General features: G+C 38.3%; 4 protein-coding genes across 9 annotated transcripts; 1 reads left to right on the top strand and 3 right to left on the bottom strand.

The window, feature by feature from the left end:
- Nucleotides 1–19,910: 19,910 nt before the first annotated feature.
- LOC113098253 (growth hormone secretagogue receptor type 1-like) lies at nt 19,911–22,407 on the bottom strand. The gene is made up of 2 exons (XM_026263268.1): nt 21,243–22,407; nt 19,911–20,551 (listed from the first exon to the last, which is right to left on the bottom strand). Exons 1-2 carry the CDS (start codon nt 21,958–21,960, stop codon nt 20,214–20,216), a joined length of 1,056 nt encoding a protein of 351 aa, XP_026119053.1. The 5' UTR covers nt 21,961–22,407; the 3' UTR covers nt 19,911–20,213.
- A 2,747-nt stretch (nt 22,408–25,154) lies between these two features.
- On the bottom strand, nt 25,155–103,532 carry fndc3a (fibronectin type III domain containing 3A). Of its 6 annotated transcripts, none has more exons than XM_026263262.1 (27): nt 103,165–103,532; nt 95,861–95,935; nt 87,553–87,706; nt 68,982–69,057; nt 50,669–50,745; nt 50,071–50,323; nt 48,795–49,106; nt 47,562–47,620; nt 43,633–43,802; nt 43,304–43,363; nt 42,362–42,500; nt 42,201–42,254; nt 41,622–41,746; nt 40,624–40,798; nt 38,175–38,261; nt 36,746–36,884; nt 36,127–36,195; nt 35,901–36,031; nt 34,738–34,843; nt 33,952–34,124; nt 33,719–33,832; nt 33,432–33,581; nt 32,449–32,789; nt 32,037–32,249; nt 31,107–31,273; nt 30,437–30,558; nt 25,155–27,186 (listed from the first exon to the last, which is right to left on the bottom strand). In XM_026263262.1, the coding sequence occupies exons 3-27, from the start codon at nt 87,664–87,666 to the stop codon at nt 26,872–26,874; spliced, it is 3,741 nt and encodes a 1,246-aa protein (XP_026119047.1). In that variant the 5' UTR covers nt 87,667–87,706; nt 95,861–95,935; nt 103,165–103,532; the 3' UTR covers nt 25,155–26,871. The 6 variants fall into 6 exon arrangements, with proteins under 6 accessions (XP_026119047.1, XP_026119046.1, XP_026119045.1 ...); XM_026263261.1 differs by having other exon boundaries at nt 95,886–95,935; XM_026263260.1 differs by lacking the exon at nt 95,861–95,935.
- Nucleotides 103,533–106,662: 3,130 nt separating this feature from the next.
- On the bottom strand, nt 106,663–110,469 carry LOC113098258 (cysteinyl leukotriene receptor 2-like). Its single transcript, XM_026263272.1, is given in 3 exon segments — nt 106,663–107,400; nt 107,402–108,294; nt 110,306–110,469. Coding segments are annotated over 2 exon segments (963 nt in total). The 5' UTR covers nt 108,278–108,294; nt 110,306–110,469; the 3' UTR covers nt 106,663–107,313.
- Nucleotides 110,470–116,393: 5,924 nt separating this feature from the next.
- On the top strand, nt 116,394–135,388 carry LOC113098251 (RCC1 and BTB domain-containing protein 2-like). The gene is made up of 12 exons (XM_026263265.1): nt 116,394–116,548; nt 117,071–117,202; nt 121,337–121,487; nt 124,540–124,706; nt 126,450–126,608; nt 126,879–126,986; nt 128,442–128,584; nt 130,588–130,778; nt 131,721–131,847; nt 132,677–132,816; nt 133,030–133,160; nt 134,589–135,388. Exons 2-12 carry the CDS (start codon nt 117,077–117,079, stop codon nt 134,727–134,729), a joined length of 1,584 nt encoding a protein of 527 aa, XP_026119050.1. The 5' UTR covers nt 116,394–116,548; nt 117,071–117,076; the 3' UTR covers nt 134,730–135,388.
- The last annotated feature ends 4,819 nt before the right edge of the window (nt 135,389–140,207 follow it).

Here is a 140,207-nt window from a genome sequence, read left to right as displayed (position 1 = left end):
CCCCAAAACTGAAACACATCTGATTATTATGTTACATAATGAAAGTGACATAACGTGTAGCCAAGTATGGTGTCCCATATTCAGAATTTGTGCTCTGCATTTAACCCATCTGTGCACACAGAGTGAGTAGTCAACATACACACCTTGAACACACACCAGGAACAGTGGGCAGCCATCTCATGTGCTGTGGTGCCTGGGGAGCGGCTGGGGGTTCGAAGCACTGATCAGACAACTGGATTGCTCATGACATCACGAAAGTGAAGCTGCTGCGTCACCATAATGGCAATCTCTAGACTTCCCATACATTCCATTGAATTAATATGAAATTGCACAAACTTAATGAGAAAACATCACCTAACAAGTAAGCATTTTTTAATCTGAAGTATATACAGTATGTACATTCTCAGAACGCAAACATCCTAGGAATGTTATTTTTGTAATGTTGTGAATTTCCCCTACTTATTAAACAGCAACATTCATTACAGTAGCGAACATCATGAACATGATAACCATCCGATGGACATGACCTCAACATATATAACAAATGACAAAATGCTCATTCTGAAATCTGAAGAAAGATTTATGCTTTGTATATACTGTATACCTTTATTCGCCTTATTCATTGTAAATATAATTTTTGTTAAAGTGTTTTTATTTGTACAGTATAGTGCCTATAGGCACTAACTGCAAATGTTTCAACAATGATTTCGTTAACAAAATTAATTTTGAAGCAGGTAATGATTTAAATGGTGGTTAAATTATTATTAATTTAAAATACAACATTTTATATGGAAACAATAAACATATTTGCGCAATCTTAGAGACTGAAATAGATGTTGCTCAATCAGGATATAAAAAATATACATATAATTTATTCAGAGAAATAACTGATGACATACAGTACAGAAATGAAGCTTTATATCAAGATGGTAAGTTAAGCTTTTCATTCCAGTATAGAGCAATATAGTAACATAGGCTGTATTATTCATTGTATATTCAAATCAATTTCTGATATAAATAGGTTCATGTTGAATAATTTCTGAATAATTACGCACATAAAGAAATTGGCTATATTTTATGTTGGATAAGTTACCTGTGTCGGCAGTGCGCAGCAGACACACCCACCTAAACATCCACCTATATCACTTATCCTGCCAAAAAAGACCATAAACTTTGCAGAAAACATCTGAAGTAAAAATTAATTTAAATACACATAACATAAAAATGAATCCCGTTTGACTGATTTGCTTCTAATCAAGTGATTTTAGGTCATGTGACTCAATGGTGCTCTCTGACGGTAGAAATTAGTAAGATGACGGATCGAACACTTCCGGTGGCTTCATTGTCTGTTGGCAGTTTAGAATGTAATGAGAGATCCAGTCATATATAAATCAGTGGTTCGGTGCCTTGTTCAGGGGTCTCAACTCAGTTGTGGTGAGGGTGTATTAGAGCGCTGGATTCACTCTCCCTACCCTACCTACAATCCCTGTTGGACCTGAGACTCGAACCCACATCCTCTGGGTTCAGACTTGCCAACTATTAGGCAACGACTGCTATTTTACAGTCTAGTTGTGTAAGCTAGCTGGACAGAAAAATGAATATTGTTGCCTTGTGCATAGCAAGCAACATCAGACACAAAAAAAACTAGACGCCTCATTGGCCGAATACGCAAAATACACAAGCTGCGTATGCCCCCGAAACACCAGGGCCCCCCTTGCTCTAAAAGATGATTTAATTTTAGCTATTTTTTAATTTGACCACTGCCAGTGGTTATGATAACATGTATATCATTTATTTTAATATGGTTCGATGTCGCCCTTTCTATGTAAAAATCTGTTAAACATGTAATGTGAATATCCTACAGACTTGCTTGAGGCTAAAAAAAAACTATTTATAAGCAAAAAGAGCTGTGGAAGAAACACTTTTTCTCAAGCGCTTTCCGCAAGCGTGATTCTGGACTGTCTGTAATACAGACAAATACGTTTCATTCATACACTCATACCCCACTTCACTGCTACTGGCACTTCAGTGTAACTGAAAAATCCTTCATGGATCCAGTAAAACCTACAGTGGTAAAACATTATAAACTGATACAGTGTACAGTAAAAATCTGTGACCATGGACCCATGCATTTCTGGTCTTAGGTCACTGGGGTATATTTGTAACAATAGCCAAAAATACATTGTATGGGTCAAAATTATAGATTTTTCCTTTATACCAAAAATCGTTAGGAAATTAAGATCATGTACCATAAAGATATTTTGTTAATTTCTTATTGTAAATATATCAAAACTTATTTTTTGATTAGTAATATGCATTGCTAAGAACTTCATTTGGACAACTTTAAAGGTGATCTTCTCGGTGAATATACATATATTAAAAGTGATATGTAATATTAAAAAGTTGTAACGGTAAGGAGGATGAGGTAGCAATTGCAAGTAAAAAATAGTGTATTTTAATGAGAGGCACACAAGTGAACAGTGGTGAACAGCAGAACAAACGGGATGAAGATAGATGATGTCACAGGTGTCCAGGAGGTGGTGATGAGGTGAGGCAGCAGGAGAGTGTGACGCAGGAACTGAGATGAGCGATCCAATGTTGAGTGGAGTGGATGGGTTTCCAGAGGGGTGAGGATCCAATGAGGATAAGAGACAGGAAAAAATGGGAACGAGAAACCAGGCAGATAACCTGGAGCTTCAAATAACGATCTGACAAACACAAGACGAAAGACAGGGCAATAAATAGGGAGCAGGTTCATCAGCTGTGGCTGATGAACAATTAATGGAGATGCCCACATGAAAATGATCAGTGTTGACGAGAGACACACAAAACTCCACCCACATAATGATTAACAGAGACGACGGTTTAACCAACTGTGACAGTACCCTCCCCTCTAGGAAAGCCTCCTGGCGCTCCCTGACGATCTTACCTGTCGATTGTAATCATCCTCTCCTCAGGACCGTAACCTTCCCAGTCCACCAGAATGCGATTTACCGAATAGGTAGGTTCCCCATCTACGAGTCGCGGCGGAGGAGGAACCGGGGTAGGCAGATTAATATGGGAGTAAAACACGGGTTTAATTTTGGAAACATGGATGGTGGGATGATTCCTCCTGTAAGCCAGAGGAAGTTTGAGGCAGACCGTCACCATATTAATTAGGGGTGTGCACGGATAGTCGAACATTTGAATATTCGGTCGGCTTTAATTATTCGATAAGTAAAAATGATATTCAAATTTCGCAAAAAAAAAGTTCACAATAAAACCTCATTTGGTCACTTTTCAAAAAATAATTATTGAATGATTAAGGGGCCGTTCACATATCACACCTAAAACGCGTGGAAAGCGCTAGGCGCGCTACTTTCTCCTTCTCCAAAGCGCTCGGGCAGAAGTGCTCCTGATGCGTCTGCCGTTGCTAATCAACAATGACGCGCTCTCTCCATGAAGACGTGGAAATTTCAGCAAAGGGTACATGGATTTGCAGCACAAAAAAAATCGCTTTCAGTAGCTCTGCTACTAAATTTATTTTAAAATGGCAATCCATATACGGCTATGATCAGCTTTTCCTTCATCTTGGATGAGCTTTCAACATTGTTATAGGAAAGGATGAAGCTGAATGTTTAGTTCTTGTCACATGACCTGTGGTGCACTTGCGGCATTCTGAAAAGTTGAGTTGTTTTTAACTCAATGCGGTGCAGACACGCCTGGAAAAATCGCTTCCATTATGAGCATTACTACATTGGAAATAACAAACTTGAGCGCACAAAAGACACGATATGTGAACGGCCCCTAAGAACTGCGGTCTTCTACAGTACTTCAGATATGCCGTGGAGAATCACAGAAAGTGACCGAATTCAAGAACATTGTTGCGGCATCTCTCAAGCAACGAATAAACAGCTAACTTGGAGAATGCAGTGAAAACTACTCTTCTCGCATCTGTCCTAGACCCTCGACACAAACATCTCAGATTTCTCAATGAATACATGAGAGAAGTAATAAAAAAAGAACTTTTTTGAACATTATCAGAAAATTTTCCTTGATGCGAGTGGTGCGGATGCAACGATAAAGAGGATGCAATGCCCACTCGTCTTCAGCGATGATTACAGAGAGTCCAGCCGAGACGAGTGGGAACAGTTCTTGCTGGAGCCATGTATTCCACCAGATGAAGATCCCATTCAGTGGTGAAACGAAAACACGAAGCGCTTCACAAAACTTATTCTCTTAGCACACTGTTATTTGTGAGTCCCGCCAACGTCTGTGCCATCAGAGCGTGTTTTCTCAGTGGCCGGCCTTATTGTTAACAGACTAAGGAGCTGACTTCCCCCGATCATGTTTACATGCCCGTATTTCTTAACAAGAACACGTAAAACAATATAAAAAAAAAACAAAAAAGTTTCAAAGTTAAGTGTAGGCTAGGTTCTACAATAGCCTAATTGCTGCAGGCTGCTTTACGTTTTTTCTTTGTTCACTTTTTTTTTTTTTTTTTTTATCTGTACTTTTGTTTTGTTTTTTGCACGCATTGTTAAAGGTTTTCAGATACAAAACACGATGTGCAATGTTCAAGCTTGTGTTAGCTTGTTCAAAATGACGGAAACAATAAATGTTGCTGAAAAATAACATCTGTCTCATTAAACTTAATTTAAATAAAAAACGCCCATCCCTAGTATTTATAATTTTGGTGACAGGGAACAGGCCAATAAATTTAGGAGCTAACCTGTTAGAAACCAAGTGAAGCAGAATGTTGTTGCTAGAAAGCCACACTTTTTGACCCATGATGGATATGGGAGGCTTTGACCGGTGGCGATCGACCTTAGCATTAATGCATGCCCTCACCTGGAGCAGAGTCTAACGGGCGGTGTCACCTCTGGACAAAAGCATGAGCAAATGGGACCGCGACTTCAGATTCCAGACTAGGAAAAACTGGTGGCTGGTAATCTATACTGCACTCAAACGGAGACAGGCCCATGGATGATACTCACTGGTAATGAGTTGTGTGCATACCAGTGTTAATTTTGTCAGCAAATTCGGATTTAGTCTTAGTCTTAGTCTTTTGAATAACACACCATTTAGTTTTAGTCACATTTTAGTCATCTGAAATGTTTTAGTCTTAGTCTAGTTTTAGTCGACTAAATATCATAAGAGTTTTAGTCTTAAGTCTTTTAGTCTTAGTCTAGTTTTTTTTAGTAGAACAAAGTCAACTTAGTTGACTTGACTAAATGTTTCCATCAGTCCGTTATGGAATGGTATTTATAAAATAAACATAAGGCCTGCTCTCAATGAAAAATATACATGCTCTCTGAAAAAGATATGCATTCGTCCTGAATGATATGCAATGCATATGACATTCTTTCAAGATGAAGTACAGTATTATTGAAATAGACAACCACCTATATTATATTTGTATTGTATGTTCATTATATTTCTTTATTTGTGCTATTTACACAAAGTTTAAATTTTTTTTAAGTTTGTTTTTGTTCATTTAAAATAGCACTGCATAGTCTTTACTGTAAAATAAAATACACAATCAAACCAAAATGTATGCAGACACCTTCAACGTTTCTTACAATATCACAGTTTATTTGCTGTAGTTTGGAAATTGGTAATAAAATATGACAATAACTCAGGGTTAAACTGTGTCAGAACAACAAGTTCATCTTGATAATGTCTGATGCAATGCTTAATTTGGTTCAGTCTGTGGTGTGAAAAGGTTGCATTAGCAATTAAAGAAAGAAACAGTTGCTCAGGTCCCTAATGATTTTTTTTTTTTTTTTTTAGTCACTAGTAAAACAATATAATCTATTCTGTCTGATTTTTGGATTGACTTTGGATAAATTCTTGTTAAAACTACAAAGTAATTCAATCAAGAGCAGTGAGTGATTTACTTTCATTTTCATACATTAAAGACACTGACAGCAGAGCTAGTAAATTAGGCGCGGTCACTTTAAGAGACAAATGCATCCATTATAAAGATACGCATCCGATTTCTTTCCAACTCTTTACTTTCACTGAAGACATAACTACAGACTTTTTCGAACACACTTTCCAAGACGGGTATTTCGACATATTTAGTATGTATTTGTTGTCGGTACAAAAGCAAGAAGACACCGCGCTGCTGAATTGAGCTCTTTCACTTTTCGCTCTTTTTCTTATGTTTATTTAAAATGCGATTTGTATTCGTTCGTTCAGGTGCAGGAGGACGCAAACGTCCTGAAGGAGAGCTCGGCTGCTCGGCTGCTTCTGCATAGATCAACCTACCCTCAAAGATTCGCTCTGATTGGATCTCTTCTCCATTCGTCCCTCCCATATATTTTCGTCTCATTTTTATTCGTTGACTAAAGTGTCAGTTACATTTCGTCACGTTTTTCGTCATCATATCTGACTTTTTATTTAGTTTTTATTTAGTTTTCGTCCGTGAAAAAGGTTAGTTGACGAATATTTTTCGTAATAGTCTTCGTCAACGAAATTAACACTGGTGCATACTCAACCATAGAGAGTCATTGGCTCCAGGATGAAGGATTCTTGGAGACCAAACATTGCAACATTCTCTCCAAATTTTGGTTGGCACGCTCGGACTGACTTGCTCTGGGGATGATAACCCGAAGATAGGCTAACTGTAGCTCCCAATAATTTACTAAATTCTTGCCAAAATTTAGACACAAACTGGGAACTCCTGTCAGAGACCACATCCATCGGGAGGCCATGTAACCAAAAGACGTGATCAATTACAGTAACCGCTGTCTCCTTGGCTGAAGGTAATTTGGGCAAGGGAATGAAATGTGTTGCCTTCGAGAAAAGGTCCACTATGGTCAAAAAAATCATCATGCCTTTAGAGGGCGGGAGGGCAGTAACAAAATCGAGTGCAATGTGGGACCAGTGTCTCGAAGGGATAGACAGCGGTTGGAGCAACCCATATGGAGGTCAGTTAGACTTCTTACCACTGGCACAAACCGAGCAGGCAAAAACAAAACCGTGAATGTCGCAAGCAATAATTGGCCACCAAAATCGTTGCTTTACTAAGCATCTAGTACGGCTTACTCCTGGATGACAAGCGACATTGGAGCAATGAACCCTAACTTGATGGCCAACAACTCCCTGTTATCAATGTTATAGTTACGTTAGGCGGCAGATAAATGATGAAATAAAAATGAGCAAGGGTGCATCTTGTCATCTGAGAAAGCGCATTGGGAAAGCACTGCACCTACTCCCACCTCTGACACATTGACCTCCACCATGAACTGATGTGTGGGATCAGGGGTGACTAAAATGGGAGCAGAAATGAAGTGACTTTTGAGGTTGGTAAATACAGCTTCGAACCCCAGAAACCGCTTTAGGTCCTTACGGGAATCTGGACTTTGCCAATATATCTCAGCCTTAACTTTGTCAGGATCCAAACGTATTCCCACAGACGAAATGATGTAACCTAGGAAAGAGACAGACAGTGCATGAAACATGCATTTCTCCGCCTTGACAAAAAGCCCATTCTCCAGCAACCTCTGGAGTACTCACCTGACATGTTGCACGTGTTCCTGGAGAGACGAAGGGAAAAAAATCAATATGTCATCTAGGTAAACATGTATGAACTGATCTACCATGTCTCTCAACACGTCATTAATGAGGGCTTGGAAAACTGCTGGAGAGTTGGAAAGCCTTAATGGCATAACCAAATATTCAAAGTGTCCTCTAGGGGTGTTAAAAGCGGTTTTCCATTTATCCCCCTTCCTGATGCGGACCAAATGATAAGCATTACATAAATCCAGTTTTGTGAAGATGGATGCTCCCTGTAACACTGTGATGTTGTTCAGCTCTCGTTAATCATAACAAGGTCACAGAGAACCATCCTTCTTACCAACAAAAAAGAATCCCGCCCCCGCTGGAGAAGAGGAAGGGCAGATGAACCCCATTGCTAAAGAATCAGAAATATATTTCTCCATGGCCTGTCTCTTAGGAATAGAAAGAGAGTAAAGTTTGCCTCTGTGGCACAGTCATAGGGACGATGCAGAGGAAGAGAATCAGCGTGGGACTTACTGAACACCTCCTTCAGGTCCAGATACTCCGCGGCCACATTTGACCAAACTGCTGCCACCTCCTGAAAAACAGAACCAGACACAGAAGAACAAGCAGACACCAGACAGGACTCGTGACAACGTTCGCGCCACATGGTGATGGAGTTGGAACCCCACTCCACTTGTGTATTGTGCTTTACAAGCCAGGAGTGAACTAGGACAATGGTGCTACGGGGGAGTCCAGGAGGAGGAAGGGAATAGTTTCAACATGATTTCATTGATCAGAGTTATGGTTCCAGTAGTGAGGGTTATGTTGAGGAGTTCTTGGCTGTTGAGTGCCCTGACGGAGATCTGGTGTTAGAGGGAAGTGACTGGGAGTTTCAACAGTCGTGCGAGATGTGTGTCAATGAAATTACTCTCAGCACCGGAATCCAGGAGAGCTTGACAGTAGTGAGTGTTGTTGTTGTTGGCCCATCTCAGTTTCACTGGAAGGAGAGTGGATGATGAGGACTTCCCGGCGTACGTCTGCTCTTTTACCGGGCAGGAGAGTAGAAAATATCCAGAGTCCTTGGTGTTCAGTAAGTCCCACGCTGATTCTCTTCCTCTGCATCGTCCCTATGACTGTGCCACAGAGGCAAACTTTACTCTCTTTCTATTCCTAAGAGACAGGCCATGGAGAAATATATTTCTGATTCTTTAGCAATGGGGTTCATCTGCCCTTCCTCTTCTCCAGCGGGGGCGGGATTCTTTTTTGTTGGTAAGAAGGATGGTTCTCTGTGACCTTGTTATGATTAACGAGAGCTGAACAACATCACAGTGTTACAGGGAGCATCCAAAAGACAGGGCAATAAATATGGAGCAGGTAATGTGGAGTGGCAGCTGTGGCTGATGAACAATTAACTGAGGCGCCCACATGAAACAATCAGTGCTGATGAGAGACACATAAAACTCCACCCACATAGTGATTAACAGAAATAACGGTCATTCAGAATATGTGTGCTACCCAAATAAAATAATGACTAAAAGTAAGTCTTCGAGGACGGGTTTCTCAAGCCAGGTGGTGCATTAGACCAGGGGCTCATCTCCTGTTTTCAAAATGCATCACAAACTTCTTGAGAAAGCTGTAAACGAATTCCACGTTGCACAAGGTGCAAACAACCTTACGCCTGTTTCACACATAATCTGTCTGCAGTCCGTATGCATTTCGTATTTTTTACATACCCACGTTACCGGATTCCAGCATTCATGCGGTTGCGACCCGTCAATGCATTTCAGGAGCGTTGCGTCTGTGTTAAAGCATAATGAGTATGAGTCCGTGCTGCTTCTGCACCACATATGTAATGCACAAGGACTGCATACGCAGTGCAGACGGATTATGTGTGAAACAGGCGTCTTGTCGAGGTTTCCATTGGGAAGCTTCTTTAAAAAATAATAATAATTCCCTGAAGCAAACCCGGCTGCATCTTAGCTGCATCCATGATCCACATTTGATGTGCTAATTTCACAGTAGACATACATACAGGTTTAAAGATTCGTTCTCGCCCCTACAGATTTGGATAGGTATACATCCACGCTAAAATAGCAAAATGAAAGTCATCATAGCTCACGTAGTATAGAGCCAGCTCCCAACCCAATTTTGGGAATAGATTAACGGCATTATTTTTTTTTTTTATCGGCCGATAAGAGTCTCACGTTAATGCAGCACGTTAACGCGAATAACGGCCCACCACTAATATATATAAATATTCTGAATCAATCTACAGCTCAATGACATTTTATTTCAGTTTTTAGTTCTAACTTTCCCTGGGAATAGAGTGGTTTAGTTGTGATGTCAAAATCGGACTAATAAAGACTAATTCTCCACTGCGTCCCTCAAGCTTTACCTATATTTTATATTGGGGTTTTCAAATTAATGAGTAAAATACAGTCTGTTGTAAACAACTTGACAAATCTTGAAATTTAGCTATAAAAGGCAAATTACACATACCAATGCAGAAAGCACACATTTTGAAAAGGTTGTTTATTTTTCAATACATGTTACTACATAGGAGTGTTTGGGGTGTGAGTGTGTGCAGTTTACTTTTTACAATAAAATGTCAAAGTATATTTATGTTTAACACAGACCAAAATTATCATGCAGAAATATTGCCCCACAATAGAAAAAATAATTTCTGACCCTGGCAGAGACTGAGAGACAGAGGGAGTGAGAAAACGGACATGGTTTGAATATTTGAGTGTGATCGAGGTCATTATTGCCATTCATTCCAGGATGTCCTGAGCTTTAATTAGTACAAATATATATATATATATATATATATATATATATATATATATATATATATATATATATATATATATATATATATATATATAGTTTTATGATAAACTATCAAATCCATATAATCTTACTCTTACTCTACAAAATAAACTTACTCTTTGTAAATGAGTAGTGAAAATAAAGAGAGATGCTTTAGCTCCATCCCTAATCCTGACAGTCTGACATTGTCTTGTCAAACTGATCACTACAAATTTACTTAATATAATAATTAATATAAACTACAATATAAGTTAAAACTTAATAAGAATTCATTTAAACTTTCATTTCTTATAAAGTCTCAGCTTTCACAGCTAACTAGCGATATCACTAGCTATACGTGACCCGTGTCTGAAGCATATATTGAAAAAACACCAACAAGTTGGCCGGCGACAGCCTCTGATGTCACTGCCAGCGTGACTATAAACCTGGCACCGGGAGAACACATCATTCACTTAGTCGTTTGAAGCTTGTGTCCAAAGTATGGCAGGGAGTTAGAGGACGCAGTGTCTCGTTCCCTACTCAGTAGAGCTGAAGGCTTGGAATCAGGAAAGATTCCTTTAAAGGGATACGGTCTAAGATGCACACTTACACCATAGCATAGCTTTTCAAATATTTTCTAAGGAGGGGCTCTAATAAAGTCCCTCTATAAACCATTCAGACAGATCCACCTGAAATTCTCACGAGCTCAATGCCTCCATGCCTGAGTCCTGAACCGCGGGAAGCAGATGGCTCCCTTTTTTCCTTTTTTTCCCCTGAAAGAGAGACGAATGAGTACAGAGCTTTTCTTTTTCATTGAAAAGAACGCTCACAATGCATGCAAATTTTCTCCTCAAAGACATTGCGTGTGTGCTCTTCACCCAAACAAATGACAGAAAGATCGTGTGTGACATCGGGTGTAAAATAATGCTGTCATGGATGCACACATTGTCTAAATGCTTGCTAGTAGTCACCATGATAGACAGAGAAAGATCGCTCTTTCCAGTTCTTTCAGATGCACGCTTTAAACAGAACAGTCAGTGAAGACGAAGAAGAGAATGCGTGTTTTTATGGTGCCTGTTTATAGTCGCGCCGTTAGTGACGTCAGAGACTGTCGTCGGCCAGCTCATTGGTGTTTTTTCAATGTATGCTTCAGATACGAGTCATGACGAGGTGTTCCCCATAGCGACCCCTAGAGGACGCCGTTAGAAGTTCCCTTGAAAGGGAACCTTAGGATAAACCAGGCTCAGTCCGGGGGCCAGTTGTCTTTTGGCCAGATGAAACCAGCAGTTAAATTCCAGGCTGCAGCAAAGTCATATTGTACAGAGGACTCATCTGGTTCCTGTGGTCTTGTCTTGATGGCCATCTAGGAGACAAGGTCTTTAGAGTATACAGAGAAACTAGAAACAACTGTTCATTCATACCTGTGAAAGATAATACCCCGAGATCAGGTTTTATTACTGTGGGACGGTCTGTATAGATCCCCAAGCTGCCAACGAGGCAGGTATGTTTCACCGCGCCACTCGCGTCCTGTGTACTATAGACACGGTGTTAGGCCCACCCCAAATGCTCCCATTGGTTGAGATGCATGTTGATGCCCATCCCAAACCAGCACTGATCAACATCCCACCCCTCCTTTGACCCATGGTTTGTCTGTATGTATATACAGAGCCAGTATGCAACGACTTAGATATTTCTTAGATAGACTTAGATAGAGAGAGATATTTCAAATACCAAATATGTAATTATTTGCATGCATTCTGTTCTGTTCAGTATGTAAGGGTGAATGTTGGTTTTGAATATTGAATTCAATTTTTCCAAACACACTTTTTAAGGTGTGTTCACATGTTGTACTAAAGTTGTATATCTGCAACATACAGTAGATGTTTATTTTATTTTATTTATTCAACCCAGGCTCAAGATTTAGCTTTTTTCGAAATGCCATAGCTTAACTATCTTCAATTGTGACACCATCAACACTATAACCTGCACACTTTAAAATGTGGTATATAACTGTAAATATACCCATGGAAAAGGGAAGTTGGCATTTAAGATGATAACTTGTATCATGTTTATTTTCTGCACTTCGTCATCTGAGTGAGGAAGCAGTGAGGGCAGTTCATATGTCAAGCGTGACAGAAATATGAAGAGGCTCTCTGTACAAGAGAGAAACCAACAAAGCAAAGCATGAAAAAGAAAATTGCAGATTAATAATCAACTTGACTTGTAATGACAGTGGTGCTGCCCCAATAAGCTAACCATTTTATAAATTAAACAAAATAAATAAATAAATGTATTGTTTTCAATTGATTTCATTCAACTTTGTTTCATTTACCTTGTTAACATCTTCCATATAAGCCTGGTTTTATTTGTCTTGATTGCTGGTGATCATTTTCTGTTATGTGTTTTCTGATGCTCTGTTTTGGATTATTCTTTGTTGTTTTTTGTGTTTTTACAATAAATGCTGCACTTTGATCTGTTTGTTTTGGAGCATTCCATTACAGAATCAACCAGCCATTTACAGATCCAGCAGCTAGTCTGAGATACTGACTTGTGGACGATGTGCATTCGAATTCTTCCTCCTGTTTCGAAGAAGGAGCGGAAAGCTTGGCTTAGGATGTTGGCGGATCTTCACCAACAGGGGATGCAAGTGGTTGGACTGGCACAGACTTTTTGGACATTGGCAGTAGGATTGGAACTTTGTGATTCTGAGCTGAGTCTGTTTTTTTTATGATAGCTTAGACAATCCCTCGCATCCTCGGGAGATGGAGGGGCTTAAGACTCTCGACTTTTGGGGCTTCATTGATTATCTCTGTTACCGCAATTTAGTAATGTCATGTCGATCTGAACCAATTGCAATGTCCCCAGAGATACCCAAGTCTGCTCCGCGTCGCAAGTGAAAGTCAAGGAAGAGGAGGGCAGCAAAGACTACCCAGGTGATCTCATGTCCAGTGGTACTGGAAGACCCTACCCTGGTGGCCTCAAGTCCGGTAGTCCTGGAAGACCCGACTCCGGTGGACTCAAATCCAGTGGTCCTGGAGGACCCGACTTTGTTAGTCTCAAGTCCGGTGGTCCTGGAGGCCCCGACTCTGGTGGCCTCAAGTCTGGAGGTCTTGGAGGACCTCACAGTGGTCTCAGATGTCACCACAGAGCCGCCTGATTTCACTACTGCTGCCATAATCAAGGTCATCTTTGTCTTTCACCTCAGGGCTGTTTTGCATGCATGGGCCCACTGCAGTCTGGGAGTCTTAAGAGTCCACTCAAGTAGTATTTTTAGCAGTACTAGCTGAGCTGCTAGGAGGTTCATCTGCCCCGTCAGTTCCATTGAGGTGGTCATCAGCTCCGGGTATTCTGTGTCACAGGGGCCTGACCAATAGTGGCGAGTAGGTGGAGAAGAAGCGCGAGGCAGAGACGGAGAGCAAATGAGCCAGGGCAATGGGGAGGATCCGGAGGGCCAAGGTGGACCAGATGGTTCAGGCGACCAATGCAGAGGTGGGGATCCAGAAGGTTATGTGGAAACAGAGTTACAGAGGGCCAAGGTGGAACCAAAGTGAAGGAGGAGTCTGAAGGAGCCAGAGGAATAAAAGGACGAGGTGCAGTGGAGTCCCGAGGAGACGGATGGTTGATGACAGGCCAAGGTGGAGCTGCTGGGTCAATGGGTAGAGGGGGAGTCTGGGACTCAGAGGCTGGAGAGGGAGGCAAGGGATTCTCCAGTCACACCAAGGATGGAGAATGGCAGACCCATGGTGCTCACACCGAACAGGTTGTGGGCTGAGTGTGAGCAGAGGCGCTGCCAGATGACAGCAGTGGAGAAGGCAGGAGTGGGAGCGGGAGGGTGGTTGGGCATTTTTGAGCCTGCAGGCTCTCATGGCTGGTGTGTGCTGCACACACACCAAATTGCAACTCCCAGCACTGGCAGTGTGTCAGAAGGGAACTACTGGGCTGGTAGACAGGGCTGGCAGACTGGTAAATCCAAGGAAGGTTGGAGGAAAATTGACATGTCCACATATGTATCTGCCTCTCAGTCTATTATGTCCCCTTCAAAGTCCAGCAGTCCCAGATGCGCAATAAGCTCACCCTCAGACATGGTGCAGTGGGTAGAGCTTCTCTTCACACTCTCGCTGTCCAAGGCTTTTTCCTCCCATGGTGGGCACTGTAACCAGCTCCCACACCTGGTCTGATGTCACTTGCAGTTCCGGCTCCGCAAGGATCCTCAGCTATGTCGCTCCGTGTGGAGATGGCAATGGGAACGTCCTTATGGGCTGGGGCGATGAAAAAAAATGGAGGGGAACACACAATTAAACATTTTGTCAGTCCGGTATTCTGTCACAATACTACTGTAATACAGCAAGGAGAACGAAGTCAAATAGCTTTTCGATGAACACACTTTAATATTCCAGATTGTTTTTAACACAGAAAGGCTGGAGTCACACCGAGTACCTTACAAAGAGACATTTAGACATACAATACCAGACAGGACAGACTACACTATAAGTACTAATGCAAATGAGGGTAATTAACAAGACACACCTGAACCAAATAACAAAATCAAACATGAGGGAAACTAGGTCATGGAGAGCACTTGAGGAGAAAAACAAAAACAACAAACAGTCCAGGTGTCACGGTTTATGCTGCCGGAAGGAACACGGAGCTGAGGATAAACAAAATAAGGTTTTTAATATATCCAACAAATGAAGCACAGAGGTAGACACACGTAAGTAGTAAGTGAGTGAGTTAGTAGACCCGACAAAACAGAACTGAAAGGACAGGGCTTATGTACAAAGGATAATGGGGAAACAAAGGTGGATGGAATCACTAAATTAACAGGGACATGGAACACATGAGGAATAGAATAGACACACCTGGGAACTAATCAAACCAAACACGGAAGACAGAAACTGGGTCACAGGGGCAAAAACACACTAAATGAGTCCAGGTATGTGACAGTACTCCCCCCTCCCGGTAGGTGCGTCCTCGCACCGTAGAAACAACCGAGGGAGGCGTGTGTGGGAACTTGGGAGGGGGCCGACAGGCGGAGACTGCACCGGTGGGTGAGGAGCCCAAGATGGAGCAGCACAGCCGCAGAGCCAGGGTGACGTCGAGGATCCGGAGGGCCTAGGTGGAGCAGAAGGCTCAGGTGACCAAAGCGGAGGTGGGGTCCTGGCAGACCGCTGTGGAGCCGGAGTGACCGAGGAAGGAGGTGGAACCGGAGGGAAGGAGGAGCCTGACAGAGCCAGAGGGATGGAGTGACGAGGTGGAACCAGAGGAGTGGAGTCCCGAGGCGGCGAATGGTCGACGACTGACCAAGGTGGAGCCGGAGGGACGAGGGAGCCCGGTGGAGCAGGTGGGATGACAGGCCACGGTGGAGACGAGGGAGCTAAGAGCCAAGGCGGAGCCGCTGGGTCGAAGGGCCGAGGAGAAGTCCAGGGCTCGGAGGCTGGAGGCGGAGACAGGGCCTTAACGCGCCAAGGCGGAGCTGGAGACTGGCAGTCCAGCGGCGAACCATCGCGCCCCGATGGCGCGGACTGAGGGTGAGCTGCGGGACTGACTGGCACCAGCAGGGATGACGAGGAACTGGCTGGTCTAGGAGGAGGAGAGAGGAGAAGGATGGGAAGGACAGGAGGATCAGGGCTGGACGGAACCAGCGAAAGTGGAGCAGAGGGACCAGCAGGTCCTGGAGGAGGTGGGAGAGGGAGGCCGGGAGGGAACACAGGAGATACAGAAGATTCAGAGCTGGGCGGAACCAGCGGAGAGACAGAAGATTCAGGGCTGGGCGGAACCAGCGGAGACACAGAAGATTCAGGGCTGGGCGGAACCAGCGGAGACACAGAAGATTCAGGGCTGGGCGGAGCCAGTGGAGACACAGAAGATTCAGAGCTGGGCGGAACCAGCGGAGACGCAGAAAACTCAGAGCTGGGCGGAACCAGCAGAGAAACAGAAAACTCAGGGCTGGGCGGAACCAGCAGAGAAACAGAAAACTCAGGGCTTGGCAGAACCAGCGGAGAAACAGAAAATTCATGGCTGGATGGAACCAGCGGAAATGGAGCAGAGGAAATGACTGGAGGAGGTAGGAGTGGGAGACTGAGAGGGTATACAGGGGAGTCAGGGCTGGACGGAACCAGCGGAGAAACAGGAATATTAGGGATTACCTCCATAGACCAGTCCATCAGATCCAGAACTTGCTCCATATGACCTTCAGAGACTGCATACAGCTCACCCTCAGTCGCAGGAGTTTGGGCAGGGCTTTCCTCCACGCCCTCGATCTCCACGAGGACTCCCACGATGCACGGTGTTGCCGGCTCACACACCTGGTTAGTCGCGCTCTCGAGATCTGGCTCCCTGTCGGTGAATGGCTCGGGCTCTGCGGCTGCGGTGGGCTCTGGCTCCGTGTGGCGGGATGGTGGCTGGCTGGTCTCTGGGTCGGGATTGGGACTGGTGAGATCCTCTATCGGGCAGACGGTGAAAGGTGAGCCATTTCTCGCCAGAGTCCACTCCACGAATGCGGCGAAATCCTCCCGAGGACCATCTTCGGGCGACAACGCTCTGCACTTGGAGTTCAGGCTGGTGTTGTAGAAGGTGCAGAGCGCGTCGTCCGGGTAGCTGGTGGCATTAGCTAATAGAAGAAACCGTCTGGTATGGTCCTCGAGAGAATGTCCTTCCTGCTTCAGCAGGAGGATGAGGAATTCGGGACGATAGAGGGGATCCATAGAAACTAAGAAAAGAAAAGACTGTGAAAAAATGAAAGCAAAACGGAGGGGAAAACACGCAGTTTTATACTTTCATTTTTTAGGTCGGGTCTTCTGTCACGGTTTACGCTGCCGGAAGGAACACGGAGCTGAGGATAAACAAAATAAGGTTTTTAATATATCCAACAAATGAAGCACAGAGGTAGACACACGTAAGTAGTAAGTGAGTGAGTTAGTAGACCCGACAAAACAGAACTGAAAGGACAGGGCTTATGTACAAAGGATAATGGGGAAACACAGGTGGATGGAATCACTAAATTAACAGGGACATGGAACACATGAGGAATAGAATAGACACACCTGGGAACTAATCAAACCAAACACGGAAGACAGAAACTGGGTCACAGGGGCAAAAACACACTAAATGAGTCCAAGTATGTGACACCAGGGGCATGACCGTTATATGCTCCCGTGTTTTTTTGTTTTATTTTGCTGGTTTGTTCTCACTGTTCTTGTATTCTGTTGTCCTCTGTTTAGATCCTGTTTCCTTGCTAGTTTTCATTAATTTAATTTACCGAAATTAATTTACCTGTCCCTTTTCAAGACCCTGTTAATTCATTTATACTGTATTGCTTCTATTGCACTGCATCTGAAATTGGATACTTCCTACTAAATAGTATGCAAAAAAGAGGTACATGTTCAATTCATTGTATTCAAAAAACAGAAGACGAAAAGTACCTGGATGACCTACTATTATTCTACTGATACTGTACTATCCAATGAGGCCAAGGGAGAAAATGTATGAATGGCAGTGAAACAATCCAACTGCTGGCAAATCACATGATAAAAACGACATGGTGGGTGTAGTACTTCTGAATTTCCTTCATACTCATACTCCCTGTGTGAGATTTCAGAAGGAATATATGGTCTCTGTCTGATATTGTCCTTAATCCTCTTAGCCCTCTTTATATCATGTTTGGAATCTCTTTTTTGTTACGGGGATTTACTGTAGTTTTTTGTTTTTATTTTAATAAACAAATGGCTGCATTCGGATTGCTGTAACATTTAGGGTTAACACAAACATATCTTACAAAATCTGAAATTGGACTGGATGAAAATTGGCCTTATGTGTAGGCTGTAAGATTCTAAAAAAACTAAAACAATAAGCCCCAACACGCCGTGGTTTACAGTGAATTTAGAACAGCTAAGTGGTGTTAGGCACGACAAGGAGTGGAGATTATTGCTTTTATAAAATGGTTAGCATGCCATTAGTCCACACAATAAGTCAAAATTCACCACAAAAATCTGATATTTTTTAAACAGTTTTTTTTGGTCCAGTAATACAGATAGTAGAATGGTTGCCAACATACAGTTGCTGTGGCAGAATAATACTGATATACTTAGGTCACAGGTGTAAGTTTCTAGAATAATATACAACAGCTTCAGATGCAGCTCAATCAATCATAACCAAAGACCAGAATTATCCTTTTTTATAATGAACAAAAATGTACTTTCTTGAATCTGTTTGTCAAGAATACGATTGAGTGGCCAGTTCATTTACAAGGAGACCGAAATCCAGAGTTACTTTTCTTTCGAGGCTATGTTGTGATAAAGACCCCTTCCTCTTTTTTATACCTATATTTATAAACAGGGCCACAGCTGAGGGAGCTCATGTCCTGTGGAGTGTGAGATTAGTTTAGAACAAACAAGCGCTCTGTCAAGAGGCTGGTCAAAAGGGAACACAACAAGGTCCTGATAATAGTGCATGGTTGTCTGACAGAGGAAATAATGTCTCAATGCTTTCTGTAACCCTTCTTTCCTGAGATTTAACCAGATACTTCAGTCATGTGGGACCAAACATGTATTAATGATATCACACCAGTTTACACAGTATTGTTTCATTTAAACACATGCAGGCAGTAAAACAGCTGGACTATTGAAAATCCGGTTCTCACAGATGGATAGATATATACTTACAGCATGCATGTTAAAATACTGAATTCTATAAATACAAATTTAAATAAAACTAGAAGACCTAAACTACAAATAAGGTTTCATAGTTACTGGGATTTAAATGTGTATGTAAACGCTAAAAATCATTATAAACCAAATACTGTAAACTAATTTTATGCAAATCTTGTCTGGAAGCGTTCATATATTATTTATTTATTTATTTGAATCCATAAACTGTTGATATAAAATGAAATATGAATTAAATGATTTTTATTATTTGATTAAATATTGCATTTAATTTGATTTATTCAATTAAATATGTTATTTTATGAATACAAATATTGCTCTCAACTCCCAAAAGGTAAGCAATAGTTAAGCATGTGAGATAGTGGTTCCCCCCACTGGAAATGCACTGCTATTGTTCATCTGATTTCTTGAAAAGAGTGGCTGTTAAATCAAGATTACTAATGCAATTCATGCAAAGAATGATGTCAATATTGTTATAATTAAATAATTAAAATAAAATGTCATCTTTTGTGGGGGTTGAAATAAAGGATGTAACTTCGAGCTACAGTACATTTAAGGTAAAATATTGTAAAATAAAAAAAAAAATAAAAAAACCTTAAGACATTGAGACAAACAAGTAAACACTATATTATAATGATTACACAATACTTTTATACTAATACTATATAGTTTTATTTTCATTATTACAGTACAATACACATACCGTATTAATACTATACTTGATACGAGTATGTGCAAAGCAAATGACATCCAACAGAGCAAAACAGATTCATGACACAAGTACATTTAAATAAATAATAATAATAAAAAAATAGTAATAATAATATAAACAAATAACAAATAATATTATGAAAATGTCCAAATCTAATTCTGGTAAACTACCTTGCATCTATAAAATAAGACAATTATATTATTTAATTATTAAAATACACTATAATGATTACATGATAATATAATTCATAATACACTATATTATAATGATTACACAGTACTATTGTGCTAAAATTACATTTTATTACACAAAAAACAATATTATGAAAATGACAAAATCTAATCATTCTATAGACATGATTATCACTACAGTGATAACCGTGATATTACACAGTCACTGTCACATGCTGTTTCCTCATAATGTGTGACAGTTCCAATCTAATTTTTCATTTCCGTCGCACCAATTATCCAGTTCTTATCCAATAAGCCCACAACTTCTTCACTTCTCCCAGGTTCCAGAGCTCCTCTTCAGCAAGGATGATGTTACCGTAAGCCCTCCTCTGTCATCGTGGTCTCTTTCACCCCATTGAACATTTCTGAGCACATGGTGATGTCATCACAGGTTGAGATATGTCTCTGATTGGGTCTATGTTGGCTCCTGTGAGGCAACAGAAAGAGGCGTTTGACGGCAGAGCGGTACTTGTTGGACATGAGGTTGTAAAGGACGGGGTTAATTGAGGCACTCAGGTAGAAGAGCACCATGGAGGCCACGTTGAAGTTCTGACTTAGGCGGGCAGAGTGATAGTCATCCACATGTGTGAAGAGAAACCGACCAATGTGGTAAGGCAGCCAGCAGATGGCAAAAACCAACACAACAACAGCTAGGAAAATAAAGGGTGACAGGACATGGGGTTAATAGAAGAATGAGATTTGTCTGACTGATTTATGAAGGCATCTAATAAACAAAAATCCACATTTGCTAATCAAATATAAATGAGCATGACTGATGAAGACAAGATGTTATGTTTGCAAGATCTGTCAACTGCTTGTCTCACAATTTGACACCTGTCAATTACATTGCAAGTACGTTTCTACTGGAAACAATTTAGATAAAGCAATGTCACTTTAAATGCGGAAAAAATGACAAACAAACTGATCTGATCTTTTGAGCCGATATAAGAACATGTTGTTTATGCGTTTAGAGCGGCTTGAAAGTCTTTTGTGTGATTCTCATTCGTTTAGCGCAGGGGTGTCCAAACTCGGTCCTGGAGGGCCACTGTCTTCCAGTCTTTACCTCAACACACCTGCCTGAAAGTTTTTATCGTGCCTAGAAAGACCTTGATTAGCTTGTTCAGGTTTGTTTATTCGGGGTTGGAGCTAAACTTTGCAGGACAGTGGCCCTGAATAGGACTGGACAACCCTGATTTAGTGTATGATGCCCATTTTTTCTTTGTAACCATATTCAAGTCTGCAAATGTATGCTGCCTATTGTGCCTAGTGCTTCAAAATCAGTTCTGATGTTAAATGACACGTAGTGTATTCTAGCCTTAACACTTCCCAAGATCCACTCACCTAGAATCTTGACGGTTTGCCTGTTGACCTTCTGTCTGGCTGCTGCATTGGGCCCATGAAGCTCATGACGACTCTTCCACAACTTTCGACCGATGGATCCATACAGAAAGAGCAGGCAGAACATGGGGCAGAAGAAGTAGGCGGTCGACACCCAGATAGTGGTGTGCAGCAGCCCTGATTCAATGGCATAGCGCGTGTGCTTGCACTGCCGAGTGCCTGGGTCAGGAATTGTCTCGTTCTCATACTCCACGCCCATCAGGAAGAACACTGGTGCAGCAGACAATAGGGCGAAGCCCCAGAGAGCTAGGATGACATACTTGACCCTTCTCTTGGTGATGGCAGCCTTGGCTTTGAAAGGGAAGCAGATGGCCAGGTAACGCTCCATGCTGAGCACTGTGATGTGAAGGATGGTTGCGTTGGTGCATCCTTCATTGGTGTAGTGTGATAGACGGCACACCAGCTCCCCAAAGACCCAGGGTACATACTTCCAGAGGCGGTAAAGGTCGAATGGGAGGCTGAGGAAGATCACCAGGTCTGAGATGGCCATACTGGAGAGATACAGGTTGGTGGTGGTCTTCATGTCCTTGAAGCGGTTTATAATGAGGATGGTCATGGTGTTGCCAGTTATACCAACGATGAAAAGTAGGATGCAAATGGTGGTGACAGGAATGAGGGTGGAGGTTGGGAAGAGAGAGTCTCCGCAATGTTGGTCCTCCATATTGATGCAAGTCTGCAGGATTGTGGTAAGTGTACAAAAGACTTTTAAAAGAGATTGAGAAAGAAGAACTCTAATGTGACTCCTTCGCTGAAAGTCCGTTTCAGCACCAGGGAAGGTGGAACCAAAGAGGTGGTGCGTTTGAACAGGAGATGAAAAAGACGAGACCTGTGGACGTTGTTTCTGCCTGTACCCGACTGTGTGCGTGCAGAATATCACTTAGTCCAGTTCTTAATTAAATAGTGAGATCACAAGAGGAGGAGACAGTAGACAGATATGGAAAGAGGTGAGAGGTGGGGCTTTGGCTTTCAATGTGTGCATGTAAATGAACAGCTCTTGATCCTTTACGGTCTACTAATATTAATTAATTTTTTTTGCATATCAGTATCTAATACATTTTATCCAATGAAATAACTTGGATAAAATATTGCACTCGTAATCTTTAAATAAAAAAATCATATTAAGAATTCTCTCAGAATTATAATTAAAGCATAAAACAGGGCTACTATAATTAACTAAAACATAGGAAACTTACTTGAAATAAAATTTTATATATATATATATATATATATATATATATATATATATATATATATATATATATATATATATAAATATATATATATATATATAAACGTAAACCTTGATATAGATGTCTAAACACAAACATAATTACTAAAGCTAATATATAAGCTATATAATAGTATCTAAATAATCCTGGAATAAAGGTGTTTTTTTTTCTTCACTAATTTGGTTAAGATGATGTCATTTTGTCAAATCGACATCTAAAATGAAAACCTGTCAAATTAACGTAAAAAACATGCGAGCTGTGACCCAAGCATATCTCAAAAGTCTAATGTACCCTTTTATAGAAACATTCGCTTAAATTTCAAGAAGCATGAGTTTGTTTTTTGTTTTCAGTTCAAAAGATAAACTGAATTATTGTGCATTTTTTCTTACGAACAGTTAATACAAACATTGGCAATGTTTAACACAATCTCAATTCATACACTTTGTTGATGCAGAAAGAAGCTCCTGATGTGCCAGGTGCACTGTGTTCGCTTCAAATCTGTTTTGACACATTACTGAGAAATACATTTAGATCATCTTAATGTCTTTGTAACACTTGATTCAGGTGCTGAAGAATAATCTAATTTAATAGACAATTTGTCTGGAGTCACCACTCCAACCCAGTGACCCTGGTACCTCGCTCTTTGTGGGTGAAATTTAAATCTACATACAGTATTGTTCAAAATAATAGCAGTACAATGTGACTAACCATAATAATCAAGGTTTTTCGTATATTTTTTTATTGCTACGTGGCAAACAAGTTACCAGTAGGTTCAGTAGATTCTCAGAAAACAAATGAGACCCAGCATTCATGATATGCACGCTCTTAAGGCTGTGCAATTGGGCAATTAGTTGAATTAGTTGAAAGGGGTGTGTTCAAAAAAATAGCAGTGTGGCATTCAATCACTGAGGTCATCAATTTTGTGAAGAAACAGGTGTGAATCAGGTGGCCCCTATTTAAGGATGAAGCCAACACTTGTTGAACATGCATTTGAAAGCTGAGGAAAATGGGTCGTTCAAGACATTGTTCAGAAGAACAGCGTACTTTGATTAAAAAGTTGATTAGAGAGGGGAAAACCTATAAAGAGGTGCAAAAAATGATAGGCTGTTCAGCTAAAATGATCTCCAATGCCTTAAAATGGAGAGCAAAACCAGAGAGACGTGGAAGAAAACGGAAGACAACCATCAAAATGGATAGAAGAATAACCAGAATGGCAAAGGCTCAGCCAGTGATCACCTCCAGGATGATCAAAGACAGTCTGGAGTTACCTGGAAGTACTGTGACAGTTAGAAGACGTCTGTGTGAAGCTAATCTATTTTCAAGAATCCCCCGCAAAGTCCCTCTGTTAAAAAAAAGGCATGTGCAGAAGAGGTTACAATTTGCCAAAGAACACATCAACTGGCCTAAAGAGAAATGGAGGAACATTTTTGTGGACTGATGAGAGTAAAATTGTTCTTTTTGGGTCTAAGGGCCACAGGCAGTTTGTGAGACGACCCCCAAACTCTGACTTCAAGCCACAGTACACAGTGAAGACAGTGAAGCATGGAGGTGCAAGCATCATGATATGGGCATGTTTCTCCTACTATGGTGTTGGGCCTATTTATCGCATACCAGGGATCATGGATCAGTTTGCATATGTTAAAATACTTGAAGAGGTCATGTTGCCCTATGCTGAAGAGGACATGCCCTTGAAATGGTTGTTTCAACAAGACAATGACCCAAAACACACTAGTAAACGGGCAAAGTCTTGGTTCCAAACCAACAAAATTAATGTTATGGAGTGGCCAGCCCAATCTCCAGACCTTAATCCAATTGAGAACTTGTGGGGTGATATCAAAAATGCTGTTTCTGAAGCAAAACCAAGAAATGTGAATGAATTGTGGAATGTTGTTAAAGAATCATGGAGTGGAATAACAGCTGAGAGGTGCCACAAGTTGGTTGACTCCATGCCACACAGATGTCAAGCAGTTTTAAAAAACTGTGGTCATACAACTAAATATTAGTTTAGTGATTCACAGGATTGCTAAATCCCAGAAAAAAAAAATGTTTGTACAAAATAGTTTTGAGTTTGTACAGTCAAAGGTAGACACTGCTATTTTTTTGAACACACCCCTTTCAACTAATTGCCCAATTGCACAGCCTTAAGAGCGTGCATATCATGAATGCTGGGTCTTGTTTGTTTTCTGACAATCTACTGAACCTACTGGTAACTTGTTTGCCACGTAGCAATAAAAAATATACTAAAAACCTTGATTATTCCGGTTAGTCACATTGTACTGCTATTATTTTGAACAATACTGTATATGGCAAGATGCAGTAAAAGACGACAATTAAGAATTATAAATCTTTTATTGTGCATGGATCCGTCTGTAGATATCATGACTATACAGACACACTTATATATATATATATATATATATATATATATATATATATATATATATATATATATATATATATATATATATATATATATATATAAATGATTATACATTTCCTATCTGATTAACGAACATTTTAAAGTGATATGTCTGATAGTATGTAATACTATACTATAACAAATTTTTATTTTGGAATGTACGGTGTATGAGGTAACTGCAAACATTAAAATTACATAAAAATGGTCTCATTTTTTGTGCATATTTTATTGATTTTTTATAGTTTTTCTTTCTCCCAAGAACCAAACGCCTACCATGCTGCGGAGATGGCACACTTTGCAAATTACATTTTATCACTATCAAAAATAGGAATTTGAGATTTTTTTTTTCCTTTCAATGACAAACAGTAGACATCTGCAGTATATATATTAGACCAAATCATGTAATTCATTTTCATTCAAGACTTCTAGCAAGGTACCTGTAGTTGTTAACAGTTGTTTACAGCACTCATATTCCCATAACCAAAGCACGACACAAAACCCTACGACCAGACCATCATGCTGCTGTCACAGCGCTGACAGTCACAAGACTTTAACACACAGAGAAAAAGGCAAAAATTTTGTTTCACAGAATGTACATGTTGGATTAACACAATTCATTACTGCTGTTTGCATTTCATTTCTTGCACTTTTCTTAATTTCTCTGCTGGACAGAATTAACTTAAAGGTTTTATTTCCATATAAAAATAAAGTTTAAATGTGTGATTTAAACAAGAAAAAAAAAGGATATCTGAAAAGTTTATATTTAGTCCTATATTCAGTACGCTCATGATTACATCAAAAAGTAATATTGCTAAAAATAAAGTTTAACACAATGTGATGTTTTTAAAACTAAAAACAAACAAACAAACAAACAAAAAACAACAACTGAGATTTAAGAAAATAATTTGACTTTTGGAAATCATGATTATTGGCTGAATAAACCATTTCATGAACAAATTTTGTGGTACTACATTTAAAAACAGCCAAAACACATTGAGGGCTTGCACAACTGGAGAACATGTTCCATTAAACGCATCACAAGATCAAGACGCATTTCTCTTCTCACTAAGGTGCAAAGGTAACTAAAGGAAAGGTTTCCGAGAAGCATACATTGTTTGTGCTGAACGACGACATTTTGGAGCAAAGCAGCTGCTTGATTGTAAAAAACAAGCTACAGTTTACGTACGTGATAGTAAAAATAACTATTAAGCTGAGTTAGTTTGGTATTCATAGTCTTACTCCCCCGTACTAAGCCAGAATTTCAGGTCCTCGTATCATACTGTACAAAAATATACTATCATATCTCTAGTTATTTTTGCATCCTTTACACATTCTGAACATCAAAAGTTCTGAGGAAAGTGCTAAATCAACTTTCGTTAATTTCAGCGTTATCGGTCTCGTCTCCCCTTTTATAAGTTGTGGACTCATAGATTTCGCTCAGAACCCCCGGCAGGTCTTCTGTTCGCTCGTACCCCATTGTCGACAGGGTAGTCACTGGCCCTCAAGTCTCAGGCCCAAGATATTAAACCGGTGAGTGACGCAACAACCGAGCTAGCCTTGATCGAAACTTACACTCAACATTTTACAACTGAAATTATACATATAAATAATAAGGACTACAGCTACACAAATAAATGAAGTGGTACGATGAGTATGCGATGAGCGGTAAGCTTCATTGCTGATCCTTCAATAAATCGCCCTCCGAATCTGACGGAGTGAACGCCGTTCCTTCAACAGCATGCGTGGAAGGGACAGCGGTGAGCGGAAAGATAGAACAATAGATTGGGTGAAGTGATTCTATAACTCCCTTTTCTCAATCCTTCACGCGGCTCCCCAACGCTAATGCCGGAATGAAAAATAAAGAAAGAAAAACAAACATCAACAAACAAAAACTTGTTTTGACGATGTAATGCAGGGCCGAGGCTCATTCGATCACGAAGTACTGAATGGCGACTGCGATGAGGATGGAGGTCACGGCCAAAAGGGCGATGATGAGAAAAGAAAACTGTTCATCTGTCAGGCTGCGTTTTTGCTTCTGGGCCTCGGCTGCTTTGGACCCTGTGGTGCCAGAGACCCCAGAGGTGTCGACACGAGGTGGGAGCAAGATGACAGTGGAGCTGTAGGGCCCAATGATTTCGGGGGCATCCTGGCACTGCCGGATGGCACAGACGCGAAATCGGTACTCTGTGGATGAGCTCAGGTTAGGGAGCTGATGGGAAGTGGCTGAGCCCTTGTAGATCTGAAAAGATTAGAAATGACAATTCAATATTTAATTCAAAACTAAACACAAATATACTGCAGCATTATATAAATATGCACTATTGTCTCGTGTTCACCAAGGCTGCATTTATTCGATCATAAATACAGAAAAAAGAAAAAAAGGTAATATGAAATTTTATTCTATTTTTTAAATGTTTTTTATTTTTATATATTTCAAAATGCAATTTATTTCTGTAATCCAAAACTGAGATTTCAGGAGCCATTACTTCAGTGTCACAAGATCATTCAGAAATCATTCTAATATGCTGATTTCGTGCTCAAGAAACATTTCTTATCAATGTTGAATATAGTTGTGCTACGTAATATTTTTTGTGTAAATCATGAAACTTTTCGAAAATTGTCTAATGCACTATAATCCTCCATGTCCGCTCCATTCTCAAAACTCAATTTGATAATACCTAGAATATCAAAATCAACTGCGGGCGGCAGATCCTTTTCCTATTTAGCGACCAAACTTTGGAATAACCTACCTAACATTGTTCGGGAGGCAGACACACTCTGTCAATTTAAATCTAGATTAAAGACCCATCTCCTTAACCTGGCTTACACATAACATACTAACACATTTCTAAAATTCAAATCCGTAATTTTTAGACTACATTAATTAGGAAAACTCAAACTGGGAACGCTTCCCATAACACACAATGTACTTGCTATATCGTTAGAAGAATGGCATCTACGCTAATATTAGTCTGTTTCTCTCTTATTCAGAGGTCACCGTAGCCACCAGATCCAATCTGTATCCAGATCAGAGGGTCACTGCAGTCACCCGGATCTACTATGTGTCTAGCCCATATAGTGGATCAGCACCTAGAAAGGACCTCTACAGCCCTGAATGTCAGCGGAGACTAGGACAACTAGAGCCCCAGATACAGATCCCCTGTAAAGACCTTGTCTCCTCGATGGCCACCAGGACAAGACCACAGGAAACAGACGATTTTTCTGCACAATCTGATTTTGCTGCAGCCTTGATTTGAACTTTTGGTTTTGCCTGGCCACAGGAGAACTGACCCCGAACTGAGCCTGGCTTCTCCCAAGGATTTTTTCTCAATTCTGTCACAGATGGAGTTTTGGTTCATTGCCGCTGTCGCCTCTGCTTGCTTAGTTGGGGTTACTTAATTTCCAGGAATACTGTCGACTTGATTGCACTGATACTATTTAAACATAACTGAGCTTGATGATGACATCACTGAATTCAATGATGAACTGCCTTTTTGCATCATTGACATACTATATTCCTATTTAATGCTGTTTTGTTGCTTGGTCACAATCTGTAGTGTTAAAAGTGCTATATAACTAGATTAATTTAATAGCGCAGCTAACAGAAATATTGTTCTGCACATTTTGGGCCCAATTTAAATGAAAACCAATCATAATTTGCTTAGATCTAAAATTAGCTAATTTTCGAATAGATCAGTAAACATTATAATTTATATAGAACAGTATTCAGCACTGCATTAATTTTATAGCGATACTATACTAAAAAGAAAGGAGCTGAGGAATTATATTTTAAGGAAGCAAATGTTTAAGCAGAGAAATAATGTCAGAAGAACATGAGAATATGAATACGAAGTCCCGCATGTGTGTGTGGGCTGCATCAACACAAACACACAAGCCTTCAATCACGCCTGCAGTCTCCTACAGTGTCTCTCAGCAGGGGGTGATGAGTCCGAGCCAGTGAGACTGCTTTACCCTTCCATTACCCTCTTATCTACAGTCACTCAGAGGTGCTCATGGTAGAGTGGTTTTAAGTTAAATCAAACAGTTCTGCCGGGCCCCGTCTGACACATAGTGCAGTGATAATATATTTAGTGACAATCACTATTAGGAATTCAACACTGCAGCTACAGACAGCTGGGGGATGTTTTTACCTGGCTCTCCAGTGGGCCCCTTAGGACCCACGTTTAGAATTTAATTTCTGTCATAGTCACTGTTAATTCCTCATGTCTTTCCGAATCCATTTAGTGAGTTTTTTTATTTTTTTGTGATGAGAACAGGAGATGTTTTGCAGATTGTTCAAGTAGATTTTTTTTTATAAAATGTAACATAAAAGTAGCATTTGAAGTCTTTAGTAGCAATATATTTTGTTAGACCCAATAAATAAATAAATAAATAAAAAGAAGTAATCATCTATTTTTGTATATTATGTATTTAAATATGGTGCCACAAGTTTGGGTTACACATTAATAATCCTGATACAGTATGGTTTTTCAATTTAGTATAGAGTTATATATTAACTACATATATATATACACTTGCTACAGGGTTAGGATTAGGGTTTGGTTTTGGGTTAGTTGCACATAATTATGCATTATTTACTGCATATTTAGTCTTGTAACCAGGCACAGCGAAGGGTCACATGACTGAAATGTTTACTGCTTTTTCATTATAGTAGTGGTTTTCATCTTACATTGAATGTTTCTAAATCTTTATTTGAGCGTGCAGGTGTCTTTTTGAATGTTTATCTGTATGGATTAGTCCTCATTTTTGACTTTTTTTCAAGGTGCAATGAGTTTCTGGCTATTTAACAAGGACAGTAACAGCAAAATACAGTGTTACCTAATTTTGTGACAAGTTTGACCTAAACGTTCTCAATAAAAATGGTCCCAATGCACTTCACAATCAATTATAACACGTTTAAATGTTTTAAATTCAGCACAACTGAGATTTGTATTTACAGTCTGTTTCTCAAAGAAAGCTATCATATGACCTCAACAAGGGTATGAAAATATAATGAGTGTACTTTCATTTCAAGCACCAACCCTAGTTATTTTATTTTGTACTTTGGTGCTTCTTAACATTTATGGAGGTCTTGATAAACAAAGGTTATGAAGGCCATAGTCACAAAATGTTGTCAGAATAAAGAGCATACACAATCACAGCACAAATGTGAGAGGACAGATTTGATTTGGCTTTAACATTAAGTGTAATAACTGTCACTAAGCCGTTCAAGTAATGACCACTGGATCGCCATTATGCTATAATTATATTCATCCAAACTGCTGAACCCAACACCTGCTGTCTGCTGAGCGCACCTGCTGAGAGCAGTGACCTCTGTGTAATGAGCTTACAAGCGCGAACCTACATTTGAGACACATTTGCCTCACTGTGAATGGAAATATTTCAATTGAGATGCCTCACTGAGGTTAAAATTGATGTTTTTTTTACTGAAACTCGTATATGCAGATTATATAGTGTGGTGTAGGTACCTGTTTGAACTCAGAATTTCCCTGCATGCTTTGCAGACAGTAGATGACTGGATCTCCCTTCATAGGTGGCAGTGTCTCCCAGCTCACCTCACACGACTCGTCCACACGCTCCACACGAGGAGCTGAAGACAGACACAGACAGATGAAGAGATGATGAGGACAAACTGAACTAAAATTGCATGCACAAATACTTACGGTCAAATCGCAGAACATTAAATGTGTGTTTTAGGATGTTGTTGTCAAAATGCATACATTTTAAATGATTTATTGATGACTATTATAAACAGAGCTGCACAATTATTGTTATTTATGCACATAAATTAGCTCCCTTATAACATTTACATTTATGCATTTAGCAGACGCTTTTATCCAAAGCAACTTACAGTGCATTCAATAGGGATAAGTAGGCTTTTTTATTATTATTTTTTTTATAATGTGCTGTGTTTTGAACTTTCTATCAAAGTATCCTGAGAAAAAACATATACCATGGTTTCCACAAAAATATTAAGCTGTTTTCATCACTGATAAAATTGGAAACAAATCAACATAACAGACTGATTTCTGAAGGATATCGTGACATAGAAAGCCTGAAAATTCAACAAATTAAATTCAGTGTATCAATGGAAGTTTATGGGGCAAGTGAATGGCTGCTTCAGGTGGGATGTTGTACCTTTTAGGGGTGCAGGTGGGGAGCGGGGGGTAGTGAAGGTGTAAACAGTGGAGAAGGGCCCCTCGCCCGCCTCGTTAAAGGCCTGGATGCGGAACGTGTATGAGGTAGACTCATTTAGCCTCTGCACTTTGTGAGTGTGACAGGGTCCTTTATACAAGGAAATAAACCTTTAAGAAGAGACAACAAAGAGAGACAGAGATAGTGTTATAGAGTGGACCTCTATAAAGCCACAAAATCCACAATATCAAAATTTTATAAGAGTTGAAGGCAGACCCATACAAAATCTGAGTGAGTTTTGATTGAATGGATAATAAATACACATGTAAAAAATAATTCTAATTTGAATCATTTATGAAGTTGAACACATCCCTTGCAAACTGCATTTTTGTACTATACCACCTTTCAAAAGTTTGGGGTTGGTATGATTTATTTTTATGTTTTTTTTTTTTTTTTTTGTTTTTTTTTTTGAGTAGTATCTTGTGCTTACCAAGGCTGAATTTATATGATCAAAAAACAATTTACAATTTAAATAAACTGATTTCTATTTTTAGTATATTTAAAATGTAATTTATTCCAGTGATTGTAAAGCTGAATTATCAGAAGCAAGACCCCAGACTTTAGTGTCACATGATTGTTCAGAAATAAAATTCTAATAGGCTGATTAGACAAAAATATAAATCTAATGTAAAATTAAAAGTGTTTGCTTAAAAGTCACTTCTGACCAGTTTAATGCATCTCTGCCTAACAAAAGTATAAACTCCATAATAAAAAAAAAAATAATAATAAATAAACTTTTGAACACTATATATTTGTGTATCTGGCTAATTTAGCATTTCACTTACAGATAAAAAATATTTGAATCTTCTGTCATGCCCGGATAGGACACAGTGTTAAAATATACTGCAAAGCACAAACAATGCATCTACAAACCTCCCATTTTTATCCTCCATCTGGAGATGGTACTGTAGGGAATCGGTGGGTTGGGCCTTGGCCGGGCCATCACCCCACTTGAGCCTGAGGGTCTGGTGACTGGAGGCGGTGCACTCCAGACGTGGAGGGAGGGGTGGCAGTGGCTTGGTCTTCAGTTTAAAGGTGTGACTAAAGGGTCCTACTCCCAGACTATTCAGAGCCTGGATCCTTATCCTTCAAACACACAAGCACAAGATTCAGCTTCCGTTCATACACATTCATTCATTCCAGCACCATGCTCATTTTTGGATTGGTTTGGAATTGTAAGAGTCAGTTCATAAGGTTCATAAGAGCCATACGTGCATGAAATGGCCTACACGTCACGCTGTGTTTTTACTTTTGCTGTTGTTCTATAACAGAGATGTCACTGTACCTGTAGGTGGTGTCGGGCTGCAGGTTCTGGATGATGTATTTGGTTACGGGCCCAGTAAGAATGGGTTGTCTTTCTCCCAGATCGATCAGGTATGACGTGATCTCTGATCCGTGATCACACGGCGCCTCCCAGTGCAGCCCCAGGCAGGTGGATGGAGAGTAAAGGAGAGGTCTGGCCTCTTCCTCCTCCTCATCCTCACCCCTCTCTATGGTCCTGCTGCCCTCCACTATCATCTCTGATTCACGGAGAGTGTGGACGCTGCTGACTGGTGCTGGCACAGAGCAGGGTGTCTGGCAGAGCACAGCCTCGCTAAAGGGTCCCACACCAGCCACATTCACTGCCTGAGGCACAAAACACACACAGTGAGTGAGTGACTAAAATTTAAAACAGGCCAATTTAGGAAATTACCCTTTTATATATCAAAACTCTTAATTTACTACACAAATAACTATTGCATTTTCCTTTTATCCTTCCTGGGCCTGGAATGAATTGCAAAATGTACTCAATTTAGACGCACTTCCAACCCTAAGCACCTTTAATCATCTTTTGTGAAATGTTTTATAGTTTAAATTTGGTTCCTAAGAAAAGTGAATTTGAATTGTTTTGTTTTTGTATATCTTCTAATTTTATTATAATTACAAATGGTATCAAAATAATTTTTTTGAATAAAATGTCAGCCAACAATTAGTGCATAACAGCCCTCAATAAAGTAAACAGCTATTATAAAAAAAATTAAATTAAAAACTAAAAAAAAAACAATGCATTTGTCTCTCTCATCCACTGGGTGGCACTGACAATATAAAAGTTGGCGCTCGTCCCAATATCTCATTTGTATGAATCAAGCCGATATATTTGTGTGCACAGGAAGTAAAAGCATAATCAGTCAGCAGACAGATATTTCCTGGTTAGTTTCACATGGCAGAACGAGTCAGTCAACAGCTCAAACATTCAGATGAATAAGTGTGTATGATAGTGTTTCTCACCTGTACTCTGCAGAAGTAGTTGGTGGCTGGCAGCAGACCCCTCATCTCATGGGACAGTGCAGCACCGGTGTAACACATCTGCATACTGCCCTCTGCCGCCCCCCACTCCAGACGATACTCTGAAACTGCTGCTCCGTTACAGGGAGGGACCTTCATGGATGCAAAACATAAGTTTAGGTTTTAGGTTTTTTTAATGTCTTTAGTTGAGTTAAATGATAATCCTAATTCACTCACGATAAAGTAATTCACTAATTTTCAGAAAACTTTGCATCATGGGATATTCTCACCTCCCAGCTGATCACAGCACATGTCGGTGATTTACAGTTGATATGAGGGGGGCGACATGCCTCAGGGGCCCCTGGACCAGTTGTGACCTCAGTCCGCTCCGAAAAAGGGCCGTACTGTTGAACACCAATAAAATATAAAACAATTTGCTAGTCAACTATATGTGGCACATTCAAGATTATTAGCAACTATAAAAACAAATAATATCAGTGACATCTGTAAAGCTTACACTCACCCCAGCTTTATTGGCAGCTCTGAGCCGGAAGCCGTAAGTCCTGCCGGGCAGTAAACTTCCCACTGTGCAGTCCAGTTCAGAGCCCTGGTACACTTCCCAGCCCTCGTCCACCTGAGCGAACATTTCTACGCTGTACAAAGACACTGCACTACCTCCATCCACCAGAGGGGGCGCTAACACATGCAATGAGATAAAAACTACAAATTAACAAAAATTAACACTTTTAAAATGCTTAAAAGTAAAAGTAAAGACTTAAATTTTTACCAAAAAATAAATAATAATATTAAACAGCCTGAAAAAAATGTATCACAGTTTCTACAAAAATATTAAGCAGCACAACCATGTTCAACATTTATAATAATAAGAAATGTTTCTTGAGCAGCAAAGGAGCATATGACAATGATTTCTGAAGGATCATCTGTTGATAATTCAGCTTTGCCATAACAGGATTAAATTGCATTTTAAAATATATTCAAAGAGACAACAGTTATAATTGTAATAATAGTAATACATTTTTTTACTATATTATTGATCAAATTAAAGTAGCCTCTTTCAAAATGAAACGCACGCACACACACACACACACACACACACACACACACACACACACAAACACAAAATCTGAATGAATGACCCCAAACTTTTATACGATTGTGTATATATACCCTTCAAACCACAGTTAAGCCTAAATACATTCTAAAAATAACATGATTTTAAGAAATACTTAATTTGTTATACACAATAAGCACACACACACACAGACACACACACACAGGCAACGCTTACCCCAGCGTAGCTGCACCTCTCTCGCTTTGGGTTTGCCTATGACCCTGGGCGGCTGACATGGACCAGGAGGAACAGGTGGTGTTTGGACCTGCAAGGGCTCCGTCAACTAAAAACAAATAGAATGAGAAATTAGAAAAACTACAAAGTTTTGATATAAGTTAATAGTGCACACAATGTTCCAATGAGAATAGTGTGTAGGCACCAGCTGAAACAGTGACAGTAGACCAAAGCCATGTGAGCATTCTCTCACATTCACGGCTGTGAAAATCAGTGCCAACATGAGTCATTATCTGTGTGCTGGCAAGTCCCGCGTGCAGATATGCATCTGCGAAGTCCCAACAATGCCATTACAGCTGGGATCAGAAGACGGAAGACAAATTATTATCAACCGCTTTTCAAAAGCGCTCCATTGATAAAAGCGTGTTGTGATTTTGAAGGCGTGGAGATGATGAAAGAGGGGAAGCAAGTAAGCAATTTGTGTGGAAACAAACCGATAAAATGAAATTGGATTAAAGTAACAATAAAGTTGTGGAGCTAAGGAAAAAAAGGTGACAAATGTTTACACCAAAGATGCAAAATAAGCAAACAGGTTAATTGCATTTAGAGTGCTTAAAATGTTGGCTATACAATTAGCCTTGGCAAGTCTGACATTTTTTGTTTGGAAAAAGCTTAAAATGTAATTTCCACCAAAGAGAGAACAGTAAGGATCGTTAGTAGTTGGACAATGTTAGTTTAAGTACCCATTTAAAAAAAAAAAAACTCCCATTTATGATCCAGAAACCTTTTCTAACATGAATTCTTGGGGATGCATTGTGAAAGTATATTATTTTAAATTAAACGTTTTTTTTTTTTAAGTGTACAAAAGGGAGTCAATAACAAACTCAATTTTATTTCCTTAACTGACAAATGTAATTTTGAAAAAAGATTTTACATTTAGCTTACGCCACACTAATGAACCATGATATTCGCATTATTACTAGTCACTTGCAGTGTACTATACAGCTCAGTGATGCAGGTGACATTAAGGCATGAGTCATTCTCATTGTAGAGGGCATTTGATTTGGAAATATTTTTTTTTTACAGCAAAATGAGGATAAATATTTAAAAGTAAGATTTAACTTGGCCCTAAAGAAATAAGCATTGCATGTTTTTGTGAGACATACCTGACTCTCGCCTCCTGCACTGATGCAGTGGACTCTAGCCTGGTATGAACATCCTGGGCTCAAATCATCACAAACACACTCCATAGCTGAACCGCAGTACACCTGATTCCAAGAAGGACTTGAAATACACACTAATAACACACACAAGCAATTAATGAATGATCATCATACTGGCAGGATCAAATTGAGCATGTGTAGACACACCAGACAACCTAACAGAACGTACCACTTATCCCTTCAGAAAGCTCCACCACATACTTCGTCACATCTGAACCACCATTGTCTTTGGGAGGATCTGAGGCAACACAAAAAAAAACACAAACACAGACACACACACACACACACACACATGGTTTTAGCAGCTAGTTTAAGTGTTATTTTAGTGCCGAGATACTATTATAATATTTTCATTTAGAGGTTTATATATTTTTGTTTACATTTTTACTTACAGATTAAGTTATTTTAGTACCTCAACTTTACCTCAAGAAAGCAGAAATGTGAAACCCAATGCAAATAGGTAAAATTAAATAAGCTTACATTTTTTTTTGTATTTTTAAGACTAAATGTTTATATATCATCTAAATAATAATAACCACCTGGTTATTCAGTACATTCTGTTTTTCTATTGTAACACTTTAATATAATTAACCCAAATTTCACTTCATCTTGGATGGAAATTCTTGTATACACAAAAAATACATTTCTAAAACATTGCTTAGAAAGGAAACTCACCAAGTTTCATGACTGCGCCATAAAAACAGTAAAAGTATATGAAGGTGATTTCTAGATAAGCTTTGGTTTGGCTAAGACAAAGATCGATTTTTGTGCGTTTATGCTGAACTGACCCCAGGTTAGACGGAAACTGGTTGGGTGAGGTTTTCCCTTGACTGAGAGTCTGCAGGGGCAGGACGGTCTGTCAGGGGCCGTGGTAAACTCGGACACACTGCTCGGGTTGCTTTTACCTTCTGCATTATAGGCGATAACCTGCAATGATTATAAAATAAAATTAAAAAAAGAGAGAGAATGCAATCCATTATAGTAATGAGAGTGTGCGAGTGTGTGTGTGTATAGTGGTGCGGAGGGGGTGTGGGGTTTTTGGATTTATTAATGATACAAAATGTCACAATGCGAAAACTCTGAATGGTCCTAAAAATAGGCTTCATTATGACTCACCCAAACACTGGGTGCACAGGGAATGCAAATCTCTAGAGCCTTTCAAAACCATTTATATTCACCCCCAAATTGATCTCACTCTGAAACAGTTTCCCCCCGATAAAAGCACAGGATGAGGAAGCGTTTCACGGTTCAGAAATAAACCGTGCTGTTGTGATGTCATCTGTCACAGTAATTGGCAGTAATTGGGGATGTGAGCTCTCGGCAGGTAATCAGCTCCTCTCATCAGGATACATGCAGCCATTCTGATCGTATTAATACACTTTTGTTTTTGGAAACATGATTATGATCAACCCACCCATAAAAGTCACATCACTACACCACCTGCTTCATCTCATAGCCGCTGGCAACAGGTGAGTCTCAATCATGAACGGGATGGGGTGAGGAGAATCAAGAGATGAGGAGAGGAAAACAACAACAAAAAAAAAAAACGGAGCAAAAAAGAATGGACTAACAACAACAAAAAACAACAACAAAAAAAGGAATAACAAATGAACAAATGAAAGACAACAAAAACAATACACAAACAAACTGACAAAATAAATAAACAAATGGAATGGAAAAGAAAAAACAAACAAACAAACAAAAGAAACTGATAAATGGAAGAAAGAGAACAAAAAATTAGAATAAGAGAATATAGACAAAAAAAAAGAATAACAGAATGAACAAACGGAAAAGCAAAAACTAAGACTAAAATTATAGAAAAAGAAGTAAAGATAAATGAGAAAAAAATAAAGAAAGAACTAACAAATAAAAAAAGTAAAAAAAAAAGAAAGACAAAACAAACAAGAGCAAATGAAAGAAGAGAAAAAAGGATAAACAAAACAAACTGATAAAGGAAGAAAAAGAAAGAAACAGAAAAAACAAAAGAAACTGATAAAGAGAAAAAAACATTAGACAGCAATAATAAATTGACAGAATAAAAAAAATGGAAGAGCAAAAAAAAATGTGATTGAAAAAAAAAGAATGCAAAAAGAAAATGAAAGAAAGAAAAAATGAAAAAGAACGTTCAAACAAAAAAGAAACTGAATAAATAAAAGAACTAGCAAGCTAAAGAAACATACAACATAAGGACAAAAGGCAATCACAATGTGTTCTTACCCTGAACCTGTATGTGGTGCTCCTGTGGAGGTTTCTGACAGTGTGTGACAGTTCATCACCATCATAACTGGCTTGGAACCCATAACCCTGTGGAACACATGACATATTCATGTAAAAATGCATTAAAACCTACACTGAAAAAAATTATTCGTTGTCTGAACAACCATTACTTATAAAAGTAAATATATTAAACACAAAAAAACTAAGTATTTATAACTTTTCAATGTCTACTTAACATATATAGTTCATGTAACACAAAAATATAAGTTACAAAGTGAACTTAAGTGTATGCATAAATACAATGAAAGAAAATAAGTCGTGACAACTACTAGTACAATTATGTTAAAATTAAGTAAATATAGCATAACATTTTAAGTATTTGACTGTGAGCCATGTGATATGCTGTTTCCTGCCAAGGAGCCATTTTGTGAAGCACATGTGAAGACGGTGAGAAGAGGTAAGCTAACTTTTTTTGAAAACTAAGTATAATATTAGATTTATCTCGTTTATTGCATTTGTGATCTAAAAAGGAACAGTTAAACTGAATTTCTGAATCGCTTAGAATAATTAAATTAGAAACGTGTTATAAATACTTATGAAAACAGAGTCTGTTCGTGTTAACCCATTCCAGAATAATAATAATAATAATAATAATTGTTCTCATATTCTCTATGAGTGGCAGTGTGGGCCTGGGCACAGGTTAATTTTGAGGTTTGGTTTATATTACATTGTAAAATATATGCTACATGTCAATATGTATGCGTGATAATTAAATAATGGTGATCTCGATTCAGACACATGCAAACTTATTTCTAAATGACAACAATTCTGTCTAGTAAACCTTTTGAATTATGATCGCAACTGTAAATTGAAACCTTTGTTTCCTCTGCCGCTGATCCAAAGAGAGTGCCATTAATGGATAAGGTAGATACAAATTGTGCAAAGCGATGGCTCTTCAGGATCAGGATTGAAAATCTATTTCTGTTTATCTGTTTATCTAAAGAAAGTCATTAATCAGGAACAGTGTGAGGATGAGAAAATAATGAAAACATTTTGTGTGAATCAACTGACTGACTTGGCCATTCTCCAATTAGCTTAAAAAAATTAGAAATGTAGAAATTTCAGATCATTGTTGTGGTGTATAGATTTTTATTTTCTCTTTCAAAATTAATTTTCCTTTAAACTTTTGCAATGAGAAACAATCAGAAAAAATATCAAGTGGTGTTGTAAGTAAATACACATTTGCTTTGTTTTGTTTTTTTTATAGATACTCATGGGAATAAGAAGAAACTGGAACTGCTCACACTTAAAATCATCATGAAAGGTGGCTCAACAGATGATCCATTACAGACTTGGATAGTGCTGGAAGGCATAGAGGTGATGATGGGATTGGAAGGTGTTGCAAAGGCTTGTGTTTTTCTGCTTTGCCTAATTTATGCAATTAATCTGAGTTACCTGCAACTGTTCGATTCAATTCTTGATTTATTCTTAGGATGTTTGTTGCTTGTTCCAAAAGTAAATGTTAGAAAATTGGTTGCAAAGGGTGAAAAAAGTGATCTATTGTGAAGTCTGCAATCTCGGTGTTACAAACAAAACATAAAATAAATATTTTTTTTCTAGTTTTATTAGGAATTTTGTACATAAGTAAATGTTTGAAAAATGTAAACCCTTTAAGAAGTGTTGCAAAGGGTGAAAAATCAAGAAAATAAGATGTTGAAAATTAAGCTACATTTGTATATTTGTCACATTTTGTGGTATATTCATGATGTGTGGTTTTAGGCTTCACCTTCATGAAGCCTGTCAAAAAATACACTGAAATGCTTTATTTTGTGTAATTTGCTTGTTTAATTTATTTAAGATGCGATGACTAAGCAGACCAATAGCTGCACATCTAAAATGAGCTTAAATGTCAAGTTAACACAACTTGAAATTACTTGGTAGATTATATAATGTTGAATATTTTAAGTAAAGAACGTTGAGTCAACTCAAATAATTAAGTTCATATAACAAAGATTATCTTGTTTATTTTAAGTAAAATTGTTCCAAGCTAGGTTTACTTAAAAAGTGTGTTGCAAAAATGGTGCATATATATTTTAAGTAAATCCAACACATCATTTTTACCAGTGTAGCCCATTAATGGAAAACAAACTTTTTGCCCTTTTTTATACCACAATTTAACAATTACCTTCAAATATATGAGACAGATCACGGTTTACTAAACACCCAATATAATATTTTTTACATTACATCTAGCATTCTCAACCTCAGTCAAGGATGCATCAGGGTAAATTAATGTTTGATGTGGCTAACATGTATTTATGACTACCTCTAAAACCAGAGATAGATGTTAATTCCAGGTTTAAGCAGGGCTTTTATTTGTCAGTTTTTCTGCTGCTGATTGGAGTGCGTGTTGCATTTCTGCAAAAGTGTGTGTGCATCTCTCACTCACTGAGCCCTCCTCTTCCATCTCCAGCACGTAGCTGATTTCGTCCTCTTTGGGCGAGCCGGCCGGCCTGTGCCATCGCACACAGAGCCATGTGACCCCGGACTGAATCAGCTCAGGGCTCAAGGGAGGAGCAGGCACACTGCATGATGTCATGATGTGGACCACTTCACTGAACTCACTATGGAAAAACCAACACAAGCAAATGATCATAAAGACAAAATATATACTGTATGTATGCTGTGTTTTATGGAACATAAGTCACTTTATCATCTGAAACATGCTGTAAATTATATTCCAGGTACATAATGTAAGCTTGACATTAACATGAAGCTTGTAAAACATGGGCAAAATGCACATAAATATGCACACACACATGAGGTCAGTTCTAGTATTGCTTTCTTGATTAACCACTGTAGTGTTATTTTAAATTTAGTGTTCCTGTAGCTCAATTGGTAGAGTAGTTTGGATAAAAGCGTCTGCAAAATGTATACATTTAATTTAATTTAAATAAAATTTTAAACATGCGCCTGTGAAGAATACTGTTTTACGTGGATATTGGGACACAAGTGAAGTAAAAGACTCGGTTACATATGATATTACATAATAGTTTAGCAACCAAACATTAGGCTACATCGGGAATATGAAAACATCATGCCAAATCAGAGAGACACGTGAGCCCAGAGCCAGTTTGCAGTTTTACGTTTGTTTATAGATTTGGCCTAAATGTTATTTATAATGAATACCACTATAATGTTTATATTATCTGTAAGCATTTTAGCTTACACAGATGCAACTTGTCAACTTGCAAAAGTCAAGTGTTTTTATTTCTCTCTAGAATGCAATTTTTGCCCGGTATGATGGTACAGAATTTTTTTTTTCTATTCATGGTCAGGATTGCCATTAGCTGGAATTGTAAAAAAAAAAAAAAAGTGAATTATGAACAATTTTACAGTCTTTTTCTTTAGGAGCTGGATTTTGGAACATGATCCACTGATACATACCTCACTCCCATGTCATTTTTGGCTGCCAGCCGAAAAGAATATCTGGAAGCTGTGGAGAGTTTGGTGAGTCTGTACGTCTTCAGAGGGCCATAGTAGCACTGTTCAAACACAGTCGTCCCCTTCCCCTGTTCACAGATCACAGCCAGGATTAGCACATTATACTACACAAATGCGTGAACCTCACCCCAGATCAGCCGATGAACTGTTTTATGCATAAAGAAATTAATCATATTTTTTAAACCACTATGATTTTTTGCACATTTATGATTTTTTTTTATGATAGCACATTTCCCTCCAGTCCTCATTATAGCAATGTGTCTTGATGATTTACTTTCATTTGTTTTTAACTAACAATATTCCCATCACTGTAATACAGTAATAAAAAATTATCCTGTCTGTGCACAATGTTTTGCTTTTATCAAAATAAGCATTTAGATTTAGTAATAAGGTGCAGATTTTATAATGCATATTTTCGCACATTACAGTAATGAGAATGTACTTAATTGTCATAATGCAATTGTTTCTAAAAATAGGCTTAAGAAATATGAAGGCAGATAAAAATAACGGAAAATAATGCACCTCATCCCACTGAAGAATATAGTTTTGGATTTTGGAACCGTTGTCACATGGAGCCTAGAAAAAAAAATTTTTGTTATGCACTTAATATGTCAAGTTAAATTATGTTATATAACATTTATGTGGGATTGTTGATGTGCCAGCATGTTATTGTGTACACACACCTTCCATTGCAGGACAAGGCTGCTCTTGGTGACGCCGGTTTTGCGTGGCGGGACGGGCCTGTCCGGCTCACAGCTCAGAGTGGTGAAGCTCACAGGCTCTGAAGGGATGCCTTGTAAACAGTTACACATGGCCTGGACCCTAAATACACACAGCACATACACTCATATTAGCATAAACAAACAATACAATTACCAACAGCAAATGGGGGAATAGTTCTAGACCTTAAATTTTTTTTATTTGTAAAAACTGACTATTCTTATAATTAATATAACCACATTTATTATTTTTTTAAAGCAGCTGCAACCAGCCAATGTTACAGTAACGTATTAATATTACTACATATTTATGAAGAATTGTATCATTTAAAAAATATATATATATTCCCGTGATACAATTAATAAACTATATTATTGTTATTACTAATAATATATAGGGAGGCAGCAGTGAGGACATTTTCCCACCGATTAATAAACTTGGGAAAACTTATATATATATGTGATATAACAGCAATATAACCAAGCGATATAACTAATTACAATACACATTTTACAAGATATTTGTCATTAATGCTCAGGATCTGTAGCACTCATGATCTTTACCTCCTTCTCTCTCTTTGAACAAAATAAATGGTTGAAAATTAAGGAATCGTTATTCTTCTTATTGAAAAACTTTTATTAACAAAATTAAGATGGGAGATGTATGGAGCCATGTACATGAGATGTGGACAAAAATATATTAATTGTGGTCACAAATTATTAATTTGTATTAATTTTCCCACTATGTATTAAACAGAAATATTGCTAACAATGATTACTGTACCAAGCCTATCGAAATTACTAAATGATTACAAGAAATGATATTCTTGACTGAGCTATGCTGTAAAACTAGAATGTGTAAAACAAATGTCTTGTGCATTTTAAAAAATCAAAACTGACACAAACCTGACATGGTAGTCTGTTGCTGGTCTTAAGTCTTGTAAGGTTGCACTTAGTTCCACACCACTGACACAAACAAAAGAAAAAGACAGAAAATACTAGTAAGATTTTTGAAGAATGTAAACAAAATAAAACGACTCTTCAAGATTCATCTATCGTTGTGATCTTGAAAGAGCTGCATATTGTCAGGTGAACTGCAGTTGACCTTCAGCTAACACTTATTTCAGAAAACCCACAGAAAACCACAAAAAACAACAGCGAGTTCCTCTACTGCACCCACACCTTCTCCACATCCTGCCCAGAACTCCACCGCAGAATGACACGGAGCATCTCACCTGTAGGCGCTCTTGTACTTCCCATCCTTGCCACTGTAAGAGACAGAGACCTCGTACGTGAAGCTGGGCTCCACAGGGCCTTCTACTCCCTCGTCGGCCTCATCATCACCTTCGGTCTGTGATGGGACCACCCAACTCAAACTGGCCCCTCTGGCCTGGATGTCTGTCACCTGAAGACGTAAGATGAAAGATTTTACACGCCGCAAAATACATCTAATATATTAATCAGCAGATTAGCACATTTGTAAACCTTTCAATTAGGGGGAAAATATGAAACTTAAATGTTTTCAAATGAAACTTCTGAATTGGGAGTTGTGGCATAGTTCCTATATTATCAGTTGACTAGAAAAAAACTAATGAGTCCAACTATATTCAAATCTGAAAAAAAAGAAAAAAAAAAAGAAAAGAAAACGTTTAATATAATTTAGCAATTAACAGCAACGATTATATTTATTGTTATCTTCACAAATGTTTGTATTGGTGCACCCCTAAACATGTGTAAATTATATTAAACATTTTCTTTTTCGTTTGTTGTTGAAAGACAACAGTTAGTAATTACAACAGTTACTGTTGTCTTCTAACACGCATTAAAACACTAGAAATCTCAATTTCAGACAGTAAATCTAAATGTAAAAACAATTTAATGTCAAATAACAGCTGATTTAAGGCCAATACTGACCCATGAGATACATATTGGCAAAATAAAGGAAATATCAAGCACTCTCTGTGTTTATGCGCAAATAAAACTGATTTTGTTTCTTGTCTCGTTAAGTAAATTTAGTAATAAGGAAAAGCAAAACTACAATTAAGAAAAAAATATTTTCATAACTGACGACAGAGGATTGTCTGTGCAACTAGTCTGTCTCAAAGAAGCCTTTTTAATTGTAGGTCCCCTAAATAGACTGATGTGCAAACTGAGTGATTGTGACAAGCAAGGGCAGAAAAAGGACTATATATACACAGATAAAAAGTAAAAGTTTTAAATGAGAGAAACCAAGATACATGATTGATTTAAACTCAATTTGTCTGATTTAGTGAAAACCATTGTGTTGTGCTCAACTACTTTCAGAGGTTAATTGTTCCCTGGGGCTAATCGGCTATATATTTAACTACACACATGTTTATGTGGGAAATAAAAACGTCTGCTTGTTTCGCCTGGAAAGAGTCACTTTAGTTCATTTTAATGACATGCGTCACTTCCCCTCCGGAACAAAAGAGAACTCCTGTTATGCAAGAAGGAATATTTTTTTGTTTTATTCCAGTTGAGAAACAAGCATCTCCTTTAGTTATGGATGCATGACTATGTACCTTTAGAGTTTTCAGACAAGAATAGCTCAAGTTAACTAAGCCTTGCGGGGCATGATTCTCTCCTCTACAGTTTTTGCTACAACTTTTCTCACTGCTTTATTTGTGGAAATAACTTTTCAGTTAGTAATGCAACTGATCTATATAAATCTGACATATGTTTGACATATCCTTCTGAGAAGGCAAATTTGACAATAAATATAGTAGGTAATGTTTTACAAGCAGGCAAGGTCAGCATACTTAGTGAAAATGAACATGAACTGCATTTGCTTAATACTTTTACCAAAAATTCAGGAAAAATGGGTCATTATGCAAAAGTAACTCTTGTAGACATTTTAAATTGATTTGTAGTGGCCTTAATTTATTCATTCTTCATAGTGTTAAAAAAGAACGATACTCATATAATTTTGTGCTCAGCCAAAATGATGACCAGGAACAAATAATAAGATTCATGAGACCACGAATGTTAAGTATAGCCAACCCGAAACAAATTGAGCTCATGTTTAATCACTAGAGAAACATCAGAGCCAGCAGCAAATGTCCGAGCTAAGGCTGCAAGAAAAGACAAGAATACATATTGAGAAACGGATATTGTCCGTGTGAAATTATAAAATGGTAAAAGGCATTTTTTATGTGTTTACGCACTGATGTAAACAAGTCCAACACTCACAGCAGAGCAGAATGAGTGAAGGAAAAGCTTTTTCCCCATATCACGCAAAAGTGATGATTCTAGCCAATCAATGTTCTGCGGTGAGTTTAGCTCCATATTTTGGTTACCATTTGCTGTGCTAGGTATCCCAACGGAAGGGTACCCAAAAAGTGGTATGGTACGGTTCGCTATTTTGGTACCAATCACAACTTCTGACAGTGGAAACGGAAATAATTGCGTACCGTACTGAACTGTACAGAACCGTACCGCTCAGTGGAAATGAGCCATAAGTGGTTCATAAGGAGTCCAAATTTATGTCAGCAAAATTGTTTTTCTATTTTTTTTTACCCTTTTAAATTATAATTAATTCCCAATTCATTAATATATCAGATGTTTCATAATTTTCCTCTTCAATATATTTATTTTATTTCCTTCTTTTTTTATTCCAATTAGAAAATTGAGAAATGTTTGGGACATGACAAGAAAACAATGAAATAAAATGAATCTCTTTTCTATATATCACTTGCATGCAAATGGTGGTAAAGAGCTTTTGTACTATATTTTATGAATACTTTAAAAGCCATGCTTAATTTTAACTGTAGTGCCATTATTCATTTATTTATATCTCATGGCCTACTAAGATAATTTTTTTTTACAAATTTCAGGACATCATTTTCAAAATTGGTGTAAATGTCTAATGGAAAAAGGATCGGTAATCACTATTATAGTGAAATGGACAGGGCTGTTTCGCCTAAGTTAAACTGAATGTTTCTTGAAAACAATAAACCAGATCCCACGACACCAGAAAAGACAGCCATTTAGCTTCTTCCATGCATCAAATCAAATACAGCATTAATGACCCTTTAGGGAGAGCCAAAACTGTCTTCTTGGTGGGACTATAATCATGGATGAGACCGTGGAAATTACTGTGATTAAGAAAACCATACAGTTTTTCAGAAGGTGGTTTCTCAGTAAGAGGACTGTCAAATGTAGCATAAAGGCCTTTCATATAGCTTACGAAGGACAATATGCTATTTCAGTATGATTATACCAGCGATAGTCTAATGCATTGACCAAGCAGGCTGATTATCAGACTGATATTTTGCCAGCGTGAGATTGTCCACCCTTTTAAAATGTCAAGCCACATCAATGGATCCTTTTTCAAACATTTTGGTGAGGGGAATTTGAATACATATTTAGTAAAATAGTGAACAGAGTGTGCCCAATCGTTTTATCTTGCTTTCCCAACAGAGACTTTTCAAGCCAAGCAACTAGCCATTATCTATTTGACTAGATTCTAAGCAAGCAGAAAATATATATTTTAACTTCATCATGCTTGAAAGGTAACATCTGGTCTACTCCATCTTTGGATAAATCTGCCAATCTTCTGTGGTTCGCCAGCTTATCAATGTTTTTTTCTGAACATAAAATTGTATTAAAATATGTTTATTTAAAATTAAGCTATCCTGTATTAATATTTAGTTGTAGAATAAACTGTAGAGTAAATAATACATTGCTAATCATAATTTATTCTTGTGATGCAAAACTGAATTTTCAGCAGTCTTTAATGTCACACGGTTCTTCAGAGAATATTCTATTATGGTGATTTGCTGCTCAAGAAACAATTAATGGTCTTTTTTTTACGATCCTTTAATGAATAGAACATAAAACAAAGCATTAGTGTGAAACAAATATTGAGAGTATTAATGTCTTTACTGTAACTATTAATAAATTACTGTTAATTTAAATCAATTTCTAACCTTTATATAAGGTTTTTTTTATATATAATTTGTTATATATTTTTTTTATATTCTGTCTCTATCTGTTAAAATAAACCTACCATTCAAATTACAGACCCTTCATTTCTTTGTAAGTGGGCAAACTTAGAAAATCAGCAGGGGATCAAATAAATATTTTCCCCACTGTATACACATAAATATTAACAAATGAACATTAAAATAATTCATCCCCTTACCACTGGCTTGCAGATGGAGTTTAATCGTTCCTGGAGAGCCTTTGCATCTTCATCCAGTTCTACATAAAAAATAAAAGAATACACACAACAACAAATAAAAAACAACATCTAGATAAGACTACTCCCTTATAAATTGTTTCAAAAAGAGGACAAGGCTTCATGCTCAGTCTCGCCTATTTAATCACACAAAAGGCATTTATTTTCAATCAATGGATTAATAGATAGCCCAAGTTTAGCTGACATACAGTAACTGCAGCTGAGTTCCTCCAGGCTGGAGTTAGTTAGCACTGATAAATGACTGAGTCAGTGCAGGGGTAATTACAGCTAATGTTATCTACAGCAGCCTAAAGCTGAAGGAGCTAATGAGACCAGAGCCGAGCTGCTTGGGCCTGTTTACAAGGGGGCCGGAGAGAGGGCCCATCCCTGGAGCCCCGCTTCTGGACCCTAAGATATAATCATCCTAGGAAAAATAAGACTTAATGGCACATTGATGCCTGTTAATGCTAAAAGCTATTACCTAATAATATCCCAATCAGTGATCACATGCATGGGTAACTCTGGTGGGTTATTAATTAAAGGAGAGATAAATAGTAAATATTTAATTCCCTGGTCGGTTTTAAGCAAGTTTATCTTTTAATTAGATGTTGTAGGAGATTATCATTAAAGTCTAATTTGTAAAACTATTCTCATGCTAAAATGTTATTGGATGAGTCAAAGTTGATACCAAATAGCTGTTTAACACAACCCTATTAATGCAACAAAACTATATATCTATACATAATACCTCACGATCAGTTTAATAACTGCAGTGGGGTTTCAAGAACAATACTGAAAAATTATGATTTTCTTCATGTAAACCTTCAAATACATGAAGCTTTGGATTTAAACAAGCAGGAAGTAAAAGAAAGCAGTAATATTTGATTATTGATATGTGAACAAAAAGGTAAAATAAAACAAGTAAAAAATTTAAGTAAAAAACACAATACAAAGCAAAACTTTTATTAGATCACCATATATAAACCATTTCTTTATCACTGGTGTCTCATATCGCTGATTCTACTATTCTATGAAAGCAGTAAAACACAAGAAGCAGCGTGTCCCATGTTCACATGGGCTTAAGGCACTCTGCTTCATATTGAGCCTCACACCTCCTAACTGTGGTAAAAACACTGTAACACACAGCATCCTGTGGCTTCACTCTAATGGATCTAGGAACTCTAAAGTATATCCTACCTCCAGATTCTGTCTCCTTCCCTCTCCCTGGACTTTTACCCAGAGCGGTGAATGTAGTGCTGGGGTGTGCTTGCTCCTCTGTGGCCTTACCCCCCAGCCCGTTCTGGAGATCTCCTCCTGACGGCGGTGTCCCACGGCTCTTCTGTGGGGATGGAGGGGGACTGTCTTTGGAGAGGGCCAGGCCTCCACCTCCCCCTCCCCCCACCCCCACCCCCTGCCTCTCCTTCAGTTTCTTCTGCAGCCGCTCATAGGTTTTGCTAGCCCTTTCATCTCTGTGAGCAAATGCCGCACGTCCATGTGGTGGGTGAGTATCTGAGGAAATCGGAAAACAGAAACATGTTACTATTTTATTTCAGTAGTTTTCGTTTCAATAAACAATAACACTGATTATGCTTAATATTAATAAAAAGGCAATGATATCAAGAAAAAACATCACTGCCCTTATTATTGATTTATTTTCTCTTTATTACTGATTGTTTACTTTATAAACTTAATACTCCAATACTTAACTCAAAAACTCAATATTTAATTCAAAATGACTACATTCAATTGATTTAATCTATTTTTATTACGTAATAATATTAAAATTACCATTTTTAATATTCATACAGGATACATGACCGATATTAACTTCTAATATTAACAAAAATTCCTGCTAATAATTAAACTTAATTATATTCTATCTATTAAATCTATTTAATTAAAAACAAAACAACAAAATAATAACACTATGTGCATTTATAAAATACTGCATAATACCGAAATTTTTGTAAAGTGTCCCTAGTCTATGGTAAAGTTAAGTCTTCCCTACAGGATTTAGTTTTTGTTGTGTTGACTATTTACTGGCAACATATTTCATAGCTTTCCCTCTCTGAGAGTCCATAACTCAACTAAAATATAGGCCTACAATTTTTCCTTTAAGAGTCAGTAGAGGCACAGCATTCTCCCCTTACACATGGTAAAGCAAAATGTGTGTGTGGTCTTGTTTTTGTGAAATATCAGGACAGAACTCTGTATAATGACATGGGTATGACACCGGTATTACAAGGAGAGGGTGACTTATGAGGACCTAACCCATGTCCCCATTTTTCAAAACGCTTATAAATCATACAGAATGAGTTTTTTTGAGAAAGTAAAAATGCACAAAGTTTCCTGTGAGGGTTAGGGTTAGGTGCAGGGCCATAGAATATACAGTTTGTACAGTATGAAAACCAGTACGACTATGGGATGTCCCCACTTTTCACAAATACAAACGTGTTTGTGTGTGGAAACTGACCCTGCTCCGTGTAGATGGCCGTGTGTGCTGGATGGTACTGAGAGATGTACTGAGGGTTCATATCTCCGGTTCCTCCAGCCATGCCTGAGTACAGGTGAGGGTGAGGGTGCATGATGTGCGGGTGGGGGATGAAGGCCTGCAGGTGGGCGTGGGGCGGTGGAGGGGGCGGGTGGTGAAGCGGGGAATGGCCTCCCGGATGAAACTCCGTCTGAGGTAAAACTAACACCCGCCTCACTCCGTTCTCCTCAATGATCTATATGGAAAGATGAAGAGAAAATTAAACCGGGCATACTGCACATGCCATACTTGTGGTCTGATTTGAGGTAAAGATTTTGATATCTTGTTGAAATGTACAGCATTATAGAATTGTTTATTTTATTTTTTATCTATTCCAGTGCGCTCCATCTAGCTCTTTTATAGGCAGGGAAGAATGTGTCCTAAGGCAGCAGTCTTCACTTTGAAAGTGCATATTATGCCAGAAAATTCTGTTAGGTTGGGCGCTCAACATGTTTGGGTTAGAGAAATACAGATGTAAATGAGAAAGAAAAATAACAACACCTATAAAAAATAATCTGAAATTAGTTCCATTATGACTTACCTGTTGAACATATCCAGGAGGCACATAGATTTGAGGCACTGAACCATTTGGGGACATCATGGGAACCTGAGCAGGACCTGCAGAGTAAAAATTATGAACAATAAATATAAAATTGTCTAGCACACACCATGTCAAGTCAAGTCTCCTTTGTTTCTATAGCTCATTACAATACAGATCGGTTCAATGCAGCTTCAAATTGCTACATGTGATCCAAGTACAGTACAGCTCTTCAAATCATGTAATCCATTTTACTTCTGTAATATGCCACAACTTTGAGTGAAACAGGACTTATTTTTTATATACAAAGATTTTAATGGATCATAAATTTGTGACCGAGTAATTCAGACAGGCTTATTGAAATGGACCAACCACTAAATCGATAAGATCCAACTCAAAATAACTATTTTTTTTTCCCCCACAAAGATCTTTAAAAAAAGATTCTCGAAGAGTAAAATTTATAAAAAAATTATTTGGCATAATATATTTTATTATTATTGTGACAATTCTTATTGTTATTATAAGCAAAGCAGAATAAAAAAAAAATCATGTGGTGCAACCATAAATGAAAAATGAAAAATAATTTTCACTTAAAAATATTTTCAAAAGTTTTAAAATTATAAAGATTTGTACACATTTTTTAAAGGAAAATTTCATTGGTTTTTACTTGGAAAAAAAATTAATGTGGTGTAACATTCATGTGATCACTTAAAATGTGATTTTTCAAAAAAACATTGAGCCAACATTTATACAAGGGGTGTATTTCTAAGAAACCTAAACTTTTTCATTTTCTTTATTTTAGACACTCATTGACCAGTGTGAGTGAGAACAATGACGGGCTCAAATGTCTGACTGTACTTTAAATGTAAAGCAGCTCAGAAAATCTGCTATAATGGGTAATATCAAGTGCAGTGTGCAGTTCACTTTCACATGAAAAGAGTTTTTTTTGCCCCAACACTGATAAGCATATTTAGTACATCAGTGCAAACAATTTCTGACATATCCTTAGCTGGGTAAGGAAGCACACTAAGCTGAATGTGTCTGCATAGCAGTTGATAAAAAGCTAGAGTTTAGTTTTAGGGTTTATGCAGGAAAAACTTTGACTCAGCAAAGCCTGTAACAGATCAGTTCTTTCATGCATTCCTTTGCATTCTGACACTTTCACTTTCAGAAAAGAATTGCAGAACTTGTTAGAGCTGGATGATGCAAAGGACTGCAAACACACACAAGAACGCAAAAGGACACAAGTAAACACAGACCTCCATCCTGCTGTGCAGGTGTAGTTCATGGTTAAAGGGCAAAGCAGAAGAGAAAATAACAGCCCTCCATAAAGAATAGGAATGTGCATGTGGGCTTGGATTTGTTTTTCATCCTCTTCCCTCTCTTTAGTGCAAAGGTTTCTAACTTCACCTTTCCAGACTCGATCTGTCAGTCACAGGTAAAAGGTAAAAGTCCTCTGCACTACAACTACAAACTGTGGATCAAGATCTGGCTGACATGGTCAAGTTAATTACTGTTAGTATATACACCGTAATTATGTTGCTCTTTGGGCAAAAATTTATAAAAATAAAATACAAGATTTATATGATAGATAGATAGATAGATAGATAGATAGATAGATAGATAGATAGATAGATAGATAGATAGATAGATAGATAGATAGATAGATCACTTTACAAAATATCACTTTATAACTTATAAATCTATAATATAATATGTTTTCTTGAGTTTTTTGATAGTTGGACAGCAGCAGAATTATTATGACCATTCAGTCCAAACATCTAGATCACTATTCAAGTCACATTTTCCACAAATTTCTCTGACGTTGACTTTCGTGGAAACAGCAGCACTAATATTTGTACAAGCTATCTGAGAGAATGAAAACACAATGAAAAGATAAAATTGGGCCTAAGCACCTGTATATAGCATAATGGAGGAACACCCTGACCTGCTTTGCTCAACCTGACCATAAACAAACCTTATTAATCTAGCCAGAGCCTGGAGAGTCCTGTCCTAGCATTTCCATTAGCTGAGGACCCTCACGTTCCACCTGAGCATCAGGAAGCTGATCTACACAGCATTCGTTTAGTCAGATTGTTGTAAACATCATATCTCCGACATACAGCAAGGATGTCAGATGAACACACAAACATGAGGCTGTTTAGTGCTTCTTGATTCTACATCATGTGTCACTCTTGTATTAGCTCTCAGTTCACATCCTTTTCGCCCAGATCGTGGCTGTTTTCATTCCATGAACAGACTAACTCACATAATCAGAAAGTGCTTGCTGGAAGTAATTATGGCACACACAAGCCGTCACTGCTCTATAATCATCATAAAAGTGGGTTGCTGTGTATAAATGAGTGTGTATGTGGTTTCTGTTTCAAAACAGAAATGTCAGATTTTTTCGATCGGAGTAACCCTTGAATATTATAGTTGACATTTAGTGCATTCTGAGGTTTATGCAAATCAGCCCCATATATGATTTTCTTTCGGGGGGTTTGGGAAATAAGAGTTTAATGCTATGTAGAAATTAGTTGACTTTAAGATAATGACAACACAACAACATTCACAAAAAACAGGGACAGGAATAGACAGGTGCCGGTATTCGGTAATGTGATACATCATGGTAATGAACATGCACAATAATGTTATCGTGGGCACTTCCAAATACAGTGAATAATTATATATTACAAATTTTTCAGAATTTGAAATGCATATTAAAAATAATTTTCACATCAATTGGTAAAAATGCACAACACAGCTCTATGGTTTTTGGAAGACACATGTGCCGCTCTGATGTAAACAAGCATGCATGAGAAACACATGGGGGAACACGTGAGAGACGCGCTGAATATAAGCACATTCACTCTCTGATACCAGATGGAGCTAAACTGCAGCAAATGCAGCCCTTACCCTGGAAACCCCATAAATAAAGCAGCTGCACTACTTTTAAAACATATTTAAATAATTTTAAATAGCCATTCAGATTTTTTGGATTCCCTATGGTGTTCATGGCTGTGACAAATACTTAAATATTTAGACTAAATAGGCTATTTATTTATTTATTGCGCAAGATTATCCTTGAACAGTTCATTTCATTAAAATAACCCAACGCAGTGTTAATGAAATGAACTGTTCAAGGATAATCATTCCACAGTTCAGAACGATTCCCCATCGAACCATTAGTGCGACACAAAACACAGTCATGGAGCCAAGATGGCTAAAGGAGATGTCACCCCCCTTTTCCTTCGCGTGTCTAATCTCATACCAGCGACGACAGGACAGCAGGAAAAGATTTCTCTTTGTTCCCCAAACTTAAGACCAAATGGCCAGGAACCCTGTGGTGACCCCAATGCATAAATCCCCAGCCTTATTATGAGGGGAAGGATGCTAAGGCATTCCTTTGGCCCAGGATCACCAACACCCTTAAACCATAGACTTTGTCTCCCAAAACCAACAGACTGAAATTTAACCAATTTATGTAACTTATAATTCTTTTGTTATATCAGAGTAAATCCTAGTAAATTTAATAGGGATGCACGATATTGGATTTTGGCCGATATTCGATATGCCGATATTTTCAAAATAATTTTGGCTGATGCCGATACCGATATCGATATATATACAAATATATACTGATATATTTAAACTTTAATTTTACTGAAGAGAAATCCATGTATCTCTTCTGTACTGATTCTACCATAAATTTATTATTTTACAAATGTAGACAGACATTCACATCTGAAAAACAGGTCAATTATTTCACTTGGAGAACATCGGTTTGGCTCATCGGCAGAAATATTCATATCGGCCGATACCGATAATGGTCATTTTAAGCTTTTATCGGCCGATACCGATGTTGTGCCGATATTATCGTGTATCCCTAAAATTTAAGTTGTATGCATTTACATGGTTTGAGTTGTATTTGTTTTTTTTTTACTGAAAAAAAAAAAAAAAAAAAAAAAAAACCTGATCAAATGACCGGGATAAGACGAGCTGTACAATTTTGACTCAAAAATCTACTTAAGAATCAATTCTTCATCACATTATTATGTTTTCTCAGACGTTACTGTGAGCCACCGTAATGTTTATACTTGATTATATTTACTTAAGTAACATTTTCAATGCAGGACTGTTACTTGAACTGAATAAGAACGCAGATTTCGGGTGCCTCATTTCGGTGCCTCTTACATGCCTGAGTGATCGATTGAAATATTTGTCCTGGTTCTCTGAAATGTACACAAGAAGCAGGGGGCGTCGCTAGGCTTTTTTAGCAGGGCTATAGCATTAAGTTCCATAAGCTGTACACAAAGTCGTGATTGCCTCAGAGTCAGTCCGCTTAAATTTCATATGAAACCGGCGTTAGACCGGTCTTCTCCTCGTCTTTCAGCACGCTCTTCAATCTGCATACCGCGGCGGACCAGCACAAAAGACTTAAACAGAAAGAGCTGACACGAGGTGTGTGTTTATCGATTGATCGTTAGACTAGTTGTATCTGTGCAGTTCTTTGTTAAAAATACAGTTTACAAAAGGTAACAAGGAAGAAATCAGTTTCCCATCTAATGTAAAGTTTTCGCTCCATTCATCGCTCATAATACTGCAGCTGTTTCCTCCAGCGACAATCTAGCTCTAACACATATGAACGCATACTTTAATTACACTTATTTAAATATACTTAATTTAATTATAAGTACTTTATACCTTATACATTAAACTACTGTGCAAAAGTCTGTTGTCAGACTGCTTGTGCATTCAACAATCTCACTATATTATTACTAAAATTAATGGCAAAATGAATGTTTGGAAATGTAAACTGATATTTTCTACTGACATACTAAAGCAAAAGATATAAATAACTGGCTTAAAACCCTATTTTTGTGGGGTGAAAATACTAATGTGCCTAAGACTGTACTTTACAAACGACACTGTTGCAACTTTATAACGAATGACCATACAGTCATTCATATAACTGATTAAAGAGTAAACCCTAAACCAACTTTTTTTAGTTAATGATCTATAAGAATGGGGCTTTATTAGTGCTGTTTATTGTTTCGAGTAACTTTTTTGACATTTGAGAATAAAGTGTTTTAATTCTACAATATATGGTGTAAAAACGTCTGAGTGCTGCCCTCTTCAGGTTGAACGGTGGCTACTGCAGTTAATTTTTCCTATTGGATGTATCGGTGGCAAGTGACGCAAGCGGTGGCAGGTGACATAAGCAGTTTCCAGCTCACCACGCCCCTTGGTAAGAGCTACCACGCCCCTGGCAGTATAAAACCATCTTGTTCCGTCAAAATCACTGTAGTGAGTCAGGAGTTGGAATTGCGAGTATTGAAAATGATCAGGAAAGACTATTATAGCATCTATTTAGCATATCATTTATATAGATATTTAGATATTCAAGTTAGCGTAGATTTATCTGTATTTAGTACAGTGGTCAGGATGGTACGGAGGTGTGTTGCTAGTTGTGACAGCAATGCTGGACTGCATAGTTTTCAAGCAGACATTAAAATTAGGCGCCAGTGATTGCATGCACTTGGCCTGGAAGACCGTGAGTTCCCGCCTAGAGCTGGAGTGTGCAAACTGCATTTTACACAGGATTGCTTCTCCAACGCAATGGACATGGAGATGGCCACAGCTCGCGCTGAAAAGCGGCACGATGCGGGAGATAAGACCGCAGTTTGAGCCAGTTGATCAAATTGATATGAACAAACACCTCGACATCCACTTCAGGTGAAGGTAGATGAGAAAAGTCCTCTACTTCAAATGATCGCTCTATTTCAAAGCTACTTGCGTCATTACAGTCACTCTCCGTTTTAGTGATTCTAACAGCAGCTGTCAATCAATCCGTCACTGCGGGTCTCAGGTTCACGCCGCTCTCGCTCAGCCCCGCCCTAGGTTCATCACCTCTATCTCCGCTGTGATCTGCCCACTTTTCAGCATTTTTCAAATATTGTCAGTGGGTGGAGTCAGGCTCTGACCAGGGGTTTAGTTACACTTTAAAGACTGTGACAGACAGCACTCATTTGAACTAAATATCAGAGTGCTTGACAGAGATACAGTAGAAACATTATGTGTGGTTTTGTATTAAATAATGACCCAGATCATGAAATACATTTATTAGCCTTAGAGTAAGGGAAGCTTGGGATCCAAGAAGCGTGTGAAAGCTATGGATTTATTTTAAATATTTTTAATGTTCTTTAATGTTATCCTTTTTAGTCTTTATTTATTTTTTATTTTTTTTTATAGAAGTAAGTATCGGTTCAGGCATCGGTACTGTTTTAAAAGTATCGAAATGGAACCGGTATCGTATAAAACCCAATCGATGCCCAACCCTACTTTATACATTATACATAAGCATTAAATCTACGTCAGAGCGCTCACAAATCTTTCTGCAGAATTGTCAGCAGGGCGGCCAGAGCGATTTTTGAAAGCTCACGACGACGACGGTGTGAACGCGCAGTAAGAAAGAATCTGCAGAAACAAAATACATGTAGTTTTTTATTTTTTTTCAGCACCACTAGTGGCCAAAGGTTAAATTGCACAAAATGATGAATGGTTTCAGACAGCCTTCCTGAACACACTCCCTGTTTCCCATAATCCAGTCAAACAAATGGCACCAAGAGCGTCACTGTTTGAGCTCAAAAACACCCTGCTCTTTAGATACCCGCATCAGATTTTAAAGCACCATTTCAGTCAACCACTAATGCTAATATAAAAAATAAAAAAAATACAACAGCACTACTCATAAACAACATTACTCAATAATGCATCCTAATAAAATTATTAGCCTGTCTTATAATAAGCCTTGTAGTACAAAGAGCATAGAGGACTATTAGCTCTTCACTTTGATGTGGAGTGCTACGCTGGCTTTGAAGCCCGTTTTAGGAGAGACTCAAGCGGACTAATTGATGACTAATGACTCAGACTAACGGCCCTGAGTCAGGTCACCTCAGAGCCATAATACCCTGAGAGTGGGAGGAATCTGATCCGATTCTGCATCAGAGACCCTCCTAAGTAAGACGATCGATTTCTGATTTACGATATGGTTCGGAGGGGGGCATGGAAAGATGCTAATGTCACATCCTTCTGCAGCTAAATTTTTTTCCAAGGGTCATAGAGATTGTCTGCTGATTCCAGTTTTGTGCATGACAGGCTTTCCCAGTACACACACACTTTTGGTGTAATCCACCCAAACTATCTCAAACACATTATAGATATGAACAAAAACAAACAAATGAATGAAGGAATAAATCAATGAATGAACCAATGAATGAAATGCAAAAAAAAGATGGATGGCTAGGAACGTAAAAGATGTAATGGCTACGAAGAAAAAAGAAGGATGGGCTAGGTGTGGGTGAAAAAGGGGGATAGGCTAGAGAAAAAAAAAAAGAGACACCCACACTTCTGCATCAGACTTACGCACAAGCGCAGACAGAGATCAGACACATAAGGCCACATCCCTCTCCCTCTTTCTTTCTCATTTCAGACCCCCCACCCCCACTCTAAAGAGCATGAACGGTCTGCTGTTCTGCTGACGTGGACCCCCAGTGCCAGCCTTCCAGAGGAAACATCAACAAACACGTAGAGGAAAACACACACATACTGAGCCAAAAATAACTCCAAACAGGCAGTTCTGTTCTGAGAATAAACAGCCGTTAAAGGGGTCATAGTATGCCCATTTTCCACAAGTTGATATAATTCTTCAGGGTCTTAATGAAAAGTCTGTAACAGTTTGGTTAAAATTTCTCAACGGTAGTGTAAAAAACACCTTTTTTTTACTCTGTCAAAAACAGCTCTTTTCAGAGAACACAGTTTTATAGCACTTTCCTTTAAATGTCAATGAGCTCTGCTGACCCCGCCCCTCTCTTTTGAGCTGCTCTCTGAGGGACTGTTTACTTTAGCTGCATTCATCGTGAATCTAGCTAATTAGCACATTATTAGGAAAGGTGTTTTGCAAAGATTCATTAAAAATAAACCTTACACTCACTTCTTCTGTAGGTGAAGCTTGATCACGAATTATTTGCGCAAACAGACACATTTCAATCGCTTAAGAGTCATTCTTGTCTACATCTGCTCCAGCGGTGAAACAATGGCGGACTGATGACCGCTCACTCAGGGCACGTCTAAGGTAAGACACCAATCCAGTCTGTGCTGAAACACTGTGGGTGGATTTTTATCATTTTAGGGTGGTTGTGTACTCACACTGCCAACACACATTTCAGTTCAAACAACATGTAAGTGCATTTAGCATAATATGGCCCCTTTAAATAATCTCTCTCAGACACAAACACAACCGAGAACTGACAAGTTTAAATATACTGTAAACTATCACTCAGCAACTCTGAAACAGTTTGTGGACTAGCTAATACGAAAGCCAACATAGAGATCTGCTCACTAGAGCTGACAGCAAACACAAACCAATGAACCTTTGCGGGTCCAAACACTCTAGTGAAATCCAACAGATGAACAGGAAAACTAGGCTACAACCTGACAGACATGTCACTTGAGGTGTTCAAGTTGTAAACAATCTCATCCTCAGCTGATATCCAGACACACAGTCCCAATGCAACTCTCCGTTTCTTAGTTCTAGAATCGAATCTTGAAAGAATGTACAAAGTAAACAATGTAGTGGTCTTCCTTAAATAATCAGTAGGGCATGTCCAACTGGGAAGAGACCAAAGTGGAGAACCAGGACATGGGGAAGGTATTATATCTCTTCTGGCCAGGGAATGCCTTGATATTGCCTAGGAAGAGCTGGAGGAATTGGCTAGGGAAAATGACATATTGGTGCCCTTACTCAGTCTGCTGCCACCACAACACACAGTTAAACCTACATAAAGGATTAGGGTTAGGGTGAGCTATAAGCTTGAGGAACTGATAAAACCTGTTCTGGTGGTCACCCAGTTGCGGTTTTGTTTGTTGAGAGTAGGTGTTCCTTCTTGAACTTAATCATATCAAGCAGCAGATCACCTTTCTAACCTGAAAATGAATTATTTCTAATTCTGCGTTAATACAACATTCAAATGGCAACCAATATATACATGGCACCATTGGTGCAACCCAGTGAAATCACAAAGGGAAAAATAAAAATAGAACAAACTTGCCCAAGCTTGTCATTGTTTGGATACACAGGTAGCCCTGACCCAAACTTATGCCACTGGTGATTTAACAGCTGGACGCTCAAGCAAACTTTGCAGACTGCAGTTCTAGTTGTTGCCACTTGTGTTGCAGAAATTACACTGCCAGAGAATGCTTGTAATTAATAGATGCCAATCTGGGACGTTCTTCTTAGAGCGGTTCATGTCTTTAGACCGGAATTGTGAATTTCTATGGCAACACTATTAACAACAAAATTAATCTGTGTAATTTAAGTAATCAACAGACAAACCACAATACAACAAGTAATGTTTATTATGGAAATGCTTTATTAATAAACAGTTTATTTAGCAGGACAAAAAAATTTTCAACTATTTGTTAGCTGAATTAAACTGCATTGTATTATTTTCACAATATTATTGCATTATTACGGCATTAACAATAGCCATTTATTAAAATTAAATGTAAAATGTTAAATATTTCCACATGAAGTCGCAGTGGTCAAGTGGTACAAGTTGTAATACGTTTTAAAAAAAAATCCTAAAACACTTGGAATGTGTCCATATTGTCTGGGTCTAATTACAATGGACCCGGAAATAATCAAATCAAACACAGATCCATCAACCCCTTGTCTGGGCTAATTGCCAATACAAAACGTTAACCCAGGTCTAAAATGGCATTACTGATTATCTGTAGCCTAATTAATCGTAAGTAATTTTCTTTAGGAGTAATGAAGGCTCTATTCTCTTAACACTTTGTCACTGGTTGAGAGGGTCCTACAATTCGTAGACTAGAGAGTTGCTAGTGCTGTCTGATATCATTTAAAGTAGATGATATACAGTTTGGGCAAATAGATAGAAGCAGGACTCGAACTGATTGGGGGGATCCGAAAAAAAAAAAAAAGGCAAAAAGTATCCCGTTGGTAAAACCACTCATTACCAATTACCATCATCTTTAGATTAATAATTTGTGTTATGCAAAATTTATCGTGAGAATGAAAAGTTTAAATTCTCTATGATAATATAAATAGCGGCAACTGTCCAATCAGAACTTGGTACTGTAACAAGCTACTCACAAACGGAAGCAAATTTTTGTAATTTTTCGCAAAACTGTTCAAGTGCAACTTTTGAAGTGCTTTAAAAAGAAAATAACAGAAGTTATGATTTTCCCTGGTTTATAATTTAAAGACATTACCCGACATTATGTTATTGTGCTGTATGTGTTACTGTGAGGGATTGAGAGACTAATATTATCGAGTCACAGACTTTGCATTGTTGACTCCAAAAGCATTCACTGTTTAATGATGCCTGTTAGAATACCTTTAAAATTCAAGCAATGAAAGGAAAAAAAATACCTATGTATGAGCTTTTACGTTTTTATATTTATTGCACAAGCAATGTACTTTTCTAAATATCAGCATGTGTGCGAGCACAAAAGCTTAAAAATAATAGTTCATTTAATGAGGCTAATTTTTCATTAAAACCTTTTTAAAAATTACATAAATGTTGTAATCATTATGTAAAATTAGCTACAGGAACACCCCGCCTCACCCTGCCAAAAAAGAAAATGACCACACCACCCCCTTGTATTTTTTTACAATTCAATGACTGGATACAAGGATTACCAAAAAAATACTATTTATGCTTACACAATACTAATTTAATGACCAAAACCCTACTCTGAAGTACGCAGCAATTTAACAAGGAGTCTATTCTTGTTTTTGAAAGCTAAATATTTTATTTGCATCCTGTACAGTGGCATAACAAGCACCCCGTCACGCCCCGACAGACTGAGTGACGTCCGTCTACATGCACGGAGGGAGGAAAAGACCACAGCGATGTTTATGGAACACGCAAGAAACTCGATTTGGCTAACCTCCCTCTGTCTCCACTTGTGATGCTTCAAAGAATAACGCGATGGAGAAAGAGAGGATGGGGGAAGTCAAGCTCACTGGGATAATATGCTTTCTTCCTCATTCCTAGGACTGTATTCAATGGGGTATGATAATTCCCTTGTCTAATTTCTAAAGCCCACACAGATTTATCAGTACACAGAGTTTGTGTTTACTGCCCCAGTTAAACAAAGACAACATGGCATGCAGAGGTGTACATGCATGTAAGATATAAAATAAGCATACTGAATAAGCTTGTTGAACCCTGCACCCATATAATTGTTGAGGGATTATCAACACATAAACCAAAAAGCTTTTGGATCTTTCTCCAAATCTCTCATCCTATCTCTCTCTCCCTCCTTCCCTAAAGGCTGTGGCAAGTGGGATGAGTCATCGACTCATTCATTCCAAAAACTATGGGCTGCAGTTTCAGTGAATGAAGCATGTGCAGGAGAAACCGAGAGTGAATTCATAAATATATATTACAATATTTCTGCAAAGACCCCACATACACAGATGCATCAGGTTCATTCATGAATCAGTAGAACCCCTCATAAATCCAACGTTACATAAATTATACATGTTAATATTGGCCAAAACCAGTTTAAAGTTACAATGAAACAGGAGTGGCAGCAGACCATGAAATGAAAATTCACATTTGTCTACAAAATGTTATTGATCTTATTGTGAACAACATAATATTTTTTTTTTTTTTTTGGACCACATTATTATTTTTTTATTATTATTATTTAAATCTTCAAGTGAAACAGTTCTCAATGGTGCGTATGCCAGACTTCATTTAATCTGCATAAACCCAATGATTTATTTTACAGAAACCCCACCCCTTTCTTACAAATGACTGAAACCTTGCATTCAGATCTACCTCCATCCAATCTTCAACCGATGTTTAGAACCAAGTTCCTGGCCAAGGTTTTATTTTTTTTATTATTTTTCTCAATAATCCACTTCACTCAGATGAACATTACAATATGGTTTGTAGCTGCTTATGTTTCAACTTTAATAATTTGAATTAGTAAGTTGTATCAGCCTGAGCATCATACATAAATCTTTTGCTGTCTGATTTACACCTGACACATGTAGTCCATCACACTACAGGTCTCAACCACATGAAACACAATATCGCTGTGATTCATTGTGAACAAATATAGTGTTTGTCTTGTTTTCTGAAAAAAAAAAAAAGTTTTATTACACAGCTCTCTGAGGTACTTGATTCTGACTGGTCATTTGCAGCATTCTCTGTGGTCATATATTTGTATATTATGGCCATATATATAATTAGCTGCTGTTCCAGGCTACTCATTTTCCGATGTGATACATTTAGGTGTTGTATCACTCCAGGGTGCTTTTAATTGCATAGAATAATTTAAACACAAATGAATTCAAATTCAATCAATTTATACATGGGTGCATCCCTAGTGCATCAATCTGTGCGTAAAACAGTTCTTTAGTGCCAACCTAAAGGTAAACAATCATTTTGTTTAGTCTCAAAAGAGCCTGAAATGAAGACTAACATGTTATTTGATGTTAACCTATAGGCAAACAATGGTACAGTTTAGCCTCAAATGAGATATTTTGCTTTTTTATGTTTTGTGGTAGAGAAGAGCTCTACACACAATTAAATACTTATGGAATAAAGCCACACAGTGTATCCACACATGGTGACATTAGTAAGGGCTGAATAGAATGGGTCACAGTACTGAGAGCTCACCACTGGCTTCAGTCGCAATCCGGGCTGCTCCGGTGAGTGAGTTACTCCTTATAAATACACCCACACAAATGTCCACTCACAGGGAATGTTCCTAACCACACACACATAAATGCAGTATAATGCCTTCCAAAACACATAACACAGAGGACGTCTGTGCCAACGCACACATCAGACAGCAGACACAACCATAAACAGCTCTACCACATAGTCTGTTCGAATTATTTCATTTTTAGATGTTAAAATATAGTCTTAGTGGCTACACAACCCAGCTGTACACAATGGAAGCCAATTTACGCTACATCATGCTTTGGTAAATCATTCTTAATTCTGATAAAGAATTAATTGATTAATCATTACTTCTGAAGTTAATCATGAGATACCAAGTCATAAATATGACAAAGTCAAAAATATTATAATAATGAATGTCACCATTTACTATGTACCTTACATGTGCAATGACAATTAAGTTGAATCTAATCTATTACAAAATTATAATTATATACATAATTACAATTACACAAAAAGCCACCAATTATGTCAATTGAAATTATGAGTCACTAATCATAATAATGAAATGAAAGTCAATATTATGACATAATCACAATTAAGAAATATGCCGCTATAATGAAAAATCTAAATCGACATAAGTTGAAGTTGACAAAAAGTCAGTTATGATAACTGATAATTAAGACAAAACATCACACTTTTTAACTATGGCTTTTATCATCTCATAATTTGGAATTTTGTCCATTTCATCTTTTTATCTCATAATTATTAGTATGCCAACATTTAAACTTATGATTTACGAAAGCAAGACTGGACTGATGATATCTGATTGTAATATCAAAAAAGGTTCTAAAGGTAAAGGTTTTTAGTACGATGGTAGGTTTATGATGACGCACAAGCATACGGTGAGTCAACAGTAAAGTGTGTGATGTCACCTGGAGTACGTGATCAGCACTTTGTCGTCTGAATGTCGGAATGGAAAACACACCAAGTGCCAGATGTGGATCATTGCAAACAGCATCACAGGTAAAGTAAGCACTCATGATGATAGATGAAGAGGATAACGAAACATTAAAGAAGTGGAGGAAACAATGCTACAGTGCTGTGTGGGGATTTTTCTAACACCTACAATGCTACAGTGCTGTGTGAGGATTTTTCTCTGCGGTTAATAAAGTGTTCCAGGTGGCTGTTAAACAACTGCTTACTGGCACAAACCAAAAGAGTCTCCATTAGATTCTGCTGCCAGTCATGCTAAACCCCTCTGAATTTAGAAAACCCTTTATTTGTCTTAAGCTGCCTTTCCACTGTCTCTTACAAATGACCATCGACCAGTGACAGTCAATCTTTTCCAATGGAGAGTAGCGCGGGAGCTGCGTGGAGTTCCGGTCATACATGTACTGTATGCGTATGCAGAAAATTCAGATCCGATTTGCTGTGGATGCATTGAAATATTTGAACTTCTGCGGCTAGACAATATGCGACTTCCCGACTGAATTTGATGTATTCTATCAAAAACTATGAGTGTATCGTTAGAACTGCCAATATTTTGTTCACTTTACTATTATTCTTTAAATACTTTTTCTGTAAAATGGTGCTTTAAAATAATTATGTCAAAAAAAAATATTTTATAATTATTAAATCATTATTTGCAATGATTAGACCCATAAAACCTACTGTTTTTCATTTTGGGGGTCATTTGCTTTTTGACGATACATTCATACTTCAATTATATGCAGTAAAATAATTCATTTTACCATGGTGAATATGCCGAGGTAACCATTGCTTCACGCCCAGTTTGAAAGTTCAGTGTGACTGCCACTAGGGGTAGAAATCCGACAATCGTGTCCGAATGTCGTGTGCAGTGGAAATGCAGCTTAAGTGCCAAATAAACACCCCTGGATGAGTCCTCTGCACAAACTGAATTTTGTAGTAACCTGGAACTAACCACAGAGGAGAACTAGCCCACCGACTAAGCCTTGTTTCTACCAAGGTTTTATTTATTTTTATCCATTTCTGTCACCTGTGGAGTTTTGGTTCCTTATCACTGTCACCTTTGGCTTGCCTAGCTGGGGACACAATTGTCACAATTGATTTCCAATGCACGATACAGTATACCAGTAAGAAAGCCACACTCAGAAACACTTCCCGAGTAAATTCTGAATATATAACAAATCATAGCCAACATTCTTTTAAAGTACACAGAGAGTCCTAAAAGTGTGAGAACATGTCAATTGAATACTGAAATGCACTCTTGGTGTAAGAGTGAGCTTACTGAACATTTGAACAAACAGCCAAACAAATGCATGTTTGTTCTTTGAAATACAATCAAACGTTACTTCAGCAAGTAAACCGTTTAAGAAGTGCTGCATGTTGCCCAAATTTCATGCTTGGAAACATTAATGAAAGAAGATAGGTGGTGAAGAAAACTATTGTTACAACACTGTTGTCCGTAAGTTCAGATGTAAGTAGCTAGTAACTGGAAACTCCTGGCCAACATCCTACATGAGTAATCAAGAGACAAATCAACAAAATGGCATTTACAGACTGAAACACCAATATCCACATCTGGGGTGGCAAACATTCAAATAAACTTTAGGGCAGTGATGTTAATGGGCTGTGTTAACAAGTTTCACCCCTCTGATGTCATTCTCTACCACAGCCCACACCCAGCAGTCTGAGATATCTTAAATAACATTCACTCTTCCCATCTTAAGGCTGCTGCTTCGTATTAAACAGTCCGTTATGAAGCTCCATAGTGCGTGTGTGGCATAAACGTACTTCCAGCTACTGAAAACGCATGCATGAATTCAGAAATAGAACAAACGACCATCTGGGCCAACAAAGATATCAGGAAGAGAGGGACAAACCAGTTCCCTCTGGTTTATCCTGTGGATTTTAGCATTACCTCTAACTCACTCTAAGGTTATGGGTTAAACACACACACACACACACAAACACACACACACTTCCCTCGGCTTTCACAAAGGTGAGTCATCACTCCATTCACGTCACTGACAGACAACGGCTTCCAGTGACAGACCAGCACACAGCAGCCCCACTCGCCCTAACGCTACTCTTCCTCATCAACTCAACTTGAATTAAGATGTATATATTTTAGAAGAGGTCAAAGTTATAGCGTTTCTTTTAACAGCACAAACCAGCACAAATCGAGCACAAACGAACGATACCAGTTTGGAGAGATTTGGATAGCATTTGGTGGAGACTGAGTGACGTCACTGCCCGGAATTGTTTTTCTTATTTCTAAGAAGGGGAAATATATTTGACGTTCATTTCAACAGCACAAACCAGCACAAATCAAGCACAAATGAATGACACCAGTTTTGTGTGCAAACTAGGATGGAGAGTGACGTCCATCGCTATACTTCCACTGACTTACCTTTTCACAACTATCTTAACTTTGGGTATGTAAAATCATTCAGCTGAATCCCATGAGCGCAAAATCATGACTAATGTTGATCTAGATTGATGTGAAAGTTGCATGAATTCCAATATAACATGGTTCAGACTGCGTTCACATTGCAAACATCTGTATAGGATTAAGTACCCCATATTGAAGTGGCACAAACTGGAACGGAAAAGATCAGATTTCATGTGCTTTGTACTGTTCACACTGTCATGAGGAATACAGATCTGAGTCACATGTTAGAAAAAAATAAATAAATAAAACAAGGGGGCCAAGGTCCAAACTCCATAATTTCGCCAAATCATGTGGGAAAACGCTGAGTAGTGTGGCATTTCTGCAGTAATATTCATTTGGATTGGATGATGTGTCACTCCTTGATAGGTGACAAGCTAACAAAGTGCTAGTAGAAGAGGCATCCACAGGTCCACTTGGATCCAAAAACCCGAGGTCCGACCTGAGACCTGACTGACAAGTAGCTCGGGCACGGGTCGGATTAGGTAGTAGTGTAGGCTAATTTCACTTTCATATTAAGTGAGGAACGCAAATAGAAAAGGAACATACGTTTGTAACCTTGCAAACAGAAATAATCTTATAGATATGAGAGATCCATCAGGAAAATCCACTTGCTTAATTATGCTGCCTGTTCATATAGGGCTTTTTGTGTGTGTGTGTGTGCAGAAGCCTTTTGCCAGAGATCAGGTTGAAGACAACACTAGTGAATTCATGAATTATTAGCTATCGATTTTTTTTTTTTTTTTTTTTTTTTTTATCAAAATATCACGTTTATTTTTCAAATCCACTGGTCAAATTTGAAAACCAAGCTCAGAAATAACTTGTTTCCATCAGACAGGTAGCCTAATAATAAACTGAACAAATGTAAAATAAATCAATGCAATGGAGAAGTGACCAAATCAGTCAGCGGGACACTGGGATTTTTCATGACTGACTGTGAGGCTGCAGCCTGTACACAAGTCAATGCCATTTACGTTCAGGTCCAGTTCGAAATGAAATGCCATCGGGTCGGGTCAGACTCGGGTTGGGTTTTTCTTTTTAAAAATTTATTTATTTATGCACATCAGGTTTGGGTAATAAGTGATTTGGGTCAGGAAAATATTTTATGACCTGAGAAGACCTCTAGGAATGATGCCCTTAGGTTTTCAGAAAAATTGGCTACCATTTCCAATTGGGTTTTCAGTTAAATGCTAAAGCTGGATGATAACATCAATCTCATTTTAACGCAGCCAACTGCTTACTTTAACAAGTTCATATCCTTGCCAAGCTAATCAGGCTTTACCGCATACAATGAGCTGGATGCTATTGTTTTTATAATCAATAGCTTCCCAAGGCACAGTAATCTTTCAATTACAGTCACGCTCCACTTCTTCCTATTGCAGAAACTGCCAATCAGGGAGGTTGGCAGTTCGTAGTGTGTTTGCACCATCCCACACAATGGCTGCAGACAAAAAACGTTCTCTGTAAGCTAAGGGGGTGTAAGCATCTCATTGCAACCCTGCCGAGACCCACCAAACACTAGCTGACTGTTGTGACTGAGCTTCCAACACATACGGCAATTAGACCCAACACTGAATGGCTCTCTTAGTGAATGAGGATGTGTTGATTCAGACTAAGATCTGCTAGGAGTCATGAAGTCGTCATGTGGAAAGTGAGTTCAGTGGATGGATTCTACAGTAGTTCAGTAAAATATTTATTTTACATTCAGGACATTGACCCAACCAGGAATGCTGCGACAAGTTTCCTGAATCAAGTACTTTTGGTTTTGTACTCAACGAAAATAGAAAATTCAAGTTGTATTACAAATGTATATAAACTCTAGATTAAAAAGGAAAATCACACCATAGTTCACAGTTTAGAAGGGCATTTAAGGAAACTGGGTGTTACTTACGACCGTTTAAAAAGAAAAAATGGTACCCTCGAGTATCTGGGAACAAGGAGACTCAAATATCTCCAATCAAATAAAATAATTTACAGGTGTTAATCAGCACTTTAACAGCAGACAATTACAGGGTAAGTCTCAGAGTGGTAATTACAATCATCTGAGCTCATGATTTGGCAAAAATTAACTGCCACTTGCTCATAGACTAATGCAATAACTGTTTAATTAAACAGTAATTCTTCTTAATACAAGAGAAACTTAAAAACTTACCTGTGATACACTGAATCTGACCATCATCTCGTTGGATCGTGAAGGCCTCTCCTGGGTTTACCTGCACCAAGATTACCTGAAGAAAGCAAGAAAGATGCTGTTAGAAGAAACCAGTCTATTCAGACCACCTCAACTCCAAAACTTAGCTCAACACATCCCCTTATTTATTTATTCATTTATTTATAAAAATGAACTGCTTGGATGAAAGACAACACTGCACTGAATAAAGATAAAATATAGTGACTTGAATGGCTCAAGCTGTGAGGGCTCTGTGAATAAAATTAAAGACTAAACTTCCTTCTGCCCTTATCTTAACCTAACGTCAGCACTGTGCTCCACGTGGCTCAGTTTTATTCCAGGCTAATGTGTCTAACGTAAAATTGGCCATCATTCAGCCAGGCATAAACATGCTTCTATTACCCTCATTTTCTCATGGCTATACATAACTGACACACAAACAGATTTAAACATACTGTACACATCCACTTCTGAGGGCAGCAGAACATGGAAACATTATTTACTGCAATGACAAAAATGCTCCGATTCCAAGAAAAAAGAAAGGGAAATAACAGGAAAAAACATTGCAGGTGGCAATGTGCTGCAAACTAAAGGTTTTACTTTTTTGTTGGTGGTGCTGTTGTTTTTTAAACAATACCAAATATGAAAGTTTCTGTTTCCTACGAGATCTGAGAATCGATAGAAATGTCATCAAAATGGATTTGTCATTGTCTTTGAGGCACTCTAAACTCAGTTTTCTGATCAATGACTGTGGCTCAGGGGAATCATGTGTGAATCTGACACAGCTGAATCAGAAACAGCACAACCATTTTAATTCATAGTTTAAGCAATATTATCCACTCATGAACAGCACAAATATATTCCAAAAGGAAAGTGAAGATTTAAATAATGAACAAAAACAAATTCACAATCTTTGGAACTCTTTCATAACATTCAAGAATATTGATGACAATAAAACGATAAAAACAGAAATAACAAAACCTGGGGCTGGGCTCTTTGGACTTAAGCAACTACATTGTAACTTCTATAAATATCCTAACAACATGAAATCCACACACCAGCAACACCTTAAAGGTACAATTTGTAAGGTAATTTGCAGTAAAATATCCAAAAACCACTCTACTAGTGTTATATATTTTGTCCAGCTGATTACTAACAGTATCTCCAATGTTTTCAACTACTTGTAAATCATGAGAAAATTCCCATTTTAAACAGTGACACAGGGCAGTGCAGTCGTCTGTCAATGATGTTAGTTACCCTTTGTTAGTTAGATGTTATTACCGCCTTTACCGACGTAGAAACCACATGACAACCATGTCGTGGACAAATGCGGAAGTAGTGTCTAGCGTCAAGCAAACCACTAGCTTGCTTCAAGCAGTTCCTTATTTACTTCTTGCACGTTTTATGGTGGATTGTGTTACTTATTTATATACATAATTACTGTTTACCGCTGGTTCTGTCGACAAAGACAGCTCCCGTTAACGTAAGTGTACGGGCCAACCAAACGACCCAAGAAGAGTTTGGGACAAGAGGAGAGAGAGAGCGATGATCAATATCGGTGTTGCATTTTTAGATGGAGAGAGCTTCGCGACAAACTTCAACTGGAAAGAGATGCCGATCTCGCTTGTGTTTTACTCGACAGCTGAGTTGTTTTGATTCGTATCTTTACAGAAAATGTATCCTATTATAACGATCAACAAGATTAGTGTTATGGGGCATACACTCCAAACGCGGGGCAGCGTTTTTATTGCTTGTTGCCACTAGTCTGTACTGTAAGCACAACTTGTTGCTGCTCGGTAACTTTAATGTTATTGGTAGACAGCATGTTTGGATATATCTTTAAATAATGAGATCACAGATGATACAAATTGTGAGTAAAAAAAAAATATTGACCTAATTTGACTAGTATTTAGTTTTATTTTTGCAAAAAAAAAAAAAAAAAAGGAACATTCTGCAGTTGGAGAATGTTGTCGCTACAACTCAGTTCAATAATTAATCACATGAACACACTGACAATCTACAAATTAAATTCACACACAGGGCTGGACGATAAAGTCTAAATTTATATCACGATATACTTCTTCATTTAGGTCGATACGATATAATTCCGATAACACATATATGAACACTATTTTTAAAAAGCCAAATAGTAATATTGCTGAAAATTTTGCTTTGATCACAGCAATAAATTACATAGATTTATTCATATTGAAAAGTTATTTTAAATAAAATTCTTAGAGAATTCTTTAAAAAAATACATAAGAATAAAAATCTTACTGTTCAAAAACATTTGACTGGTAGTAGGTATGCTGATTATTCTTATAGATTGAATAAATATATTTATTTTTGTTCAAAAATGAATAGCTCAATCGTTGTGCTATATTTTTGAGTCTTGAACTTCTCTTTTCAAATGACAGGCCTCTACAATACCACAAAAAAAGTAAGGGCAAAGCAGGACTCCACCGCTCAATAGACAGGATGCAAGTCTCAGACATTAGATTACAAGCATGAATGATGAAGAAGCGGAAAGGACAACATCACTGGATGTGACGTCCAAACCCACGTCACTCGCATGGGTCTGAAATGAGATGGAGAGGCAGGTTCAGTGCTCATCAGAGTACCACTTGTTCCATGAAATCGCTCTGAGTCAGTCTTCCACTGAGCTTTTGTTAAAGCACTATTGATGACACATCTGTCTCAGAGATCTGTCTTTGGTTAAAGGTCTCAATGTTCGTGCCTTCCTCATGAAAGGATATGGAATGGGGTGAGTCACTTCAAAGGTGTGGATAAACCATAATAAATGTCATACCAAGACTTACAAATGCACTCTGATATTAGTCAACAGGTAGAATAAACACAAGGAAAATGCAGAGTCCTAAAACTGTCATAGTGACATTCAAAAACAGTGAAAACAACATTGTTGAAAGCAAAAAGAGAAAATCATTTTTCAGGAATTCTGGCATACAGATCATTAAAGAGTTAGAGCATTTTGTTTCATCGGCATCAGTTTTAAGTTGTTATAAATGTCTTCTCAAAAGAGTTGAACTCTTGGAGAGAGAGAAAAAAAGAAGAAAAAAAAAAAAAACGGCACAAAACCATTGTAAATAGCATGTCATGCCAAGACCAACAGGAACATGTGGCTCTCGCCTCAGCCGAGGGTTAAGAACTGACAGTCCTTCCGGAGGTAAAAACATAACTGAACTGAACGAAAGGACCTCAACCCCAGCCTCAAATCAACAGTGCCCAGCTTTTGTGCACCTCATTCTTATCTAAAAGCCAACAACAGCAGTCTTTAAAACAATGAGGAAAAAAAAGTCTAACCAGAAGAGAATATTTATCTACTCAATAGAGACAAACACAACACAGATTAATTTCAGCCTCTCAGCCTAACCTAAAAAAAAAGTGTACAGCTCAAAGAAAATAAATTTGGCAGAAAGTGCTATTTATTTACCTCAGACTTGTGGTGGAAGTCACAGTTATAGTGCCTGAACTCCCACGGCTTGGGGCTCCAACTGCGGGTCTCCCCTAATACAGCCATCCTCTGTACTTCCGTCTCACTCTCTGTTCCCATTCATGAGTGCCACTGAGACACACCAGCTATTCCTTGACTGCTGCACACACACACACACGAGTGTGTTCTCGCTTGACCACAAGCGCAGCGACAAAGAGTGATGCGTGAGCAACAGCGCAGGCAACGATGGGGGTGGCTGAGGGAGGTTTTATTGAATTAGGTTCAAGCAGCTACATACTGTTGCGTTCACGTGTGTGTGTGTATATGTGGGCTCACAATTACTCGTTCCGCTCTGCCTTGCTCACTCCTTTGTCTAAAAACACAGCTGGTAATTCTTATTCCCCACTCTTTCTGATACAAGTCTAATATATACTGCATTACTGACACATTCTTCATGACCCTTTCCTACGCCAGCATGCAGTTTTAGACAAAGCAATGTGTGTTTACACACACACACATGTAAAAATAATAAAATGCTGAATCTTCACTTACTGTAGCACGCATCTCCCTCTCATCCAGCCAAAGCTGCTTCAACAGGCTGGCCGATATTTAAAGGTATCTGGTACCCTCCCCTGTGCTCCGGGGGTCCAAGCCACCCTTCTCTGGCTTCACCCAGTGCTCATGAGACTGGAAGGTCTGGGCAGTGTGCTCGAAACATGGGGGCCTGTGTGAACTCTTCACCCTCTAAAGCAAAGCCCCGGTGAGAGGAAGGGATAGAGGTCTTGCCTAAGTGCGCTAGCTGGAAGCCGTTCACAAGATATCAGGAGCAAAGCCCATGTTTGCGCTCTCCCTTTCTCTTTTTTTTAATCTCTCCTCCTGCTCTCTCTGCAGTAGATAGATGACTCTCCCTCTTCTCTCTCTTTCTGGCTCCAACTCTGCCTCGCCACCACCGCCAGTCTCCACGGCAACCCCTTCAACAAATAAGCCCTGACGATGTCCGCAGCACGCCACCAATGAGGAGGACAGCTAAACGCCCGTGTTATGCTCACAGGGGGAGGAGGAGAACGAAAAGAAGCGAGGGAGGAAGGCCATAGACGAGTGGACGCAATTGTTCTTTCCTTCGTGGGTCTGTAATTCTCCCCTCTCCCTCTATACCATACTGGCATTGACTCGTGACTGTACTGTGGCGAGCGTATGTGTGTGAAAGCGAGTGACTATTGATGTCGTCCAGACTTTACAACACAAATACTGGAATGGCATGGATCCAGTAATTAAAAACAAGGACGGGGGTCCTCAAGTTATCCGTGTCGCCTTTGTTCTGTGTTTTGCTCTGGTGACGACAATAGTGATGAGGCACAGAGCAACACGCACTCATTCACCGACAGACACTCACACACATCCTCCATCCCCCTCTAGAAAGAATCTGTCATTTTTCTATTCTCCATTCACAGAGCGACGCTGCTGCTATTAATACCATGATCGATGCACAGGGAAATTAAGTTGAGGTAATGCAACAGCTTCTTTGGCTTGGAGGAGCACCTCAGCCCTAAACTATTAAATCAGTGTGATCGGTGGAGGAGACAGCGTGGAAAGAGAGGTGTGATGGGTAGCCACATAAATAGTAGTGACACCCCTGGATAATATGAACCTACTGGTTTCCTTCTGAAAAAGGTAAATGAAACTTGTCCTATATAATCTTGAATACAGAAGGGAGGTAAAAGAAGATTCAAGTTTCTCTGACATTTCAAGCCATGAAAAACAGTACTTAGACTAGAACTTCCTCTTATGATGGGAATGCCCAAAGGCAGCTTGCAGTGTTTTATTAGGGCTGAGTATCACTCAAAAAATTTTAATATCGATACAGATACCTTGACTTCAATATCAAGTTCCTGAATGATCATTTTTTCAATACCAATTTTATGAAATCAATTCTAACAAGATAATATTACCTAATTATTTTTCAGCTTGTTGATGTTTGTACAGACTCAAAAGCTCATCTCCTGAGCCACTGCACAAAGGAACAAAATGCAACCAACACAGTGAATTAGTGCAAATATTCTGAAGCTCTGTTAGGTTACTTTTACACTAGTAATGTCACGCTGCCAGTCTTTGTTTTCCTGGGTGTTCCCTAATGAGCTCACTTCCCCTTAGGCACTTCACCATAGGCACTTTAATTCCGCTAGTCTGGTTGTGTCTTCACAGTAATTGCACTCCAATTAGAATCGCACAGGTGTTGACAATACTCTGTCATTAGTTTCCCTATATAGAGCTGTCTTTCTCTGTTGTCTTCATGGAGTCCTTACCCTATGTGTCTCATGCTCTCGTTCCCCCAGACTTCCTCTACCTTCTCGTTCTTCCGAGTTCCCCGTTTCATCCGGTTCCCTTTTTGTTTGGTTTGTCTCTCAAGACAGTTTTATTTTGTATTTACCTGTTTGTGCAATAAAACTTACCTGCTATTGGATCTTACCCTTTCCTTGTGTTTTTCCCTTAACCCAACCGTGACAGAAGGACTCCATCATGCCTAGATCCAGCGGTGTGAGATTTCGAATCTGTTCCCCAGCCACCATGGAGGAACGGAGGAGGAGATTCCGGAACTTAACCACCCTTCATCAAAAGGGAAGCGAGGTGGGTGGCCTGGCGCAATTGTTTTGGACTTTGGCAGTCGGGTTAGGTTACAATGATGCAGCACTTAAAGATTTGTTTAATAATTGCCTGGATGATCCTTTACCTCAATGGGAGATGAAGGGGTTAGAGATCCTGGACTTTTGGGGGTTTACCAAATACCTGCACCATCGTGCTCAGTGGGATGCAACAACCACACCAGAAGTTCCAGACAAGACTGCCACCTGCCCAGCGCCACCGCACAAGATGGCCGCCAGCCCAGCGCCACAGCACAAGATGGCCGCCAGCCCAGCGCCACAGCACAAGATGGCCGCCAGCCCAGCGCCACAGCACAAGATGGCCGCCAGCCTAACACCACAGCACAGGATTGTCGCCAGCCCAGAGCCACAGCTTAAGATGGACGACTCAACGCCTGAGTCTCCAGACAAGGTGCCGCCGACTCGCCATCGTGGAGGACGGAGGAGGAGGAGACAGGCGTCGACCGTCCCTCAAGGCCTGGAGAAAGTCCCAGAGGCCGAGGCTGTTCCCGAGGCGGAGCCCGATGCAGTTCCCGAGGCGGAGCCCGATGCAGTTCCCGAGGCGGAGCCCGATGCAGTTCCCGAGGCGAAGCCCGATGCAGTTCCCGAGGCGGAGCCCGATGCAGTTCCCGAGGCGGAGCCCGAGGCGGAGCCCAATGCCGAGGCGGTGCCCGATGCTGTTCCAGAGGCCGATACCGATGCTGTTCCCGAGGCGGTGCCCGAGGTGGTGCCCAATGCCGAGGCGGTGCCCGATGCAGTTCCCGAGGAGGTGCCCGATGCCGAGGCGGTGCCCGAGGCTGTTCCAGAGGCCGATGCGGTGCCCGATGCCGAGGCGGAGCCCGATGCTGTTCCCGAGGCCGATGCTGTGCCCGAGGCTGTTCCCGATGCCGAGGCGGTGCCCGATGCCGAGGCGGAGCCCGATGCTGTTCCCGATGCCGATGCAGTTCCCGAGGCGGTGCCCGATGCCGAGGCGGTGCCCGAGGCCGATGCTGTGCCCGAGGCTGTTCCCGATGCCGATGCAGTTCCCGAGGCGGTGCCCGATGCCGAGGCGGTGCCCGATGCCGAGGCGGAGCCCGATGCTGTTCCCGATGCCGATGCAGTTCCCGAGGCGGTGCCCGATGCCGATGCGGTGCCCGATGCCGAGGCGGAGCCCGATGCTGTTCCCGATGCTGTTCCTGATGCAGTTCCCGAGGCGGAGCCCGAGGCTGTTCCCGATGCCGAGGCGGTGCCCGATGCCGAGGCGGTGCCCGATACCGAGGCGGTGCCCGATGCCGAGGCGGTGCCCGATGCTGTTCCCGATGCTGTTCCTGATGCAGTTCCCGAGGCGGTACCCGATGCCGAGGCGGTGCCCGATGCCGAGGCGGTGCCCGATGTCGAGGCCGATGCTGTTCCAGAGGCCGATGCGGTGTCCGATGCTGTTCCAGAGGCTGACGCGGTGTCCGATGCTGTTCCAGAGGCCGATGCGGTGCCCGATGCCGAGGCGGAGCCCGATGCTGTTCCCGAGGCCGATGCTGTTCCCGAGGCCGATGCTGTTCCCGAGGCCGATGCTGTTCCCGAGGCGGTGCCCGATGCTGTTCCCGAGGCCGATGCTGTTCCCGATGCAGTTCCCGAGGCTGTTCCCGATGCCGATGCAGTTCCCGAGGCGGTGCCCGATGCCGAGGCGGAGCCCGATGCTGTTCCCGATGCCGATGCAGTTCCCGAGGCGGTGCCCGATGCCGATGCGGTGCCCGATGCCGAGGCGGAGCCCGATGCTGTTCCAAAGGCCGATGCCGATGCTGTTCCCGATGCAGTTCCCGAGGCGGTGCCCGAGGCTGTTCCCGATGCCGATGCAGTTCCCGAGGCGGTGCCCGATGCCGAGGCGGTGCCCGATGCTGTTCCAGAGGCCGATGCGGTGCCCGATGCCGAGGCGGTGCCCGATGCTGTTCCAGAGGCTGATGCGGTGCCCGATGCCGAGGCGGAGCCCGATGCTGTTCCAGAGGTCGAGGCCGACGCTGTTCCCGAGGCCGATGCTGTTCCAGAGGCCGATGCCGAGGCGGTGCCAGATGCCGAGGCGGTGCCCGATGCCGAGGCGGTGCCCGATGCCGAGGCGGTGCCCGATGCCGAGGCGGTGCCCGATGCTGTTCCAGAGGCCGACGCGGTGTCCGATGCTGTTCCAGAGGCCGATGCGGTGCCCGATGCCGAGGCGGAGCCCGATGCTGTTCCCGAGGCCGATGCTGTTGCCGAGGCGGTGCCCGATGCTGATGCGGTGCCCGATGCCGATGCTGTTCCCGATGCAGTTCCCGAGGCGGTGCCCGAGGCTGTTCCCGATGCCGATGCAGTTCCCGAGGCGGTGCCCGATGCCGAGGCGGTGCCCGATGCTGTTCCAGAGGCCGATGCGGTGCCCGATGCTGTTCCAGAGGCCGATGCGGTGCCCGATGCTGTTCCAGAGGCCGATGCGGTGCCCGATGCCGAGGCGGAGCCCGATGCTGTTCCAGAGGCCAATGCTGTTCCCGAGGCGGTGCCCGAGGCGGTGCCCGAGGCTGTTCCAGAGGCCGATGCCGAGGCGGTGCCCGATACTGTTCCAGAGGCCGATGCGGTGCCCGATGCCGAGGCGGTGCCCGATGCTGTTCCAGAGGCCGATGCGGTGCCCGATGCCGAGGCGGTGCCCGATGCTGTTCCAGAGGCCGATGCGGTGCCCGATGCCGAGGCGGAGCCCGATGCTGTTCCAGAGGCCAATGCTGTTCCCGAGGCGGTGCCCGAGGCGGTGCCCGAGGCTGTTCCAGAGGCCGATGCCGAGGCGGTGCCCGATGCCGAGGCGGTGCCCAAGGCCGAGGCGGTGTCCGATGCTTTTCCGGAGGCCGAGGCGGGGCCCGAAGCCGAGGCGGTGTCCGTTGCGGTTCTGGAGACCGAGGCGGGGCCCGAAACCTTTCCCGATGCGGTGCCGGAGGCCGTTCCCGATGCAGTGCCCGAGACCACTTCGCCCTGGGGGACTCCGACGGTGACCATGAGGACGTGGTGGTCATCCGCTCCGCCCTGGGGGACTCCGGCGGTGACCACGAGGATGTGGTGGTCGTCCGCTCCGCTCTGGGGGACTCTGGCGGTGACCATGAGGACGTGGTGGTCTTCTGCTCCGCCCTGGTGGACTCCGGCCTCGACCACAAAGACGTGGTGGTCTTCCGCTCCGCCCTGGAGGGCTTTGACTTTGACCACAAGGCCGTGGTGGTCTTCCGCTCCGCCCTGGAGGGCTCTGGCCTTGACCACACGGCTGTGGTGGTCATCTGCTCCGTCCTGGTGGACGCCTCAACATGTCCTTCATGGACTTATGTTTTGTGTTTTTTGAGTTCTGTTTCTGTCTGTTCCTTTTAGTTTAGTCTGGCCCTCCTTCCCTCCCCCTGAGCCTCCACCTGTCCGCCTCCCTCCTGGACTCCTTGTTTTGTGTTGCACCTTTCCATTCCTCCTGGTTGCTCCTGTCCCTGTTTTCTGTCCCTCCGTCCCTCCCCCTGGTCCGCCGCCGTTCCACCTCCCTCCTGCCTCTTTTTCTGTTGGGGTTTTCCTGGGTTTAGGTGGAGCATCTGGTAGCTGCTCCGTAGGGAGGGGGTAATGTCACGCTGCCAGTCTTTGTTTTCCTGGGTGTTCCCTAATGAGCTCACTTCCCCTTAGGCACTTCACCATAGGCACTTTAATTCCGCTAGTCTGGTTGTGTCTTCACAGTAATTGCACTCCAATTAGAATCGCACAGGTGTTGACAATACTCTGTCATTAGTTTCCCTATATAGAGCTGTCTTTCTCTGTTGTCTTCATGGAGTCCTTACCCTATGTGTCTCATGCTCTCGTTCCCCCAGACTTCCTCTACCTTCTCGTTCTTCCGAGTTCCCCGTTTCATCCGGTTCCCTTTTTGTTTGGTTTGTCTCTCAAGACAGTTTTATTTTGTATTTACCTGTTTGTGCAATAAAACTTACCTGCTATTGGATCTTACCCTTTCCTTGTGTTTTTCCCTTAACCCAACCGTGACAAGTAAATGTAGCCTACATTTACTAGTGTTCTCTCTTTCATGATCGTTGTTCTAACTCAGCGGTAATAACATATTTAATTTCAGCAACTTTACATGGTCAAAACACACTTTAGACTGCAGTCAGAAGTTATTACAAACACTTGGTGGTTCAAAGCAAGCTTTGAGTAAAAGTGGAATATAAATTGTATTTATTGTCTTATGTTGCATGATGTTACAGTGTGCATGAATGGTCACGTAACGTACTTTCGGTCCAGTATTGGAGCACGCCATTGGAAATTAATGACTTCCAACATTTGTAAGAGATAGTGGAAAGACATCATGGCCAAGGATCATTTTTATCTAAAAACAAAATCGCACCAGTGTAAATGTAGCCTTACATCTAAGGGGGCTGGGACACATTCACACCATCACGCCTCGCTTCCATATCTGACACTCGCAAAATCCAGAAATGCCATAAGAAAATCAATGTATGATTTATACAGTGAAGTGAATGCAGTGTTCCGTTTATATATTTGTTCATTCCATTTATAGAATGCTACTGATAAATACAAAAAAAATAAAGAAAAATAAAGCACTGTTTGTTTTATGTGTATAATGTGTATTTGTAATGTGTATATTTGTTTTAAGTTTAATAAGCTTTAAACTTAAAGATAAAATAATGACTTTTCATCTCCACCCACTTTGGCCTAAATTTCTGTCATTCTTATTTTTATTTTTCATTAAAATTGTCTTGAAATGTATTATTTGCGCCAATTAATTTACTCTTATGCTGTGGAACTTCATGACGATGCTGCTACATTTGCATAATGAAGTTGTCAATTCATGGTGCACCGTTACTGCCACAGTAACTAGGTAAAAGCATCTCCACACCTACATGAATGAGTGCTAAAAGACTTTCTTTTTTTTTAGCTTTAATAGTCAATCCTCCTGACTCATCATCCTAGAATAAAAGCTTTTTAAGTTGTTCGTGTACTGATTTTGTATCTCTACATATTAAAGCAAACTGGAAGCCAGTTTCTTTAATATGTTCGGACTATAAATTGGGGCAGTAAAATGTCAGATAAGAGATTTAGTATCCAGGTGGTTGAGTGACAATGATTTGCATGAGCAAAGATTACAGATGGGAACATTGTTTCTCTAATGCGTCACGGCCAGGCTGAACTTGCCTGGTTTAGGTACAAGGCCATCAGGAGGCGGTGGGAAGCGAGAGTGATTAGCAAACACAGCTACAGCGGTTAGCGCTGGCTTTATTACCCTGGAGATGGGCCAGTGGTGCCTTTGCGTACTCGGCTGTTAGCCACTGACGTCTGTACTTCTCCGATGAGTCAGGGCTCAGGTTGCTCACTATTTGTTACTCTTTAATTGTTTACAGCGTGGCAACGTGGCACTGCAGCTTAGCTGACACGAAACTGAAATATGTGACGTTGAAGAGGAGCCACTGGATGTCGTTGCCATGCAGAAAAGAGCAAGAACCATAATGACATGGGCTCAAATAGCCTCAGGTAAATGAGCTCTGGCAGAAGAGCCTTACAATGACACTGTAGGACGTATTGATTAAAATAGCAAAGAGCCTCAAGACATCAATGACTGATTGTTACAGAGGAAGACCATTTTCTTGACACCTAAAGCAGTGTGTGATGCTGTTGGTCCAATAAAGCCTTCTGCAATTAGTTGCCATGTCCTCCTCCCTTGACTTGTTCTCCTCAAGCCAGATGTGACACACATAGGGTGCTACTAAATATTGTCAGCTTGAATTAAAGGTGTCAGTTAGGAATTTGATTGTAATCAGCTGAAGTCATTGTTCACTGCATTTGAAAAGCAATTACAGGTGATTATCTATAGGAAATGAACGCTTTATGATAAAATGGAAAAATAAAGGTGTCTGCTAAAAGATCGAATGTAGAAGTAAAACAGGAAAACCTCTCACAAAAGAAGCACTTTTGAGTAGTAAAAAGCAAAATGCAAAACTGTGAAAAGCAACTGATCTCTGACAGTCAACCTGAGGCACAAACCTCTTCTGCAAGGTATGACCTTAACCTTCAATGGATTACACAGAATAACCATCAAAGCTGGATATTTGCTTGCTGCAATTTGTATTTCATGACACATAGTATAGGTGAAACTGAACTAAAGGTGAATGGGAGAGAAGCAGCATTGTACAGAGTCATTATGTGAAAGCAACCTCACCCTATTGATCAAACTCCTTTTACATGATGGTGCTGACAAGAGTGAGAATTCTGCTCCACAACACTGAATGGGAGACTGTTACTTGAGATGACCAGCTCTACAAATAATTGTCCATTTTCTCTCCTATTAGGTGATAAGTGAGACACTCTAGAGAGGGAGTGAGAAAGCCAGAATCTCATTGCTATGGAAACATTGCTTAGTTCACCAGTGAGCACAGGGAGGAGTAACATGTGGGGACAAAGGGAAAGATTAATGTTTGGTTCAGCCATTTTATGCTTTCAGAGGGCACAGCTCGATGAACGGCCATAACTCAAGGCACTGTGTGGTATCACGGCCACTACACATGAATCCACTCCCAGCTCTGGCCTTAGGCCCAGCTGTGCGTCTTCCGTCCACCTCGTCACGGCAGGATGGCATTAAGTGGAGCGGTGGGGAGTGAGGGGTTATTCACTTTCATATCACCTGAATGACGCACTCAAAAAAAAAAAAAATTCTTTGTGTGCTAAAAAGCTGTTAAATTAGACTAATGCATTCACCAAAAAAAACAAAAACAACAAAAATAAATTTTGGGTCGGATAAGCAAACTATGAGACACATTGTGATGCACAGTGATTTTGTTAACTGGATCAAAAATTCCCAGAGTATTGGTGAGACTGTACCTTCGTATCCAGTTTTGGCATCTCTCTAGCATGATTTATTTTTGTCCAGGATGCGGATTCGTACAATTAACGCTAACTGGGAAACATCAGTTTCAGAGTTTTCCCTTATTCATTTCTGTACGAACTGAACTGTAGAATAAATTATCAACGTGCAAATAAACAATGAAAAACCTAAAAACAAATGACATATATCAAGATCCGTATGTATTGGGACAACCGTAATTGTATTTACGAATCAATAAAAGTAAACATTTTGTTAGCTTTAGGCAAGAAAAGCTTTTGCTTCGCTTTACTGGTTGATTTTTTTCTGTGGCAAGTACAATGTTAACAAGAAAGAGTGTACAAGATCAAAAGGAAAGTGAATCAAAAACATATAAGTGTTTTCTGGTCGATTTAGAGCCATTTATACAAGGGTCTTTTTGGAAGAACTAACATCACTCCGTTCTTATCCAGCACAGACTTCCTGCAGAGTGGCCCGTTCTAGCCAGCTTAAAGTCTTTGCTCTTAAGGTTAGCCTGAATGCTGCTTCAAGAAGCCTTTTGCACTTAAAACCAAATTTTTTGAAGACCACATAAAAACCTGAAACAACCCAAGCCAGAGGGAGGTAAAGGCAAATAAATGAAACCGTAAAAGGCCAGACGTCAGTGCTTATAGTTGGCTGCTGGGAGGAGGGAGGGTTCCATCAAATCTTTACAATGAAGAGAACAGCTGGGCACCTGGGCTAATAGTAAGTATTGACAAACAACGGCCTGATTCATCTTGTCCTGGTTCTAGCACAGACAAACAGACAGGCAGGACCGCAGGAAGTAGAGAGGAGAGACATAAGTGGCGTAGTCAGAGCGGTGAGGCAGGAGGGAGAAATGAATAGGTACTGTGAATCAATGTGCACGCACTCCACTTATATGAAAGACCAGCAACAGTGTTGCCAGGAGTATGCCACACTGATATTTAGCTTTCCTTGTTTCAACTGCGATGTCAAATGCACAAGTGCTACGCGGCACACAGGAAGAGGGAGGAGGGAACCCGGTTGCCGAGTGAGAGTCCAGTGGGAAAGGTCAGGTCAGAGGCATAAGTCATCATGGCACATTGTCACTAATGTTTTCGGAAGGATGTGTCACTCGGTCCGGGTCACAGAGACTCAGAAAACTCCTGCCGTCAGTTTTGTATTCTCACACGCACCGTTTTACCAATCTCTCTTGCACAAGCACATTTCCTCTGACACACAGACCAGCTAACACCAGGAGTCACTTAGTTACACTTATTTTGACTTGAGCTCTCCCTGTTGCAAACATCAAACGCACACCTGGAGAGGCGCCACACTCATGATTAGTTGTAGGCGTAAAAGGCCACATATAAAGAGAAATGCAAAGGGCACAAACAAACACGGAGACGCGAAAATTATTTTGTGGTAATTAACACTGAACTAGTCCTGGCTTTTCGCACCAGCAAAGACTCAATTGTATTCTTGAACCACTTATACACAGATATTCCGGGAAATACACAGATAATGTGTCCCATGATTTGTCCCGGGATCGTTTGATTGTGGTTCATTCCCACTGCCAGTGATTCTCCGGAGTCGGTGTGTACATTCACACACATCATGTAAAGATCCTGTAAAGACACTTGACATTGCGATGTGATGTGTGATGTGACGCATTCTGTTTCAATAAAATGGTTAGTTCACCCAAATATTAAAATTATGTCATTAATGACTCATCCTCATGTTGTTCCAGATCCGTAAGACCTCTGTTCATCTTCGGAACACAGTTTAAGATATTTTAGATTTAGTCAGATAATTTCCTGTTCCTCCATTGAAAGTGTGTGTACGGTATACTGTTCATGTCCAGAAATGTAATAAAAACATCATCAAAGTAGTCCATGTGACGTCAGAGGGTCAGTTAGAATTTGCTGAAGCATCGAAAATACTTTTTGGTCCAAAAATTGGGGCAGTAAAAACAAAAATTACTACTTTATTCAGCATTGTCTTTTCTTCCGGGTCTGTTGTGTGCGCGTTCACAACATTGCAGTGGCACTGCTGATGTGTTATCTTTGTTATTGGGTGCTAGGGTTGTGCAGATAGACGATAATATAGTGTATCGACGTTAGTCAGATATATCGACATGAGATTTCTCTGTCGATAATCAAGACGATATTAGGTTCATTCTCCTATTAATGTATTAAATAATAATAATAATAAATATTAGTTCTTTTTATTAGGCAGCCTATTATAATTCGGCTATCAAACTGCCCAACTATTTCACTTTAGCGGCACATTTCAAACACACACACACACACATACAGAGCGTGCGTGCAAAAGAGAATTAGAGCCTGTCGCTTTGACTCGGATAACTCGTTAAATCCATGAAATGAAAGAGAAAATAACAACAACAGCAAACTTATCATCCATAGTGGTTCTCACAGAGTCCTTTTCTTAAAGACTGATCATTTAACTTATAACGCTCACTATGTGGTGATGACGTAGGAGGACTACGTGAGAACCACTATTGATGATAAGTTCACTCTGCCGCCTTATTATTTTCATGCACACCGCACTGTAAGGTGATGCATGCAAAATACATAGTTTTGGCCATTACAAAGTCTCAATCCACATCGTCTGCAGATAAGGTATTTCATTGCAATTTAACAAGTAATCTGAACGGCCTATATGTGTGCAATATTTTAAATGAGCCCTCACTTACTGAGTTTAATGCCACAGTTATGTTAGAATGCATCTCATTCTTGTTTCTGTGGCTGTGCGTCGGGCTCATCATGAGGTGCATGGTCCGGAGCGCTGTATGACTGATGATCAGTTTAAAGGTGCCATATGCAAAAATTGAGGTAAAAATATCCATAACATGACCTACACGCATCAAAAGAATGAGAAGAAATAAGGGCGATGATGTCATTAAAAAAATGTCAAGTTATAGTGCTGCAGAGATATCAACCTTAATTAGCATTAGCATTACTAGCCCGGCCCGACAGGTTTCGTAATACCAGTTTCGGCCATGGGAGGCGGTATGCGCGCAACATAACCACCAGCCAACCTGCAATACACGAATAACTCGCACGTCTTTTGTGGGTGTGCCTGAACCTGATGTCAATCATGTGGAAAGTACAGCACAGTACTTCATTTCAGTTCAGGGAAGAGAGAGAAATTATGGCTCAAGCCCTTGGCAAGAGACCACCACCCGCTACAGGGAAACAATCGCGCTCGGAATCACAAATCAAATCCGATAAGAAAAGGAGCCGAACCAGAGTAAACATCGGCACTGCTTTCAATCGCTGATGGACCTGAACGAAATTAGGTTCGACTCTGAACTTGCAACATTTCTTTTCGATTGGTAAGTTAGATGCTGTTAGTATTTCGCTAGAAGTTTGTTTTATATGTTTGTGTATTTTTTTAGGGAAGTTAAAAAAACTCCCCAACTCAATCCGAGCAGCTCAATCCTTAGCCATCTTCAAGAATCGGCTTAATACACATCTCTTCCATATTTATTTGACCCTCTAACTTTAGCACTCACTATTCTAATTTTATTTAAAATAAATAATAATAATAATAATAATAATAATAATAATAATAATAAAATCTAACTAGCTTTCTAATCTTTTTGTATTCTATCAGTTTTCTTTTCATTTATTATACAATTATTATACAAAAAAAACAGACCTCTAACACTAGCTTGCTCTATTTTTAGCCCTTGCTACGTGTACTGCATTTAAGCTAACGGAGACTTGTTATAGCACTTATATATCGTTGCTCTTTTGTTGTTTTTTATTGCTTCCATTGTCCTCATTTGTAAGTCGCTTTGGATAAAAGTGTCTGCTAAATGACTAAATGTAAATGTAAGTGTTAACGATGACAGTGAACAAAAGGGAGAATGTGAGCACTGTGTTCTTAGATGCTGCTGTTTTTCACACCGTCAAAATAAAAGTCCCACCTCAAACACATTTTTTTTTTTTAAATGCCAAATATCAGCCACTACTACAAATCCACTTCCAAAAAAAATAAAAAAAATACTGAAATGAAACAGTCACACAAGGTGAAAAACACTTTTTTTGAAAACAGCAGTCTTGGTCACTTAAGAGAAATCAGCCTGACATCCATTTGAGTGACAGCAGTGGCATCCAGCCTCGTCACGACCACTGACTCTCGCCATGACAGCCTTCGGGGACAGCAACGGATGGACAGATCCTCTCCACGGCAGTTACTCCCTAATCAAAAGTCTGTGCTGGGTCAGGGTCAGTGACGTAATAGTCGCAGCCCCAGATGTCACTCCCACGGACCTTTGGCTAAACGTCTGATCCATATGGGACACAAAATTGGAAACACTTCAGGAGTGCAGAAGTCGTCATCGGATTGGTTGAATTTTACAGGATTTCCATGAGACGTGTGTGTCACGTTCTTTAACGTTCTGCATGGAAACAAAGATATCGTGGTGCCAAACCCCCTCACGAAATAAAGCTGTCGTGTTTACAACTGTGACGAAGAGCTCTTATCAGGATCAACTAAATGCTAGATTTTCAAAATTATGTTAAAAAAGTTTGCGACATAGAATCTTTAAAATATTTCAGAGTTTTAACTGTCTGTTATTGTAGCGACATTTTCACGCCTTGAAAATGTGATGAACTAAACGAACTGTGATTGGTTGTTGGACATGGGCATGGGCCTCATGGGCGGCCTTGGTATTTATATTTGTATTAATACTGATATTAGTATTTATTATTTAACATTTTAGAAGTTATTGAGCTGCTGGCACGTAAATGTATAGAAATGAAGCACATAGCGCATCAAGCTAAATTTAGATTAAATTCAATTTTACTAAATTTTGCAACTGTATTCATTGAAATGTTTAGGAATTAATTGGCTTTTCATCAACTCACAAATCTTCTGCAGTTCCCTGACCACTTGGGAAGCTATGGTATTATAATTTCATGTTTTGCCATTTGTATTATTACTAGTAGCAGTTGTAAGATGTTTATAATTTTATGCCATAAAAACTTAATACAGCATTATACTCCTTCTCTATTTATTTTGTTGGATGCTGGTAATATTACTCCGTAGTTGATAATTTTGTCTGTATTAAACTGTTGCTATGCTATTTGGTCAGGAGTTGTATTAATAAATCTGTTTGAATAATACTCCATCTTGTAATCTGCTTTATTATTATTTTAGTCCCTTCCAATGGAGACTGTAAAATCAAAATGTGATCAAGTCACAGATAAAGCTATTGGAGGTGGTTGATTGTGCATCCCTAGAGAAGGTGTCTCTGAACCGAGCACTAAGGGTGGCAAATAGGGTAGAGACGTTATTTTAGAGTAAATGAGTAGTGTAAGTGTCACAACTCCATAATTATCAGGGCAAAATTACAGCATGCCATTTTCCATTTTTAAAGTGTTTTAGTACAAAATAAACATCAACATTAACTATATTGACCAATCTTTGGTATAAGACCTGGCTCAGCTTGCTCTCCTGTGTTCAACAGAACCATATAAGTGAGTTTGCCATGAGAAATTATTTCATCAGAACTTCAGTAGCCTACTAGGTAGAAAATAGCTTTTTCTGCAGAACATAGCTTACAGACTTGACACACAAGTGAGCATGAAAAACAATGCTGATTTATCCTACCTGTTGGGGTCCCTCTCCGTTGACGATGTTGGGCGGGGGAGGTGGGGAGGTGAGCATTGGGATGTCTTGGCTGAGCAACTGGCCGGACTCCAGTGGGGAGATGTGGTCAGCCATGACTCCCTCATCCACACTACAGAGGAGGCACTGCTTGCTCCTGAAACCACAAAGAATTCAGTCAATAAATCAGTTCCACCATTAACAACTAATCGTTCAGAATTGCCACAATTGCTGCATGCAATGTATAAAATATTTACATGTACATACATATTTAGATTATTATATTATATTATATTATATTGAAGTATATTGTTCATTGTTAGTTTGTTAACTACAGTAGTTAACTAATGAACATTATTGTAAAGTTACCAATATTAATATAAATTACATCCAGTTTTATTGTGTTAATTTTTTTTTTTTCAATTCAGTATCATTATAATTGAGTTAAATTTAAAAAAGTCATATAAAATTACTTTACATTATTAAATAAAATAATAAATAATCATTACAAAGCCTTTTCGTTTTCAGTCAAGCGATCCAGAATTTTCCATTTTTGTCTTGGCCTAGAATTTTCATTTCTGAGCATCCCTAGATGTAAGACTACATTTAATTTAATTTAATTTAAATTGAACAATAATTTACTTTCAAAAGGGCCTGCACAACTTAACTACAAGTTCAAGTAGCATGGTTCAAAATACATGTAGTAGCACAGCAGTGCATACCTGTTTACATTTAAGGTGGACTAGTCTAGACTATAATACAATTTGAAAGGTGCAAACAACATTTATGTCAGGTTTTCATGAAAGTGTTTGTCAGTTTGTCTGCTTGACAATAACATTTTCCACTGCAGCAATAAAACTGAAAGTGGGATAAACAAACTGAGAAATGTTTATTTTTAGTTAAAGCAGTTGTTGCCGAAGTTTTCCTTTGGGGACATACTTTGGAAAAATAAGTTGGAAAAAGGTAATAAACCGCAATATCTTGCAGAATATTGCAATATATTTAAAATCACAATAATATTGTATCGTGACGTATCATGAAGTATCATGAGGCCTGTGGTGATTCCCAACCCTACTATTTTATTATGTTGAAAACAGTTGTGCCGCATATTATTTTTGTGGAAAACATGCTACATGCTTTTATGTATTTTTTATTTAGGAATAGAAAGTTCAAAAAGAATACCATTTATTTGAAATTCAAAGAATTTTGTAACAAAAAATATTAAAGTGTTGGTAAAGTAATCATGCAGTATTAACTTCAAAATCAATATCTTACAGACGTCAAACTTTTGAACAGCAGTGTTTGTTCCCTATAAATAACCCTGCAAAAAAAAAAAAAAAAAAAAAAAGTGCTATATAAAGTTTATTGTGGAGAGCCATTTAAATTATGTTTCCAAACCTGAGCATCTCATTAACATCATCTCATTCCTTTGCTCATGAGGTAATTTTTAACCTTACACCCACAATGGTGTATGGACATCCTTCAGGCTTGATTTTTTATTTCACTGTTGAGTTTATATGTTTTTCATAACAAAACACAAAGTATTTCCATTGACTACTTTGTGCCCTCATACTTAGCTTTAATAGCCGTTCAGAAAACTGTATTTTCGTCTCAGGGTCAGTCGTGGTTTCGAGCATAGAGTGGGACAAACACAAGAGACTGTGATCTCCACTTCTTTCTTATTTTAGAATTGTTTGTAAGAGAAAGAATAAACTATTTTAAGCTCCATTCATTGTACTCTGGGACTGTTTGACCTGTCTGGGAGCAACACAGCAGAGAAATGAAAATGCACCATTTGTTCCCTGCCACATCCACACGCACACACTCTGAATCTAATTCAAATGAACTAATCAACTCATTGTATGGAGTACGGCCCAGGGTGAGCGCGCTCTCTCTCTTATGTATCAGTTTTGCAGTGAGTCACAAGCAGAAGGTAATAAGGAGGGAATGACATGTGTCCTTGAAGCTCATTAGTATCTAGCGCATGCGTTTTCACCAGCCGCAGCGATCAGCCTAATCCGTTAGCTAGTCCCCTACTTAAACCCGCACACAAAGGCAGGTTATGGGGGTGATGCTCAATAAGACGAATCCTGCTAAGACTTAACAAACTGCTTTTCAGCAGACACAGGCTTTAGGAAGATGGGTAAATGCAGCACCTGCACCTGTCGGTGGGGTTTAATTCAGTCGAACGATATGCACAACATGCTTGGCCCTTTCCTTCCAAGTCAACATTAAAATATGGTATACTGAAGGCATCATACATTTTTAACCAGTTCTTGCCTGGCAGATCTTGAAAGAGACAGAAAATCCTATAGACTTTATGAAGTGAAGGTGGAACCAGAGACATATCTAGGGTCAAGATAGAAACTTGGGGCTGTGCTCTTTGACTTGGGTCAGTAAACAACCACCCAAGACACTGAAATATCATTGCAATTTAAGATAACTGTTTTCTATTTTAATATATTTTAAAATATAATTTATTTCTATGATGCAAACTGAATTTTCAGCATCAATTACTCCGTCTTCAATGTCACATTATCCATCAGATCACAGATCCTTCATATAAATCATTTTAATGTTTATTTATCAATGTTTTTTTTTTTTTTTTTTTTTTTTTAAATGCAGTCTTGTTAAGCATAATAGACTTCTTTAAAAAGTAATAAAAAGATTACTGATCCCAAACTTTTGAACGGCATTTGTGTTTGACAAAGACTGTGGAATCAGAATTCAGTTATATGCCCCAAAAATTCAAGATATTTGAGCAAAAAAGGCTCCTGTATGGGTTTTTCGTCTTTCATTCATTTCTTATGGCACAGTTCAGCAATATCACACGGGAAACGTTTCTTTTTTTCAGGAATATCTGCATCTTTGTTAACATGACACTGATTTTTTTTTTTTTTACAACAGTTCAATAAACATTTACATTTTTCATTATTTTAAATTAATTTCCAATGTTTTTATTATTTTCCTTTTTTAGCATTTTTAATAAAAATAAACAAATTGATCAATATTCAGTTTTTTTAAACCCATTAATATCATAGCATTTATGCAATTCTAACTGCATTCATGCCACATCTGAACAGTCTGTGTGCATATTGTATACCTAAATGACACTTCAAATGCAGCTTCTGAAAACAATGTTACTGTCACATAGCCTTTAAACTTTATGTAATAATGCTGAATCAAACTATTTATTTCTGAAGCTATATTCAATGTATATTCAATGCTTGTCTTGTTTAAAACAATTATTAATTTTAATTATTTTGAGGGGATCATTTCTTAGCCAATATGGAAACGTCATATAATTAATTTGATTAAAAAATTGCCATCACTTGACAGCCCTTATTTATACATTTTACTTTTAGTTATTCCTTTGGTATTGAACTTAGCATCAACAATCTGGTATTGGTATCAGACTAGTGAAATTCTGTGATTGCTACAACCTTATACAGTAACATCTGAACAGAAGTTATAAGGTTGAACATATTTGAAGGGTCACTGATTTAACAGTCAGGTAATTCCAGTGCACAAGTGTTGAGTAACAAAGAAATCGAGAAACAACTTATTACTCTTTCTTTTCAGTAGTAAACCTGCTATTTTGAAACTGCAACACCATAATAGAAGTGAGGTCACAGCAGGGGGGGCAAAAAAAAGACAGAAGGTAGAAGTCACTCTCCCCAAGCACTACAGTTGAGTGCTTTCTGTGGTCTACTTCCTCCCCTCAGCAAGAGAGCGGATGAAGCTAACAGTGGAGCATGGCCTAAGGGTGTAAATCTGTTCTTGGAAGGGCAAAAGGTCAGACACCGGAGGTGATGGCTTCCTATTAAGAGGTGTAATGAGAAAATTGGGAAGGGGGGGTGGGGGGGGGGGGTTGTTGTTGAATGACAGCCTCTTACATTCACTGGAACTGCAATTGTTTTAAGTGATTATGTGGCAAACTCCTCCAACCCATCTAAGTGCACAAGGAGAGCTCTTACTGCAACTTGGTAGTACCTGAAAATGATGAATAATGGTGTGACATCAGCAGGAAGAGCGGGGGAGGAGGGGATGACCTCAGAGATTAGAGTACAGCACTTTTTTGATTCAGGTCACCATTACTTACAAAAAAACTATTTCTGTGCATACCACTGTTCGTCAACGATGCCTACAGAGGAAACAGATGGAAATCTCTAGTGGAAATGAACAATTACATACCAGATTTTATACTTTCTGAATAAAATATAGACATTGCTTATCTCCAAAACTTTCCACCTTAATGTTAGGGTGATTTAGGTAGTTGCTTGAATGTTGCTATTTGCACTCCAAAAATCAATGATCATATTGATATTGATATGATATTAATGAAAAACATAAATCTGCATGAAGCAACTGTATGAAAGTTGTCTTTGTTTTTTTTTGTTTTTGTAGTATATAAAAAAAAAACTTAAAATATCAATTTATAAATAATTCCGATGGAACACAGACTTCAAAATAAAGTGTACAGATTCTGTTTCTTTCCCACGCTTCCCACATCTAGTGAGTGGATATGAAATTCCACAAAAAAAAAAAACTGACTGCTTCACAGCAGGAACAAACACATGTAAAAAGCTTCCACCATGATTACGACAGTGATATATTTTGACAGGGAATAACAATTATTTAACTGTCTGTTTGGTCTCCAAAGTCAAAAAAAAAAAGAAGGTAAAATTAAGTAATTTTTTAGTTAAAAAAAAAAAAAAAATGAATCACATTAAGTTTAAATAGATATCCAAATGTATGAATATTTAATGCACTTAAAATACATAAATCTTAAATTTAACACTAAATATTTTTGAGTGAAAACTGTAAGTCTGATGGCTTATAAAAGTAATAGCACCACAACAAAACAATTTGAAGTATAATTCATCTCCGAAGCAGGATGTGTGATGTGATTCATTTGAAAGATTAATAGGATTATAGAGGTTGTTCAAATCCCTAACTTTAAGTAAATAACAGTAGCACAATGTGCATCTTAGCAAAGACTACTAACAATTTACTAATCAGTGTTTGTTCATTTAAAGTTTTAATTCAAATAGTAAATCCAATAAGTAAAAATTTGATTACAACGTGAGGCAGAGTAATAGTAATCACTTTATTAATTTCTTTCTCTAAATTAGATAACCTCAAAAATATAATAAGAAATGTAGAATCTAAAGTGTCTAATACTTCAGTTTCTTTCATCTCACCCCCCAAAAAACTGCAATGCTTTACAACTATAGGACAGGAAGAAATAAAAGTATACTGCATCTAAACAAACTAAATGTTTATTCAATCCTGTACCCTATAAATTACTGAAAAAGTTGTTAGCTGTAGCAGTAGCTTCTCAATATTATTAACTTGTCGTTATCATTAGGTCACATCCCAAAACAATTTAAGCTGCTGGTCATTAAGCCTCTTATTAAGAAACCACAACTATCCCAGAGAACTGGCAAATTAAAGACCTATTTCAAATCTTCTGTTTATGTCAAAAATGTTAACAAAAATTGTCTGTTCAATTGTGGTCCTTCCTGAATTTTTTTTTTTTTTTTTTTTATGTCTCTAAGAAGAATTTAAATCAGGTTTTTGGCCCTACCATAGCACAGAAACTGCACTTGTTGAAATTACAAATGACTTGCTTCTTGCGTCAGACCAAGGCTGCATCTCATTGTTAGTTTTACTTGATCTTAGTTCTGTGTTCGACCACATAGATCATGGCTTACTCAGATCGGATTGGAATCCTACCGGTCTGATCGCTACCATTTGTTAATTTAAACGGGGAGTCAACTCAGTTCTCACCATTAAAGTATGGAGTGCCACAAGGATCTGTCCTAGGTCATCTGCTATTTTCAATATACACGTTGCCCCATAGTAATATTATTAGAAAATACAGGATTAGTTTCCACTATTCCGCTGATGATACTCAAATCTAGATTAAAGACCCATCTCTTTAAAGTGATAGTTCACCCAAAAATGAAAATTAAATGGTTTATCTTCTTATCCCAAGGGCATCCAAGATGTAGGTGACTTTGTTTGTTCAGTAGAACACAGATATTTTTTAAACAATCCGTTATAGTCTGTTAGTCATATAATGCAAGTGGTTGGGAATCACAGCTAAAACATACAATAAAAAAAACAAATAATAATAATAATAATAATAATAAAATAAAAACATACACAAACAAAACCAAATTAAACTCTGCAGCTCATGACGATACACTGATGTGTATAGACTCAAAACGATGGGTCTGTACAAAACTATTTATATAGTTTTTTTTTTTACCTCTTCAATGCCTGAACTGTCTGAACTGGTTGAGCGTCTCAAAACACTGCCTGCATGTGAGGCATCTTCTTCCTTTATGGCGGATCGCAGACTAACTGCATTGCTGCCACCTTTCTTCTCAATGGTTGTTGTTGTTTTTTTTTTAATCACCGTTTGTGTTCTACTAAAGAAACAAAGTCACCTACATCTTCGATGCCCTGGGGGTAAGCAGATAAACATCAGATTTTCATTTGTAGGTGAAAGATCCTTTAACCTGGCTAACACATAACACACTAACACATTTTGAATCTTGCATTAATTAGGAAAATGTTAAAAAAAAAATTAAGATTTTAATTTAAGAAAATTTTAAAGCTGCATTAATTAGGAAAACTGGAACCGGGAAAACTTCCCATAACACACAATGTACTTGCTACATCATTAGAAGAATGTCATCTATGCTAATATTAGTCTGTTTCTCTCTTATTCCGAGGTCACCTTAGCCACGAGATCCAGTCTGTAACCAGATCAGATGGTCACTGCAGTCACCCGGATCTAGTATGTGTCCAGCCCAGATGGTGGATAGGCACCTAGAGAGGACCTCTATGGCCCTGAATGAGAGACCAGGACAACTAAATGAGCCCCAGAGACAGATCCCCAATGAAGACCTTGTATCATAGACGGCCACTGGGACAAGACCACAGGAACCAGATGATTCTTCTGCACAATCTAACTTTGCTGCAGCCTGGAATTGAACTGCTGGTTTTGTCTGACCAGAGGAGAACCGTAAAAAAATAATCAGTAATCCCCACTGGATGCAACAAATGCCTAGTTTATAACGGGTTTAGTGTTTTTGTAATGTCGCACTGGGACAAGGCGTTACAATATGGTAAGGGAGTAACATTTCCGTCACATGCTTGAGGTATTTGGCCAATCACATTGCACTAGATAGCTGGCCAATCAGATCACACCTTGCTTTTTAGAACGATGAGAAATTTCAGAACTTTTTTTTTTTTAAATCGAGGCATTTCAGAAAGGCGGGGCATAAAGGAGCAAAAATAATGTACAGTTTGTGTAAAATGTATTTGTTTTGTTTGTTTTTTTACCTTGAACTGCATAAATGCATTTCAATACACCAAATACACAAAATAATGTTTTTTTTTAAGCAACGTTATATGACCCCTTTAATTTAGGAAAATCTAAGATATTACTTATTGGACCAAGAAACAGTACACAGAATCTCAAAGATTACAATTTGCAACTAGACAGATGTACTGTTACTTCCTATACAATCAGAAATATGGGTGTTATATTAGACCGCAACTTTTGAAAAACATATTTCCCATGTTACAAAAACAGCATTCTTTCATCTTAGAAACACTGCCAAGCTATGGAACATGTTACCTGTTTCTGATGCAGAAAAGCTAGTTCATGCATTCATGACCTCTAGACTGGACTATTGTAATGCACTGCTAGGAGGTTGTTATGCATCTTCAATAAACAAGCTACAGGTAGTCCAAAATGCAGTGGCAAGAGTCCTTATCAGGTCAAGAAAATATGAACATATTACCCTAATTCTACAGTCTCTGCACTGGCTGCCTATTAAGTTCTGTACCAGTTACAAAATATTATTAAGTACCTACAAGGCCCTTAATGGTTTAGCTCCTGCATACCTAACTAGCCTTCTACTACGCTACAATCCATCACGCTACCTAAGGTCGCAAAAATCTGGACCTTTGGTTGTACCTTCGATAGCAAAGTCCACTAAAGGAGGTAGAGCTTTTTCACATTTGGCATCCAAACTCTGGAATAGCCTTCCTGGAAATGTTCAGCGTTCAGACACACTCTCTCGGTTTAAATCTCGATTAAAGACATCTCTTTGGCCAAGCTTTCAAATGATGCATCTCATAATTTTGTACTGCAGTTTTATCTGATCAAATGCACATCATTATTCATTAGCTTTGGTTAAACAAATCAATTTTACTTGGTTGGAACAGCAGCTATGCTAATGATGTATTTGTTTCACTGTTTTTGCCACAGGATGTAACTAGGATTTACACAAGCCAGTCTGGATCCAGAACACCTGAGAAGAGATGATGCCCACTCCTCAGAGGACCTCAGATGATGCCAACCCTGAAACAACATACAGAACAACCAAATTTTGCAATAAGTTTGATTGCAATATATAATAATTGCTGTAAATAGTGTTTATCGTCTGTTAGATTACGTCTTTAATAGATTTTTTCCATACATTTCAGCAATACGTACATTAACTGACAGTCACTACTGATAAGCTACTACTAAATATATGTTAGAAACTTTCTGTAAAGCTGCCTTGCAACGATTTGTATTGTGAAAACCTCTAGCACATAAACTTGAATTAAATTGGCCTTTCTGGTTTTGCTTCGGACAAGTTTTGAAAAAAATATATATATTTGCTAAAAAAAATACCATCATAAGAAATCTTTCTTATTAAATTGAGACTATATATATATATATATTTCTAGGGGTGCTCCGATCACGATCGGCCGATCGTTAATGCGCATCTCGTCAGTAAAGCCGGTTTTCTAATCAGCGGTTAATTCCATCAGGTGCGTGATTTCACATAGAGCAGCTGTTACTACACAGATCCGTTGTTAATAGAGAAGATGGGCCAATAAACGCTGAAAATTAACGTGATTTGCGCATCTTCTCTATTAACAACGGCTCTGTGTAGTAACAGCTGCTCTATGTGAAATCACGCACCTGATGGAATTAACTGCTGATTAGAAAACCGGCTTTACTGATGAGATACGCATAATGATCGGCCGATCGTGATCGGAGCACCTCTATATATTTCCCCTTAATGAGTGTTTTTTGTGCGTAACGTGCAATAAACCAATCAGTCTCTCTTCTTCCATTCCCTTTAAGAGCCAGTTGTGCTCGTGCCATGACGGATTTGCTATTTACATGTGGAATTTAGCAAGCGCAAAGACAGAACGCGCCTCCGTGATGAAACGGAGCTGCTCGTGTACGAGCAAATAGACAGCCTGATTCTGATTCATGCGATGACTATCCATTATGACATGTAGGCATTTATATATATGTAAATATTGAATTTGCCTACAAAAAAATAGTATGCATTGCAATCCGTTCATTTTTAATATTTGCCATGTTTGTGTGCTGCTGTGTGTCCCGATGTTTAATAAGCAGCGTGTACATGCGTTGCAGACCCGCCTATACTAACACGTGCTTTAAAGAAAAAACATTGCGTCAGGCTTTAGAGCAGGTTTGAGTTGGTCTATGGCGCAGTCTATTTTTCTATTTTCAGCTCTATAAAATAGCAATGCATCTGAACACACCTCTTTTTTTAAACCAGCATGCCCATGGCCGCACAAATGAGCGCAAATGCATTTGCTAATTAAATGACCTGGCGCTGGACGGGGAAATGCAAACATCGCCGGACTGAAACTAGCAAACACACTTGCAATACGCCTTGTGTCGCATTGCGCCGGGTGTATTATAGGGACCATGGTGTTATTAAAATGCAGACCACAAAAGAACAAAACATTCAGATGTTTTACACATAAAGCTGATTTTTTTATTTATTTTTTTTGCACCATCTAACATTTTGAAAATATTAAAATGTTCTTTATATCAGGATGAAAATAAGAGCTATTTACACAAAAAATCATTCTGCTTGTTTCATGAATGAGGCCTATAGAGCGTAACGCATGCGTTACCCTGAGACCTCGGCTCCGGGCACTATTAAGGTGTAAAGACTTGCAAGCAAATTACAGTGAAAGCTGCATTGTGTTAATAACACTCAGAAAAGAGAGTGAGATGTGCTGAGATGTGCTTTATAATGGCAACTTATACAACTAGTTGCTCAGTTCAACTATGTACACGCTGCATTTCCACTGTATTAATAATTTGTGAGTGAACTGAGACCGTTACTCTGTACTGAACAGGGCTTGTGTTGCATTGTCATAATAATCATTTAGCCATAAAGTCATAATTACCGGTAGGAAATGACTTGGGAATGTTGAGGGTGTGTCGATTACAGAATTATGATGGAAGAAAATTGATATTGATTATTATAAGTTGTAATTGTGAATGCAGACTGAATAATTTAGTTTGCATACTGTTGTTGAAGAAGAGCTTGTAAGACAGAGTCATTTAGTTGGTTTATGAGGAGACAGACTACATATCCCACAATTCTCTACACAGAAATGATACATACACAGATAAAGTATCAATTACACACCTAATGTGAACCATTTGCACTTTAGTTTGTTACATTAGTACTAAAACGTCCTGCTTTTGTCAGGAAGTATTTAAAAAAAAAAGAGACTTAGCATGTCCATTTTAAAGGGCCTAAATCACGTAATGTCCTAGTTTATAAGATTTGTGAACCTGTAAGCAAGAATAAAAGATCTTAAACACAGAGAACCACTCAGAAAGTGTACTATATTTATCTGCAGATTTGTACATACTGTGGCTACTGAAAATCAAGATTATGACTAAACATGAAACAGAAAAAGAAAAAATCAGATGCTAAGAGAGAAAGCATCAAGCATGAAAACATCTGCCTGTCAGTTAAAAGAAAAACATTCTGGGGAGTGATCAGAAAGTCCCTTATGCAGATGCCAAAATGAAACGTAAATTATCCTACCAGAAATAGACAAATCATTAAATAAATAAAAAATGTTTCCCAAAACACGAAGAGTGGGATGACAGAATTTACAAGTTAGGAAGGCAAAATGTAAAAAATATATATATAGTAATAAAAGCATAATAAATCTTTTTAGCATGTTTTGCTTTTTACAATAAAAAATGTAATGTACATTGTGCGTATTTCAGTTAAATAATTATTTCAAAAGATGATTTCAATCCTTTGAAAAAAATAAAATAATATATATATATATATATATATATATATATATATACATAGGTAAAAATGCAACAAGCTAAATTATTTATTTTTAGTTTAACTACTAGGAAAAAAAAACTGAAAAGATGTACTATGACATCAACCAAACAACGCAGTTCTCAAAACACAAGTGCAAAAAATAAATAAATAGAAAGGTTCCCACGAATTTCCAATAAAATCAGACAATATGTCAGCCTATCAGATGTTCTTGCAAACGAACTTTCTGACTGTGAGTTAACATTTCAGTTTCAGTGGTTAGAACATGAGTTTTCAGATTGTCCAAAACAAGGTTGTTTCAGTCGCAGTTTGGCCTGCGCAGCTGTTGAGCTGCAGCTGACAATCTTTCAATCAAACTGTGATGCAAACAGTGACCAGGTCAATTCCAATGTTCTTACTAAACAGGACATAAATGGTTTAGAGACACTGTGAGTGTCCTTGGGTCTTTGAAACCGTTTCATAAAGCTTGTGTAACCACCACAGTTACGACATTCTGCATCATAAAAGGACCAGAAAAGAAAGAAAAAGACTATTTTAACTAAGATGGACAGTGGTGGTGTGACTAGAACGGTCAACACAATCAAAAATGTCCTTGCAATCTGATTATATGCACAGTCTCAAAGATAAAAGAATAACAAGATTGCTCCACACTGTGATGGATCACAAATCAGTAAAAAAAAAAGTACTGATGCATGACATATGCTGTGAATGACAGCTGGAAAAGGAAGTTTGACAGGAATAAAGCGGATGGGAACAAAATGAAGAACAGATGATTTTAAAGTTGCAAGTAAATGGGATTCCGTTACAAAGCCAAACATATTAATAATAAATTAAAAGAGACACATTTTGGCAGTGATACTTAATGAAATAACCATGCTGTTGTACATAAAGAGCCTATAATATTTTAGAGAAAAGTGCAGACTCACTGAAAGGAAAGCAGATACTCTGAGACTCAAAACAAGATGAGTAAATGTAGCACAGCATGAAGGTCTAAAACAAGCAATGTTTGCATAAGTATTAGCCATGGTTCTATTAATAAATAACCAAGTGCCCTCCAGCGCAGTGATGGGAAACTCTAGCTGTAAAACAGCCTCAGTTTTAGACCGTTAATTTATGCAAAATAAATAAATAAATAAATAAATAATAATAATAATAATAATTTTGGCTAATTAACCATTATCAATATTAATTAAAAGCTAGTGCCAAAGTGAAACTTTTTTATTATTATTATTATTATTTTAGTTCATTTTGCCTAAACATAAATATTTATTAAAAGGGTCAAAAGAAATCACATTTTACTTAAGTCTTTTGACATTTAAGAGGTCTTTGTACCATTAATAGTTACTCACCCCAAGGCCATGCAAGTTAAGATGTAAATGACTGTATTTTTTATCATAAAAATTATAGTTAAATTACTTGCAAACCAATAGATCGTCTGTAGTTAATGGAATGGGAGTCCAAGCAGCTGATGAAAACATCACAATAATCCACGAGTAATCTACATGACTACAGTCCATCATATAATGTCTTGTGAAGTTAAAAAGCTGCGTGTTCGTATGGAAACAAATCCAAACATTTTTTTAGATTTCAAACGGTTTCTTCTGGCTAAAAGTCCACAATCCGCAATATCGCTTATGTACCACTCACTGCAGAAGAGCCTTTGTGAGCAAGCATATTCATGTCACATTTTCTCCATATAAACTAATCTTGGAGGGCGAGAAACATTTTCAGCTAATATTTCATTTTTAAATGAACTATTCAGTTTATACATCCTCTTTAGTACAAAAAGCATTCAAGGAACCAAGCTGCAAAAACAGTTTGATTGAATGTTGTGGGATTTGTGATGACGCACGGGCAAATACATCACTCCAATGCTTTTTACACTGGATACAGTATACAAGTGCCCATTCAATTTCTAAAGTACTCAATTCATTCAGACTGAAAAAAGGGGGACCATTCAATAATAATAATAATAATAATCAGTACCACCGCTCCCTATAGGCAGAGTACGCAGTCTGCGTAGGGCACCAACTCCCAGAGGGGGCACAAAAAAAAAAAAAAAAAACATGCGCCATTCCCCCATTCATGCTCAACACCACTCGCACCTCATGTTTGCGGCTGAATGTTCATAACTGATGGATGGACATCTATACCCGGGTAAAGGACATCAGCAATCCGGCGAAGAGAAAAGAAAACTACAGGCTTGATGTGAGACGTTCGATAGTCAAATTTATACATTCCTTAAACATTTTTTATATATATTACAATAAATTATAAATAATTTAGGTGAAAATGAGGCCCGTTTATCACTTTCAGGCACATTCCTGTGAAAGGGAACCTAAAAAAAAAAAAAAAAAAAAAAAACTTATGAAAATTACCCATGGTTTTAACAATAACACCACAAATCATTGTTCTTGTAGCCATGGTAACTGCTAATTAACCATGGTTTTGTGACTTAAAATAAAAAAAGAAGTATTAATATACTGTAATATTTTGTTGTTGTTGCTATAAGAACAGACCTAAGCCATCAATTGCCTTTAAAATTACTTAAAATCTATTATATAAAAAAACTATAAGGCAATAATGATTGGTTAATAATAACACTGTTACATAATGTAGGCAAATACAAAATAAGCAATTTATGTCCATGTTATTACAAATGCCTGCAAAGGGAGCCAAATGCCATTTAATTGCTGCTGTTACAATTACAGGACAATCAAATCCTTGTTTAGGCTACTGACCAAACATTTAATTCAAATATTCACTTAATCTTTCGTTTTTGGACACCTTTTTGCTATAGATGACACAGCCTTTATCATTTCTTCAACAACAAAAAAAACTTGGACATCACAACCCATACAAAATAAACCATGGTTTTATCATAGTAAAACTGCTTAATTTCCTTTTGCATGATTTCTGAGACTATAAAATAAATTAGAGTCATAATAAAGTTATAGCCATAAGTAAATGTCGATAGCTACAATTTATTAATTTACTTTTATATTTTATTAATGTTCTATTTTCACCCCTTTAGTAGGTGTTTTTTTTTTCATCATCATATTTGAGGGAGGGGGCACAACAATATTATGCTGTTTAGGGCACCCATTTGGACAGCAGCGGCCCTGATAATAATAATAACAATACATGTTCTAATTCTGTCATTTAATTTAGTGACACTAGAGGTTTCAGAAACTTAACCTTTTTGCAAATCTGTTTGAGCAAAACTAAAGTTTTGGTTGCCACATTTTAGTTGTAATGCTGGATTTGAGACAAAGGCCCTGTCCCAAATCACACAGTAAACCCTTGTGGTCTTTCTCGGAGTACACAATTTTGTGACATAATGCCACTTTGACAGTCAGGTATAAGTCTACTGCAGAGCTTAGATAGCTGTCTACTAGGTGAAACTTTCAAAATAGGTGAAAATCTAGACATAAATTATTTTTGGATATTGCATGTTAGTTTTATTTGAGCTGCAGAAAAACATAAAAGTTCCACAAAACCTAGCTGCACACTCTGTTTATTATCACCACTATTTTGGAAAGGATGTCAAATGACTCCCTGAGGTCAAGGTTACAAGTCGGGTTGTCTGTCTTGGAGTGGTTTTATTTTCAAGAGAGAGGTGAAAAAAAAATTCAGATTTGTTTAGAACAAAGCTTATTTAATCAAGCTTCTATTATTTACATATACATGCTTCTTTACTAACATTTTTGCATGCTTCTGTTGTCCTCATACATGTAAGACACTTTGGATAAACTGTGCCATTTTACAAAGACAATCAGATTTGACTTGGAATGTGTGTGCACCTGTGTATATTATAGAGATCAAAGAAACAATCGAACTGTCAAATCTGAATTTGTTGGTGTTTTTGTTATGTTTTTTTTTTTTTTTGCCTTAGAACTTTTGGAATTGAACATTTTGGACATCATAGGTTCTAAGTGAACGTCTATTAAAATTGAATGTTTTTGCCATCAGAGCATCAGAGGCGCATTCCAATGTTCGAATGGAACACTTGTATGTCAAGTTTTTGAACGTTCGAATTGAACATTAGAACATATAATAGATGTATTTAAACGCCGGAATTTAGAACGCGACTGTGAAGACCAAAGCTGCAAACGTTAAACGCGCCAATAATGCCTAAAAATGCAGCCTAGCTAGAAAGCTCTGTAGATTTGAGACACAGTCAGAGTGAGTATAGTGACTGCAGCAGTATTTAATCTGCAGCTCTGTGATCAGATGACGTTGACGTGTGCACTTCAGGCCCTACTTTTTTTTCATATAAACTTTTAAACCATATACTAAACATGCCTGTCAGAGCACACTAAAGGTGGCTAAAAAGTGCAGCTAACCAAACACATCTACATGCAGGGAGTAAATAAACCCACATTCTCTTAAGTATGCAGAGCAAATTCATATTTTGTAAATCCAAATAATTTGCAAAAGTGTATCGACTCACCAACAGCTCGTTCCGCTTTTTATATCTTATTTTTCTCGTTCACTCCTCTTCTTCAGGTTGATGTATATGTGAGCGGAGCCTTTAAAAGCACTAGGCCAGTGTGTGTGATCTGGATCTCTATAAGCTACGTGGCTCTTTCACACTTGAATATTACACCAGTTTACAGTCTGAACCCTCATCCACTCGTCTTTTTTTTACTGCGTCTGAAAACGTCCGGTGGTCGAGACAGGTCGCAATCGTCCAAATCAAACAACTTTTCCCCGAGAGTGTTGTTAGTTTTTACGGTCACCTCCTCCATCCATACCGAGCACAGGCTCTTCAAGCGTCTGGATAATCGCCATCGTTTTCCGCTCAAGAATGTACACACACGTGACTGCGCATGCGTATCGCAGCCTCGTCAACTTTCATTTCTTTTCCCTTTTCTGTCTTCAGTTATGCAATATTTGTTTTTTTCAGATGTGTTGTTGACGGGGCAATGGTGCAATCAAAGCAAAAACTGACCTAAAGGCTGCATAGTGTTTAAAATCGCTACACGTTTATATTAACTAGCCTACAATACCCTGATATAAAACTATTTGTCATGGCACAGGAAAATCACTTGAAATTCAGTTTCCACATGTCCGATTACCTGAAAATGTCTTAAATGTGGGAGGTGTCAGTGTTCGTGTAACCCCTCAGTTGGAGTCGCAAGGGAAACAGCACGTTCCATAATAAAATGACCGCTATTGGGGCTTAATTTCTGCTTGACATAAGAAATGAATTGTGGTGTGAGCTAAATTTGGAGTTATAACAGTTGTATAAGAGAAGAGATTGACCTTTTGCCACTTAAAGTGTAATTTTAAGGTCTCATCTACTCATTTACTGACTGTAACCTTTTTTTTATTTAAAAACAGAAATGATACTGTACAAACAATGAAGATTTAATATGTAACAAAACAAGAGCAAACTCACATAGAGTCAAAGCAGCCATGTGCAAAAAAAAATGCATGATTAAAATATATGAAAGTAAAATAAATAGCCTACAATTATAAATGTGATTTTATTTTTAATAAATAAGAAAAATAAAAAAAGTTACAAAGACATAAAGACATTCGAACGTTGAAATCACACTTTTTTTGTCATTACAGCGCCCTCCAATGTTCGAATATAACACGTTTGTGACCACACATCCCCGAACGTTCGAATGTATCGTTATAAGACGAGAGGACAAGCAAGCACCTAATGGCAAACGTAAGCAAAATAAACAAATGGATTAATAAAATTAATGAAAGTAAAGTAAATAATACAGTTAAATACAGATAAAATAACAAAAATAAATTAATACATGAATATGTAAATTTAAATGAAAACACTGATAGGAAAAATAAAACAAACCAAACCTTTTACTTACACTTTTACAAGCATTCAAACATATCATCAACACGTCACTTCTCACTGGCATTTTTCCCACCATATTCAAGCAGGCAGAAATCCACTGCTTAAAAAACTATGTTAAACACTTAACTTGTAGACAGTTAAATACTTTAAAGTCAAAGTTAAAGTCTTTCTTTTAACATTCATATTTCACACTTAAACAAATTGTTTTTAACCAGGTAACATTATTTATTTCACAGAATAACCAACTGGAAATTAACCAATCAGGTTTAAAGGGTTACTCCACACCAAAATGAAAATGTTGTCATTAATCACTTACCCCATCTTGTTCCAAACCCATAAAAGCTTCTTTCGTCTTCAGAACACAATTTAAGATATTTTGGATGAAAACCCATAGGCTTGTGACTGTCCCATTTATTGCAAAGTAAATTACACTATCAAGGTCCAAAAAAGTAAGAAAGACACTTATGAACATTATGAAGCAACAAGAATATTTTTTGTACAGAAAACAAAAATAATGACTTTATTTAACAATAAAGTTAAATAAACGTGTAGCGACACCTCTGTGTCTCTTCGCATCACCATAGCTCCAGTTTGGAGAATATCTGCTCCATGCAAGCAGCATACACTCTTCTGTGTCAGCCACACTGCATGGATGCACTGTTTTCTTTCAAATCAAAGTGTAAAAACATGTAGAAAATGCATCCGTATGTCACGGATGACACAGAATTGCATTCTTTGTACCCCAGAAGTAGCCATTAAACTGAGACTGCATTATGGATTGCAAAAGCTAATTTTAAAACATCAATTCTCATTCTGCTGAATCTATCTGCCACTTCTGATACTGTGAATCAACAGATTTTGTCCACCCTCTCATCACTGGGCATTATAGGAATCCACTTCACTGCTTTGATTCTTACCTAACAGGGAGGTCTAGAGCACATCAATCCAGAGCACATGAACAGGTCACAGGGGTTCCTCAGGGATCAGTTCTTGGACCCCTACTCTTCTTCATACAATACATCACCGGGATCTATCAAACAAGCACATGGTCTCACCTACCTTTGCTGTGCTGATGACAGCCCTATCTTTCATTTCAAGATGTTCCAACAGTAGCTACAAAGATCTCAGGCTGCATGGTAGACATCTTGTCATGGATGAAAGAATATCACCTGTAGCTCAACCTGGCAAAGATTGAACTTCTTGTCTTCCCTCCCACTCTAACTCTACAGCATGATTTCACCATCCACCTAGGTTCATCAACAATTATCCAATGAAGTGCAGTTAGAAAAGGACCCACATCACACTTCACTTAATCTCTCTATCTAGCAGTTGTGGCACACATCAAGTTCATAACATTGATGGTTGCATATAGAACAACCACAGGATCAGTACCTTCCTATTTCCACTCACTGTTACGAGTGTACATCCGCTCCAGAAGCCTGAGATCTAAAAGTGAGCAATGCCTCATGGTACCATCACAGAGAAGCACAAAATAATTTTCCAGAGCTGCTCCTGTCTGCTGAAATGGTCTTCCCTTCCCAATCCAAATTGCTGTATCCTTGACAATTTTCATCTCTTTTGTCAGCACATGTGTGCATCCTACTAATAAATAAATAAATAAATAAACCTTGCTTTCCCTTTCGTTAATCCCTCCCTGCCTAGCTTGCTCTTTATGGTGAATCGCTTGTTGTATTCCTCAACTGTAAGGCTGCTGAATTAATAAATTTAAGTTTAAATAAATAAACCTCGTCAATAGAACCATCTAAATATATATATATTAGATGGTTCTATACTATTCGACTGTTCCTTCTATATACCGGCAGAAGGCGCAATGTCGCCGTGAAAACCAGTCACTAGCACTGATCTAGCACCAATGCGTTGCTCCACCCCATCGCTAATCCTAACACGGTACCCACATTTGTGGTCTTAAATGTACAACAATCTCTAAATAAAGCTCTGTAGAAACTTTACTTACCATTTTACAATAATATGTTTATAAAATGATAAAAATAATTACTAATACAAATCCATAGATGACAGACAATGTATTTTAATATGTACAATTATATTACATATAGATAGATAGATAGATAGATAGATAGATAGATAGATAGATAGATAGATAGATAGATAGATAGATAGATAGATAGATAGATAGATAGATAGATAGGCAACAATATAACAATATAAAGTGCAGTTGTATAATCTGCTCATACACATCAAAACAAGTTTAAGATAAATCATTAGTACTGATTCTGTACTTCAAATGCATCCTTTTGAACTGTACATATGTAAGCACTTACTGTCACACAGGTCCTTACAAAAACATGATAAACATCTATGTCCAATTGAAGCAGCAAATTTGTGTTTAATAAGAAAATGTGTGCATAAAATAAACTCGAAACGCATGTACCAAAAACAATTCCTTTATGCTCAAAAAAAAAAAAAAAAACCTCAAGTTTTCCTTCACAGGTCGTGTGATTGGATACCTTGAGAAAAAAGTGGACCAAAATCATTGCACACTATCAAATATGTTGTTTTAGACATATATTTAAATGCAAGAGCAAAAGGTTTTGGGATGGATACTGCTTTACTGGAGGCTAATTGAGTTCTTCCTGCATGAGACAACAGACCCACCAGATATGTGATACGCTCTTTTCCAGGAATTTCCCCCTCAAGTCCCAGCAGGTCCCAAGCAGGTCTATACTAAACTAAACCATTGATCTATTTTATTGTTGTTAATCTTCTCCAACACTTTCACATTCTGCTCAGTTATACAACTCTGTCTTCTCGGTGTATGTTGTCGCCAAAAGCTAACAAAGTTTTCCCCAACAAAAAAGAAAAGCAATGGATCCAGGCAACTGTTTCCAGAGGCTAGACAGTGTGCGATGACCGCTGCCTTTCTCAGACTTTCAATATAATGGCAGGACTTGTCATAACCATTGTTTTGAATGTCCATCTCGGCCTCCAGAAACAGAGTTCGGATGACATGATATGGCATAAAGCATGCAAGGAAAATCAGCAGAACAATAATGACGAGAGAACAGGATTTCTTGTGATTGATCTGGGATCTTCTATTCTGCCTGGACTTCCTTAACTTTAGCAAATACAAGGCTGCAAAAATGTAACAGACTGAGATTACCACAAAGGGCATTACAAAGCCTAAAAACAAAACCCATCGATTCAACATGATAATGGTCCCCACATGGGACGGCCTCAGATCCAGGCATTTGGTCTGATTAGAATCCTCATAAGTTCCTGCTTTCAGAAGCGGGATGGATGCCACAGACACAATCAGCCAGATTATAATACATAATGTCCAGGCTCTCCTAGAGCTTTGCCAGTGCACGTATGTGAATGGCTTCACGATGGCCACGAAGCGAACAATGCTCAGAACTGCAAGGAAGTAAATGCTGCCGTACATGTTGATGTAGAAGACATAGGACATGATCCGGCAGGTGATGTCTCCGAAGGCCCAGTAGTCCATGAGATAGTAGGCAGCTCGAAATGGCAGCGAGCACACCATCATCAGGTCAGATAGAAGGAGATTGAGCATGAGGATGTTGACTGGAGAAAAAGAGGCTTTTCTTCTGTATGATGAGGAAATGAAGAAGAACAGAGATATTAGGTTACCAAAAAGCCCAAGGAAAAAGATGAGCAGATAAGCAATTGGGTAGACGGTGTGCTTGAAATCACTGATGGAGCAGTTTGTGAAATTCGATGAATGAAGAGGCATTGTTGGGTTGGGGATTTCTGTGAACAAAATCAGAGATCAAATTTAAAATGAATGAGGAATTTGAAGCATTTTCAGATTAGACAGCTAAATGGGTGTTTGTTCAATTTCAGACACGTTTATATCCCAAGGGTGGATTTGATTTAATAATAAAATTTGCTAAAAATGTACTAGCCCACAGGCCATCCAAGATGTAGATGAGTTCGTTTCTTCATAGGAACAGATTTGGAGAAATGTAGCATTAAATCACTTGCTCACCAATGTATCCTCTGCCGTGAAGGGGCCAATTCAATGCTAATGATCAATTGGAGAGCAAGTGAAGTAATTTTCAAATTTGTTCTGATGAAGAAACAAACTCATCTACAGGTGCTTCTCAAAAAATTAGAATGTCAAGGAAAAGTTAATTTATTTCAGTAATTCAACACAAATTGTGAAACTCGTTTATTTATTAAATTCAATTCACACAGACTGAAGTAGTTTAAGTCTTTGGTTCTTTTAATTGTGATGATTTTGGCTCACATTTAACACAAACCCACCAATTCACTAGCTGAACAAATTAGAATACTTCATAAAACCAATAACAAAACATTTAGTGAATTGTTGGCCTTCTGGAAAGTATGTTAATTTACTGTACATGTACTCATACTTGGTAGGGGCTCCTTTTGCTTTAATTACTGCCTCAAATCAGCGTGGCATGGAGGTGATCAGTTTGGGGCACTGCTGAGGTGGTATGGAAGCCCAGCTTTCTTAGACAGTGGCCTTCAGTTCATCAACATTGTTTGGTCTCTTGTTTATCATCTTCCTCTTGACAATACTCCATATATTCTCTACGAGTTCAGGTCTGGTGACTTTGGTTTTCAAAAAACACAATGGACCAACACCAGCAGATGACATTACACCCCAAATCATCACAGACTGTGGAAACTTAACACTGGACTTCAAGCAACTTGGGGTATGAGCTTCTCCACCCTTTCTCCAGACTCTAGGACCTTGGTTTCCAAATGAAATTTCATATTCCAAACTTCATATCTCGTTCTCTCGTTGTTTGTGCATCTTTTTCTTCAACACTTTTTCGTTCCACTCAACTTTCTATGAACATGCTTGGATACAGCACTCTGTGAACAGCCAGCTTACTTGCAATTCATTTTTGTGACTTACACTCCTTGTGAAGGGTGTCAATGATTGTCAGAGACCATTTGAAGGCTCAGGAAACCTTTCCAAGTGTTTTGAGTTGATTAGCTGATTGGCATTGTAACCATATTCTAATTTGTTGAGATCTTGAATTGGTGGGTTAAAAAAAAAAGACATGAGCCATTGTATTCCAAAATGTTAGAAATTATTATTTTCATCACAGACTACAACTGAATGCAATACATAATTTGCATATTACTCCTGTCCACTATTGGACATACATGCATGGACTGTATTATTATTGATATTTCTGTTAAACTTTGTTTACCATCCATTAATTAGTTAGATGTTCGTCTTATAGTACAAACTGCAATTGTACCCCCATTTAGAATAGAAACAAAAAAAAAAAGTAAAAAAAAAAAAAAAAAAAAAAATGCACAGCTGATATCTGCAGTAAAAATTTACTATTTTTATCAAATGTGAATATTCTCTTGCAGCACAACAACCCAAGGCAGTCAGCCATGAGTGATCATAGAGTCTATGGATCTATACTGACATGCAAAGAAAAATTTGCAAATTGATCTGCACCATCTACAAAGAGATATTTTTAACACCATTGTAATAAGTACACTATTAAAATCAAGGGTTGTTTATTGGCATTGATGGTTCCTTGAAGAACCTTCAGGTTATTTATTGTGGACAAGGGGTTATTTTGATGATTAAAATGTTCTTTACACTAGGAAAAGCAAACAAACAAAAAAACTTGAAAACCCCCTTTTGGACCTTTATATTTCAAAGTTTGTGGTAAAATGACCTATATAAAGTATATATAGTACCGCACTATCAATAACCTTGAAACAATAACTGTTTTCTTCGACTAAAAACATCAAATACACTTACCTGTGAAGAGGTAGCCAAAAAAAATGAAGTCCACAAAGTCTGAAAAAAGTCCTGTCCCCACATATATTAGCTAAATCCTGTGCAAAAGTAAGAGTGGTGAGATGAAGCCGTATAATGACATGACTCTACACACGACTGCTGCTCTGGAGAAATTACTCCGTTTTTCAAACAACAGACACACCCAATAATTACTGATCTTCTTCTGGAGGTATCAGAAGTGGTAAATGCATACAAACATATACAGGATGTGAAATAAACTAAAACCTAATTATCAAACTATTTGTAAACCAAAGAGTTGTAGAAGTATACATTTTTGCCTGAACTAAGATAAACACAGTTTGGGTCTGCTTGAGTCTAAACCACTTTAATGGGTCTAACATTGCTTTATTTTCTTTGAAGTAGGCATGAAATGAAAAACCATCTCTATTTTCTAAATGCATAATACTGATCTTTGTGTTACTTGCAAATTTGGTATGAAATATAATCTAGGCACTGGGATTTATTTACTTACTCCTTACAGAAATGTACTGTGGTGGTATCGTATCAAATGGTAGGCACAATAGCATGGGGAGACTGGGGATAGATGTCACATATATATATATATATATTTACTCCAGTAAGTATTTCTCAGTGTATTTGAAAGTGAGTTTCTGTATATACACAAATTATTGCTACAACGAAGCCATTAAATGCTATTCCCCAGGAAAAAGAAACAGTTGCTTGAGACCGGGGCATGTTGTCACACTAGATGATGCAAGTTATCTATCTATTTATGGATATGTAAGGAACATTTGAAATAATGCACTGCAATGTGGTTTAAACCAAGGGGACCAGAACTCAGAGTTACAGTTGTGTTCAAAATTATTCAACCCCTTTGACTTGCAAGACAATTTGCTGTGGAGGATAACATTTTATGAAATCAATTTAACAAAGGCATCAGTAAAGTATTAGAGAAAGTTTGTCAATACACTTTTGAGTGATTCTGAGAATGGAACATTGATGAATCATGATAAAATTCGAATTGGCTCTAAACATTCATGTTCAAAATTATTCAACCCCCTTTGTGCAGAACCTTTTATTCTTAAAAATCACCAATAAACGCTGTCTGTAAGTGCTTAGAAGCTTCTGTCACCTCTCTACTACAGTTTTGGCCCATTCAACACCTGAAAAAGCTTTCAGATCACTGATAATCTTTGGTTTTCACATTGCCACTGCTTTCTTCAAATTCAACCAGAGGCCACTTAAGAACATTCTATGACTGATCCCTGAACCAAGGAGAAGTAGATTTGGATGTGTACTTTGGGATGACTGGACTGCAGGAAAGTCCATTGATCATCAGCTTCAGTTTTTGCACCAAAGGCATCACAATTCTTGTCAAAATGGCCTGACACTTTAAAGAATCCATGATGTCCTTCATACAGTCATGATTTCCACTTCCTTCTACAGTAAAGAAACCCCATAACAGGACTGATCCACCTCCAAGTTTGAGGATGGAGATGGTGTTCTTCTGCTTATGAGCTTTGCCTTTTTTGCAGCAGACATACCGCTGATCTATGGGTCCAAAAAGTTGCAGTTTGGTCACATCACCCAATAAAACATTCCTCCAGAGCTCCACAGGTCCACACAAATGAATTTTATCAAGTTCAAGTTGGCTTTATGTTCTTCTTGATCAAGGGTGGTATTTATCAAGATGTCTCAACATGAAGGCAATACTTGCTCAATGCGTGCACTGTCCACTGAAGGGTCTTGCGGTCTGCTGCACTACAGTACCCATACTAAACAGTGATGCAGCTGGTCAGCACACTCAATGGTGCCCTTGTAAAATATGATGAGGATGTGTGGAGAGAGACTTGCTCTTTTCAAGTCAAGTCATAGTTCTGTGGTGCCTGTGGGCAGAAGAAGAAAGGGGGGCGGGGGCAAGTTTGGGAGCGAGTTCAGCTTCCTGGCAGCCTGATGGATGAAGCTGTCCTTCAGTCTGCTGGCCCTGGCCTCTCACTATGTATTGTAGAGTCTTCCGGCAGGACGCATTGCAGGGGCCAGACCACACAGTGGTGCAGCTCGTCAGAATGCTCACGATGGTGCCTGTGTAGAAAGTTTACATGATGGGGGCCGGGGCTCTGGCTCTTCTCTTCAGCTGGCTGAGAAATGTAGGCACTGTTGTGCCTTCTTGGAGAGTGACATGGTGTTGGTGGTCAAGGTGAGATCCTCTGTGATGTGCACCCCCAAGAATCTAGTGCTGCTGACTCTCTCCACAGTCAGGCTGCCGATGGACAGTGGCGGGTGGTCAACAGAGTTTCTTCTGAAGTCCATCACAACCTTCTTTGTCTTACTCATATTAAGGGACGAGTTGTTAGTGCCACATCATTCAGCCAGCTCTCTGTAGTAAGTTTCATCGCTGTTGCTGATGAGACCTACCACAGTTGTGTCATCCGCAAACTTGATGTTGTGGTTGGAGCTGAACTTGGCAGTGCAGTCGTGGGTCAGCAGCGCAAAGAGCAGTGGGCTGAGCACACAGCCTTGTGGAGCACCTGTGCTCAGTGTGGTAGTGCTCGAGGTGTTACAGTTAGAAAGTCCAGGATCCAATTACAGAGGGATGTATTTAGGTCCAGTAGGTTTAGTATGTTAATGGGCTGTTGTGGTATTATTGTTTTGAATACAGAGCTAAAGCCAATAAACAGCATTCTAACATATGAGTCTTTATTCTCTAGGTGGGTAAGAGCCAGGTGGAGGGTGGAGGAAATTGAAATAGTTAAAAAGTATGCAAAGAGAAATTGTTGGAGGATGTTTTGTAATACACTAGGCCCTGAAACTCCTGTAAGGCAATTTTGGTCAGCTCTACTTAGAATGTCAGGGTCAGGATAATAGAAAATTGGATAAGCCTTTCAATGGGGGTAACCGGCTGTTTGTTTTCAACTGTTTAGAACACGTGAAATAAAGTGCGTGCATCCTTAATAAAACACCCCTCACAAAGGCCCCCTGCAGTGAATCCATTTGTTTTTATAAGATAAATATCCAGATTTAAAACGTAATAAACACTTTTTTTCTCACTTCTGCTGACTGTGGGGAACCAGATGATTATGGTGAAGGAGTCCGTTGATATTCGGAATGGTTTTAGAAATGGAAGGTCTACAATGGAATCAGATGCAGTGTTGGATCAGGATATTAAAGGAGAATTGGCAATAAAGAAGTAGTAGTTAGTATTTTCCTGGATATTGAGAAAGCATATGATTCTTAGTAGAAGGAAGGATTGATGGTTAATATTTTTGATTGAGGAGTTTGGGGAAGAATGTTTTCTTAAAAGGACAATTCAAGTCAAGGTTGGTAGTGTTAGTTCAAAGATTGTGGAAATAGTGAATGGAATCACACAGGGAAGTGTTATCAGTCCAGTGTTATTTAATATACTGATTGATTATATCTGGCTCGACTTCCATCAAGCACAATCAAACCTCTACAAATGATTCAGAATGCAGCTGGTCAGATTAGTCTTCAACAAGAGCCCATGTTACAACTCTCTTTATCTCCTTGCACTGGCAACCGGTTGAGGCTCGCATCAAGTTCAAGACACTGATGCTTGCATATAGAACAGCCACAGACTCAGCACCTGCCTACTTCCACTCACTATTAAGTATCTACATCCCCTCCAGAAGTCTGATATCTGCTAATGAATGACGCCTGGTGGTACCATCACAGAGAGGCTCAAAATCACTTTCCAGAACATTCTTGTTCACCATTTCTGGCTGGTGGAATGATCTTCCCACCCCTATCTGGAATGTAGAATCCCTGACAATTTTCAAGTGACAGCTAAAAAATCATGTCTTTTAAAACTACTTGGCTTCATCGTAAAAAGCTAGACATTGAAAAAAAGATAGACATTGTTCTAGCTTGTATTTGAACAATGTCTAAAACGTAGTATTACAAGTGTTTCCTAAGTCTGTTTGCATCTTTAAGAAGATTCACTTTATGTATCCTTTAATTGTAAGTCGCTTTGGATAAAGGCGTCAGCAAAATGACTAAATGTAAAAGTAAATATCTTTGACAAAACGGAGAGAGGATTTGGGCTTTCTTTTATTTGCAGATGATGGGGTCATTTGGCAAAGGGGGCATAATGTAGGGTTTGTTTTAAAACAGATTCAAAGAATGTTAGTGTTGGTGGAGGAATGGGAGGTACATGGGGATTTAAAATTTTGGCATCTAAGACAAAACATTTGATATTAGGAGGTTGAGGCTTTTAAATTTTTGGGTGTTTGGTTTGAAGAATGTATGACTTGGGCTGCACATGTAAATAAGATTGTAGAGAAGTGTGAAAAGGTTTTGAATGTTATGAGAAGTCTAGCTCGATGCGAACGGGGGACAAATAGGGAGACTTAATTACTAATTCATCAGGCCATGATCAGGTCCATTATTGATTTATAGGTTAAATTGGTAACACTTTAGAATAAGGTTCCATTAGTTAATGTTAGTTAACTACTTTCATTAACATGAACTAAGCAAGAACAATCCTTCTACAGCATTTATAAGTCTTAGTTCATGTTAATTTCAACATTTACTAATGCATTATTTAAATCAAAAGTTGTGCTTGTTAACATTAGTTAATGTACTGTGAATTACCATGAACTAACAATGAATAACTGTATTTTCATTAACTAACATTAACGAAGATTAATAAATACAGTAATAAATGTATTATTCATTGTTTGTTCATGTTAATTAATACATTAACTAACATTAACTAATGGAACCTTATTCTAAAGTGTTACCGTTAGATTTAATGCAAATAAGTGCTTTAAGGATTTATTGTGGGGCCTTCAAAACTTCCCCAGTTTCAGCCTTGCTTATTGAAATGTGAGAAATGCCCTTATTAAAGCGGATTAAATTGGGACAACAATACTGGGTAAAACTTGGTACTGTATATATAATTATACATATCCAGCAAGGTGTATATATATATATATATATATATATATATATATATATATATATATATATATATATATATATATATATATATATATATATATATATATTTTTTTTTGTAAATCAGTGGGCCAAGAAGATGGGATTAGAAAAGGAGACATTGCAGAGTATATAGGATGGTTACCTATGCCATATTGGGTAATGCCAGAGTTGAAAATTCAATTTGCATTTCTTCAGGAAAAAAAAATAAGAGGGAGGTCATACCAAGATTAGTGATATCTTAATCAGAGTAGTATAATCATTTTTACAGATGGGTTTAGAGATCCAGTTAATAGGAGAGCTAGTTTTGGGGTGTATGTGGAGAAACTAGGGTTGTAAATTGGTGGACATATGTTAAATGGAAGCTCTGTTCTTACTGCTGAGTTAATGGCAATTTTATGGGCTTTATGGTGGATTGAAGAAGCCAGAAGTTTTTATTTGTTCTGACTCAGGAGCAGCTCTGGAAACTTTAAGAGCAGGAACATCTAAAGTTCGACCTGATATTGTAAATTACATCTTGAGTGTTTTTTAGTGTTGGGTTTGCTTGCAATATCACTTTCTGTTGGGTGCCTCCATGGGTTTGCTGGGGTAGGGAATGAGCCGGCAGATTATAGTGAAGGAGAGTTTAGGAAAAGGAATAGATATCCATGTATCCATGGTGAGGATGGAATGTAGGGAAATTGGAGAGCTTAATGAAAGAATGATAGGGAGAATGGGAAAAGGAAATCAAGGGTAGACATTATTTTTCTATTAAACCTAAAGTTAGGAATATATGTTTTTGTACTTGTCCATCCCGTAGACTTAAACTAGATTGAGGTTGGGGGACTGTGGGTTAAATTAGTTTTTGTATATTGTAGGAAAGCATATTTCTGGAATATGTGAATGTAGGGAAATTGAAACAGTAGGTCATGTTTTCTTGGAACATATGAAGTATAATGTATAAAGAAAAGCACTTTTTGATAAATTGGCAGAACTTGGAGTTTAGGTGTTCTGTTACTTCTTTGTTTAAGATTCAGTGATAAGCGATAAGCATAAACTGATCTCTGAGGCAGTTTCCGTTCTTGCATAATACAGGAATGTATATAATGTAATAATTTAGTTTATACTTTGACCTATGGAGGGCAGTAATACGCTTAGTAGCGTCTACACTGCCGGAAAGATATAAGAAGAAGAACACTGGACACATCTCCGCTATCCTCACTCGTATTCATGCAAAACTGACCGTTTTACCATCCCTACATCATCCTCTGACACCAGGAATGAAGACTTGGGAGTTTAAGTTAACACACGGTAAACATTTAGAGAGTTTATAATGTAAAACCTCGCGCTGATATTGGATTAACACTTCTCCATGACGTCAGTCTATGCAGCCGGCTAACATCAGCTAGCAGATTTACAAATTCAAATATGTTATATTAGCTGCTATTCAGCAGTACATCGTGTAGTTTAACATCTTAGAATGAGGCTTGTGCAGACTTTTTGACTGTTTTTATTTCTTATGAATGTAAACGATAGTTAGTTTGTTAGCTAACTAACAGCTGAGTGACAACCATAGACTGTATAACAACACGCCCGTTTATTTAAGTTATGCTTTCTAGACCTGACTGCGTTAGATGTTTGATTACAACTATTATTGAAGAGTTTGTTGTTTGGTCAAATATTATTTATTTTCTTTGTAAGTATTTCTTTTATTTAAAACTAACAAGTGTAGCAGCGACATTACTTCAGCAAATGTTACATGCATTAAAAATTCTAATTTGAGATGCAGGCAGCTAATGCTTTCTTAATGTGAGTTTATGTGTTCAATCACAGAGTAGTATGCTGGACGTGGGAAAGTGGCCGGTGTTCGCCCTCTTGCCCCCTGAAGAACTGCGGCTCATCCGTCAAGCCTGTGTGTTCGGTACTGCTGCAAATGAGGCTATCTATGTTACCGTCAGTGATGAGGTAAAAGCTTTTATTGGACCAATAAGTGAATAAGTGACGTGACGTACAGCGAAGTATAGTGACCCATACTCAGAATTTGTGCTCTGCATTTAACCCATCCAAAGTGCACACACACAGCAGTGAACACAACACACACACACCCGGAGCAGTGGGCAGCTATTTTTATACTGCGCTGCCCAAGGAGCAGTTGGGGGTTCGGTGCCTTGCTCAAGGGCACCTCAGTCTTGATATTGTCGGCCCAAGAATCGACCCCACAACCTTAGGAGCCAAACTCTCTAACCACTAGGCCAGTGGTTCCCAACCTTTTTCAACTCGCGGCCCACACAACCAAACACATATGTTTGCGCGGCCCACTTCAAAAAAATTAACTGACCCCGCTATTGTTGGGTTAATAACTTAGTACTCAGAAGCTAGATTTTAAACTATATTTATTGAATAAATTAGGGCTGTGCGATATGGGCAAAAAAAACAAAAAAAACTATCGCGATTTTTTTTGATCAATTTTGCAATTGTGCTTTTACAGTCATAAATGCATTCAGGATTAATTTGAAACATATTTCCAAAGAAAACCAATCAGAGCTTTATCAAAAAGTTGTAACATCTCTAGAACAGACACAAGTCAAAATTATCACTATAGTGAAGATGTAAAAAAATGTATAGACTTGTGGCAAAAAATAAAAATATGGCTTTTTTGCCATGCATTGTTCATAGAGCTCATTAATTGTAGCGGTGCCTCAGGTGTTTGCAGTGTGTATACAGTATGTGTATGCGGTCAGCAGTGAGAGCGCATAAATATAACGCGAAAGCACATTAAAATAATGCACGAGTGCGAATCTCTCTGTTCGCAGCAGATTTCCTTTGCTCTGTCATAAAACCAGTCGTGCTTGCTCAGATACACGCTGCTTTGCGAGGAGAGAGTGTGCACACTTAAAACGTGTCTCCTCTCACTTAAACTGCATCCTGTTCACTAACAAATTCACTCTATGCTCATGTGTTAGACATGAATTATTTTCGCACGTTTTTATTTCTAGCCTTTTACCGCAGTGAGAACGCTCTGATCCGTCAACATTGGCTCAGAAAAGTGTGTGAAAAGTGTGTGAACCTGGAGTTAGGCATATGCGCACGCTCAAATCGTGATTTTAGGACGTTTTCTTTTAATCGCACAGCCCTAGAATGGACTGGAAATGAACAGAAAATAATTGGCGGCCCACCTGTAGTGGGCCGCGGACCACAGGTTGAAAACCACTGCACTAGGCCATGACTTTCCCCATTTATAGATGAACTGTAAATGAGCACAGATCCTCGCTGGAAATTGTTCATTAGGTTGGCTGGAGCTCTTGCTCTCTCACACACATCAGGACTCAATAATAAGGATGCTTCAGTAAGAATGGCCTTGGTGACCATAACTATTTTTTTCCTTTAAAAAACAAATTTTACCTTTATTTTTCTTATAATTATTTTATTTGTATATAAATATATGTATATATGTCACTAAAACAAATTACTTGTATGCGCAAACATACTTGGCAATAAAGCTCTTTCTGATTATATATATGTGTGTGCGTGAGTGGAGTCCGTCAAAAATTTTGTCAGGGAAAGTAAAAAAGCTACAATAAAAAAATATACATTTTGAGCCATTCACATATGTACTGTTAGGAAAGAGATGGCAGTCAAAGGCAGAGTGATCTTGGGTTTTTGATAAGCAGATAGAACATGGCTATATTTAGGCCTGTAATACTAACAAAAGCCTGGTTTGCTTCCTGAGAGAAGCTCTGGTGCACGTCCTGAGCCTGGCTCTTTCATGTGTTTTTTTTTTTAACCACAATAAAACATAGATAGCAATTAAGGTACCATTTATCTTTTCAACAAAAGCTTTCTCATAAAAAAAAAAACCTCTCACTCTCATTTTATCTCATGTACATACTCTAAGAAAGGATCAAGTGCCAAACTGAAAGCACAAAGTGTTTTTAAGAATGCTGTGTAAACAGAATTGTAGTTATGTAGAAGGAGCGGTTAGAGTTGAGCTTCGAGAGGCTGATTGCTGCTCATCCAAATCAGATTTTAAAACCAGAATGATCTGTTCTGTAAATATACACAGATGGACTTCATAGTTAAATGATAGTCTGTGGCAGAATGAACTATAAGGCTGTCAAAATGTACACATTAATTGTGATATTATTGTTATTATTATAATTAGTTTTTTCAGTCTAACGCATAATTTTTATTTTATTTTATTAATGCAGCATCTTTTTTATTATTCCTTTGGCTAGCGTTACAGTAAACCATATGAACAAGCTATCAAGCTAGTTTATGTGAATACAGTTTATAGTTTATGTGAAGATTAAGTTAACTTAAATTATTTTTCAGATCCTTTTAATTATTAAAAAATGACTTTCATTTATACAGTAATGTTGAATTGCTATAATAAATGGCTAAAATGAGGGAAAATGCATTTAATAGAGACATCAGTATAAATATTGTTATCAGTGATACTGGTCTTCATTAGTAATAGGCTATTTAGTAAAAAGATGCCATTAAAAACATATTTAAAATGTAAACCATATTTATGTTCTTTCTACATTAATTTGGAGGTTCAGTGTGAAATTGACAATATTAATGTACATATAATATAGTAATCACATATATTAATATGTGATTACAGAAAAAATATTTTATTGTTTTAACCCTTGTGCGGCCCTCATTTGAGAGTCACACTCAGGGTCTTCACGGTCATAAGTGACCGGACACCTAAAATGTAACTTTTTTGCCCCCCAGTAAAATCAGTGGAATATATTTTTATTCAATAATATTTTTTCTTTTTTCTTTTGTATTTTGAGAAAATTTTAAGGTATTAATTCATATTTATGCAATAATTATGAACAATTTTTCTCATAGAAAATAATACATAATTTTTTTTTTCTAATTTTTCTAAATTATTTTCGAATTAATGTTGTATTTCAGATTAAACCAGAGACTAAGCCATTCAAATACATTTTTTTTGAAGATTTTTTAGCGCCACCTGGTCAGAGCAAAGAAAGAAAAACATGTAAGTGCATGGTGCAACCACTTATTACCAGTATAGGAATCTATAGAGAGGCTTGTGAATTCCCTTATTGTTTTTAGACATAATTGCTTACTCATATTAAGTAGTGGACTTGAATATATATTAATACATTCTAAAGAGTACTTTTTGTATATTTTTTTATATTTCTTCTGTTATAAATAATGATTTCATGCATTATTTGCATTAGTTTTTGCATTATGATTGCAATCAAACCTGTACATATTGTTCAGTGGCACAGAGCTCCTGCAAAAAAATAAAAAATAAGAATCCTCAGAATGGTGCAAAGGACCAAGTCTGAGTTTCTAAGTGCACTGACAAACCCAAGAGGCAGCGCTTGCTTCTCATCGCTGTTTTACAGACAGCAGGTCATAGGTGTGTGCGTGTGTGCGCGCGTGTGTGCGCGCGCGTGTGTGTGTGTATGTGATTATTTAGAGTGTCATACCTTCACTGCTGTTAGATTTTCTCTGCATTATGACTGAATTATTGAATGGATTTCACATTCTCAAAACTTTGCTCTGTGTTACAGACACAGTAGTTCATAGGTGTCTATGTGTAAGTATGTGTGTGTGTGTGTGTGTTTGTGTGTGTGTGTGTGCATCTGTGTGTGATTGGATGTGTCAATATCACACTCTTGATGTTTTATAGTGTCATCCCTTCACTGCTGTGCACTTTTTTTCAGTTTTGTGATCGATTTGTAGATTGTGTACACAAATATTCTCTGAATTGTTGTATTTTTGTCTATTTCCCATTCATTTCCTATGGACGGTCATTTTTGACCGAAGACCATGAGTGTTACTATTTTTTTTACGCCCACTTAGACTGTTCGAATCATGCCCTCAATTTTTTTGTGTGTTCACACCCCAAATGCCATGAAGGTCACCGCATTTCATATCATTCCGATGAAGCTGTGATTTTTAACATTTCAAAACGTAAAATATTCCGGTCAGAAATGACCGAAGACCGCACAGGGGTTAAATCAATTGACAGAACTTACTGTAATTAAATATAATATAAATGTAATGAAAAGTTCTTGTCAAGTTGTAAACCACCTAAATTATGTCTGCCCACAGGTATTTGCACTGGGGACGAACTGCAGTGGCTGCCTGGGGCTTGGGGACATGCAGAGCACCATTGAACCCAGACGAATAGACATCTTGTGTGGGAAGAAAATTGTGTCTTTGAGCTATGGCACAGGGCCACATGTAGTCATCGCCACGGCAGGTTAGACAAACTTTTGACATGAAACAAAGGCAATGATTTGGTATTTTACTGTACCAAATCATTTTGGTTGCAGGATGGCAAAATTAGAAATCCTTCTATGGTGAAAACTCATGAATATTATAGTTTTTTTTTTTTTATCAAAAATATACATTATCGTTATAAATTATTGTGCAGCCCTAATGTCAGGGGTCAGATATTATAATACATGATTTGGACATTCCCTGTACCCATACATTCCTATATTTATTGTAGTTTATCAAGATCCTTGAGGAACTGGGTGTGATCTGAATTTGTAAATTATAAGAAAAACTGAAAAACATGGTTTTTACATGAAAGATTGTGTTAATGGCATTTCAGTTTTTATTGTGGCTGCACATTATCACTGAAGTTTAATCTTCCATCTACTGTTTATGGGTCTTGAGATTACATCACAGAATTTAATGGGAGATGTATTACACCTTCAGACATGATTTGGCTGACTTGACCATGTATCAGATTAGGCCTGTGTAAGTGTTTATCCATTTAATACAATGGCAATAGCAATGATAACACCTTAAAGTTGTAATTTTTATTTCTTGTTTCACTTGGAAATGCACCACGATATGGAAGTAAAGTTGGTCACAACGTCCATTTCATGCCAACTATAATATAGGAGTGGGTGATCTGCAGATTTTATATCAAGATGTCCATCTACTTTTCAAGCGAATTGTATAGATCATAATCGTTTATTTCCTTATAGTGATGTTAAAACTACTACAACGACTGGCTACTAGATGGCTGTGCTGATTGGTCAAATTGTGTCAGTTGTTTCTATCATGTGTCTTTAATGCAGGGATCCTCAAATATGTCCCACTAGATCCACTTTCCTGCAGAGTTTAGCTCGATCCCTAATCAAACACACCTGAGCATGTGTTTGTCAGGATCATTGTGTCTTCAGGATCAGTGTCTTCAGTATCATAAAAAAAATCAAAGGTAGGTTTGATCAAGGTTGGAGCTAAACTCTGCAGCACATTGTTCCTCTAGGACAAGATTTGAGGAACCCTGCTTTAATGTGTGTTGTTTTAACATGAGCTAGCTGTGAGCTAGCTAGGCTGTGCCATGATTCAAATATTAGATTCGATTTTGAATTTGCCTTCCAACGCTTATGAAACAAGACAATCAAGATAATAAATTCCAATCCTTTTCATTTAAATCGGTGTGCTTTCAGATTTCAGCGCCGTCCTGCAGATTAATCTCCAAAACTAATAAAAAACACCTGAACCAGCTAATCAAGCTAATATTTTGTCAGTGTTACTTGATAATTACAGTCAGGTGTAATTACAAGGTGTGTTTGAGCAGGGTTGGAACTGAAGATGGTTGGAGATCCCTGGCCTGGTCAAATTATGATCCCTGGTCAAATTATGAAACATGACTGATGTTGAATGCAGTCTACTGCGGGACATGTTTTGTATAAAAAATAAATAAATAAAAAAATAAAAGTAAAATTATTAACTCTTTAATGTTTTACAGTACTTTAAATCTGTGAAACAGAGCTTACACTGTTCCCCAAGCATTTTCTGTGCACTCATGAGTAGAGGTGGGCGATACTGCAAAATTTGGTAAACAGCGTTTGCTCAGGATTGTAGAGGTACTGTCTATGGGTAGAAGACTCGAGCAAAGTATAATGAACGTAGATGAGAGATATTTAAATTAAAATATCGATTCAATTACAATTGTATCGATCCGATACCAATACCAGTGTTGGCATCGATACTATCGATATTTAGATCGATCCGCCCACCCCTACTCATGAGACTGAGCTGAACAAGGATGAGCAAAGTATGCTTAGGGCTTCAGATGCTTGCGTAAATGTCAAATACACACAAATATAAAAAAAATAAATACCTCAAAATGTCAGCCTTGATGAATATTCACATAAACACAGTAATTTATGTCTTAAGTGAATATAAACAGTTGGGAAAGAAATCAAATGCAAATCAGATATTGTCTTGGCTCGGGGGTATCATAAATCATATGTTATCTTATCAAGCATGTGGTCCGAATTTTCCCGCTCTTGCAGGGTATAATTATGGACAATAACTGTTCTAATGGTGTTAATGTTGAAAGCTATTCAGTGAAAGGGTTGGTTATCTTGCTTCTGACTTGTGGCACTAGGAATTGATTTACAATATCCTGTTGCCTTTCTGAGGAATTTGGCTCCTCATATTTCAATCATAGTCCTGATCGAATATTTAACTTGTCTGATTCGGGTCTGATACGCTACAGTAGTCTATATAAGATACATCGATTTGGTCTTCAAGCCAGACCTGCTGCTTTCGTTGTCATTACTGTTAAAGACAGAGAAAATCACTCACTGCTCTTAACAAAATTCTTTTGTAAATTTAATAAGAATCTGTGTAAATTTAATTCATACAGTGAAGACTACGCAGTGTTTTAACTGATTGTTTAATTCAGTAATGTGCTTTAAATTTTGCAAATAGATAAGTCCACAGGCTTGTTCCAGTCTGGATATTCTAGATAGTACATCTCAAAATTAGGAAGATCGGAATTCAGATTGTGGATTTTTTCGCCCACCACTACTGTGGTAAAACCTTCAGGAGGACCTTTTAAAGCACTTATTAGGATTAACGGAAAATTTATGTTTTCTGAGGACAAATGGCAAGAACTAAAATAGTCAAAAACAGTCTGATTTGGAGGTTTGTAACAGGAAAAATATTCTATGTGTCACGACATGAGTTTTGGAGAACAAAATGTTTTCTTACCTGATAAACATCAAATGGTTCATTTTCCACAAAAGTAAAAATTGAGGTACAGCATATGTTTTAAGATGATCAGCATTACGTCTGTGTCTTTGATTAAATCACTTATGTCAACTGTTCAAGTTACATTTTATACTCCTCAAAGCCAGTTTCAAATTTCATTTGTTATTGTTAATTTAGGCCTTGTATATTAGATTCAAGATCTGCTTTTCCATTATTTCTCTCTCCGAAACAAACACTTGAGTCAAAGATTTGTCATTCTCAGATCTGTATCGTGTCTTCTGTGTTTGTAGATGGAGAAGTATATTCCTGGGGTCACAATGGCTACAGTCAGCTGGGTAATGGCACCACTAACCACGGCCTTATTCCTGCCTTGGTTTCCACCAACCTCATCAGCAAGAGGGTGACAGAGGTGGCCTGCGGCTCTCACCACACCATAGCCCTCACCACAGAGGGAGAGGTAAAAAAGAAAAATATTTAATCGCATAATTGTCTGCGATTGTTTTGCACAAAACTAATAATGCTGTATTGTGCACTTTTTTTCATTTAAAAGTACTCCTGTATGAACAAAAGTAAAATAACATTTGGTTTGTAAACGCTTTAAACTAATTATTTTACAGTTATTATTTTCTTGTAAATCTTAACTTATAAAATTAATGTAATTAAATTTAATATAAAATAAGCTATTTGTCACTGCCAGGACATTAACGTTTTTATAGAAAATATTTAATAGTTTGTTTGTAGAAAAAAAAAAGTTATGCTTAGAGTCCAGAGCCTTGATCATAACATTATAACAGTCATCTTCTGAGTAGAGACCTGTGTGATGCCAATGTTTTCTGTCATAGCTATGCAAAGATTTGATTTAAAAAATCGTATCATAGCTATTAAACTATTTCTTGTTAAGCTCAGGTTGTTTAAATCTGTATTTAACCTCATAAGGATCTCAAGGCATAAAGAGGTGGAAAAGTCTGATTCTGTGGTGACTATGCTTTAAATTATTACATTATTATAATTTAAATTCAAGTGATGAAGAATTTTGAAAGTCTGACAGTTTTCAGTGTTGAGTACTACTGTAAGGTTAACTCCTGGTTTAAATGTTCGAAAAGGATTAATAGTAGAAAACATTCATTAGAAAATTTGAAAGGTAATCAGATGTAATCGTTTACATTACTTTAATAAAGTACTTGAAATAGTAACACTACTTATTATATTTTAAATAGGGTAACTTGTAATCTGTAACCGATTACATTTCGAAAAGAAACTTTCCTAAAATTGTGCAATAGCTTCTTGTCAATCCACCGCTTCACCCTTAACAATATGGGACGATTTTCACATTGGTCTGAACAACAGCAGACAGGCTTATTGAAAATGCAAATTCATTCTTTGCCAGCAGGTGCATTGACATTGAAACATGCAGCACTCATTTTTATTAAATGAAATCATAGTGTTTTTAAGTTTAATCTTAAATTTAAGTCCGGTGTAGACACCGTGTTGTACAGCACATATTTCTCTGGGTTAACATTAGATTGAGCGGCCATGTAAAGTTGCTAATACTTTTATGATAAGTCATATTTGGGGTTGATCGTGATAGGCTGTCCGATGTACCTATCCTATATTACCACATACACCACCCGAGCAGTTAATGATCTGTTAGCCACGGACTGCCTGAGTTCACCTGTGGAATTAATTCTTTTTTTTTTCTGTGACCAAGTGACTAATAAAATTTTTGGTTGACCAAGCCTCTTGTGGTCAACTAACATTTAGTCAACTATTAGGGGGCAGCCCTAAAATCAACTGTTTTATCTCTAGGGGAGTAGGAAAATAGTTTTCAATAAAAAAATAGTGGAGTGTTCCTTTTAAGACCTTGTTCCACTTTGCGTCGTGGCTGCATTACCACATAGGGACTGGGTGTCCAGTATTTTTCAATAATTCAATGGTCTGTTGTCAGTTATGCCTTACGTAATCGTTGGAAGCTAAAATCAAAACTAAAATTGTATTTATTGCACAGCCTTAAGCATAAGAGACTTCTTTCAGTCTATAAACATATACACACATACTGTATATGTACATCCTGGATATGTATAGATATCTTGCATTCAGATTACTTCATTTGTTTTTTGTTTTTTATACAGCCCTTCAGTTTATTAATTATCTTTTTTTTTTTTTTTGGTTCTGTTTCCTGTCATTTCCTGTCCTATCTTAGGTGTATGCTTGGGGATACAACAACTCTGGGCAGGTGGGCTCTGGATCCACGGCTAACCAGCCCACCCCACGCAGGGTCAGCAGCTGCCTGCAGAATAAGGTGGTGGTCAACATCGCCTGTGGACAGCTCTGCTCTATGGCCGTCCTGGACAATGGAGAGGTGAGTTTAAATTTACAAATAAGAGTTTAATCAAGAACTACAGATGACAATCAAAGAAATTTGAATAAAAAAATATTAAAGATATGTTATGTTTTCTCTACACAATAATGTGAATGAACACCACATCAGCTTAAGTGGCAAACTTAATTAAAAAACAAAAGCAAAATTATGCCACTGCCAAAACTTTTGGTCATGACTGTTGTTGTTGTTGTTGTTTGTAATTGTTGCTGTAATGAGCACTTGGTTTATCTCAAGGCTCTGTGTTCACAGACATACGGCTGGGGTTATAACTGCAATGGGCAGCTTGGTTTGGGAAACAATGGCAATCAGCAAACCCCCTGCCGGATCGCCGCCTTACAGGGAACCAACATCGTACAGGTGACAAACAAAGACTTCTGTGTATTAATCAGTAGGATATGGTGGGCTTCTGAAATGAGGTGGCTTTTGTGAGAGAGGGCTGAAAAACCGGGAAGACTAGGCAAATAGTCTGGTGACGTAGGTCTGCGCGCGTTTCTCAATACAAAATACGCTGATTTTGGATTTGCATCCTCAGTAGTTCAGACTTTGTGCATTCGACTCAGGAGCGTGATGTCCGCGACTACGCAAATCCGGTAATTCTGCAAACAGCAGCGTCTTGATAATATTAGTCAGCTCGCCTTGACTACTGCAATATATATAAAAATTATATCAATTTACCTTTTTTATTTTCATTTTAACATATAGATAAATTGAATACAGACCAAAGATAACCTGTTTATAAGTTTACCCAAAATGAATTTTATTTTATGTTGAACCACTACAGAGATGTCAGAGTAAGCAGCACATATCAGAAGGGCTAGCCGAGGTGAGGCTGTTTCTCAGTGGATAGATGATCACTGAGCTCCCGCTGATCGCGTGGAGCTGACCGTCTCCGAGATCGGCAAAACACATTTTTAAATAGGTGCTGTCTTTATAAATAAACCACAGATTTGAGTTTTAAACAACTGCATTTTCGCCTGAAATACTTTTAAAATTACATTTCATAACATAATAACAGTAATATTTTGAAAATGATCCGAATAAATGGTTATTCGCACTTCTAAGTTAAATCACAATGCTGCATGAACTCAACCAATCAGCATGTTTAGTGCCCTAGTGCCACCCCCGAAAGTTCTGGAACTTTGAAAAAGTACTACCTCACCAGCAGGGACTTTCTGAGGGGCAATTTTTTTTTTAGGAACTTTTAGTTCCTGGTTCCTGCAGTGGAAACACATCAAGTACCAGCCCAAAGTCCCTAGTTCCTGCGTTGGAAATGCGGCTATAGTCTAAATTTTATGTATACTTAATATATATATATATATATATATATATATATATATATATATATATATATATATATATATATATATATATATATATATATATATATATATGTGTGTGTGTGTGTATATATATATATATATATATATATATATATATATCTATATATATATATATATATATATCATGGATTGAATTATTATTACATTGAAATGCAGTTATTAATTTTTATATACTATTAGCTTTTATTTTTTAATTTCGATTTTTATTTTAATTATAAAATTAAAAAAACAGTGCTTTTTTGTGTTTTTGTCAATGTCTGTAACTTTTATTTGTTTTATTAATTTTAGTAATTCAACATGAACTTTTATTTAATTTAATTAAAACCACATAAATAGTAAAATACTACTCACATTTATCTCAATTACCCCGCATTCTTAAAAATATTTAGTTGCAGAATAAATTAATCTTGGATGACAGATATGCCAACAAATAACATGTTTCTATCATCCCTTAACTGTCTAATTTTTACAGGTGGCATGTGGATATGCACACACACTGGCTCTTACAGATGAAGGATTTATTTACTCTTGGGGTGCAAACTCATATGGGCAGCTGGGTACTGGCAACAAAAGCAACCAGGCTGTACCCACCCTCATCAATATGGACAAGGAGAGGTGATATTCAAATTGTAGCCTCCCATATGACTGAATTGATATGGAGGAAAATAATTTGTCATCTCACCTGGTTTTCTGTGCAGTTGAATACATGTGGGTGATATTTTGCACACAAAAAAATGTATACCCTTAGTTTCTTTCATGCATTTCGGGAACATTTACCAAAAACAATGAAACTGTGAAGAAAAAAGTAGGTCAAGTGAAGTATGTAGTCTACCGAAGTCACTTCACCAGAAACTCAATTGTGGCAAACTGAGAGAACTCTTCACTGACATTTGGGATTAGAAAAAAAAAAAAATTGTTTAGTTGTAACCATTTGAAATCAGGTTAAAACACTAAAGATAATCTATATTGGCGTATCTATCATTTTTTAATTCTTATGACTTGGAACAGAACATGCCCCACAGTTTTACAATGTCAGTTGAAAATACTAATTTACTTTTTAAAATTTATCAAATTGAATGTATATGGGTATATATAAAATAAACATTTATATCACAATATATAACAATCCGGCTCTAGACCAGTCATGTAGATTATAGATTCATCAGACTATAAAATGCATATTAAAGGGATACTCCACCCCAAAATGAAAATTTCATCATTAATCACTTACCCCCATGTCATTCCAAATTATCCAACAGGCTCCAGAGATTTTTACTTAATATGGATTAATCTAACAGCCTATCACATAGCAGAACTAAATGTGACAGCAGCCAGTCAGTGTTGCTAATAAGTCTGCATGTTCTGCTTGTCTCTCTGTAAATGAATGATGTATTTTGGTCTAGTACACAAACTCTAATGCATGTGATGCTCAAAGTGTTTTCATTATCTCAGTATATGAAGACATGAACACAAGAACTTCATCTCTAGAGCTCCTTTGTGGAAAGCTTGTGGAGCTTGTTAAACTCTTTCATTTGAGAAAGACTACCAGAATCAGAATCAGAATGAGCTTTATAGGCAGGTATGTTTACACATAAGAGGAATTTACGAGTGGGGAGGGTTGTAACAGTGGTTCGCTCAACACCGAGGCCAAAATGGTGCTGCGTTTCCACCATCGGGCCAGAAACTCCACTGCACTTCACTAAAACCCGCCCTTTACAGGTCTCTCAGGAACAACATCATGTGACTCCATCATTTGGTTTGTCATTGTAAGTTAGATGAGTCCTGGTACGAAAGCAGATGTTTTCACAGAAATTGATATAAGATGTTACGGTCTCTCGTCCATTTCAGTGGACGCAGTTTCAAAATTACTCTAATCAGTGAGGTCAAAAAAAGCTTGTAAATCCTGCTCCACTTCATTAGTCCATCTTTTTACAATCCTTAAAACAGGTTAAGCTGATTTTAGTTTCTGCCTGTAGATCAATATAAGCGGAACACTAAACCGTATAAGAGGAACACTAAACTGTAATCAGAGCGCCCCAAAACTGCCCATGGAATAGAGTAATATGCATCCTTTATTGTGGTGTAACCGTGATCCGATATATTACTGTCTCTGGTGGAACATGTGAGGTTTACCGTCAAAGACCGTACACGATATGTCTTCAGGATCTTCAAGACAAACTAAAAGTTAGGTTTAACTTGAAGAAATTATTACAAATTGTTTCAGACATGCTCTGACACAGCTGTCTTGCTACAACAGTTTGGCTTTAGTCAAAGTCACTCAGATCTTTATTCCTACCCATTTCTCCTGCACTAATACATTGACTACTTGAATGGATTTTTCATTTACCATATGAATTACCCAGACCTTCAAGTGATCTAGTCAGGAGATGATTAACAAAATTCACTTCACTTATGTTCAAAATGTTTTGGCTCATCAGAGTTTGTGTGTGAAAACATAGATCACTGTATGTGGTGGGTTGTTTACTGTCATTTCCTGCCAGATTTACGGTTTACCAATCAAAAATGGAATTTATATTTTATAATGAACATATAAAAAAAGCTAAAACATGCTTGATCATATAACAACACTATCTCTGTCACCCATTTGTCTCCTGCAGAATGGTGGAGGTTGCTGCGTGTCACACCAGTCACACATCAGTGGCGAAAACACAGAGTGGTCAGGTGCTGATGTGGGGTCAGTGTCGGGGTCAGGCTGTGGCCTACCCTCATCTCACACACTTCACCAGCACTGATGATGTTTTTGCCTGCTTTGCCACACCAGCAGTCACCTGGCATCTCTTGTCCGTGGGTAAGAGCATTATTCTGGCTACTTTTTCAGCAGCCTTGGTTTCTGAAGTATACCTTCAACTGGCTCTGAGATTAGTCAGTAAAAAAACACTTCATAGTTACGGATTTAAAACAAGGGAACGGATTAGTAAAACTAAAAAGGGCTCTAATTTACTGGAAAAAAGGAGAAGTGTATAACTGAAGCCTGGAGAGCTCCAAATTGGGATGGGAGCTCCAAGACAGGGTGTGGCTTTCTCTAGTTGACAGACAGATAGATGAAATGCATGCATGATTTCATTTGCCAATCCAGTTCAACGCAAACTCCTCCCAGCAGTTGATTCTAAAGATTTCATTGGTCCACTGTAAGCGAATCCATGCGTTTTGGTAAGATAAACATCCAGATTTTAAACATAATAAACACTTTTTTTTTCTAACATCTGCTGACTGTGGGACGCGGAAGACGTGTTTGTTTGTTTTTTTGTATTATCATATTGTATTGTATTATTGACTGTTCTAGTCTTCAATTGTTGTTTGAGGCACTTTTTGTTATCCTAGTATGAGCTTCTACTGTGGTATCAAGATTTCTATCAACAATAGTGAATTTTCACTAGTATTTAACATCTTAACATCATAGAAACCCTATTTCCAACAAAATATACTTAATATATAATTGCTATCATGAACAATAAGACTTTGGTCATCACTCATCTCTCTGGGGTGGACGAAAGGTTCTTAAAGCTGGACCAAATTTGGTATTAATTGAGAGTAACTCAAAACCAATGCTTTACTGTAAAATTTTACTTTCTATGGGGCAAAATATGATTTTACTGTAATTTTTACAGTACTTCTTGGTGCAATACAATAATGACAAAAAATTGATTTTGTTTTTACACTACTACTGCTTCACTTTGAGAGAATGTTGCTTTAAACAATGTATTATTTTTGGGCTTTTTCCACTTATTAGATGGAGATGACTACCTGACTGTTGCCCAGTCGCTAAAGCGAGAGTTCGACAGCCCAGAAATCTCTGACTTAAAGTTCCTGGTTGATGGGAAGAGTATTCACGTGCACAAAGCCCTTCTTAAAATCAGGTAAACTGAAACCTGCAATCATGTATTAGCATCTCCAAAGTCATTTTCTCAGTTTTTAGCCCTATTTTGTGTATATAAAGTAAAAATTGAGTTTTTCCTCAGTTGTGTAAACAGCATATGAAAATAATTTCTGAATTATCAACAAAAAATTGGGTTTTCCCCACTGGTGTCATTCCGTTGTTTAAATTAAAAACTTGGCAGCTGAAATATTTTGACACAAACATGTGCAGAGACATATTTGTGCATGTATAGATGAGTTGTGGATGAAGAATATTGCGTTCTAACATACACTTCATATTTGTGAACAAATGATTCTTCTGAGCTAAAAGCTGGTGCAAAAAACCTTTATAACTTTAAATACATTTACATTTAATCATTTAGCAGATGCTTTTATCCAAAGCGACTTACAAATGAGAACAATAGAAGCAGTCAGGTCAACAAGAGAACAACAACAGTATACAAGTGCAATGACAAGTCTCAGTTAGTATATCTAGTATAGAACGCATAGCTAGGTTTATATATATATATATATATATATATATATATATATATATATATATATATATAAATGAAAAGACAAGAAAAGGCAAAGTGCTAGTATTAGTTGGTTAAGTGCAGGCGAAAAAGATGAGTCTTTAGATGTTTCTTGAAAATGAGTAAAGAATTGCTGTACGAATTGAGATTGGGAGGTCATTTCCAGGAAAAGGTCCGTTAGAGTGATTTTGAACTCATTTACATTTACATACAAAAAAATTTAAATACAAAAAAATAAAAACATAAATAATGAATAGCATTAAAAATATATATAATTTTGTGGTTGTCTTGATAGGTGTGAGCATTTCCGAGCATTGCTGAACGAGACTGATGAAGAGACCATAGAGATTCATCAGTTCTCTTTTCTGGTGTATCGCGCATTTTTGGAGTACCTGTACACTGATACCATCAACCTCCCACCTGAGGATGCCATTGGTAAACTGCACAATTCATGACTGTAACATCCATGATCTGGGCTGAATTTTTTATTCCTTTTTTATCCACAAATATATACTCGTTTGAAATAGATATAGAGTCCAACATAAGACATTGAAAACCGTAATTACCCTGTAGAGCAGCACTTGAATATAAAAATGTCAGATTGATGTTGGTTGATGTTTATGGTCCTATGATCATTGAATTGTAAAGGTCTTCTGGATTTGTCCACATACTACCGTGAGAGCCGTCTGAAAAGACTTTGCCAGGAGACCATCAAGAGAGGCATCACAGAGGAGAATGCTATAACACTCCTTTCAGCTGCTGTCAAGTATGAAGCACGGGTGAGCATGCGCACACACATATTCAGTCATCCAAGTCATACAAGTCCTGTTCCAAATTTTAGTGAGATTAACATTAGCTTGTTTGTACTCCAATATATAAATATATTAGGAATGTACCAGTTGACGGGCCATAAATCGGTTTTTGGTCTTTTTTCGGCCGATTTTTCCGGAAGTGCGCCCGAATGCACATGCTATATTGTAAACGTTCGCTATGTCATTTGTGTGGAAGTTTTAAAAAATCTGTGCGCAGGACACAGGCAGCCGTTCAGAACTTGAAATGCAGAGCTTCATGTCTGAGGCACAGAAAGCAGGAAGTGATCAGCAGTTGGTGTAGTGCCGCACAAATAAGAGCTCCTTTTATGCGCGCACTAAAGCTGTGTGAGCATACTGTGCCGGTCCGCACCCTGAACACGAGTAGACCGTTAAGAGATGTTCAGCTCAACTTCTCACGTGTTGGATGAGAAACAAAATGGACAAAACTGTGACAAAACTATTTTTTTTTTTAGAACTTGCATAAACGTTTAAAAAGCCAGAAGTAAACATCAGTTCTCTATAAGATGATTATTTTTATTTTACCGTAAAATTACGTAGACTTAATTACATAGATTTAAAAAGAGGACCGATGTGTGCAGCACATTTTGTGAAGAACGACTGTTTCTTGTGAGAGTAGCCTACAATGCCGGTGTCTGTTTGTATAAAGTTGAGCAGTGCCAACTTTGCAAAGGCAGACTGGCGCTTATGACTCAGTCTTTAAGTATGTTTTTATATTTAAAGAATTTGCCACTGATGTTTCAAACGCAGTGCAGAGTAGCACTTGTTTGTCGATTTTTCCAGACATGGTTTTATGTTTACGCAGTGCGATACGCAACGCAACTCATAAAAACGCAGTATAAGTCATTATAATCAGTAATCATATCCCCACTGGATACAATGAATGCCTCGTTTCTAATAGGTTTTATTGGTTTTGTCTATCCTGCTGGGACACTGCATCACAGTAAGGTTGGGGCGTAAAATTTTCATCACATGCTTGAGGTATTCAGCCAATCACAATGCACTTTATAGCTGGCCAATCAGAGCGCACCTTGCTTTTCAGAACGATAAGCTTTGTAAAAATCGATGCGCTTCAGAAAGGCGGGGCATAGAGGAACAACAATAATGTACAATATGTGGAAAATAGTGTTGTTGTATTTTTCACCTTAAACTGCATAAACATTAAACCATAAGATAGCACTGTAACTAAAGGTAGCACGCATACAATGTTTAAAAATGTCTTAATAGGCAGCTCACTAGTTTTTGGAACGGAGCCCTAAACATGTGCATACATTTGTGGTTTTATTTACTATTCTCTAAGTCTTTAGTGGTGTTTCTCTTTCTCATTGAATCAGTCCAATGAGTCAATTTCTCATTGAATCCATTCTTCATGTGCAGGATTTGGAAGAGTTCTGTTTCAAGTTTTGTGTTAACCACCTGACAGCTGTCACCCAGACACAGGCCTTCGCTGACATGGACCACGATCTGCTGAAGAACTTCATCAGCAAAGCCAGCCGCTACGGGGCCTTCAAGAACTAACAGAAAGATATAGTCAAAGGAGGTATACTGGTTTGGCTCTGCAACATCAAGGCAAGTTATCCCAAATACCTCAGATGTGGAGTTAGAGGAGCCAAATTCTTGTGGTTCGAGTGTAAAGAAGTGGGAAAGGCCCTGGTTGCCCGTGTGCACTGGTTGTCTTCTGCGTCCCAGTGCCTTTAAATTACATGGCCACCTGAAGCCGTATTTAAGCAGAAGAATTCAAGACTGGAATCAAAGGGACCAGAAAATTCTGAAAAGATTGTATTGAAATAGCTAAACAAAAAGAAAGACTTCTGAGGTGCTTTATGAGCAAGGGATTCATCTATGCATAAGCAAAAGGGAAATCCATCTCATGTAAGAGATGGTTGATGGAGAAAGAGTTGCTTTTCTGTTACTGAACTATTGTATTTGGTCAAGACCATATTAATTTGCAATATATTTCCAGTCTTTAAATATACAACAGATTGGAAAAACAGCCAAACAGGTGATCCATCTCAAATACATCCATTATTACCCATTTGGGGCAGTCGTGGCCTAACGGTTAGTGTGTTGGACTTGCAATCCAAGGGTTGCAAGTTCGAGTCTCGGGCTGGCAGGAATTGTAGGTGGGGGGAGTGAATGTACAGCCCTGTCTCCACCTTCAATACAATGACTTGGGTGCCCTTGAGCAAGGCACCGAACACCCAACTGTTCCCCGGGCGTCGCAGCATAAATGGCTGCCCACTGCTCCGGGTGTGTGTTCATGGTGTGTGTGTGCACTTTGGATAGGTTAAATGCAGAGCACGAATTCTGAGTATGGGTCACAGTTGGGGGTTCAATGCCTTGCTCAAGGGCACCCAAGAACAAACTGAGACAGACTAATTCCAGAAGAACTGTGGCAATGTCTCCCAAGATGCTTCAAGTGTTTCTTCAGTGCTTTTGTTCCTGCAGACCGTGTGGTTAAGAAATGGTGCCGTCTGGTGGCGTTGATGCAAAATTAATCATGTACCCATATTGTGTCATTATTGATATCTTTCCATTGACACTGAACACTTTCTATTACTCAGTTAATCCAGGTTCCAGACAGAATTTTTTTTTAATCACTTATTATAACATCTGCCAAACAACCTAATCTTGAAATAGCACTTGAAACGATATATATACATACATAAATATAAATTCAGGTGTTAAACAAAATACCTGACATCAGAGACAGCTTTCACTCTCTCTCACAAAGTCACAACGTCTTCTCAATGGTCAGTTGATATAATCTACAGTCTGTTCATACTTGTTTACACAGTCAGGGTTTTCTGTTCTGTGGTAGATATTTCTACGTGATTTTCTACTTTAGGAACCCCATAAATGAGGGTCAGGAGTGGTAACCCTGCCTGATTGCCAAGAAAGGGTGTGTTAAATGTCCCCAAGTGGTCATGTTATAAATGGGGACTTCCAAAATGTAACATTTTAATAATCTGTTTTAAGATGATACTTCTTGTTTTCCAAGCAAATGTCATACTGCACTTTTTGAATATTTGAATAAATGTCCTGTATTTTAAAGCTATTGTGTTTTGGAAAAGTTATTTTTACAATTATAATATAGTATTGCAATATAAATATGGAATTTTTTTCACATTTTTATTTAATTTTTATTTAAAGTGTCAATTCATTATCATGTATCATAGTGGCTGTATATTATTTTCTTCAATATTTGATATTGTTTATCGAACTTTTTTACAGTCTATAGCGTGAACAGCAGGCATTAATTTCAGGGCATGTTTTCACATTATATACATAAAAAAAGAACTAGCCTACTATTTAAAGTGCAATACGGATATCTACTCCAAAGACATGTATTTATGTATATATTAATCATTTATTAACTAAATAATTTAACGCGGATGGAAGCGATGTGAGGGATAGACTTTTAGGTAACGTTCACCACTCGCATCTTTGAAACGTGTTTTATGGAGTTTTTGTCTTGTCTTTTCAAGAAGTAAAGTCAGTTAAAAAAAAATCGGTACGTTGTTAAATAACAATCCACTGAACGTATTGTATTTTCATTACCCTCCAAATTAAACATTGATACACTGACAAGGGGCTATGACTTAAAATTCATAAAATTGTTGTACAATTTCCTGCTGTAAGACATATTTTATGCCCATGAGTGGCGCTCTATGCACATTTAACACGCAGGTTATTTTAAAACCTTGTGAGCCGCCTACCTAGTCAGCATTTTGGTCCTCGCAAGCGCCTTCCGAGACAATTGTTTATTTATTTTTTGAATTATGTCATAGATGCACCTAATATTTTGTCGAAAACGCTGCTGAATTGCAACAATAACTGACCGAAATCAACGAAATGATGCATCAAAATGTTGTCTAGCTAGGGAGCTCACCATTTTTTGGGAAAGCCATATTTAGGCACTTCATTTCTCACCATTCATTTCTGCGATCAGCATCCTGTAGTGCGCGTCTGGCTCTCTTCTCATCCTCGCAGCTTGATTTTTCACCCGTCCTGAGGATGCTGTGCGGAATCAAACACCCATTCATCTTCTGTATCAGTCGTGCAGCGTTTCCTCGCTGATGCTGAAGACCAGGTAAGACTGTGCGTGTTTGTGGATAATGTGATAGCGCGCACACATCACATCCACCTGCTGTCGTGTGTAATATGCAGCAGAACTTAATGTGAACTTGTATCACATGCCGTGGTCTGAAAGCGTTCGAATCTATCTGCCTTGTGACGTGTATGTTCAATTAGCACGCATAGACACTGAATTAATAAATGGGTGAATGTGCTGTACTATATAATTTGAACATTTATATGATGTTAAAATTCTTTCATAATTATCATTATTTTTAGTGATTGTATGCATGTCTTTATAATACGTTACATTAAATATATTTAAATATAGGCTGTACGTGTGTTGAAATAGCACTACATTTAATATCCTACAATAATCTTAATCTGACAACTATCATAACACATACTTATGTATATTATTCATTTATACTTAGTATATCAATGTTTTTACTATAATGATACTGTAATAGTAGTACTATTTTATTACATTATATTATCGTAAATGTCATTTTTGTTATAAAATTAGACTTTGTCTTTGTGATTGTGTACTTTTGATTTATAAATAATAGTAATAATAATAACAATTTGGTTAATTATAAAGCTACTTGTATAGTATTTGTTCATATAACCTCTTCCTCTTTTTTTTTTTTAATATAAGAACGTAAAAATGGAAAGGAAAGTATACAACTTACTGACAGGCTGATCATTTAGCATGAAATGATCATGTATTCCCTGCAATGCCATTGTGAAGAATTCTAACTTCTTTTTTTTTTTTTTTATCAGTTCTGAGTCAGCTATTCTGATTCTGTCAGCAGATCATGTTTGCTTAAGACAGCACCAGGTAAAATTCAGAAACAGTATGCGTCATAACTCAGACAAAGTGAAAACGGAGCACAATTTTAGCATTTTGCTTTTGTATACACTTTTTGTGAGGTGGTGAAATTGAACATCTAAAATCCTTTGAGTTAAGTAAAGGACATTTATATACAATAAATCCCCTCACACAAAGTTGTTGAGGGGTTTACTTTTCAAAGGGAATGGAGGTGTGGCCTCTGGTTTAATTTGGATGTTAATATTTAATTACCGCTCCTGCTGTGAGAGTGGAAAACACAGCTTCCATTTGGAGATGCTTGAGAAAAATGGTTAAAAAAGGATGCACACACATAAAGAAAGACAGGTGTTAGACATGTTTTTCTAATCCAGGTCCCTTCTAGGTTAGCTGGTTGATTAGTGAACAGGTGCAGCGGACATGCTCTGAATGCATCATGGGAAATGAGGGGAATTTCATGCATCTTAATGAATATGACAGCAATTTGCCACTTGAACTTCCTGCTGCCGGCTGCTTTACAGTAGTGCTCTGAATGTGTTACATTGTAAGGAAAAAGGAAAAACAATGAGGTGCAAATAACAAAGACAATTTCTCAATGCCGTTGGCTGTGGGTTTAGATAGATAGATAGAATTCTTAGTAGCTGAAGTAGTTTGATATCAAACAAACTCATCAACTTTTTTTGTTAAATTTTTTTTAGTTCACATGGCTAACAGTGAACTGTACATTATGAAATGCTAAGGCATCAATATAGCATGAGAGCATTTGCATGTATTTCTGGCATCAGGATAGAAGAATCACTGCAGGGCAGATGCTGCAGACTGCAATGAGAAACTACATAAGGGATTGCATGTATCGAGTGACTGAACTCTTAGGAAGCTTCCTTTGTATCTATAGTGGGCCAGATCTCTGTCAAACATTAAAGATGCAAAAAGAAAATGTACAGAATATATAAACTAAAATTTGTATTAAAATAGGCTGCTCTTATTATATGCTAATGTACTTTTGAGTTATTGCACACATCTTATATTAAGTTTACAGTTTCATCATTTTGTCGTCGTTCTAAAAGCACTGTATTATGTGTAAGTGCGTAAAAAAACCTTAAAACTTAAATACTTGCACTTCAGCATGTTTATGCAGTTTTCATTTCAAATATGTCTTTATGCATCAATTATTGCAATCCAAGTACAATGATGAATTTAACCCATAATAAACTCAACATTACCATTCATACTGCTGTTTTTAATTATATTTTTAATATGTAATGCACATTGCATGTTTTACACCGGTATAGCATAATTTACAAAGTGGATGAAATTAAACTTTTCTTCAGTCTGTAGATAGACCCAACAACTTTTGTCTTTGGCCATTGTTAACATCTTCTAAAAGCTGTTTGCTGAAAGCTAATATGTTAAAAATATATAGTTATGTTTCTTGGATCTTGATAGGCAGAGTAGCATTCCAAGAGTGCTGATAACAATCCAGCAGCACTGGGACATTTCACTGTTTGTATTATTCTGCTTGTCAAGTAAAGTCAAGTCACCTTTATTTATCTAGCACTTTATGCAATACAGATTGTTTCAAAGCAATTTAACAGTGTTAAACAAGAAAAATGTGTGCTAGTAATGCAAGAGGTTAAAGTCAGTTCATAGTTTATTCACTGATGTCATCATCTAGCTCAGTTCAGTTCTCTTCAAATAGTGTCTGTGCAGTCAAGTCAACAATGCTGCTAGAAATTGTGTACCCAACTAAGCAAGCCAAAGGGCAAAGTGACAAGGAACCAAAACTCCATCCGTGACAGAAATGGAGAAGAAAAACCTTGGTAGAAACCAGGCTCAGTGAAAGAGGGGGGCTAGATGAAACCTGCATGGTGTGGTTTAATTCCACGCTGTAATGCATGTCAGATTGAGTAGAGAACTCGTCAGGTTCTCGTGGTCTTGTGCTGATGGCTGACGAGGTTTTACCGGAGGATCTGTCTCTAGGGTTTGTCTAGTTGACATGGTCTCCGCTGACATTCAGGGCTGTAGAAGTCGTCTCTAGTTGCTGATCCATCATCTGGACTGTATACGGACTGGATGCAGGTTACTGCAGT

Source organism: Carassius auratus, unplaced genomic scaffold (genome assembly GCF_003368295.1).
Source record: "Carassius auratus strain Wakin unplaced genomic scaffold, ASM336829v1 scaf_tig00216461, whole genome shotgun sequence".
Taxonomy (NCBI): Eukaryota; Metazoa; Chordata; class Actinopteri; order Cypriniformes; family Cyprinidae; genus Carassius; species Carassius auratus.
Note: the sequence above shows the minus strand (reverse complement) of the source record. Positions and strands in the feature narration are given on the sequence as shown.

Coding starts and splice junctions, on each gene's coding strand:
- LOC113098253 (XM_026263268.1), bottom strand. CDS start 21,960: ATGGAGGACCAACATTGCGGAGACTCTCTCTTCCCAACCTCCACCCTC. Junction 20,552..21,242: donor GCAAACCGTCAAGATTCTAG/GTGAGTGGATCT, acceptor TTATTTTCCTAG/CTGTTGTTGTGTTGGTTTTT.
- fndc3a (XM_026263259.1), bottom strand. CDS start 72,570: ATGGGAACAGAGAGTGAGACGGAAGTACAGAGGATGGCTGTATTAGGG. Junction 43,803..47,561: donor ACTCCATCTGCAAGCCAGTG/GTAAGGGGATGA, acceptor TTACGTCTTCAG/GTGACAGACATCCAGGCCAG. Junction 43,364..43,632: donor AAGTACAAGAGCGCCTACAG/GTGAGATGCTCC, acceptor TGTTTGTGTCAG/TGGTGTGGAACTAAGTGCAA.
- LOC113098251 (XM_026263265.1), top strand. CDS start 117,077: ATGCTGGACGTGGGAAAGTGGCCGGTGTTCGCCCTCTTGCCCCCTGAA. Junction 117,203..121,336: donor ATGTTACCGTCAGTGATGAG/GTAAAAGCTTTT, acceptor GTCTGCCCACAG/GTATTTGCACTGGGGACGAA. Junction 133,161..134,588: donor CTGTCAAGTATGAAGCACGG/GTGAGCATGCGC, acceptor CTTCATGTGCAG/GATTTGGAAGAGTTCTGTTT.